This window comes from Nomascus leucogenys, chromosome 23 (assembly GCF_006542625.1).
Source record: "Nomascus leucogenys isolate Asia chromosome 23, Asia_NLE_v1, whole genome shotgun sequence".
Classification (NCBI taxonomy): Eukaryota; Metazoa; Chordata; class Mammalia; order Primates; family Hylobatidae; genus Nomascus; species Nomascus leucogenys.
In genome coordinates, this window is record NC_044403.1 from 34,151,684 (window position 1) to 34,260,123 (window position 108,440).

At 58.7% G+C, this 108,440-nt stretch overlaps 3 protein-coding genes and 1 pseudogene across 27 annotated transcripts; 3 read left to right on the plus strand and 1 right to left on the minus strand.

The window, feature by feature from the left end:
- Nucleotides 1-9,485: 9,485 nt before the first annotated feature.
- Nucleotides 9,486-12,853, minus strand: GRINA (glutamate ionotropic receptor NMDA type subunit associated protein 1). Of its 2 annotated transcripts, none has more exons than XM_030804661.1 (7): nt 12,595-12,853; nt 11,303-11,705; nt 11,101-11,213; nt 10,827-11,027; nt 10,532-10,660; nt 10,297-10,440; nt 9,486-10,213 (listed from the first exon to the last, which is right to left on the minus strand). In XM_030804661.1, the coding sequence occupies exons 2-7, from the start codon at nt 11,679-11,681 to the stop codon at nt 10,064-10,066; spliced, it is 1,116 nt and encodes a 371-aa protein (XP_030660521.1). In that variant the 5' UTR covers nt 11,682-11,705; nt 12,595-12,853; the 3' UTR covers nt 9,486-10,063. The 2 variants fall into 2 exon arrangements, with proteins under 2 accessions (XP_030660521.1, XP_030660520.1); XM_030804660.1 differs by having other exon boundaries at nt 12,707-12,839.
- Nucleotides 12,854-17,146: 4,293 nt separating this feature from the next.
- PARP10 (poly(ADP-ribose) polymerase family member 10) lies at nt 17,147-25,813 on the plus strand. Of its 2 annotated transcripts, XM_030804662.1 has the most exons (11): nt 17,147-17,249; nt 17,374-17,552; nt 17,632-17,886; nt 17,959-18,195; nt 18,279-19,063; nt 19,176-19,397; nt 19,503-19,599; nt 19,796-20,440; nt 20,546-20,679; nt 24,888-25,062; nt 25,139-25,792. In XM_030804662.1, the coding sequence occupies exons 2-11, from the start codon at nt 17,381-17,383 to the stop codon at nt 25,483-25,485; spliced, it is 3,069 nt and encodes a 1,022-aa protein (XP_030660522.1). In that variant the 5' UTR covers nt 17,147-17,249; nt 17,374-17,380; the 3' UTR covers nt 25,486-25,792. The 2 variants fall into 2 exon arrangements, with proteins under 2 accessions (XP_030660522.1, XP_003280824.3); XM_003280776.4 differs by having other exon boundaries at nt 17,147-17,552; nt 25,139-25,813.
- Nucleotides 25,814-25,960: 147 nt separating this feature from the next.
- On the plus strand, nt 25,961-87,621 carry PLEC (plectin). 23 transcript variants are annotated; one of them, XM_030804668.1, is made up of 35 exons: nt 25,961-26,266; nt 27,597-27,795; nt 64,249-64,310; nt 64,526-64,540; nt 64,702-64,791; nt 65,158-65,193; nt 65,699-65,776; nt 65,868-65,960; nt 66,925-67,091; nt 67,610-67,725; nt 67,806-67,912; nt 67,994-68,113; nt 68,193-68,288; nt 68,479-68,606; nt 68,830-68,923; nt 69,558-69,712; nt 69,798-70,116; nt 70,197-70,274; nt 70,348-70,509; nt 70,675-70,779; nt 70,900-70,995; nt 71,274-71,399; nt 72,429-72,581; nt 72,667-72,821; nt 72,903-73,029; nt 73,136-73,319; nt 73,394-73,551; nt 73,685-73,863; nt 74,745-74,883; nt 74,971-75,327; nt 75,402-75,485; nt 75,653-75,757; nt 75,848-75,946; nt 76,852-80,232; nt 80,338-87,621. In XM_030804668.1, exons 2-35 carry the CDS (start codon nt 27,603-27,605, stop codon nt 86,554-86,556), a joined length of 13,776 nt encoding a protein of 4,591 aa, XP_030660528.1. In that variant the 5' UTR covers nt 25,961-26,266; nt 27,597-27,602; the 3' UTR covers nt 86,557-87,621. The 23 variants fall into 23 exon arrangements, with proteins under 23 accessions (XP_030660528.1, XP_030660531.1, XP_030660532.1 ...); XM_030804669.1 differs by lacking the exon at nt 25,961-26,266 and adding an exon at nt 26,916-27,018; XM_030804671.1 differs by lacking the exon at nt 64,526-64,540.
- A 17,828-nt stretch (nt 87,622-105,449) lies between these two features.
- Nucleotides 105,450-107,665, plus strand: LOC115832912 (annotated as a pseudogene).
- Nucleotides 107,666-108,440: the final 775 nt, after the last annotated feature.

Below are 108,440 nucleotides of genomic sequence, written 5' to 3' on the forward strand. Positions count from 1 at the left end.
TTTTTCTTTTGGTCTATTCTTGCATTAATACCACACTGTTTTAATTGTTATTGTTTTATAATATGTCCTGATATCAGGGCTAGTCCCCATCCAGAATCTTCTTCAGAAGAAGCGTCCTGAGTATTTGTGTATTCCTGTTCTTTTACTCTTCTATGTCAATTTTAGAATCAGCTTATTGAATTCTGTTGGGATTTTTTTCTTTTTTGGAGATAGGGTCTCACTATGTTGCCCAGGCTGTTCTCAAAGTCCTGGGCTGAAGCAATCCCCCTACCTCAGCTTGCTGAGTAGCTGATACTGCAGGCATGTACCACTGTGTCTGGCCTATTGTGATTTTTATTGGACTTACATTGAATAAAGATCAATTGGTATGAGATTTACTTTTAAAATTAAGATGCCTCTATTTAAAATCTTTTATTATGGAAAATTTCAAACCTATTGAAAAGTAGAGAAAATAGCCTGATGGACCCACATGTATTCATCACCCAGATTGTACAATTATCAACATTTTGTCAATCTTGCTTCATTTATCTCCCTCTTGCCTTTTTTTCCCTAGAGTATTTTAAAGCAAATCCCAGACACTTTATTGTTTTATGAGTATTTCAGTATGTATCTCCATGGGTAAGAACTTTGATATTTAACATAACAACGACATTATTATCTCTAACAAAATTAACACTGAGAATCGGCACACACACACACACACACACACTTGTGTATATATATTTAGAGATGGATCTTGCTGTGTTGTCCAGGCTGGTCTGCAACTCCTAGGCTCAAGCAATCCTCCTGACAAACTGTTGGAATTACAGGCATGAGCCACTGTGCCCAGACTTTTCTTTTTTCTCTTCTCTTCTCTTCTCTTCTCTTCTCTTCTCTTCTCTTCTCTTCTCTTCTTCTCTTCTCTTCTCGAGTTGGAGTTTTGCTCTTGTTGCCCAGGCTGGTGTACAATGGTGTGACCTCAGCTCACTGCTACCTCTACCTCCTGGGTTGAAGTGATTCTCCTGCCTCAGCCTCCCGAGTAGCTGGGATTACAAGAGCGAGCCATCACATCTGGCTAGTTTTGTATTTTTAGTACAGACGGGGTTTCACCATGTTGGCCAGGCTGGTCTTGAACTCCTGACCTCAAGTGATCCGCCTGCCTCAGCCTCCCAAAGTGCTGGGATTACAGGCATAAGCCACCACGCCCAGCCTGTATTTTGAATTAAATTTATATTTTAAAAACTAAGGTTCGGCCAGACACTGTGGCTCATGCCTGTAATCCCAGGTACTTGAGAGGCTGAGGGTTTCTGAGGTAGGGGCGTCGCTGGATTCCAAAGGTCCAGGCTGCCTGAGCCATGACCATGCCTCTGCACTCCAGCCTGGGCAATAAAGTGAGACTCTGTCTAAAAAATAAAAACTAGAGGCCGGGCGCGATGGCTCACGCCTGTAATCCCAGCACCTTGGGAGGCTGAGGCAGGCGGATCACGAGGTCAGGAGATCGAGACCATCCTGGCTAACACGGTGAAACCTCGTCTCTACTAAAAATACAAAAAAATTAGCCAGGAGTGGTGGCAGGCGCCTGTAGTCCCAGCTACTCAAGAGGCTGAGGCAGGAGAATAGCGTGAATCTGGGAGGCGGAGCTTGCAGTGAGCCAAGATCGCGCCACTGCACTCCAGCCTGGGCGACAGAGCGAGACTCCGTCTCAAAAAAAAAAAAAAAAAAAAAAAAAGAATTTATTTTTTGTAGAGATGAGGTCTCACCATGTTGCCCAGGCTGGTCTTGAACTCCTGGGCTCAAGCAATCCTGTCTTGGCCTGGTATTACAATCACCTGGGATTATAGGTGTGAGCCACCATGCCCGGCTGATTTGCTAATGTTCTGCTTTTTTACATATATGTTTATGGAGATATTGGCTTGTAAATTTCCTTCCTTTTAATGAGCTTGTCAGAATTTGGTATCAGTGTTACACTAGGTGTATTCGTTTATTGTTTGTTTGTTTGTTTGTTTGTTTTTGAGATGGAGTCTAGTTCTGTCGCCCAGGCTGGAGTGCAGTGGCGTGATCTTGGCTCACTGCAAGCTCCGCCTCCCGGGTTCTAGGTGTATTAGTTTATTAGCATTGGTAAAGTCCACAAACAGAATAGCTTAAACAGCAATATTTGTTCTTCACAGTTCCGGAGGCTAGAAGTCTAAGACCAAGGTGTCTGCAGGGCCTTGCTCCCTCAGGTGCTAGGGAAGGATCTCTTCCAGTCCTCTCTCCTTGCTTCTGGTAGTTCCTTGCCTTGTGGCAACACACCTCCAATCTCCACATGGCATTTTCCCTGTGTGTGTGTGTCTGTGGTCAAATTTCCCCATTTTATAAGAGCATCAGTTATGTTGGATTAGGGAGCCACCCCATTGCAGTTGACTTCATCTTAACCAATTACATCTTCAACAACCTGATTTCCAAATGAGGTCACACTCTGAGGTACTGGGGATTAGGACTTCAGCATATGAATTTGGTGGGGGCACAATTTACCTCACAATGCTGGGCTCGTAAAATGAGTTGGGAAGTTTTATGAGATGAGCATAACCTTCTTTTTATGCAAGTCTTGGTAGATTATGGGTCGATGTCTTACCGGTTTTGGAAACATTTCAAGCGTTATGTTTTCAGACATTACTTCTTCCCCATTCTTTCTACTCCTTCTGGGACTCTAATTATGGGTATTTCTGACCCTACTCCCCACATCCTCTTATACTTTGTTCTCTAGCCATTCTCCTTATTGTCTTTGTGAGTTTTAGGATATTTTCTATTGACCTGTCTTCCAGTTCACTAATAGTTCACTTCTGACTTGTCTAATTTGCTTAAACCTGTCTCTTGAATTTTTGGTTTCAGTTAACTGTATTTTTCTATTAAAGAAGCTCAATTTGAGCCAGTGCAGTGACTCACACCTATAATCCCAGCACTTTGGGAGACCTCATCTCTATAAAAAATAAAAATTAAAAAAAAAAAAAGAAGCTCAATTTGAGTCTGGATGCAATAATCCCAGCACTTCAGGAGGTCAAGGCAAGAGGATTGCTTGAGGCCAGGACTTCGAGACCAACATGGGCAATATAGTGAGACCCCCATCTACTCAAAAAATAAAAATAAAAAGATTAAGCTGAGTGTAGTGGCTCATGCCTGTAATCCCAACACTTTGGGAGGCTGAGGTGGGCAGACCACTTGAGCTCAGCAGTTCAACACCAGCCTGGGCAACATGGTGAAACCCCATCTTTACAAAAAATACAAAAAATTAGGTGGTGGTGCATGCCTGTGGTTCCATCTACTTGGGAAGCTGAAGTGGGAGGATCCACTTGTGCCTGGGAAGTGGAGGTTGCAGTGAGCTGAGATTGTGCCACTGCACTCCAGCCTGGATGACAAAGTGAGACCCCCATCTCAAAAAGAAAAAAAAATAGCCAGGTGTGGTAGTGAGCGCCTGTGGTCCTAGCTACTTGGGAGGTTGAGGCGGAAGGATCTTAAGTCCAAGAGGTTGAGGCTGCAGTGAGCCATGACTGTGCCATTGTACTCCAGCATGGTCAACAGAGACCCTTTTGAAAGACAGAAAGAACAAGAAGGAAGGAAGGAAGGAAGGGAGGGAGGGGGGAGGGAGGGAGGGAGGGAGGGAAGGAAGGAAGGAAGGAGAAAGAATTAAAGAAAAGCTCAATGTGATTTTTTTTTTTTTAAATATGGTCTCACTCTGTCACCCAGGCTAGAGTACAGAGGTGTGATCATGACTCACTGCAGCCTCAAACTCCCTAGCTCAGGTGATCCTCCTGCCTTAGCCTCTTGAGTAGCTGGGACTACAGGCAAACACAACCATGCCTGGCTAATTTTTGTATTTTTTGTAGAGATGGGGTTTTGCCATGTTGCCCAAGCTGGTCTCAAACTCCTGGGCTCAAGTGATCCGCCTGCCTTTGCTTCCCAAAGTGTTGGGATTACGGGCAAGGCGTGAGTTACCACACCCAGCCCTTGATTCTTTTTATAAAATCCAATTGTCTAGGGAAATTCTCCACATTTTCTTCCACTTTTCTCCATTTCCATGTGTATTTTTCTTAACATCCACCATATTTATTTAAAGTCCTTATTTGCTATCTTTAATCTTTGAGTCACCTCTAGGTCTGTTTCTGTTGTCTTATATTTCCTCTTGGTTTTCAGTCATAGTGTCCTTCCTTTTGAAATGCCTAGTAATTTTTAACTGAATGACAGGTGTTGTCTATAAAAAATTGCAGAGGTCGTGGATAATATCTTTTTCCAGAAAGCATTTGCCTTGTCTGATTACCTTCAACCATTAGAGGCAGAGCTGAGCAGAGTCTGGGTTGTAGTTTTGCTAAAGCTCTGTCTGGTTCACATCTGCCCCTGGGCCAAGCCCTCTAGGTTTCTAGCTGAGAGCCTGGGGTCTCGCCAGTGATCCTTCGCTGGGTGGGTCCTGAATGAAAATCCCTGTCTCCTGAGTGCAACTGCTGTGAATCACACAGCCACAACTCTTTCCTCACAGTTGAGGGGTCTCTCTTTACATTTGTTTATTACATTCCTGCTCAGCTACGTATATTTATTTATTTATTTATTTATTTTTATTTTTATTTTTTTTTGAGACAGAGTCTCGCTCTGTCACCCAGGCTGGAGTGCAGTGGCGCGATCTCGGCTCACTGCAAGCTCCACCTCCCAGGTTCGCGCCATTCTCCTGCCTCAGCCTCTCCAAGTAGCTGGGACTACAGGCGTCCGCCACCATGCCCGGCTAATTTTTTGTATTTTTAGTAGAGATGGAGTTTCACCGTGGTCTCGATCTCCTGACCTCGTGATCCGCCCGCCTCGGCCTCCCAAAGTGCTGGGATTACAAGCGTGAGCCACCGCGCCCGGCCTGCTACGTATATTTAAGTGTTTCAGAATATTTTGTCTTGGCTAGGCACGGTGGCCCATATCTGTAATCCCAGCACTTTGGGAGGCCAAGGTGGGAGGATCACTTGAACCCAGGAGTTTGAGAGCAGCCTGGGCAATATAGCAAGACCCTGTTTCTACAAAAATAAAAATAAAAATAGCCAGGCATGGTGGTGGGCACATATAGTCCCAGCTACTTGGGGGACTGAGGTAGGAAGATTGCTTGAGCCTGGGAGGTTGAGGTGCAGTGACCCATGATCTGTGTCCCGGTCTGGGTGACAGAGTAAGACCTTGTCTCAAAAAAAAAAGGAAAAAAAAAAAGAGAATTTTGTGTAGCAAATTTTGTGTGTTAAGAGTGGGAGTTGGTTGCTTCAGTTACTGCTGGGAAATAAAAGAGTAGGAGTTGGGATCTCAGGTCCCAACTCCTGGGACTCAGTTCAGTCCACCATCTTGGCTGGAGGTTCTCCAAAGAGAACTTCAGAGAAGTGAAGGAGTTTAAGCAGGAGAATGACATTATTTGATTGTTCATCAAAAAGATCCCTTTGTGGTGCTGAGGATAGATTAGGGGCTGCTATAGAGGTGATCATGGCCTTGCCTTCACAGAAGGGCATAAAGTTGAGAGTGTTCAGATGATAGAACCAGAAATAGCCAAGGGTCATGATAGCATTTGGGTTAGAGAGGAAGATTTTGAGCTTGGTACTAGAGTCCTCCCAGGAAGCTGTGGATACCAGTGAAAAGCTGGCCAGAGTGGGAGGAAGGAGTTGCACGAGAGCCTCGGGTTTGGAAGTTGCAGTGAAAGGGCAAGAGATGTGGATGACAGAGTGAAGCGGGTCCAGAAGGTGGAGGGCCCGCAGAGAGAAGAGGCATTATCCAGCAGTGAAGTGATGGGAGTTGAGAAGTTGGGGGTGGTATTTGCATTTTGGGCATTCTGAAAAGTCTTCAGTGTGTCCTACAAGCCTTAGACAAAGTAGACATTTGGGAGACATTTGTAGAGTGTCTTGGTGCCAGCATGAGCCAAGCCATCCTGCTGCCTGGGAAGCAGCATCTGGGCCCTGGCAGAGGAGGCGCCACCTTGAGAGCCTACAGGGCTGGGACCAGGTCCCCCAGGAGTCCCTCCCCTCCCCCCTCCCACTGCCCCCAAGTCCGGGTCTCCCTGCCTGCACCATCACCATAGTCTTCACTGATCTTCCTGCCTCTACTTAAACCATCTCAAGGATGATCACTGCCTACAAAATACAGTTCAGACTTTTGAGCTTTTTACTTACGACCTCGACTGGCCTCCTCAGCCCGATGCGACTCTCCCATGCATCCTCTCCTTCTTCTACCTGCTTCCCCAAATGTGTCTCCTGCATCCCCTGGGCTTTAATGTTGCTCTCTGCACTCCTCAGATGCCGACACTGAGACAAGATCCAGCAGAGTACGGCGTCCTCTGGGCCTGGTGAGGGCAGTGAGCATTCGTGCTGATCGTGCCGTGAAAAGGTCATTCCTTCCTTTCACGTTTGACGCCTGTGGTGTGCCAGGCCCTGGACTAGATGCTAGGCTGGATGTTAAAACTCACAGAGCACAGTCCCTGTTCTGAAGGTGCTTCCAATCCAGAGCTGCAGAACAGTGGCCCCGGTTAGCCAGAGGCAGTGGAATGGGGTTCCCGTGCTGGTTTCACCTGAGCTGGGGTCCAGAGCTGGCCCCAACTGTCTGTTAGGGTTTCAGCAGGCACCGTTGATTGACAGCGTTGCTTTGCAGGGTGGGGAATGGGGTGGAGACTTGGACATTTTGTTCCATAGATGTCTGTGTTGTTTAATCTTGAAATCAAGTGTGGGTTTAATATTTGCTTATGTATATAACTTGTTTTTTGATTAAAAAATAAGTTATTTTATTTAGGTCTCTTTTTGGCCTTCATATAGTCAGTGACCTATGTCAGCGCTCCTTATGAAACCCCCGGGACACGCCCATGCTTGAACAAGCCCGTGGCTGCTCATCGTGGGGGAGCATCCACACCCTGGGGCGTCATGTTAAGAGGGTGCTGGAAAGGACTTCTTACAGGATTTGGTTTGAGTAATCTGTGGGAGGGTTTAGGGAAGCGGGACTTTGCTCTGGATTGGTGCTGCCAGGAAGCAGGCGTCCTTCTGCAATTGGGAATCTCAATGCGTCGTATTTGGAAGGAGGAAAGACTAGAGCCAGGCTAGAGCTGTCAGCTGTGAGGAGGCAGCAGCCACTCAGACTGGCCGGGACAGGGCACTGCTTGCCCTTTTTACAGCTTGTCTGTGTTCAGACGTGATTACAGAGGGGTCTTGTTTTTGTATTGATCCATCATGGTCACAGAGTAGTCTGATGTTGATGTTCTATGAAATTTTAACCAGGAGACACTGAGGGCTCTATCTGTGAGTGCCAGGACAGCTCCTAGCAACACCAAGGCCTCTATCTGTAAGCACCAGGCCAGCTTCTAGCAACATTGAGACCTACAAGATAGGACCAGATCAGCTCCCAGATGTCAGCGACTGGTCTTCTTTCTACCTGAAGAATCAGTGTGGTGGCCTCACAATTGCTACAGGTGCGTTCAGCCTCATGGCTCCACATGAGCACCCCATGCCGATTCCTCTGCCCGGCCACATCACCAGGTACTTGGACTCATTTCACTCCCTGGCTGGGACAAAGCAGACAGCAGACCTCTCAGTTGCCAGACACACCCCACTGGCCTTCGACTGTGCCCAGCCTGGCTTAATTGGCACCTCCCGATGCTTCTGGAGGCATCTGTGCTCCCAGCTCCTCTCTGGCATGTCTCAATGGCTTCCTTGTGGCCCACTTCACCTGTTCACAGCCCCATGACTTCCCCTGCACAGTCTATTGCCAGACTCATCTTCCTAAACACAACCCCAGCTGTGGCCCCTGCCTGAGTGCCCTTCACCTGCAGGATAGGCCCAAGCCCTCCTGTGTTCAGCCCTGGCCTTCTCTCTGGCAGTGGGGGGTCTTTGCTGTGGATCCTCTGCCCCCCTGGCCCTGCCCCACACCTCTGGAGCTTGCCATCCCCAGGGAGCCTCACTAAAGCCTCTCCCTCTCAGCCAAGAGTTTGCATCCATCTCAAACTCCTCAAGAAAACAATGTCCTGGCACATTTCGCTTGGCAGTTATTCCCAAGACCGCCCCCTGCCCCCGCACTGATGTTCCTGTTAGCCACATAAACACTTTATTCTTCTCTTTCATATAAAATCCTGACGGGTCTGGGGGCTAGAGCTAGGCAGGTTCTTTCTCCTCCTCAGCATGCTGGAGCACAGGCGGGCACCCGGAGGAGGAACTGCACCTGCTCAGGAAATGGCCGGAAGGGGAGGTGGGGGAAGGGGGAGCCGTGTGGCCCACTCACTGCTCAGCATGTGATTAGCCACTGCAGAGGGCAAGGTGGACTCTAGGAGGTGCCCTCGTGGCTGGGAAGGCAGTGTCCCCACACTGGCAGAGGGACTGTCTGTGAACAATGACAGCACTGCAGCAGGGAGCCCACTTGTGACTCAGGTTGTGCAGGGTCAGGGCCCCGGGCTGAGGCAAGAGAACAACAGGAGGGCAGCTGGAGCCACCAGTGGGCAGATGGCAGGGCCCTGAGGGCACCACCGAGGGTTTTAGGCAGGCAGGTAGTGCAACAGATGTGATAGATGTTTCAGAAACACATCGCTAGGGTCCTGGTGGAGGGCGGGCAGGCAAGGAGGCCAGGTGAGGCAGGGGAAGTTGGGAGGGAGAGGGAAGCGGGGCAGCCCTGCTCTGGTCTGGAGATAATGCAGGAGCAGGTTTCAGGAAGGATGAGCTTGGCCCTGGGCAGCCCACAACTGCGGTGCCCACGGACATCAGGGTGTCGCTGGCTTCGTACATAGAGGTGCTAAGGGGATTGACTGGGCAGTGGGGAGGGGCCTTGAGAGATCCTGCATGGAAAGCCTCGAGGCTGCAGTGGGAATGTCCAAGGCTGCCTCTGGGCCCAGAGCCACGGGGCGTGACAGCTCAGCAGGGCTGAGACCAGCCAAGTCCCAGGCAGTGGAGGGACCCCCTGCAGGAGGAGCAGGCGTCACAGGGCAGGAAACACAGTACAGGCTGGGGCTGAGGGCTCCAAAGGACCAGGCCTGGGCAGGTCACGGGGCCCAAATGGCTGAGCCCTCAGTCTCTGTCCAGCTCTTGGACGGGATCTCCAGCCTGTGTTTCTCGTGGGGAGGCTGGAGAGAGGCAGGCCTGGGCGGAATATCAGGGTGCCCACACAGATGGACTGCATAGAGCTGGGGAGGCCCAAGGAGTATGGCAGGCTGCCCTGGGGCAGGGCAATCACCTGTGCCACTGGCCCAGGCGACAGAAGAGTGAGGGGGCTACACCGTGCCATCTCCAGGGAGCACCTGGTAGACACAGCCAGGCCACTTACCATCGGGGTACCCCAGCACAGGCTTAACTCACTCTGGGCACCCCAGGGTCTCTGTCCATCAGTTGGGAACCCAACACACACCTTATGATGTAGCTGCGTGTGGGCAGACGCTTGGCACTGTATTAACCTCCACTATTCACTTCTGGTTCTGTGTCCCCATCAGCAGGGAGGGCCTGGAGCCCCTCCCAATTTCATGTTGAAAGTGGCAGGGAGAAGAGTGACCAGGGGAAGGCAGAGAGCAAATCCCATTTATTGGAATTTCACTGACAGCAAATTGAGAGGAAGGCTTCCCCCTCCCCTGAAACATGCCATCCTCTCTGCCCTCAGGGCTCAGCACAGGGATAAGACCCCCACTCCACATGTCCCCAGAGGGCAGCACTCCAGGGTGGGGGGGGAGGGGAGGGGAGGGGTGCTCTACGCCAGGCTGGGGAGCTGGGACAGGAGGGAAGACGTGCACCCTCACCTCTTGGCTCAATCCCTCTCCCCGGGACCTGGTGCTGCCCCCAGTCCCTGGGGTGGGCTGGCAGACAGGGCTCATGCAACAATGAGTGGACAGGAGGTGGCACGGAAACGTGGCCTTGGTGCCCCTTGGCGGGGGCGGGAGGACTAAAGGGGCCATGCTGTGGCCACAGCGGGTCCAAACGGAAGTATCTGCAGTGTACATACAGGAGGGTTGGAGAGAGGCATCCTTTGCCCCAGGCTGTGCCTGGGGACAAGAGAGAGGGGAAGTACAGCTGGCACTGCTGTGCCAGGGGCAGGGTCCAGGCCAGCCGTGCCACCTGAGCGGGCACAGCGAGCTGGAGTTCAGCTACTCCTTGGCGCGGCCAATGATGGTGAGGATGTACAGGAAGATGTTGATGATGTCTGTGTACAGGTTCAGCGCAGCAAACACGTACTCTTCTGGGCTCAGGGACAGCTGCTTGTTCCCCAGCAGCAGCTGGGTGTCCACTGCCAGGAACTGGAGGTGACAGCACAGTGATGTTGAGGGACAAGCCTGCCTGCCCAGCATCCCACCCCCAGCCAAGGCCACCCCTCACTCACGCAGGTGAAGAGCAGAGCGCCCAGTGAGGCGTACACAATCTCCAGGATGCGGTTCCGGATGAAGATGCAGAGGATGGCGAAGATGAAGAGCACCACCATGCTCACCAGGAGCACGCCCATGCATGAGGTGAAGTCGTAGCGGGTCTGCAGGTGGGAGAGGAACAGGCCATGGGGCTGGGCCTGGGAAAGCTGCTCAGCCCCTGCGGCCACAGCCCGGCCACGGGAGGCCCCTCACCTGCATGGAGAAGATGACGACGGTGAAGCAGACGGCTGTGGTGATGCCCACGGCCATGATGACTGCCTCGGTGTTGTAGAAGCTGGCGATCATCCCCACCATGTACGACAGGCTGGCGGTCAGGACCGACTGCGGGTGCGAGACACAGGCTGGCCTTGGGTGTGTGCCCCCATGCCACCCCCGCCCGCCCCTGCCTCATGAGCACAAGGAGAATCACAGTGACCAGGCCCGGAAGAGTGGGCGTGTGGGACTGCATGGCCGGACCCAGGCCCAGAGGCTCAGGTTTGGGGGTTACCAGTGCAACAAGGTTCCAGGGGTGCTTTCGCCGGAAGTCCCCACAACAGCTGAGGACGATGAGGGAGATGAAGAAGACAGCATAGGAGACATAGTAGGTCCAGACGTTCTCCCGGACAAAGCCTTTCACCTCCCCAACAAAAGTGAACACAGACACCGTGGACAGGGTCACCGACAGCTGCAAGGTCAGCACTAGGAACACCTGGGGAAGGAGCCGCTCAGAGTCATCCGCTGGGAACCACACCCCCCACCGCCTCCGAGATGTCCCCACCCACCTTGCGGATGAAGGCCTGTCGGATGCTCTTGTCATCCCAGTTGGTGGCAGGGAAGTCCTGGTTGTCATAGTAGGATGGGGGACCCTCCTCCTGGTAGTTTCCATGCTGGGGTGCTGAGGAGCAGACAGGCTGGGTCAGTGCCACTCACAAGCACCTCCCCCTGCCCTCCCCACCACCCCACCCCTCCCTTCCTGAGACTCACAGTCAGGGTCTTGTCCTGGGAAGACCTGTGGCTGTCCATAGGGGTTGGGGGGGAAGGGGCTCTGGGGATATGGCCCCTGGGGGTAGCCCCCTTGGGGGTAGGGGCCCTGTGGGTAGCCCTCTTGTGGGTAGGGGCCCTGTGGGTAGCCCCCTTGAGGGTACGGGCCCTGTGGGTAGCCCCCTTGGGGGTAGGGGCTGGGGCCATGGGGGTACCCTGGCTGACCGTAGGGGGAGGGCTGGAAAGGGGGCTGTGGGTAAGGGGCCCCAGGGTAGGGAGGCTGAGCATAGGGGGGCATGGGTGGCTGGGGCCCCCCCGGATATGCAGGGTTGGGGGGAGGATAGTTGTCCCCAGACACCAAAAAACTCTTTTCATGGGACATGGCCTCGGGTTCCGCGGTCCGCCCCTAGAGGAGACAGACAAGGAACAGTGGAACAGTTGGCTCGCACGACAGTGTCGGGACCCAGCCCTGCGCAACTCCACCTGCTTCTGGGAACCCAGGGGGAAGAAAGGGAAGACCGTGACCTTTGCCCCGGGCTGTGGGGAGCCCCGGAGCCCGGGCCCGGAGAAGCGCGTGGGGACCGGACCGGGGGCGCCGTGGGGCCTTTCCAGGGCTCTAGGCCGCCTTTAGGGTGGGGGAGGGGCTGGGCGAGGGGACGACCGCCAGCCTCGGGATTTGGGGCTTGGGTCGTTTCTCACAAGCAATCGGAGGCCTGCGCCGCTGCCGGCGTCTCCCGGGTGGGAGCTCAGCGCGGAGGCTGGGGTCTCGGTCGGGGACGTGTGGGGTGTGCCCGGACCCTCCCCTCCGCATCCCGCCCCTTAAGCAGCTTTAAGGGGCCGGAGCCGCCGGCTATTTCTATCCCAGGAAATCCCCGGGCCATCTGTGACCAACAAAGGCCCGAGCCCCCCCACCCCCCCGAACCCAACAACAGGGCCCAACGGCCCCTGGCTCCGGGGTGGGGGGATCGGGCCTGGATCGGCTGCCGGTGCCTGCCAGTGGGGTACGCCGGGAACAGCGGGGTGCGGGGGTGTGTGGGGGATGGAAGCGACCATGGGGCGTGCGGGGAACAAAGCGGGCGTGGGGCGAGGCGGGTAGGGGCTGGGGCCGTGGCACTGGCACCGAGAGCGGATGGGCCCTCCGCGGGCCGGGGGTGCACAGGGTCACGGGTCCAGCAGTCGCCGCAGCGCGCCGCCCCCTCCCTCCGGCTCCAGGCCGCCGCGGCTCCCCGCCCCCACCACCGCCGCCACCTCTGGCCGCGAGCTGCCGCGCGCCCCGGCCGGACCAACTGACTGACCCGAGGCGGCCACGCTCGGATGCGCAGGACCCGCGTGGGGGCGGGGGCGGGGGCGGCCGGCCGCGCGGCGCAGCGGGTCGGAGGCGCTCCTGGGCTTGGGCCGGGGACTCACCGGTGGCGGGGCGCCGCAGGCCGGTACGCACGGTGTCCGCTGCGCGGCCGCGCGGTGATGGCCGGTGCGCCCGCACCCGCACCCGCTCGGCTGGGCCTGCGCCTGCGGCTCCGAAGACGCAGCGGGGCCTTGTGACGGGGCGGGGCAGGGGGCGGGGCCGGGCGAGCTCGGGGGTGGGCGGGGCCGGGCGGGCGGGGCTTCCGCGGACCCCACCCGCTGCGCCGCCTTGCGTGTTCCTCTTCGCTCCGGCCAGAGGCCCGCCGCGCACTGTCTGCCGAGGGGTGGGGTCGGGCGGTGGGCGCTGAAGACCCCTGGAGGCAGAAGTCTGGTCTGGCCAATTTGGCTGGCTGTTCGGTAGTTAAGAAATTTATTCCTAAATGCGGGATTTGCTGAAGCCGCCCGGGACTGACCATCCGTTCTCGGCCTTAAAACCCGAAGTTCACTTCTCCTTTTCATCCAGGTCTATCCCAAATCAAGAAGCTTAATCGTTTAGTTCCCAAATCGAGGTCTCATGGTTTAATTGCCCCATTTTCTCTATCAGCCCAAACTCTGCCAGGCCTGCTACTACAGACCCTTTTTTTTTTTTAATTCTTGTGGATACATAGTAGGTGTATATTTATGGGCTACATGGGATGTTTTGATACAGGCATGTGATGCATAATAATCACATCAAGATAAATGGGGTATCCATCAGCTCAAGCATTTGTCCTTCGTGTTACAAACAATCCAGTTATACTCTTGGAGTTGTTTTTAAATGTACAATTATTTTTGACTACAGTCAAAATACTAGTTGTTGTACTAACAAATACGATGTCTTATTTTCACACTAGAGACCCTGAATGCTCGCTTGTCTGCCTAACGTCCTCACAAGCTGCGAGGGGCTGAGGCTTGGGGATACAGCAGGACTGGAGGCCAGGCCATCTCCCTGCTTGGCTCCCAAGTCCTCTTGGGGGAGCAGTGACTGACACAGGCAGGGTACATCTTGCTGCCAGCCTTCCCACCCAGGGCCCAGACCTCACCTGCCCTCCTGCCCTTGGAGGGCCGGCCTCTCCCAGACCGCTCTGAGTCCTGCACCTATGGTGCACTGGTGCAATGTTTAGCAACCAGACCTGGTGAGGGGAGGCCTGGGGTGCATTTTTTGCACATGCACATGGTGTGAATACTCCACCGGGGCTGGTTTCAAGTTACCCCCAGCTGAACAACCAGTCCACAGAAATTCCCGAAACTGTACCAGTCTGCTTGTGGTGTGAGTGGTGCCTGTGGCAGGCCCTCTGCAGCCAGGGTCAGCATAATGGGTAACCTGTGATGAGTTCCATTAGAGGAAACGTGGAAAAAGCAGGGATGGATTTACCTTTGTAGAAGCAGAAGCTCACAAAATTTGAGAGACCTTTAAGAAAAATAAAATGCTTGCTGGGCGCAGTGGCTCATGCCTGTAATCCCAGCACTTTGGGAGGCCGAGGCAGGTGGATCACAAGGTCAGGAGATCGAGACCATCCTGGCTAACATGGTGAAACCCCTGTCTCTAGTAAAAATACAAAAAAAATCAGCTGGGCGTGGTGGTGTGCACCTGTAATCCCAGCTACTGGGGAGGCTGAGGCAGGAGAATGGCTTGAACCTGGGAGGCAGAAGTTACAGTGAGCTGAGATCGCGCCACTGCACTCCAGCCTGCGTGAGAGAGTGTGACTCTGTCTCAAAAAATAAATAAATAAATAAATAAATAAATAAATAAATAAAAAATAGCTGGGTATGGTGGCTGGCGCCAGTAATCCCAACACTTTGGGAGGCTGAGGCAGTTGGATCATCTGAGGTCAGGAGTTCGAGACCAGTCTGCCCAATAGGGTGAAACCCTGTCTCTACTAAAAATACAAAAATTAGCTGGTCATGGTGGTGTGTGCCTGTAATCCCGGCTACTTGGGAGGCTTAGGCAGGAGAATCCCTTGAACCCGGGAGGCAGAGGTTGCGGTGAGCCAAGACTGCACTCCAGCCTGGACGCAGAGGGAGATTCCGTCTCAAAGAAAATAAATACTTTTTTTTTTTTTTGAGACGGAGTCTCGCTCTGTCGCCCAGGCTGGAGTGCAGTGGTGTGACCTTGGCTCACTGCAAACTCCGCCTCCTGGGTTCACACCATTCTTCTGCCTCAGCCTCCCAAGTAGCTGGGACTACAGGCGTCCTCCACCACGCCCGGGTAATTTTTTGTATTTTTAGTAGAGACAGTTTCACTGTGTTAGCCAGAATGGTCTCGATCTCCTCACCTCGTGATCCGCCCGCCTTGGCCTCCCAAAGTGCTAGGATTACAGGCATGAGCCACTGTGCCTGGCCAAAATAAATAAATTTTTAAAAATTAAATAAATAAAGTAAAATGCTGAGTACAAAATTGAGTAAAGGGCTTCGGGAGGGGTCATGTAGGCAGAGTCCCTAAGTGTTTTTAGATTTATGCTAAATCTGCCTTAAAAACAGAGTAAGGGGCTGGGCGCGGTGGCTCATGCCTGTAATCCTAGTACTTTGGGAGGCCAAGGTGGGTGGATCACCTGAGATCAGGAGTTCGAGAGCAGCCTGATCAACATGGCGAAACCCCGTCTCTACTAAAAATACAAAAATTAGCTGGGTGTGGGGGCAGGAGCCTATAATCCCAGCTGCTCGGGAGGCTGAGGCAGGAGAATCACTTGAACCCAGTGGGTAGAGGCTGCAGTGAGCTGAGATCACGCCACTTCACTCCAGCCTGGGTGAAAGGGCAAAACTCTGTCTCAGAAAAAAAAAAAAGGCAGAGTAAGGGAGTCACGCCAGAGGGGTGGCCATGGGGGTTTGTGGGGAAGGTAGGGCCAAGCAGAGGGAAGGGCCAGTTCCAGGCCACTGAGGCAGGAGTGGCCTGTAGCTCTGCAGGAAGAGCTGAGAGCCTGGAGCCCTCTGAGCATCAGGGTGTGCAGGGGGCATGGGGCCAGAGAAGGGACTGAGGTCTGGTCAGGTGCAGCTGGGCAGGTCCTCAAAAGGACTCTGGGGTTTTTTTTTTTTTAGACAGAGTCTCACTCTATCACCTAGGTTGGAGTGCAATGGCACGATCTCAGCTCACTGCAACCTCCGCCTCCCAGGTTCAAGCGACTCTCTTGACTCAGCCTCCTGAGTAGCTGAGATTATAGGCACCTGCCACCATGCCTGGCTAATTTTTATATTTCTAGTAGAGACAGGGTTTTGCCATGTTGGCCAGGCTGATCTCAAACTCCTGACCTCCTGATCCACCTGCCTCAGCCTCCCAAAGTGCTGGGATTACAGGCATGAGCCACTGCGCCCGGCCCCCAGGACTTTGGTTTCTACTGTTGCTGATGCTGGGAGCTGTAGCAGCTGCTGGTGTCACTTTACAAGGCTCACCCTGACACCTCTGTTAAGGACCCACCATGGGAGTGGCAGACAGAGACTAGTTAAGAGGTTAGCCTAGCTACCTAGCGAGAGATGCTGGAGGCTGGAACCGGGGTCAAAGGCAGCAAAGGTGTGGCATGTGCAGGGCTAGGAGTATAGGCTGGCCAGGGTCCTCAGCTCCCTGGAGGAAGGAACAGCAGGGGTGAGGCTGGGTTTTGGTGGGCTGAGGGGTGAGTGGGAAGTAGGAGATGGAGAGCAGTAGTGGCCACAGCTCTTTGAAAGACTGGAAGCAAACGGAGCTTGGGTGATGTGGGAGATTTGTGGCGAGTGGGAGTGTAGATTCTGAAGGCACCGCCCAGGTTTGAGGCCTGGTGCTGCTGTGGGCCTGTCTGCACCTCCGTTTCCCTTTCTGTGGTGAGGATTAGCGGCAGCAAGGAATGCAGTGGAGCCGTCACCTTTTCACCTTCTGGGGTTACTTGTGACAATGCCAATGATGGTGTGAAATGGGAAGGTGCAGGCAGAACAGAAAGCTGCAGGAATGGGTGGGCAGGACCCGAGGTGGGAGGAAGGCTGTGCTGCAATGCACATTCTTGGAGACCAAGGGTGGGGAACTGCCCATGCTCAGCACCTAGAAGGTTTGAGGGACCAGAAGCAGGGTTGAGAAGGTTGCTGGGGGCGTTGAAGGCCAGCCTTGGCCAGGGGTGGGCCAGGAGACCCAGCACTTTGCGTGCAGAGGGTGTCATGGACACAGAGGCTTGGAGATCCTGAGTGAGGGGCAGTGACTCAGGCCCCTTGGTGGGTTTAGTGGGGCGAGTGATTGGCCATTTTTGGGCCATGGAGGCCAGGGGAGTGGAGGGCCACCAGAGGACACTCCTGTCTACCCTGCCAACCAGGGGCTGGAGTGGGCCAGATGGGGCCAGTGGGCTGGGCTGGGCTGGCTGGAGGGTCCTGAGGGGTCCAGCCTGGCCAGCACCTCCTGGTCAGCTGGGGGTTGAGGCTGCAGCAGGAGAGGAAGCATCTGAGCCCCAGTACCCAGGCCTCAGCGCCCAGGGCCCAGCTGCTCCCTCCCTCCTTCCGTCTTTCAGTTTCACTTTTGTTTTCCTGCTCACTGCAGAGTTAGGCTTGCTGAGGGGCAGGCGCAGGAGTCCTGGCTGAGCTCGTGGCCTAAGGCTGCCTAGGGGCCGCGGGGAGTGTAAGTGCTGTGTGTGGGGCCACCCATAATGGGGGATCATTGAGGACACACCTTGGGGGGGCCTGGGGAGGGGCAGGAGGGGTGGAATGGGCTGTTTCTCTACCCACCTGATGCCCCGTCCCAGGGTTGCAATGGCGGAGGCAGAGGCAGGGGTGGCAGTGGAGGTCCGTGGACTGCCCCCTGCCGTGCCTGACGAGCTGCTCACGCTCTACTTTGAAAACCGCCGACGCTCTGGAGGGGGACCTGTGTTGAGCTGGCAGAGACTGGGCTATGGGGGCGTCCTCACCTTCAGAGAGCCTGCAGGTGAGAGGGCTGGCTAAAGGGGCAGCCTGGGTGCCCTGATGTTCTAATGCCTGACGTCCTGCCCTGCCCCTGCCCACAGACGCTGAGAGGGTCTTGGCCCAGGCAGATCACGAACTAGATGGTGCCCAGCTGAGCCTGCGGCCAGCTCCACCACGAGCCCCTGCACGCCTGCTGCTCCAAGGACTGCCCCCGGGCACTGCACCCCAGCGCCTGGAGCAGCATGTCCAGGCCCTGCTTCGTGCCTCGGGGCTCCCCGTACAGCCTTGCTGTGCCTTGGCCAGCCCCCGGCCAGACCGGGCTCTGGTCCAGTTGCCCAAGCCCCTTTCTGAGGCAGGTGAGAGGCAGGGTTGGGGTTGAGGTGCTGGCTAGGGGAGGTTCCCTGAGCTGACCTGCACATTCCCCACAGATGTCCGTGTCCTGGAGGAGCAGGCCCAGAATCTGGGCCTGGAGGGGACCTTGGTGTCCCTGGCCCGGGTTCCCCAGGCCCGAGCGGTGCGTGTGGTGGGGGATGGTGCCTCTGTGGACTTGCTGCTGCTGGAGCTGTACCTGGAGAATGAGCGCCGCAGTGGTGGGGGGCCCCTGGAGGACCTGCGATGCCTACCCGGGCCCCTGGGCACTGTTGCCTCCTTTCAGCAGTGGCAAGGTGAGTGGGGCTGGGCAGACCCAGCCAACCCTCCCTCTCTTGCAGAAATCTGACAGGCTTTCTGTCCTTTCCCTTCCTCCAAGTGGCAGAACGAGTGTTGCAGCAGGAGCACCGGCTGCAGGGATCAGAGCTGAGCCTTGTCCCCCACTACGACGTCCTGGATCCCGAGGAGCTGGCTGAGAATACCAGTGGAGGGGACCACCCGTCCACCCTGGGGCCTAGGGCTACCAAGCATGCTCTCCTGAGGACCGGAGGGCTGGTGACAGCTCTGCAGGGTGCAGGGACTGTGACAATGGGCTCTGGCGAGGAACCAGGGCAGTCAGGGTCCTCTCTGAGGACAGGTCCCATGGTGCAGGGTGCAGGGACTGTGACAACGGGCTCTGGCCAGGAACCAGGGCAGTCAGGGGCCTCTCTGAGGACAGGTCCCATGGGGTCTCTGGGACAGGCAGAGCCAGTCAGCTCGCTGCCCATGGGGTCTCTGGAACATGAGGGGCTGGTAAGCCTGAGGCCTATGGGGTTGCAGGAACCGGAGGGGGCCATGAGCCTGGGGCCTGTGGGGTCTACAGGCCCAGTGGAGATCTCTAAGGGGTTGCCGGGGCAGGAGGGCCTGGTGGAAATTGCCATGGACTCACCAGGGCAAGAGGGGCTGGTGGGTCCCATGGAGATCGCCATGGGGTCTCTGGAGAAGGCAGGGCCTGTGAGCCCAGGACGTGTGAAGCCGGCAGGGCAGGAGGGCCTGGTGGAGATGGTGCTGTTGATGGAGCCAGGGGCCATGCGCTTCCTGCAGCTCTATCATGAGGACCTTCTTGCGGGCCTGGGAGACGTCGCTCTCTTCCCACTTGAAGGACCAGATGTGACTGGCTTTCGGGTGAGTGACCCCTCAGGACTCCTCACCTTCAGCCCCCTCCTCCTACTGGGGACTCAGAGTACCTTTCCTGTGCTCTAAACCTGCAAACTCCCCCTCTACAATGGCCCTGCAGCTCTGTGGAGCCCAGGCTTCCTGCCAGGCGGCTGAGGAGTTTCTGCGGAGCCTGCTGGGCAGCATTAGCTGCCATGTGTTGTGTCTGGAGCACCCGGGCAGCGCCAGGTTTCTCCTGGGCCCAGAAGGGCAGCACCTTCTCCAGGGGCTGGAGGCTCAGTTCCAGTGTGTCTTTGGGACAGAGCGCCTGGCCACAGCCACGTTGGACACAGGCCTTGAAGAGGTAGAGATGGAGTCCCACCCCTGTCCTCCCCTTTCTCACGCCTCTGACCCAGGCCTCCTCTGCCCTTGCCCAGAGGCTAGTGGTCCTGACGTCCTCTCCCTACAGGTGGACCCTACCGAGGCCCTCTCAGTGCTCCCTGGCGACGCCCACACCCTGTGGACCCCAGACAGTACAAGTAGTGACCAGGAGGACGTGAGCCTGGGTAGGGCTCCCCGGGAGCCCTCAGCATATCCTGTCGCCCTCACTTGACCTCACTCCCTGCCCTGCTCTGTGCTCCCATCTGTCTACTGACCCATCTTAGGCCCACCCTGTACCCCAAAAACTTGCTCCCCATCTTTCACCCATTCCAACTCCTCCTGGGCCCAGCCCCTGACCCAGTGGCCTCTCCCTGCCCCCAGAGGAGGTCCGAGAACTGCTGGCCACCCTGGAGGGCCTAGACCTAGACGGGGAGGACTGGCTGCCTCAGGAGCTGGAGGAGGAAGGGCCTCAGGAGCAGCCAGAGGAGGAGGTGACCCCAGGGCATGAGGAGGAGGAGCCTGTGGCCCCCAGCACTGTGGCCCCCAGGCGGCTGGAGGAGGAGGCTGCTCTGCAGCTGGCCCTCCACCGGTCGCTGGAGCCTCAAGGTCAGGTGGCTGAGCAGGAGGAGGCTGCTGCCCTGCGGCAAGCCCTAGCCCTCTCCCTGCTGGAGCAGCCCCCGTTGGAGGCAGAAGAGCCCCTGGATGGGGCAACTAATGGCAAGGCCCAGCTGGTGGTTCACTCGGCCTTTGAGCAAGATGTGGAGGAGCTGGACCAGGCGCTCAGGGCTGCCTTGGAGGTCCACCTCCAGGAGGAGACGGTGGGGCCCTGGCGCCGCACACTGCCTGCAGAGCTGCGTGCTCGCCTGGAGCGGTGCCATGGTGTGAGTGTTGCCCTGCGTGGTGACTGCACCATCCTCCGTGGCTTCGGGGCCCACCCTGCCCGTGCTGCCCGCCACTTGGTGGCACTTCTGGCTGGCCCCTGGGATCAGAGTTTGGCCTTTCCCTTGGCAGCTTCAGGCCCTACCTGTGAGTCTACCTCCTGGACTGCGGGACGATGGGGTGGGCTGGTTAGCAGGGGCTAGTGCCCCAGGCATGGCTCTGACCACCTCCCCCCTTTTCCCCACGCATCAGTGGCGGAGCAGACGCTGAAGGGGCCCTGGAACAAGCTGGAGCGTCTGGCAGAGAACACCGGGGAGTTCCGGGAGGTGGTGCAGGCCTTCTACGACACCCTGGACGCTGCCCGCAGCAGCATCTGCATCGTTCGTGTGAGTCCATGCCCTGTCTCTCTGGCCTCATGGCGTCCTGGGCTCTTGCACCATTAGCACCTTGCCAAGCCTGTGGCCTGTCCCTCTCGCCTACATCAAGGTCAGCTGACCAGGAGCTGACAGGTTCCCAGCCCTGTTCTCTGCCCAGAGAGTGTTCCCAAAGTGGGTAGGGAAACAGGAGGGAACAGAGTGGGGGCCTTGGGATCTGATAGGCCTGAGTGAGGGTCCCCACTCTGCCACTCGTGGCTGGGTCACCAGGGACTATGGGACCAGCTCCAGGCCTCAGTTTCCTTATTTGGAGCATGGGGCGGTGATTCCATCTTGTGGTCATTTTGAGGATTACTCGTTCCACAAATGTGTCCCTTGTGCTGTTCTGGGCGCTCTTCTGCCTCCACAGAAAGGCCCGGGCTTACTGCGGTCACTGTGCTGGGGTCACTGTGCTGATGACACTGCGCGGGCACTCTCAACTCTTGATGCTCAAAGTTGTGCGTGGGGCCAGTGGCATCACCCTCCACCAGGAGCTGGTCAGAAATGCAGAAAGAACCTCTGGTTGTCCCCAGACCTGACCACCGCCACCACCACCATCACCACCACCACCATCACCACCACCACCATCACCACCATCACCATCACATCACCACCATCACCACCATCACCATGACCGTCACCACTCACTGTCATCACCACCACCATCACCATAATCACCACCACTCACCATCATCATCACCATCACCATCACCACCATCACCACCATCACCATCACCACCATTACCATAATCACCATCACCACCATCACCATGACCGTCACCACTCACTGTCATCACCACCACCATCACCATAATCACCATCACACCATCACCATGACCCTTACCAGTCACTGTCATCACCACCACCATCACCATAATCATCACCACTCACCATCATCATCACCATCACCATGACCTTCACCACTCACTGTCATCAGCACCATCATCACCATAATCACCATCATCATCACCATCATCATAACCTTCACCAGTCACTGTCATCACCACCACCATCACCATAATCATCACCACTCACCATCATCATCACCATCACCATGACCTTCACCACTCACTGTCATCAGCACCGTCATCACCATAATCACCATCATCATCACCATCATCATAACCTTCACCAGTCACTGTCATCACCACCACCATCACCATAATCACCATGACCACCATCATCACCATCACCTTCACTACTCAGTCATCACCATCACCATAATCATCACCACTCACCATCATCATCACCATCACCGTGACCTTCACCACTCACTATCATCACCACAATCATCACCACCACCACCACCACCCCTATGGCCACCATCATCACCATCACCACCATTAGCATCACCACTGTGACTGTCAGCTTCACCAGCACACCGTCACCACTCACCACCACCAGCATCACCACCACCCAGATGCACTGAGCTCATATCCTGGTGGTTTTGTTAATTATACGTACTTGGTTCTTCCAGTGAGTACCTTTATGACTTTAAACGGTATGCTTGAATTTTTTTTTTCACTTGACAGCTTTAGAGATTGTTTCTTGCCTTCCTGCATGGAAGACGAGGAGAATGGGCCTCGCTTCTCTCTCTTTTGCCTCCTCCCTCATCTTCCATCTCAATTTGGTCAGTTACATTATTTTTATTATGTAGTAAAGGTTTCTGTAACTATCACAAAGCCTCCATGCTTGGGCCGTAGGTTGATAGACAGACTATAATAATGAAAAAATATTTACTACTGAGCCATAGAAAGAGAAATGAAATCCTAGTTATTAAAATTGTGTTCTGTGAAAAAGATGTTCTAGGATTCAAGGCTAATGGCTCTTCTTTTTTTGACTTTCTTTATTTTTTCCAGGTCATGCTTGACCACCGGGTTACTCAGTACCCCGCTTGTCACCTTTTGGCACAGATTCTTTTGTTTAGTGGGAGTATCTCCTTGAGTGGGTGGTAAACATATTTGACTTTTAAATTTACGTATATGTGAACATATATATAAAAATATATACATTTATATATTAATATATACATTTATATATATAATTTTTTTGAGACGATGTCTCTGTTGCCCAGGCTAGAGTGCAGTGGCATGATCTCAGCTCACTGCAACCTCCACCTCTTGGGTTCAAGTGATTCTGCCTCAGCCTCCCAAGTAGCTGGGATTACAGGCACACACCACCACACCCACCTACTTTTTGTATTTTTAGTAGAGATGGATTTTTTTTTTTTTTTTTTTGAGACAGAGTCTCGCTCAGTAGCCCAGGCTGGAGTGCAGTGGTGCGATCTCGGCTCACTGCAAGCTCCACCTCCCAGGTTCACGCCATTCTCCTGCCTCAGCCTCCCGAGTAGCTGGAACTACAGGGGCCTGCCACCACGCCCAGCTTATTTTTGTATTTTTAGTAGAGACGAGGTTTCACCATGTTAGCCAGGATGGTCTCAATCTCCTGACCTTGTGATCTGCCCACCTTGGCCTCCCAAAGTGCTGGGATTGCAGGTGTGAGCCACCGCGTCCAGCTGAGACGGGGTTTTGCCATGTTGGTCAGGCTGGTCTTGAACTCCTGACCTCAAGTGATCCGCCCACCTTGGCCTCCCAAAGTGCCAGGATTACAGGCGTGAGCCACTGCACCCGGCCGACCTTTAAATTTATATTGCCCTTTACAATTAGAGGTATTTTGCAACTGTAATTTGATGTTGGTATAAACTTCCATGTTCTCATGTGTCCTAATATGCCCTTACTTGTCCTCATTCTTCATTACTAGTTTGGCTGGATATAGTGTTCAGGTTCAAAATATGTTTTTCCTCAGATATTTGAAGACATTGCTGTTTTTCTTCGTTCTTAAAAAAACATTTTTCTTGGAAAGTTAAAGAATATCCCGCCATGGTTTCTTAGCATCTAGTGTCCGTAATGAGAGACCCAATGTGAGAAGGTGAGACTTCTTCCTGTTTGCATATTGACCTCGTTGTGTGTGTGTGTAAACTTGCAGGGTTGACCGGGCACGGTGGCTCACGCCTGTAATCCCAGCACTTTGGGAGGCCGAGGCGGGCGGATCCCGAGGTCAGGAGATCGAGACCATCCTGGCTAACACAATGAAACCCCTTCTCTACTAAAAATACAAAAAAATTAGCCAGGCATGGCGGTGTGCGCCTGTAGTCCCAGCTACTCAGGAGGCTGAGGCAAGAGAATGGCGTGAACCTGGGAGGCGGAGCTTGCAGTGAGCCGAGATCGCGCCACCGCACTCCAGCCTGGGCGACAGAGCCAGGCTCGTCTCAAAGGAAAAAAAAAAACAAAAAACTTGCAGGGTTTTCTTTCACTCTGAAGGTTGAGGTTTCCTGGCACGTGGGTGCCAGGGGCGTGTCTTTCCTCATTGTCCTTCTTGGCATTTCACGGATCTTGTGTATCTGAAGATGTTCCTTCAGCTCAGGGAAGCGTCTTCCCTGTGTGTGCTGGAGCTCCGGCCGGTGGAGTTCCTGCTATGCGGGCTCAGACCTCATGCCCCCTCACCTGCTCCCTCGGAGTTCCTTTCTCTTCCGTTAGCTTCTCACTGCGTCAGTTCCTGAACTCCATCTAGAACACTGGCTGGGCCTTCAGTTTGAACCACTTCCTCATTTGGCTCACCCTCCTAGATTTAGCTCGGCGTTGCTTTCTGAATGCAGGAGCACTTTGATTTTCAGACCAGTTCCTTTTCATAGCAGCTATTTTGTTTAATGGACATGGTGTTCTTTTGCAACCCTCTGAAGAAACTATTTAGAATTTATTTAAAAGTGTTTCCCAGGTCTGACTGTCAGGTTGGTCACCTGAGGCCTTCTCTCCCACCTGGGTCTTTCAGCACTGAGAGGTCTGTGGGCATCTCCTGGTGTTGGAGTCAAGTCCTGTAGGCAGCATAGGGCCCTGGCTCAGCTTTTCTCTGCAGAGGCCTCGCTTGAGTGGATGGGGTTTTGCCCACCCGCAGACCTCCACGGGTGGGGGAGGGGTCAGGCCTCCCCTGCGGCCTCTGAAGTCACTTGCCTCACGGAGGTGTTACTGTCTGCTGCTGGACAGAGCATGATGGGGGCCGCAAGGGCTCCCTCAAACCCTGGACTCCTCCAACAGAGGGCTCCTGGTTGCCAGGCTCAGTTCTGCCCTGCGTCGGCCCCAGGGCGTAGGGAGGGTGTTTAATCCTGGCCCGGGCCTTCCCCGCAGGTGGAGCGCGTGTCGCACCCGCTGCTGCAGCAGCAGTATGAGCTTTACCGGGAGCGCCTGCTGCAGCGATGCGAGCGGCGCCCGGTGGAGCGGGTGCTGTACCACGGCACTACGGCGCCGGCAGTGCCTGACATCTGCGCCCACGGCTTCAACCGCAGCTTCTGCGGCCGCAACGGTGAGGCCTGAGCCGGGCAAGGGCGGGGACTCTGCGCACCCCGACCACCCTGACCTTGCCCCGTCCCGCCCTGCAGCCACGGTCTACGGGAAGGGCGTGTATTTCGCCAGGCGCGCCTCCCTGTCGGTGCAGGACCGCTACTCGCCCCCCAACGCCGATGGCCATAAGGCGGTGTTCGTGGCACGGGTGCTGACCGGCGACTACGGGCAGGGCCGCCGCGGTCTGCGGGCGCCCCCTCTGCGGGGTCCCGGCCACGTGCTCCTGCGCTACGACAGCGCCGTGGACTGCATCTGCCAGCCTGGCATCTTCGTCATCTTCCACGACACCCAGGCGCTGCCCACACACCTCATCACCTGCAAGCACACGCCCCGCGCTTCCCCCGACGACCCCTCTGGGCTCCCGGGCCGCTCCCCAGACACTTAACCGAAGGGGCCACCCTCTGGCCTCCTGCTTCCCAGGCTCCCAGCTCCGCACAGGCTGATGCTTCCACCCCCAACTGTGGCCGCCTGAGCTGTCCCCGGGGACGCCGCTGCCTCCCTCTGCGGGCTCCAGAAGGCGGTGTGGGGGATGGGGGTCAGCAGCGGCAGAGGGGGGCTGGGCTAGGTCGCCGCCTGGGCCGACCCCACCACCAGGGGTCAGCAAAGCCCAGGAGGCGACACCGCCCGCCCGCTGCACCCAGACCTCGCCCGAGTCGGCTCTGTTGTTTGAATAAACGTGAACGTGAACCCAGGCGGAAGGGCCCCGGGAACTCCGACTGCGACCTCTGTTTGGAGAGTGGGGACCGTCGCGGCCCAGGGGCGGGGTCTGCTGCTTCCGAGGAGGTGTCGCGGTGCGGGGCGGGGCCCGGAGCGCACCGGGGCGAGCGCACGACGTTCCTGAGTCGCGCACGCCGGCGCAGACAGCGTCTCCTTGACTACCGGCCCGCCCAGTGCGCCCGGGGCTCAGGTGTGCGCCGCTGCCCTGGCCGAGTCGCCCCGCGCGGGCCCCGGCCCCGCCGCTCCCGAGATCTCGCCGGCCCCGCGCAGACACCGGCGCCCGATCTCGCTGGCAGCGTTCGCTCGCTCTCGGCTGGGCCCGCGCGGCGTAGCTCTGGGTGGGGGCCGGGGCGGGGCTCGGGGCTCGCCCCGCCTGCGCCGCCTCCGCCGCTTTCCCGGCCCGAGCAGTCTGGCTGCAGCGGCAGAGCTGAAGTGAGAGGAGCCACCAGGCATGTATGACTGCGGCCGGGATGGAGAGGCGCGCCCCGTGCGGGCGCTGCGGGCTGGGGGTCGCGGGGGGGGGTCTCCGGCCGCAGGCCACACGGAACTGGGGACTGCGCCGCGCCCCCTCCTGCCCTCGCTCGAGAGGACAGCACCTCCCTGCGCTCCCGAGACTGCGGAACTGGACGGGCGGTGCCCGGGGTGTGGGCAGGAAAGGCTGCTGGGGAGGCGCGGCTGACCGCAGGGCTCCGGGCGGGGGGCTGCAACCAGGGCGGCCGGTGGAGAAGCCAGTGGGGGCGGGGCGCGGTGGCCCCCTACTCGGTGTCCGCTGTCTCCTCCCTAGCCCTTGGCCTGAGGGCGGAGGCACAGAGCCCACATTGTGCCCCCACGCCAGCCCACCCCCGCCGAGACAGAGCCCCATTCACCTCCCGCACGCCAGTGCTCATGGGGACGGGGGCTGGGGAGTGTGCGCGCGTGGGTATGCGTGCGCCCTGGTTGCGTCCGCGGTGCCTGTGTACGCGCCCCCACGGTGGGCTGCTGGAGTGGCGGCCTGGGTTCCCTCCCGGCCTCGCTGCGGCAGAGCTCCCGCGGCCCACGCCGCTGCGGCTGCAGCTATTTATAGGCCTTCGCTGCGGAGATCGAGGTGGGACTGCGGGCTGAGGTGGGGTGGCGTGATGGGGAGTCCTAGAGGTCGAGAGAGCTTGGAGGTGGACTGCCGGTGTCCAGGGGAAGGGCTTGGGTGTCCTTCCCTGATGACCCGGTGAGTGGAGGGGGCGATGGTCAGCGTTCCTTGATGGCCTCGCCTGCCTGCGATTAGAGGGTTAGAGGCGGGTCCAGTTTGGGATGGAGGCAGTGGAGGCCGGCGTCTGAGTGAAGGCAGTAACCCCTTCCCCTTCCATTTGACAGGGTGGAAGGTGGTCTGTCGTGTGCCGGTTGAGCCCCTGGGTGACACAGTAGGCGGGTGGGGGTGGGTGACTAAGAGAGGAGAGTGGCAGTCAGTGTGCGGGAGTGGGGGTGGCCAGGGTGGTCAGTGTCCTGGTGATGGACTGGAGGGTAAGGCCAGTGGCTGGGGGGTCACTGTGTGAGTATCTGAGGAGTGCGCGGGAGGGGGCAAGGCAGTCATGGATGGAGAGAGGGTAAGTCAGTGCCTGGGGCGAGAGCATGGGGGTCAATATGTGGGTACAGCAGAGTGCAGAGGATGGGTGTGGGTGCCAGTGTCCAGGCGAGAGGGTGGGTGGGGAGAGGTCAGTGTCTAGGTTAAGAAGGTGGTGGGTGGGTCGGCGTGCAGAGTCCACTCCTGAACAGGCAGAGATGTGACCCCTCCTGCTCCCCTTCCAGGAGGCCATGTCGGGTGAGGACGCTGAGGTCCGGGCAGTCGCTGAAGATGTCTCCAATGGAAGCAGTGGCTCGCCCAGCCCTGGGGACACACTGCCCTGGAACCTTGGGAAAACGCAGCGGAGCCGGCGCAGCGGGGGTGGCGCTGGGAGCAACGGGAGTGTCCTGGACCCTGCTGAGCGGGCGGTCATTCGCATCGCAGGTAACTGCGCAGGGCCTTGCCCGTGCACCTCCTTGGCACACGCAGGTTGACTGAGTTCCCGCTGCGTGCTAGGCGCTGGAGCTGGGGCTGGGCTGGGGAGGCCTAGGGGGATCTGCGGGTCAGGGAGGGCCTCGCGCGTCCCAGGTGAGTGCAGGCGGCACAGCGCCACCTGCTGGCCCCGCCCAGGCGGTTCATGAGGCCTGGTTGGGCTTGCTGCGGCATCCATCCTTGACTTTAACACGGTCCAGTGCCCAGATGCAATAAGGATAATTTTTTGGGCTCCCCACCAGGCCCTCGGTCTTGGCTAGCACAATGGCGGCCAGGTGGGAATGTACAGGAGCAGTGTATAGGGAGGGGTGCCTGGTTGTTTGGAGCCCCAGCCTCTTCCTGAGCCAGGATCTGGCCTTGCTTTCCAGTAGCTCCCCATCCAGGGAGAACGATGGGAAGCACCGAGCGAGATGCTTGGGGAAGGGGGAGGGCAGAAGGGAAGTGGGTGACCTAGAGCTGGAGGCCATGGGCAGGGTGTGCTAGGTGAGGGAGGAGCAGTAGTTCTCTAGGCTTTGGCTTGAGAGTCCTGACCTGTTCCAGCCGGAGGGCAGGGAGGCCCCTGCGGGAGGCCAGGAGAGGGCTGCAAGGCCAGGTGCTGAGCCCTGGGGGGATGTTGCAGACGACGGGAAGCGGGGCTGGTGGGAGCAGGAAAGAGGGAAGGAGAGGGTCACTGATCTGCACCCAGCCCCAGCCCCAGGGTCTGGTTCCATCTGCATGACCTTCAGGGCTTTTCACAGCACACACGGACTTTAAAGAAAGAAGTCACTTTCTTCCCGCTTGAAAGGGAATCACTTGTGTAGTTCCCACGCCTGGGCTTTCCTCAGCATCACCTTTACAGTTGTGGAAGAATGTGGGGGGACCCGAGGCCCCGGCTGACTGTGGTCGCCTCCAGTACTCATTGCAAAGGCTGTGCCCGCAGCCAGCACCTTCCGCGCCGGGGCTCTGCGTCCTCTGACGTTTCCTTAGGACCGATTCCTGGAAGCGGGACTTGCAGTTACAGGACATGTGGCATTAAGCTTGGAGAAAACACGGCCAGGGGCATCCCAGACAGGGTGGCCGACATCGGTGAAGGCGGGGAGAGCGGGGACTTTGCCAATCTGATGGGTGGAAAGAGTTGTTTTAATTATCACCAAGCGTTTTTTCCTTCTGTGAATGGGCTATTCCGCTCCTCGTATGTGTACTTAATTTTTCTTGTGTGTGGTGTTTTAAGGGTTTTTATACCGACTCCGTCGTCTCCAGTGTTGCAATGGGAAAGTTCTCAGCTGCACGCAGGAAGCGAGGTGGGGGGCGGGCAGGGAGCGAGGTGGGGGGCGGGCAGGGGCGCGTCTCTGAGGCAGTAATGTCGCCGGCCCCACGGGTAACAGACAGGTCGGGGCCGCCCCTCGGCGGGGGCCACCCGAGGACCCGGGTGTCGGCGGCCGCGACCCGGGCGGGAACGGGAAGGGGCGTGCGTGCGGGACTCGGAGCCTGCGGAACCGGCCCGCCGGGAGGCGCCCAGACGCGGCTCCCTCTGCCCGGCCGCGGCGGCCCGGCCCCGCCCCGCCCGTGGGGCATCCTGGGTGCGGGGGCGGGGCGGGGGCGGCCTCTTTAAGCGGCGCGCACGGCCTCGGGGACAGAGTGGCCGCCGGGTGCTGGAGGCTCGGCTGCACCTCGCGCCCCGCGCCCGCCGGCATGGCCGCCCTGCTGACGTCCGGCCCGCTGCCCGACGAGCAGGACTTTATCCAGGCCTACGAGGAGGTGCGCGAGAAGTACAAAGGTACGGCCCCCCTTCCCGCTGCCGGCCGGGCCGCTCCTGACAGCCCAGCCGCCGAGCACCTTGTTGTCCATGGTGGCGGTCCCGATCGATCGCCGGCCCGAGCGCGGCCACTCCGCCGGCCTCGTCCGCCTGGTTCGCCCCCGACGGCTGCCAGTGCCTAGGGAAGGGGAGGGCGCGCTCCGCTGAGCCCCCGCGGCCATGCCCTTAATAGGGCATTGCGCGGCTCGGGTGGGTGGGGTGGGCCGCAGGCGGGTGGGGGCGCTTAGGGCTTGTCGGGGGTCGGCTGTCTGGGCCAGGATCCGGTGTCTGTGGCCAGCAGACACATGGGTCAAGGCTGAGCCATCCCCTGCCCCTCCTCTGGGGTGCGTCTGCATGGAACAGGGGCGGCCCCGCCGCCTGGCAATGGGTCACATAGTTGCCGCCTCTCCTCACCTCCCTAAACTGGCGAGGGCCTGGGCTGCCACCGTTCTTTGGCAGGGCACCCCCCCACACACCCCTTCTCTGTCCCCTAGGGGACAGCTGTGGGCTAGGGGTCAGGGTGGCTCCTCCTTCCTCTCTAGGGGAGCATCAGAGTGGCCTGTCCACCTGCTTGGTGCCTCGGCAGACCCCCTTGCCCTAGTCCACGCCCACGGGGAGCCCCTGGACCCTCCCAGGCCCTGGTCCCGCCGGCCGTTCTTGCAGCCCAGCTGCCTGGCTCGGCCTGGGTCGCCCGGCTCCAGGCAGTTGTGGACACAGCATTGGCTCCCGGCCTGCAGAGGCTTAGGGGCAAGGGACTGAGCTGCTGGGGAGGGTCGCGGTGGGGGCCCCTGGCAGAGCCGATCACAGCAGGCTCCAGCTCCACGTGGCTGGTTTTGCTGGCTCTGCCCCCAAGGGCAGCTCAGGGAGAGAGGTCCTGCTGGGGCCCCGTGGTGCCGCTCTCCACCACAACCTTGCCCAGCTGGGTAGGTTTCATGGTGCCCCGAACTCATCTCCTTCAGGCGTCCTCCACTGACGGCTCTGGGGCAGGGTGGATGAACTGCTGTGGTTCTTTTTGACAGTGCTGTGCCCAGCCCCTTTGCCTGTGTGACTAGTTCATTTGGGCCAGGGGAGACACTCCTGCACCCCTGGGGAAGCCTTGAGCGGGCAGCCTGTTGCTTATGCTCTGCATGGCTGGCCCTGCCTTGGAGGGAGCACCCGGATGGGTGCTGGGGTATAGGGCAGGGAAGCAGCCGCCTACCTGGGCTCCAGCCCTCCTGGCAAGCCCCAGGACAGAGCTGTTTCTGGGCTGACCACTCTGTTCAAAGTGCGGGACCTGTGCAGAATCGTTTCCTCCTGGAGTTCTTGGTCTGGTCAGGTTGCTGGGCTGCCTAGGGTGCCCCAGCCCGTTCTGGGCATTGTGCTGAGGCTTTCCTGGCCCCAGGGCTGTCTTTCCTCTACCTCCTGGGGTGGGAGCTACTTCTGATTCATCCAGGGGTGAGCCAGACAGATCCCTGGAGGCTGCTGGGACCCTATCTCAGGGCCCTCCCTCCCAAGCTGAGCTCCTCTGGAGGCCAGGATTGGTGGACACACTGGCAGTCTTGGCCCATTGTGTGCCTTCTGGGCTTGGTCGTGGAGGCTAGTGAGGGGGTAGGGGGTGCCAGGGTGCCTGCCTGAAGTGGAGTTGTCACGTGATGGTGCAGCTGCCAGCATGTGTGTGGCACTGGCCTAAGAGTGGCTAAAGAGCAAGGCAGGTGCTGAGGCTCTGTGAGCACACCAGGTACCCCAAGTCTCCTTAGCTCCTGGCTTGAGACAAGGGGACAGGAGGGGCTGGGCTGGTACCTGTGTCTGGGAGTCACGGACCAAGGCTGAGGAGGGCCTGCAGGAGGTCAGAGGTGGCCCCTGTGCCCTACACCTTTCCAGGCCTGACCTCTGTGAGCCCCTTGGACCTGCTAGAGGGCTGGAGCCCCAGCCCTTCCTGTCCCTAGGGTGGAGGGACTGCGGGAGGGCATGGCACCCCTTGCCAGCCAGCCAGTGACGGCGAGGCAGCCCCGAGTCCCTCCGTGGTAAGCAGCTGCGGGTCCCTGTCCTGGGCCCAGCTCAGCATTTGGTGGTTCTGAGGAGGGCAGGGAGGCCAGGCCTGTGCCCCCTGCCCAGCTGATCCCTGCACTGAGGAGGTGCTCTGGCTTAGGCCTCCTGGCCTCCTCCCCTCTGTGGCATTGCCCCGGTTCCACCTCACTCTGCCCTTTCACAGAGACAACTCCCTGTCTGACCCTCACTCCAGTGACCTTCACCCCCTACCCCACAATGTCTCAGACCCTCCCTTGGACACGTCATTCTCTGGCTCTGCCCTGGAAATCCCCAGTCTTCCCTGTACAGTCAGTCGGTCACTGCTCCACCCGAAACATCGCCAACTTCCTGTCTGCCTGAGCCCCTCAGCTCCCCCATTCTCCCTGTCCCCCATCCAGGGCAGATTTCTCTGGGGCTGAGGCTACTGCAGCCTGTGGCGGGAGAGCTCTGGGCACCCCGTGGGAGAGGCCTCCGTGCTGAGGGCTGTGGGCTGGTGACTTAGACAGTCGGCCTAGCTGACAAGAGATGTCCAGTCGCCTGGCCCCCCAAGCCTGGCCTGTGACAGCTCATAGAGGCTAGGCCGTCCTGTCGCACCATGGGAGCCTGGGAGAGACCTGGGGTGGGTGCGCCAGGGCGGGGACAGTTCTAGGAGAGAGTTGTGGCGATGAAGGTGAGTGGAGGTGAGGCGGTCCATGAAGAAAGAAAGAGCGGCCCGGCAGCAGTCCAGCGTTGTGGGCTGGGACCTGTCCTGGGGGTCAGGGCATGAGTGCAGGCTGGGGAGAGGGGAGTGGGGCGTGGGGCCAGCCGGGGGCACGGGCAGCTGGGGATAGAGACTTTAGGTTGTCGTGTTAGGGATGGGGGTGGGGCTTAGGGGTGCTGTGAGGTGGTCCTGGAGGGGCAGCAGGGATGAGAATGAGGCTGGGGTGAGTACTGCTGGTGAGTGGGTGGGGTTGGTGTGGGGCAGGGGCCAGCGGTGGGAGGCCTGCACTGGTCTGGGGGAAAAGTGGGCCTGGAGAGGGGCTGGGTGTGTTCGGTGCCCACAGGGCGTGTGCCCAGCCTGTGGCCTGAACTCTCTTCAGGACCCTTTGCCAGCCCTGGGCCTGCCCAGTGCCATTGTGCCTGGCCCCCTCCTCATGTGTCCCCACTCTCCCCTGTCCTGGACTCTGAACTTGGTTATCTGTGTCCCTGGCACTGGCCCCAGGCCCTCAGCCAGCATTGCAGGGTGTTTGCACGGGTGAGTGGGTGATGGCGTAGGGCGTCATCTGCAGTGGTTGGTGCTCAGCTGGCAGAGGGCAGGCTGGAGGTTATTTGGGGCTCACTGGAGAGGAATTTTGGTCGGTGTTTACTGTCAAAAGTAAAACGCTCCAAAAAAAAAAAAAGCGGGGTGGAAGTATACGAAGAAAAACGGGGAGAGTCACACCTCTGGGCTGACGCTCCCCGCTGGGGCAATCACTGTACGTGAGAGAGGGCGGGAGAGAACACAGGGATTTGGCCGCCCCTTTACAGGGAGCTCAGACTGAGATCTCCTCTGGAGCCACTGGCTTTTCATGTCAGTACCGATTAGGTTGACCCCATGCTGATTATTAGTATTTTTTAATGGCTTTATTGAGAGGTAATTCACATGCCATACCATTCACCCATTCCAAGTGGCCAATTCAGTGGTTTTAGTAGATTCAGAGTTGTTTAGCTGTCAATTCCAGGATATTTTGTCACCTAGCCCCTGGCAACACTGCTCTCCTTTCAGTTATGGATTGACTGCCTCACCTCCACTCACCTGCATTGCCACAACTCTCTCCTAGAACTGTCCCTGCCCTGGCGCACCCACCCCAGGTCTCTCTCCAGGCTCCCATGGTGCGGCAGGATGGCCCAGTCTTTATGAGCTGTCACAGGCCAGGCTTGGGGGGCCGGGCGACTGGACACCTCTTGGCAGCTGGGCCGACTGTCTAAGTCACCAGCCCACAGCCCTCAGCACGGAGGCCTCTCCCATGGGGTGCCCAGAGCTCTCCCGCCACAGGCTGCAGTAGCCTCAGCCCCAGAGAAATCTGCCCTGGATGGGGGACAGGGAGAATGAGGGGGCTGAGGGGCTCAGGCATACAGGAATGGTTATGGACTGGCCTGTACTGGCCTGTACTGGCCCTGGGTCTGGCCTGTTCGACTTGCCGAGATGCTCTCAGGGCTGCTCACGTCACCACGCCATCAGCACCTCACCCTACCCCCGCTGGAGTCGGTTCTGTGGTGTGGAAGTGCCCACTTTTGCTTATGCGTTTATCAGTTGATGGATGATAGTGGGTTGTTTCCACCTTTTGGCTGTTATGACTAAGGCTGTTATGGACGTTTGCATACACGTTATTGTATGGTCGTATGTTTTTTATTTCTGTTGGGTAGATTCCTAGGAGTGGAATTGCTCAGCTGTGCGGTAATTCTATATTTAACCACTTGAAGAACTGCCAGATTGCTTCCTAAAGCGGGCGCACCATTCTGCATTCCCAGTAACAGCCGGGTGCGAGGTTTCCAATTTCCTCACATCCTCACCAACACTTGTTATTATCTGACTCTTTGATTGCAGACATCCAATCCTAGTGGGTGTCGAGTGGAATCTCATTGTGGTTTGATTTGCATTTCCTGATGGCTAATGACATTGAGCACTTTGATGTGATTGTTGGTCATTTTTTATATCTTTTGAGAAATGTGTATTTAAATCCTTTGTCCATTTTAGAATTTGCCTTTTGGTATTATTGAGTTGTAAGTGTTCTTTATATGTTCTAGATGCCAGTCCTTAATCAGAAATATGATTTGCAAACATTTTTGTTTCTATGGTTTGCCTTTTTATTTGCTTGCTCGTGTCTTTTTTTTTTTTTGAGACAGAGTTTTGCTCTGTCACCCAGGCTGGAGTAGGTTCAAGTGACTCTCGTACCTGAGGCTCCCGAGTAGCTGGGACTACAGGCGTCTGCCACTACACCTGGCTAATTTTTGTATTTTTAGTAGAGATGGGGTTTCACCATATTGGCCAGGCTGGTCTCAAACTCCTGGCCTCAGCCTCCACAGTGCTGGGATCACAGCGTGAGCCACCTCACCTGGCCGATGGTGTCCTTTGAAGCACGTACATTTTAATTATTATGACTCCAGTTTATCTATTTTTTTCCTTGGTTGTTTGTGCTTTTGGTGCCATATTTAAGAAGCTATTGTCTAATCCAAGTCATGAAACTTTACACCAATGTTTTCTTTTCTTCCTTTTTTTTTTTTTTTGGAGACGAAGTCTCACTCTGTCTCGCTCTGTCACCCAGGCTGAAGTGCAGTGGCATGATCTCAGCTCATTGAAACCTTTGCCTCCTGGGTTCAAGCAATTCTCCTGCCTCTGCCCACCGAGTAGCTGGGATTACATGTGTGCGCCACCACACCCGGCTAATTTTTGTATTTTTAGTAGAGATAGGGTTTCCCCATCTTGGCCAAGCTGGTCTTGAACTCCTGACCTCAAGTAAGCCACCTGCCTCGGCCTCAGTGCTGGGGTTACAGGTGTGAGCCACCGCGCCTGGCCTGAATTCTTTGATTATTAATTAAGCTGAGCACATCTCCTAGAGTTGTTGACCATTTGCACCTTTTCTTTTGTGAATTGCCTATTCACAAGCATTGTTGGCCAGGCTGATCTTAAACTCCTGTGCTCACATGGAAATGGAATCAAGGGATCCTCCTGCCTTGGCCTCCCAAAGTACTGGGATTACAGGTGTGAGCTGCTGCCATCCCTGGCTACTACACCTTTTTACATCAGGGACTTGAGCATCTGTGGATTCTGGTACCCATGGGGAGTCCAGAACCCATCCCCCGCTGACACCGAGGGACAATTGTATTCAGCTTAAACTTCGAAGTTGCCTGTGATCAGCACCAGCTCACAGAACAGAACTTTTCAGCTCCTTGAAAGTTCCCGCTGTGTCCCCAGTAGCTGCACACCATGGATGGGTCTCACACCACGCATCTATTTTTGTTTAATTCTGTTTCTTTTCTTTTTTTTTTTTTTTTTTTTTTTTTTTTTTTTTTTTTTTTTTTTGAGACAGAGTTTGGCTCTGTCGCCCAGGCTGGAGTACAGTAGCAGGATCTCGGCTCACTGCAAGCTCCGCCTCCCAGGTTCATGCCCATTCTCCTGCCTCAGCCTCCCGAGTAGCTGGGACTACAGGCGCCCGCCACCGTGCCCGGCTAATTTTTTGTATTTTTAGTAGAGATGGGGTTTCACAGTGTTAGCCAGGATGGTCTCAATCTCCTGACCTCGTGATCTGCCTGCCTCGGCCTCCCAAAGTGCTGGGATTACAGGCGTGAGCCACCGCGCCTGGCCTAATTCTGTCTGTAGTTTCTTTAGCCATATCAATTTTTAGCATTCACCAGTCTTTTATGATTTCTGGATTTTATGCTATGCTTAAAATGGCCTTGTTTTATAAAAACATCTGCTGAGAGTTGCTTCCAGCACTGGTGCATTTTTTTAAACATCTCCGTCGTTAATCTTTGTGGAATTTGCTCGGGGCTGAGGTCGAGATGTTCAAGGAGGCTCAATGTCATGCTTGGTGTCACGCTGATAGGGTCTGGCTGTGGGCTTGTGGGTAACAGTGACGATTGTAAACATCTCCCCTTCCACCAATCCAGCTTCCTGACCCAGGGGCTGTGTGTTGCTTCACTTCTGTACCCCCGAGCCGAGCCCCGCCCTGTCCTGTGGCAGAATCCAGCTTCCTGATGCAGGGGCTGTGTGTTGCTTCACTTCTGTACCCCCGAGCTGAGCCCCACCGTGTCCTGTGGCAGGTGTGGCTTGAAACAAGCGTTGGGTGGGAGGGATAGGTGGACTTGGAGCTGGCTGGACCCCTGCAAGATCCTGGCCTGGTGCCTCCCAAGGAGCGGCTGAGGAGACCCCGGCGGTGGCTGTGGAGGTGGAGAGCAGCCTGGGGTGGAGAGGATGTGCCTGAGGCAGAGAGGGCGGAAGGGCCAGCACTTAGCCTTGGGTGCATAAAATCAGAGATGCCTGTGAGATAGGAATGCGTGTGCAGACACTGAGGTGCAGGAAATGCCGGGCTGAGGTGGGGAGGCCAGGCTGGGAGGCCATCACTAGGGCAGGCCTCAGGCCAGAGCTCTGAGCCTGGGGTCCTCCAGAGCTTAGGGGCCTATGAGAAGAGGCAGCCGGGAAGCAGAGCAGCGGGCAGCTGTGCAGCAGAGCCATGGGGGCCTGTTGGCTCTGTGAAGGAGGGAGGGGCTTGAGGAAGCAGAGCCACGTTGGGAGCAGGGTGAGGCCTGGATGGTGCTGGGACCAGGTGATGAGGGGTGTTGGGGACCTCAGTGGGACTGCTTGGGGTGTCGTCGGATTGGAGGTGCCAGGGGGCATGTGGGAAGTGCTCAGGAGGCCATGCTGGTGCCAGGCTATGGTGGGTCCAGCAGGGTGGCAGGGAGGGAGAACCCTCTCCAGGACAGAGCGGTGACATGGAGGACAGGCCGCAGCAGGGCACAGCCTCAGCTGGATGCTGGCCCAAGTTCCCTGGGGAGGGAGTTCCTTGGGCTTTGGCCTGAGGGATCTGCATGGTCACAGGGGCGTGGGCATCACCTGACCCAGGGTGAGTACTGAGTGGTCACTCACATTTACCCAGCCACACATCATCAGTGGCCAGTTGAGACTGCTGCTCGCCACTGAGGGCCCTGGAGATTTTCCCAGGGTTGGGCTGTTGGGAGGGTGTGGGCAGTGGTGCCCTGTGGCTTCGGTTTCCCCAGTGAGGCCCAAGAGGGGCTGGCAGCAGAGGGGCCAGGGGCCAGGTACCTCAAGAAGGGACTGGAGGAGGCTGGGAAGGGTGATGCTAGTGGGACCAGGTGCCCAGATCTCCCACCGCTGGGGTCATGGGTGATCCCCACAGACCCACAGTGGGTAGGGAGATGCAGGGCTGGGAGAGCACGGGCCATGGGTCATGAGGTCAGGGACCCAAAATGGGGCATGGGCTGGGTCATCTGTAGGCGCAGTGGCCTGGCATGATGGCAGACCAGGCAGAAGGGGAGTTGGGAACATGCGTTCAGACGGTGGAAGGAGGGTGCCAGCTGGGAAGACAGGTTCCTGCAGGACTTGGGACATCAGCCTGTGGGGCCTGCTCTCTAGGGTTTGGGTCCTGGTTAGCTGCAGAAGAGTCCTCCCAGCTGGTGGTCAGCTCTTGGCAGGACTGTTGCTGCTTCTTCCTGGAGGCAGAGGGGACCTAGGACCAGGAATGGGATGGGGATCGCTTTGTGTCCCTGTGTGGCTCCAGGAGTAGCGGCAGACCCAGGGCCAGTGCTGCAGGAAAGGAAGGCCCCAGGATGGCATCAGGGTGGCTGTTGTGAGTCTGGGTGCTCTTGGGCAGGCTGGTGTGTCAGGCGGGCTGAGGCCAAGTGGGATGGTGAGGGTAGGGAAGGCCATCCACAGGGGCACACCAGGGTGGGTGGGGGGGTGGGGGTTGGGTGGGGGAGTGGGGCTGGTCAGGGCTGGAAGTGCGTGTCTGCAGGTGCAGCAGAAAGAGGTATCTGCAGTAAAGGTCTCTGGTTGTGGCTTTTATGATTTTTATTCTGCTCTGTTTTTCAAATGAATGTGTCTTGACCTTTTGAAAGTGCATCTGTTTCTCTTCTTTCTTGCTAAATGAGTGGCTACCTGGGAAGCTAACGGACCAGGCACAGGATAGGCCTAAGAGACACAGCTGGACGCCACTGTCATGACTGCCACAAGAATGCATGGTCATTTATAGAATACAGATACCCCCAGAGTACACCCCAGTTTGTACCCACAAACCGGGTGGCCTAAAACAACAGAAATTTATTCTGTTACAGTTCTGGAGGCCACACGTCCAAAATCAAGATGTTGACAGGGCCACGCTCCCTCAGAGGCTCCAGGGCAGACTCTGTTCCTGGCCTCTCCAGCTCCTGGTGGCCATCGGTGGTGCCTGGGCTCATGGCCGCATCACTCCAGTGTCGGCCTCCATCCTCCCGTGGCCCTCTCCCCTGTGGCTTCTCTTCTATCTCTTGTAAGACACTTGGCATTGGTTTTAGGCCCCCCCACTGGGTAATCTAGGATGATCTCATCTCAAGATCCTTATCTTAATTACACCTGCAAAGACCCTTTTTCCAAATGAGATACCATTTATGGGTTCCAGGGAATTGTTCATAGACATATCTTTTGGGGACCTCCATTCAACCCACTACAGTCTGTCCTGTGGCCCCTCAAAACTTATATCTGCCCCACTTCCAAAATAAATGTTTCTTATGCCAACATGCTTCAAAGTCTCAACCTATTGTAGCATCAACTCTAAGTCTAAAATTCCATCAGCTCAGCCAGGCGCAGTGGCTCACGCCTGTAATCCCAGCACTTTGGGAGGCCTGTGGGTGGATCACCTGAGATCAGGAGACCAGTCTGGCCAACATGGTGAAGCCTTGTCTCTACTAAAAATACAAAAATCAGCCAGGTGTGGTGGTACACACCTATAATCCCAGCTACTCAGGTGTATGAGGCATGAGACTTGCTTGAACCCAAGAGGCAGAGGTTGCAGTGAGCCGAGATTGCACCAATGCACTCCAGCCTGGGTGACAGAGCAAGACTCCATCTCAAAAGATAAAAAAAAAAAAATAAAAATTAGCCAGGTGTGGTGGCGCATGGCTATAGTCCCAGCTGCTCAGGAGGTAGAGGTAGGAGGATTGCTTAACCCTGGAGGCTGAACCCAGGTGACAGAATGAGACCCCATCTTAAAAAAAACAAGAACAACATTTAATCAGCTCAGAAGTCCCAAATCTGATCATTGAAGTTGTGTCTAAATCAGGTGTTGGTGAGGCTCTGGGTAGGATCCAGATGGGGGCAAAATTTTTCTCCATCTTTTTACTTGTAAAACTAGAAAGCAAGTTTTATGCCTCCAGACTGCAATGTTGGGCTAGGCATAGACTAGACATCACCATTCCCAAAGGGAGAAATATAAAGGAGTAAAGGGGTTGCCAGTCCCAAGCAAGTCTGAAATCCAGCAGGGCAAATTCCATGGGGTTTCAGGGCCTGCGAATGCTCTTCTGTGGCTCAGTGCCCCACCCTGTGCGCCTGCACCTCTGCTAGCCTCTGCCTCTAGGCTTAAGGCCCTGACCTTGGAGTCATTCTTCCTTTTTCTCGAGGGGTAGCACATGTTTGCAGCTGCCTGGGTCTGTCATCCTGTTTCTTGCCTGTAGACTCTCAGAAGCCCAATACCTTCCTTCATTTCATCCTGTTTCTGTCCCCTTCAATCCAAGCAGGCAGTGTTTCTGCTGGTAAAACATTCTCATAAACCTTCTGGGTCTCCCCTGTATGTCACAGGGAGCCAGGCCATTAGAGAGAAGGGTTCACTCGGATCCTCCCTGGATAATCTCGTCTCTATTCCTGGCTTCTGTTGAGATGAGCGAATGGACCCATGAGTCACACACCTCATCTCTGCAGAGATGGCTTTCTCTGCAGAACACACTTTCCTAACAGTGAACCTCCTAACATGAGCATCTTTTGCAATCTAAATAGGCTGCAGATATCCCAAATCACCCATGTGGTTCCTTTTTGCTTAACAGTTCCTTCCTCAATTTATCTCTTTCTTCCTGTACTTTACCATAAGCAGCAAAAAGCCAAGCCACACCTTCCACACTTTGTTTGGAAATCTTTTCAGCTAAATATCCAAGTTCATTGCTTTCAAGTTCTATTGAGCACCCGACAGTGAACACAATTCAGCGAAGTTTCGCTTCAATGTGAGAAGCACCTTTCCTCCACTTTCCTCCACTTTCCTCATTGCCTTCTAAGGCCTCACCACAAGCACCTTTAATACCCATATTTCTACCAACAGTCTGGTCAGACAGGCTAGGCCTTTTCTATTGTGTGCCTCAAGATGTCCCAGCTTCTGTTTATTATCCAATTCCAAAGCCACATCCACATTTTCAGATATTTGTCACAGTAGCACCCCTCTCCCGCTCACTGTCTGTATTGATTTCCTTTGATTCCTGTACAGGAAAGAGCCACAGGCAGGGCGCTCTAAAACAATAGAAATTTATCTTTTGATTGTTCTGGAGGCCAGAAGTCAAAAATCTGGTGTCGGCAGGTCCATGCTTTCTCTGAAGGCACCCGGGAAGAGCCTAGGAATAGCCGTCTGCCTCTTCCAACTCCACTGCCCCTTGGCTTGTGGCTGCGTCATGCCAGTCCCTGCCTCTGTGTCTCTCCTCCTCGAAGGACACTTGCTTTTGGATCTAGGGCCCACCCAGGTAATCCAAGACGATCTCATCTTGAGCTCCTTTATTTAATTATATCTGCAGAGACCCTGTTTCCAAATAAGGCCACATTTATGAGCTCCAGGGACATGGGCATAGATTTTTTGCGGCCACCATTGGACCCACCCAGCCATCCTTCAGTAGTTGGTTAATGTAGAACTTACACATTTTTGTTCCATAGTCATTGTTTTAAAAAGTGTGCACAGTGGGCTGTGCGTGGTGTGGCACGTGCCTGTAATCCCAGCACTTTGGGAGCCTGAGGTGGGAGGATCTCTTGAGCCCAGAATGTCAACACTGCAGTGAACCCGGGCTACAGAGCAAGAGCCTGTCTCAAAAAAAATAAAAAAATAAAAAAGCATGCACAGGGTTCTTTAGTATGTGTTAATTTATCTGTAGTTTCATGATTTAATGTTATGAAGTATTTTAGACATATGTAACTTCTTTTACTTAGTGATACAGCTTGGGCATCTCTCTGTGACATTAATTTACAATACAGCATTCCCCTGTATGGTAATCATATCATATTTAACCAATCAATCCTTTCTCATAGGACATTGAGCTTAATTTTGGATTTTTGTATTAGAAATGGCTGCAGTGAACAGTGTTGTAGCTGGGTCATTGTGCATCTCTATGACTGTTGTTAAAAATGGAATTTCTGGCCAGGTGGGGTGGCTCACGCCTGTAATCCCAGCACTTTGGGAGGCCAAGTCGGGCAGAGCACGAGGTCAGGAGTACGAGACCAGCCTGACCAACATGGTGAAACCCCGTCTCTACTAAAAATAGAAAAATTAGCAGGGCGTGGTGGTGCGCGCCCGTAATCCCCGCTACGCAGGAGGCTGAGGCAGGAGAATCACTTGAACCTGAGAGGCGGAGGTTGCAGTGAGCCGAGATCGCGCCATTGCACTCCAGCCTGGGCGACAGGGCAAGACTCCGTCTCAAAAAAAAAAGGAATTTCTGGGTCAAGTGGTTTTCAAAATTTAAGCTTTAATTTACACCAAGATACCATTTTTTTACCTATCGTATTGGCAAAAATAAAAAATCTGGATTTCTAGGTTCTGTTGGTGAAGCTGTGGGAACCAGGCCAGAGAAAGCGTCTGTCAGAGCCGCAAACACGGTGTGTGTCTGAGCAGAAGACGGGCACTGGCCTGAGTGCGCTCAGAGGCTGGGCCCACACGTGCCGCTCTGCATGGCCAGACGTGGTCACGGTCCCCATGCAGAGCGGGAGGCCTCCAGCTGTGGGGTGGGTGGGAAAGCAGGGGCAGAATGGTGCCCGGAAGATTTCAGCGTTTGTGTTAAAAGAAAGAAAACCAAGAATCACATGGTATTTGCTTGATTTTCTGTAAAGAAATTCTGGAGAAACAAACAGGAAGCCACTAACAGTGATTTTCACACTGTGTGTGTGGGTGGGGGGAGACGGAGAAGGGAGGGGAGTGAGACTTGTCTCTGTCCACCCTCAGTGTTTGAGTCACGTGAATATTTTCTGTTCCAACAGGATTTTTATTTTATTTTTTTAAAGTTTAGTGAAGGGAAGAATGTAAACTGTTATAAGTTCTTTTTTTTTTTTTTTTTCTTGAGACAGAGTCTTGCTTTATCACCCAGGCTGGAGTGCAGTGATGCAGTCTTGGATCACTGCAACCTCTGCCTCCCAGGTTAGAGGGATTCTCCTGCCTCAGCCTCCTGAGTAGCTGGGATTACAGGCATCCGCCACCACACCCGGCTAATTTTTGTATTTTTAGTAGAGATGGGGTTTCACCGTGTTGGCCAGACTGGTCTCGAACTTCTGACCTCAGGTGATCCGCCCACCTCGACCTCCCAAAGTGCTGAATTACAGGCGTGAGCCACTGGGCCCGGCCTAAGTTTTTATTTTATTTTATTTTTTATTTTATTATTATTATTATTATTTGAGACGGAGTTTCGCTCTTGTTGCGCAGGCTAGAGTACAATGGCACAATCTCGGCTCACTGCAACCTCCGCCCTCCAAGTTCAAGCGATTCTCCTGCCTCAGCCTCACAAGTAGCTGGAATTACAGGCATGCACCACCACGCTCGGCTAATTTTGTATTTTTAGTAGAGACAGGGTTTCTCCATGTTGGTCAGGCTGGTCTTGAACTCCCAACTTCAGGTGATCTGCCTGCCTCAGCCTCCCAAAGTGTTGGGATTACAGGCGTGAGCCACCGCGCTTGGCCAGTTCTTTTTTTATTTTTTTTGAGATGGAGTCTCACTCTGTCGCCCAAGCTGGAGTGTAGTGGCATGATCTCAGCCCAATGCAACCTCCACTTCTCCTGCCTCAGCCTCCTGAGTAGCTGGGACTACAGGCGCCCGCCACCACGCCTGGCTAATATTTTGTATTTTTAGTAGAGACGGGGTTTCACCGTGTTAGCCAGGATGGTCTCAATCTCCTGACCTCGTGATCCGCCCGCCTCGGCCTCCCACAGTGCTGGGATTACAGGCGTGAGCCACCGCACCCGGTTTCAGACACAATTTTTAAACAATTTCTAAGTTGCTGGCTAGGTATTGCAGTCCTTTCTCTGAGGGTCATCCCCACAGCAGTGCCCAAGTGGGCCGACTCCTCCTGCCTGCCCAGCACCCAGTGTTGGAGCTTCAGACAAGTCACATGGCCTCGCTGTCTGATGGGGACTTGTGTAATGAGTCTCCTGGCAGAGCCAGCGGGAGGGTGAGCAGAACTGCGGCCGAGTCAGGTTAGCGCGGCATCTGCCACCTGGGCCTCTGCATCCCGGACGCCGAGCCTGGTCCTGGAGCCATCCTGGAGCCGGGGCGTTCCCTGCATCAGCTCTGACCGATCGTCAGTTATCTTATTCCAGAGTGTTTTGTGCTGATGAAGAGTTTTTTCCTGCTGTATTTTCCTAACTTGTTATTGCTGGCCTAAAGAAATCTCTCGGGTCTTTTAACTGCGTTCGAAGCCAGCCTCTCAATGAACTCTCTCTGAGCTCTAGTAAATGGTGGGTTGAGTTGTTTCAGGTGCCAAGAGGAGCAGTGCTGACTTGGGTAAATGCCGTCCCATGTCCTGGCACTGGACCGAGAGCTGCGCCTGCACTGTCTGCGTTCACCCTCACATGCCCTCCCCTCAGCAGCCTTGCCTGGCACTGGGAGGGTGCCATGCCGTGCTACGAGGGGCATTTATTTTCATGTTAACAATGTAACTATCATCCCTTGTTATAAATACTGGTTTTTATCAAATGTGCTGTCAGGATTTTTTAGATCAATATACAGGTTTTCTCCTTTAATCTGCTAGCGAAGTCGATGATATTAACACAGTTCTGGGAAAGTGCATCATCCTTGAACTCCAGGAATTCATTTCTTCTCTTGCTCCATGTTTCCTGTAGTGACAACTTCGTGTCTGGTGCTGGGTGAGGCAGCTGCCCCAGGGGCCCGCAGGTGTCTTGGTGTTGGAGGGCTGAGAGGGAGGGAATGGGGAGCCACCATGGATCAGGTGAGAAGCCTCTCCACAGAGGCCTGGCGAGGTCCACCCTGCCGCAGCAGAGCAGGTGCCTGCGTGAGGAGGGCCTCCAGAGGGCAGCGGCAGGGTTGTGGTGGGACCTGCTTGTGCTCCGAGAGCGCTGGTTGCTGTGTGCCCAGTGCTTGGAGGTGTGAGGGGCAACGAGGGAGGCTACCACTGTCTTTGAGGTGAAAGGGTGCTGGCCAGGCCAGGATGTGGTGGAGACAGTGGGCACAGGACAGGTTTGAGAGATATTTGGGAATGATGGGCCCCCTAATGGATGGGTCATGTGGGTGGGACCCAGGACCTTCCCCCAAAATTGGTCTCCAGCAGACCCCTGGTATTGAGATACTCTTATACTAGGCTGCAGGGGCGAGAGGAGAAGGATGTGGCTCGGAGAGGTAACCTCTGTGCCTCCTGGGCCGTCACTGGGACTCCCAGCAGCCCTGGTGGGCATCCAGTCCCGCAGTGGTGGCCCTGGACCCCAGAAATCCTGCAGGCTGGCTGGCCTGACTGAGCTCGCACTGAGCCCCGCCCTGCGCAGGGGTGGCCTCCAGAGTGTGGAGGGCTCTCCTCCCACCTCAGTCCCACAGCATCCGCAGAGGCCGGGCTGTCGTTGGGCCAAGGCTGTGAGGCAGAAGCCTGGGGCAGGTGAGGTGGCTCCTGTGGACCTGCCGCAGGCTCAGGCGGGGAGCAGAGCAGGAGTCTGTGCGTCTGGAGGGCTGAGTGTGTGCGGGATATATCTATGGCAGGATTTCACTGGGCCTGGTCTCCCTGGGGCTATTGTGGGGGGCCCCAGGTGGAGGTGTCTGCCTGTTGCAGGTTGCCTCTGCATGGGATCACCGGGTCACAGCCCACTGGCCTGCTCCACCACCACCAGAGAGCCCCAGCAGGGCAGGCTGCCAGGGGGTTAGGGGCTGGGTGGGTGGGGTGAAGATGGGGCAGGGAGCAAAGCTGAGGGCAGGCAGGGTGGTGGTGGGCAGGGCCTCAGGAGAGGGCCCATCCCATGCACAGGTGTGGTGTGGGGGACAGGGTTGGAGCCCCTTCTTTGGCCTGGGCCTGTGGCCAGGACAGCCAGGGCCTCAGGGGACTGGTGAAGAGGGGGTTGCTCTGTGCCCAGAGGGGTTGGGAAGGAGGGAGGGCTTATCTGTGGTGCCTGGGCTCAACCTTGGTTCTGGGGTCCCCAGTGGTGTGAGGAATTTGCAGATAGCTTCAAGAGGATTTGGCTTTGCCCAGGGTGTGAGACCTGGCCAGGAGACCTGATGGCACCCCAGCTGGGCATGGGGGCCATGCTGGGTTCGACCAGCAGAGCAGAAGCTAGAGGTAGGGGTTTTCCGGAGGCACTGGTGCTGGTGAGCCCGACCCCAGCCTGGGGGTCCCTCCAGTTCACTGGCCTGGACACACAGACCCACGTGCTTCTTCGGCAAGACTCCTTTGTGATCCCTGAATTGGGGCCAGAGCAATGAGATCTCCTGGGCAGTGGCCGGGGCTTTGCTTCCCACGCTCCAGAGCTGCGTCACCAGGGCGCCCAGCTTCCTCTACCCCGGCTCCCTTTCCTCCCCGATGCCTAAATCTCTTGCTCGCGGGCCCTTCGCTGCCAGCCTGGGACCTGCCTGTCCTGTTGAAATCCCTGGCTGTAGCCCTGTCTCCAGGCGCCCCCCTCCTGGCTGCAGCCACCTCCACATTCTTGGGGGTTGCCTGGACTTGTTTTCTCTACGTCAAGGCCTCGGTGCATGTGGCCCCTCTTCCTGTGCTGGCTGCCAGCGGCCTGTCCCCACATAGCTGTCCCTTCCTCTGGGAAGCCTGTGCCGGGAAGGAACCACAGAGCTGACTAACGTGCAGCTGGCTGAGCCTTTCCCAGGGTCATCGTGGCCGCCCCCACTTCCAAGGCTGCACCATGTGGCCACAGTTCCAGGCAGGCTGGGCTGGGCAGTCTCGGGCTCCTTCATGGGACCTTGCTGCCGCTGCAGCTTGTCTATAAGCCTCTGGCTGCAGGTGACCATGGTGGCCACTCGTAGGTGGGCAGCTTGACTTCAGGGGGGAAGTTAAAGGCAGAGTCGGTGCATGAAAAGCTGTGTGTTCCTTCTCTGAACAGCTGTGTGCCCTCACCTTCTCATTAGCTTAAAACCATGATCCTATTTTTTTGTTTGTTTTTGAGTCAGTCTTGCTGTCTCCCAGACAGGAATGCAGTGGTGCAATCATGGCTCACTGCAGCCTTGGGTGGGCTGATTCAAGCTATCCTTCTGCCTCAGCGTCCCAGAGAGCTGGGACCACAGGCACAGGCCACCATGTAAGGCTAGTTTTTTAGTTTTTGCAGGGATGGTGTCTTGCTGTGTTGCCCAGACTGGTCCTGAAGTGATCCTCCTGTCTCAGCTTCTAAAAGTGCTGAGCCACCACACGTGGCCAATCTTAGAACATTCCATTTTATGCATTTTAATCTTTTTAAAAAAATCTCCCTGGCTGGGCATGGTGGCTTATGCCTGTAATCCTAGCACTTTGGGAGCCCAAGATGGGTGGATCACCTGAGGTCAGGAGTTCCAGATCAGCTTGACCAACATGGCGAAACCCTGTCTCAAATGAAAATAGAAAAATTAGCCCGGCGTGGTGGCGCACATCTGTAGCCCCAGCTAATGAGCCTGAGATAGGAGAATCGCTTGAACCCAGGAGGCAGAGGTTGCAGTGAGCCAAGATCACGCCACTGCACTCCAGCCTGGGTGACAGAGCGAGACTCCGCCTCAGTTAAAAAATTAAAAAAAAAAAAGTCTCCCTAGGCTGAGGAAAATTTTTATGCATTAAATTTAAAAAATTGATCTGGACCAGGCAGTGTGGCTCACACTTATAGTCCCAGCACTGGGAGGTGGGAGGATTGCTTGAGCACAGGAGTTTGAGACCAGCCTGGGCAACATAGAGACAGACTGTCTGTATAAAAAATTAAAAGATGAACTGGGAGTGGTGGTGCACGCCTGTAGTCTCAACTACTCAGAAAGCTGAGGTGGGGGCATCGCTTGAGCCCAGGAGGTCGAGGCTGCTGTGAGCCGTGATTGAGCCACTGCACTCCAGCCTGGGTGACAGAGTGAGACCTTGTCTCAGAAAAACAAAACAAAACAAGAAAACCAGCATTTTTTTTTTATGTATGAACTTTTTATATCTGTTTATAAATATCTGTCACTTTCACTTGAGGTTTAATAAGGAAGTACGATTTACTTGCAGGACAAATTTAGGTTTATCCAGATATAGCTTAGTAAAACCTAACTGGGAATTTAGCAGTGGCGCTATCTCGGCTCACTGCAACCTCAGCCTCCTGGGTTCGAGTGATTCTCGTGCCTCAGCCTCCTGAGTAACTGGGACTACAGGCGTGTGACACCATGCCTGGCTAATTTTTTTTGTGTATTTTTAGTAGAGATGGGGTTTTGCCATGTTGGCCAGGCTGGTCTCAAACTCCTGACCTCAAGCGATCCACCTGCCTCGGCCTCCCAAAGTGCTGGGATTCCAGGTGTGAGTCCCCGTGCCCAGCCTGAAATTCTGTTTTAATTCCTCACTTCACCATTTTCCCTAAGTTTGGCAACTGGTGTTTCTGAGACTCCCCACGCCCCGACTGGCTGAGTCCCAGGGAGGGCAGGGACGGGCAGGGGGACGAGAGATTCCAGAACTGCTGGGTCTACAGTGCAGGTGGGGCTGGCTTCTGGCCCTTTGCCTGTTAGCTCGTACCCGTGGGAGCTGCCAGCCTCGCTCCTGGGTCATGGTCACGTCCTCCACGCCAGCCCCAACCTGGCGCACAGTGGGTCTGTTTGCAGGAGGGGAGGGACTTTCGGGTGAAGGCAGAGGAAAGGCCTGGCTGGAGACTGAGGCAGGCTGGTCGCTTCTATCTTGTGGAGGCCACCCTGCCCCACACTACCAGCACAGACGGGGGTGGAGCACAGTCCCGGGGCCAGTGTTGAAGGGGTGCCCTGGTGTGGGCAGGGCCCAGCATTCCTCAGTGCCTCCCTGCAGCGCAGTGAGTGAGGCAGAGCTGACCTCACCCTGCCAGTGCGACCTGCTCCCCCAGGCGTGGTCAGTGACACACAGCTACTCCTGCGGGCTGAGGAGGCTGACCCCGTTAGCCATAGGGGTGATGGATCAGAGCAGCTGCGAAGGGTCCCTGGTGGTTGTGGGGGGGTGGGTGGGGGATGGAGCCGCAGTGTCATCTGGCGGCAGTAGAGATGCTGGCGAGTGGGCTGACTGGGGGGCGCAGCCAGGAGGACCTGTGGGGCTGCCTGTGGGGCATCCGGAGGCTGGGTGGGAGAGGCAGAGGCCAGGGTGCAGGTTGGACCTGTCATCTTGGGAGCTAGTGTACAAGGCGCCTGACCCAGGGCTGCGCAGAGGCGAGACGTCCCAGGGAAGGGGCACACTGCTGGGGCCGGGGAGGTGGGAGGTGGCCGCCCAGCGTCTGGGGGCTTGATCTCAGCAGCCTGCTAGCCCAGGCCCTGGAGTTGGGCCGGCTGAGGAGGTCACTGGGAGATCTGGATGGGTGGGTATCTCCTGCAGGGCGTGGGTGGCGGCTTCGAGGCCCTCGCACATGTGTCCCACAGGCTGTTCTAAGCATGGCTCGTTGCAGTGGATGCGAGGGGCTGTGGGGTGGGCCGGGGGCTGTGGAGCTGGGGAGTGGGCCGTCCGAGCGCTCCTGGATCCGGCCTGGTGACCTGGCAGTCTGGCTGGGGTTAGCGGGGTCGCGTGCCCTAGAACCACAGGCTGGGAGGGGGGAGTGCGCGGTGCGGCCGGGAGCATGCGCCCGGGGCGGGCCTGTCCGGCGCATTGATCAGCTGAAGCCCCGCCCCTGGCCTGCAAGCCCTGCCCCGGACCTCCGGGCTCCTCCCCCGGCTGCGGCGCTGGCCTGGGCAGTGCGGTGCGGGGCTGGACTCTGCCTGGTGGTGGCACAGCCGCCCTCAGCCCCGGCGCAGACATGGACCCCTCGCGAGCCATCCAGCACGAGATCAGCTCCCTCAAAGGTGCGGTCCCGGGGCCGGGCCCGAGCCGGGGGGCGAGGACCACACAGTGACCTCTGGCTGGGTGCAGCCCACGCAGGGTGGCGGGCAGGGTCTGCCATCCCTGGGGCGACACTGTGGGTCGCTGAGCCAGAGCCACAGGAGACTGCAGACTCGTCCCCCTCCGGGCTCCACCTGGTTCGGGGTCCTACTGGGCTGGCTTCAGCGGCTCCGCAGCCCTGCAGGAGCGTCGGGGGCGGGGTGGCTGCTGCAGCGGCGGCGGCGGTGGGGCGGGGACAGGGACCCAGTGGGAGCTCAGCCTTCATAGACGGGTCAGCCCCTTACACCCAGCCCGAGTTTGCCGCCCACAACCTGGCGTCCAAGGGGCAGGGCAGGGCTGGGGGACCACTGTGCAGAGGCGCCAGGCCGGCTGGCCCTGAGCAAGTCCACACTGCGGCTCTTTGTCTTGGGGTGGGTGGGGTGGGGGGGGCTGGGGGCTGCCCAGGAGCCCTGACTGGTTGCTCTGGAAACCCAAAGGGGTCTGGAGTTGGGGGAGAGGGGGCCGCCCAGTCGCACACCCTGGCCCTCCCAGTGCTGAATCAGCTCCCGCTTCGGTTCCCACAGGGTGGGGGCAGGGGGCGGTAGCTTCCGCCCGGGGGTCTGGGGGGACGCCTGGACCCTGGCGCAGGGGTGTGTGTGCTTCAGGGGGGGGTGTGTACTGCAGGAGGTGTGTGCTGCAAGGCGGGGTGGGGGTGGCGCATGCCGCATGGGGGCGTGTGCGGAGCTGGCAGGGTGGGCCAGGAACATTCTGCTCCGGACTCCTCCCTGCGGCTTCCCTTCCCGCCTGCAGGCCCCTAGCTGGTGGGAGGGAGGGGACTCCCACCGAGCCCCGCCCCCTCTCTCTGCTGGAGGAAGCTACCGCCCTCTCCTGCCCGGAGCCGGCTTGGGGGAGGCGGGGCTGGTTGGGTGGCGGCCCAGCGGGGGTCAGTCCCGGCACCCCTGCAGGCCTGTGTGTGTAGGAGAGAACCTAGGTCCACGTGCTTTTAAGGGGCCTTGGGATCATCTTGGGACAGTGTGGGTATCATGGGTTAGTTTGGTTGGGCTCTTGGAGATTTGGGGGGATTAGGTTAGGGAATCAGGCCAGGAAGATGCTATGGGCCTGCCGGGAGTGCGGGAGGTCAGTGTGGGTTGGGGGGCGCTGAGGGACTGGCCAAGAGGGTAGGGACTTCTTTGGGCACAGGGCTGGGCAGGCTTGGACCCAGCTGGTGTTGTTCCCAAAGCCAGAACCCTGGTGGGTGGAGGGTCCGCAGGTGCTGGTGGTCCAAGGGGCGTGGCCACCGTGGTCCCTACATCTTCCTGGAGCCTCACCTCCTGAGGCTGGTGTTTTCCTGCCTGGGGCTGGCTTCAGAGGGAGGGAGAGCCATGCCGCAGCGAGCTGGCCCTGCCAGAGGGCTGTGGGAACCGTGGCTGTGCCTTCATAGTTTCCCCGCCACCACATCTCTGTGCACGCAGGCGTGCGCGTGCGTGTGTGTGTGTGTGTGTGTGTGTGTGTCTGTGTTTGGAGCCTGCACCGTGGCGCCATGGCGACGGCCCCATAAACCCGTCCCCACAAGCTGCTTGTTGGCTGCCTGCCGGCTGCTGGCCAGCGCCTCCCACCTCGGGATCCCCCCTCTCTCCCCCTCCCCCCCACCGCCCTATTTATAATCAGTTCCCGAGTTTGCTGGGCTTGGTGGGAAGGGGTGTGTCAGCTTGGGGCGAGCAGCGATCCGGGTGGGGGTCCATGGAGCACAGCGTGGGACAGTGGGAGTGTTGGGTGCGGTTCTTATGCCTGGACCCTCAGTGGGGGCGGCAGCAGCGGGGCCAGGAGGCGGGGTGGATGATGGGTGTGGCTGGGCCAGGCCTGCAGGGCCTCACAGGGCAGTTTCCTCTTCCCTTCCCTTGGGCCCTGGCCGTCTTCTGGCCTGGCATTCTTCCACCCTGCAGCCATCCATCTGGCCTACAGACGGGCACTTGGGCTGCCCAGGGTGGGCATCTGTGGGCGGTAGGGACTTGGTGACTTTCTCTGTGGCAGCAGCTGGGAGTCTCTGGCCTCCAACAGCTGGGTTGGAGGTGGGGGTGAATAGAGGCCCCTCTGAGCCCCCTAGCGGGTGCTCTGCTCAGAGGGCTGTGGGCTTGGAGAGGCCACTCCTAATCTGGCCTGGAATGGGAAGTGTTAACTTGAGTGGCCACCGCCTCTAAGCCTGGTGTGTAGAGGTGGGGGCTCTGTCCGTTTGCCTGCCTGATGGACAGCAGCAGCGGTGCCTGCAGCCCGCCTGTCCATGTGCTGTGGCAGCTGCCCCCAGCCGCTCCCCTCAGGCTTCCTCCTTCAAGACCCCAGCTTCTTCCCCAGGCCCTAGTCCTCTCCGCTCAAGCCTCGCGTGCCTCCAGGCCTGGCAGCCCAGCACCCCCCTTCAGATCCTTGTGAAGCCGGGACACCAGAGTCCACATCCCTGCCGAGGACCCCTCCTGCCCTCAGCCCCCCTGCCTGCCCTGCCACCCTCTTCTTTAGACTCTTGGTCTATATCCGCCCCCAATTGCCCCAGCACAGTCTTAGGAACCCTGAAGGATGTGTTTAGAAACTGATGTCATTTCTGACGTTGGAGCCGCGGGGCCTGGTGGGGAGAAAGGGGCAGCTGTGGGGGTGGCCGCTGCCTCTTGAGGTGCCCCCGACTCTACAAGGGCCCCGTCCGCTGTGGGTGGGAGGGGCCGCCCATGCTGCTGAGTCAGAGGGGGCCGGCCTGGCGTCCTGGAGGAGGGCGGGCAGCCGGCAGTGCCGGCAGGGATTGCACTGAGCCAGGCGCCGCGAGCCACACAGCCGGGAGCCTGCGCCCTCACGCTCAGCACCCCAGCCTGCCTGCCTGCCTGCCTGCCCTGCCGCTGCCCGCTGTCACACCCTGTAGCGCGGGAGCTTCTTGCGGTACCTCAGGCCTTCTCGTGGTACCCTGCCTGCTGCCTTCGCCCCTGCGCTGCCCGCCCGGCTCCAGCAGCCATGGTGGCCGGCATGCTCATGCCACGGGACCAGCTGCGGGCCATCTATGAGGTGCTCTTCCGCGAGGGCGTGATGGTGGCCAAGAAGGACCAACGGCCCCGCAGCTTGCATCCCCACGTGCCTGGCGTCACCAACCTGCAGGTCATGCGTGCCATGGCGTCCCTGCGGGCACGGGGCCTGGTCCGCGAGACCTTTGCCTGGTGTCACTTTTACTGGTACCTCACCAATGAAGGCATCGCCCACCTCCGCCAGTACCTGCACCTGCCACCAGAGATTGTGCCTGCCTCTCTGCAGCGCGTGCGCCGCCCCGTCGCCATGGTGATGCCTGCACGCCGCGCCCCCCACGTGCAGGCTGTGCAGGGTCCCCTGGGCTCCCCACCCAAGCGGGGGCCGCTGCCGGTGGAGGAGCAGCGGGTCTACCGTCGGAAGGAGCTTCAGGAGGTGTCACCTGAGATCCCTGTGGTGCCTGCTACCACCCAGCGGACCCTGGCCAGGCCAGGCCCGGAGCCTGCCCCAGCCACAGGTCAGCTGCACCCTGACCCCAAGTCATGACGGGTGGAAAGTGGGGGTCTGGTTGTTGGGTCTTGGGCCTGGGCCTGGGCTGGAGTGGTTGGAGTGGTCGGCCGGCTTGCGGAGCATCGCTCACACCAGCAGGTGGCCCCCCCTGCCCGAGGGTGGGGGTTGCCTTGCTGACGGACCCACGTGGCCCCTCCTCCTCGGCTGGGGACCTTCGGGTGTGTAGGCCAAGGAGGAGCCTGTGGCCCAGGCACACCCCGGGGTGCCCCCTCCCCTCTCTCCAACACTGCCCTTGCCTTCGCCCCCTACGCCTCCTCTCCTGTCCCAGTGACCTTTCTCCCCCGAGGCTCCTCGGCACTGAGGTGGGGGTGTGTGAGGAGGTGCTGGCGCCGGTTGGGTGTGGCCCTCCTCCAGCACGTGGCCTGGCCGCCTCCCTTGCCGCGGGGGTTGATGGGTCAGGCTTGGTGTTGCAGAGAGTGCCCAGTGTGACCGGTAACTGAGTGCTTGGCCAGCTTGGGCTTGGTGGTGGCTGGGGACGGCCCTGGGCGGGATGGGGAGAAGTGCAGGGTCCAGGCATGAGGCTCCTCCCCAGAGCCTGGGGCTTAGATAGGCCCTTCGCAGTACGGAACCAGGTCCCACAGGACAGGACGGGTCCTGTCATCCCAGAGAATTCCAGAGACCCTTTGTCTACCCCTTCTCTGTGGCCTCCCTCTGTCCACAAGCACCTGTGCCAGCAGGACCCAGGTGGGCAGATGTGTCCCCTGCAGCCCGAGGCCCACACACACACACTGTGGAGCGCTCTGCCTTCCGTGCTGGCTCTGAGTGGCCAGGTCCCCCAGCACCTGGCCCCACCCCCCTCTTTGGGGCTGGCACCTGGGAGCAGCTTGCTCTCTCAGGCTGAAGGGGGCCTGGGGTGGGGCTCTCGGGGTGGGCAGGAGTTTGCCAGGGGTGTGGGGGAGGGGGCCCAGGGGAGGCCCAAGTTTGGGGCACAGCTGCCCGTGTGGGGTGCTGGGCGGAGCCCTGGTGCCAGCTGGCCTGGGGTGAGTTGGACTTGTTAGGGGCTTGCCTTGGGCCCATCTGGGAGGATCAGTGAGGCTGTGGGGTGGAGGCTGGCCTCCCTCCTGGCTCTGTCTGCAGCTTTGGACAGGTTGTGTGGCCTCTCCAGCTCCCCTCTAAATGGACGACATGTCTCCCGACAGGGGGCGTGAGACAAAGACTGCTTGGCCAGGCATGTAGTCCAGGCCCCGGCCCATGTGGCCTTCCTGCTGGCCTCTCCCAGCCAGCACCCCTGCCCACCCACTCCCCAGTCATTTGGCAGCCCAGCCTCCCCATGCTCAACTCCTGGCTGTGGTGACTGGGAGTCCCTCCCCTCCTTTTTCTCCTTCCTTGTCTGTGGCTGGGCTGGGCCTGCAGGGCGGGCAGCTGGCGGCAGGGCCAACGGGGCGGGGGGGTGGTGCTGGGTGTGGCTGCAGCAGGCAGAGTGGAGGGCACCCCTCCCGGATGGAGGTGACTCAGTCCCCCCGAAGCCACAGCCGCCAGCAGCAGCTCAGAGTTTCCAACAGGAAGCGAGCCACAGCTCCGGGATGAGTCAGGGCCAGCAGGCTCAGACCCCTCTCTCCCCTGGACCTCACGGGCTGAGCTTGGGATGGGAAGCTAGGGGAAGGAGGAGACTCGGATGTGGGGTGTGGCAGAGGGCCAGGGCTGGGCCTCAGGCAGTGGCAGGGGTCAGGATGGCCCTGCATACAGCCCGGGGCATTTCTGTTGATACCTGAGGCCATGGACTTCTCGGAGTTTTTAAGTGACCAAGCAGTGATCTGCCCTGCCCTTCCCCGCTGCACAGCCGCTCCGCGGGTCCACAGAAGGGCACAGTCAGAGCTCGTGGGCCAACTGTGCTGGTCCACAATGGCCTTGTTGGATGGGCTGCCCCTCTCCACCCAGCCCTGGCTAGGGAGCGCCAGCTGTACCCCTGCGGTGAGGCCCCTGCCCTCCCTGTGCCCTGGTGGTCTGCTTGTCCCTGGGTGGGGCCCCTGGGGGCCTGCTGGCAGCACATCTGTGTGGGAAGCCGTCCGTCCACCTGCTTGTTTAGCCACGCACAGGCCAGGGCCAGACCCAGACGGAGCCCCTGCCCCAGGGGGCTCCAGATATGTGGGATGCACTGGGTGAGGAGAGAGTGATGGGGAGGTGGCTTCAGAAGCAATCAGGGAGGGCTCTGAGGAGGTGCCTGCCCTGCCAGGAGCAGCCTAGAGAGAGGGACAGAGAGAGGCCAGAAGGCCAGAGGGAGAGGACCCATGGGAAGGCCCTGGGCCTGTGGCAGAGAGTCGGCTGCTTGGTGTGGTGGGAAGCTGTAGGAGTGTGTTTTTATATGTGAGTTTCATTTACGTTTCATTTTTATTTTGTTTTATTTGTTGTTTTGAGGTAGAGTCTCACTCTGTTGCCCAGGCTGGAGTGCAGTAGCGCAATCTTGGCTCACTGCAACCTCCGCCTCCCGGGTTGAAGCGATTCTCCTGTCTGAGCCTCCTGAGTAGCTGGGATTACAGGTGTGAGCCACCACGCCTGGCTAATTTTTGTTTTATTTTTTTAGTAGAGACGGGGTTTCGCCATGTTGGCCAGGCTGGTCTCGAACTCCTGACCTCAGGTGATCCGCCTGCCTCAGCCTCCCAAAGTGCTGGGATTATAGCTACCGCTCAGCCCGAATTTACACTGCAAATAGCGATGCTTTACCTGGCTCAAAATTCTGAAGGAACGGAGGATTCTGTGGAGGAGACGCCAGCTGAGCGCTGTCCATGCACCAGCAACGGGCAGGGGCCAGGTAGCCACCACCACTTCCCCTCTACACGGAGGACACGCCTGTGCCTCGACCTCCCCCCTTGACCCTCTGTGGCCCTGCGTCAAGGAGGGCACCTGGAGGTGGCCTGGCTGCCTTGCCCTTCTTCCCCGCCACAGGGTGCCCTGGGTGGAGGTGGACTGTGGCTCGGCCAGCTCTCCACAGGGATCACTGGCTTGGCCGAGTCGCCCGTTTGCAGGATTTCTGTAGATCACCGGCAGGCTTCTAAGGGGTTACGGTGGGATAAGATTTGCACCTCGCTGATCGGCAAGCACCTGGGTGGAGAGGTATGGAGAGGGGAGGCAGGTGTCACCATCGCCCCTGGACATGATGCCTGGGGCTGTGCTGGTTGGGGAGGACTCAGGTGGAGGAAGAGACCACCTTTGGGGCTGAGGAACGTGAGTCTCAAGGAGTGGGGTGGGGTGGGCAGTTTGGGGCTCTGCTCCTGCCTGGCTCATGAAATACCGCTGGGCACATGGATGCCTGGAATGTGGGTGGGAGGGCAGGGCTGGGCTGCTGGGGCCTGCAGCGGGAAGGGGAGGCTATAGGGTGGGGTCTGCTGGGCGGGGGGGGTCTGCTGGGCGGGGCAGGAACAGTAGGGAAGACCCATGGGCTGGGGCCGGAGGGCTCTCTGGGATTGCAGGCAGGCCAGTCCCCTGCACCCCCAGGCAGGTCTGCTGGGCTGGTCTGACCCGTCAGTCGGCTGGGCTTCAGCTCCGCTTACTGACTAAGGGGTGGCTGCGAGGAGGAGCTGCTGCTACCAGGGCACGAGTGGGCCCTCCCTCTGCCTCCCACCCCTTCCCTCCTTCCTGCCTCGCCTTCCTCCCTGCCGGCTCTGTGAGCAGCCTGGCCTGTGCGGCAGCCATGGACAGGTACAGCATGGAGGAGCTGATTCAGCTGGGCCAAGGTAGGGCCGGCGGAGCTGGGGGCTGTAGGAGGCAGAGGAGGGGGAGCCAGGGACCAAGGCCTCCGGCTGTGCAGGGCCACGAGGGGGCCGGGGCCGCCCCTGGCAGACCTGTCTCTTCCCGTTGCCCACAGTTCTGTGCCGTCAGATGCCAGAATCTGGGATGCAGGGATAGGCACGGCCCCCTCTCGGAGCTGCCCCAGGGGTGTGTGTGATGTGTGTCCGGGAAGCACAGGCCTGTCCGGGCCTCCGTGGGGTGGTAGAAGAACTGCCCGCTGCCAGCCTGGGGCACTCCTCCCACCAGGAGCTGGTTCTCACCCAGGCCATTGAGTCAGGCTCCTCTGAGGCTTCCCCAGCCTGTGGCAGGGAGTGGGCTGAAACGTCCGGCTTGCCAGCCCCTGCCCACTGCTGGCCAGATGCCGTCCTGGGCTCAGCTGGGAGTTGAGCCCTCTCTGGCATGCCTTTGGGGCAGCGGGTATCCCTGACCCTCAGGGCTGCCTGGGCCCGCCCAACCCCTGGCGGCCCAGAGTGGGCCACTGCAGGCATTTCCCTCAGCCGCACGTTTTTGAGGTGTGGGGCTGGAGAGCAGGAAGCTGGGGTGGGCCCGGCCCTCTTGTTGTCCCTGGGCTTCCCAGCATGGACCAGTGTGGCCTGCCCAGTGGCCCAGGGCCAGGCTGGTTCACTGTGCCTTGTTATGGGCTCAGACGGCAGCGTGTGGGACGGCCGGCGGCGCCTCAGGCTCCTGGTCTGTATGATGCATTCATGGTATAGGACTTCATGGGGTTTGCTGAGGGTTCCATGTGCTGCCAGGAGCGACGCTGTGGAATGGGGTAGACCATCAACGTGCATTCTGCTGGGCCTGAGGGGTGCACCCAGCAGATGGGGGTCCCAGGGAGAGGAGCAGAACTGTGCGTGCCCCACGTCCTGTTTCCCCAGCTGCACTGGGATCTGATCTGCACAGGATATGCTATGGGCCTGCCTGTGGCCAGGCCCTCTGACCCAGGCCTTGTACAGAGCAGGGCTTCGGGGCTCCTGGGTGGAGCCAGGCCAGTCTCCTGCCATGGCCCAGGAGAGGCGTCTCCATCCCAGATCCCTGGGACCCCAGGAGAGGCTGTGCTGTGGGGCAGGCGCTTGCCTGGGTGGCCTGAGCCCTGATTTCGGGCTGCTTGGGTCTCTGGCCCGTGTGTGACCTTGGGGCGGCTGTCCCGGCCACCGGTGGGGCCAGGTGCTGTGTTGAGTGACCTGCGCAGGGCCCTCTGGGAGAATGGGCGGCCTCTTCTCTTGGCCCTTGTGGCCTTTCCAAGAGCACCCCCTGGGTGGGCAGGGCAGGTGGGTGGAGACTGCACCCCCTCCTGCAGGGACTTGAGCCCGTGCCCCCCCGCGCCCTGCTCTATTATATTAGAACCCCCTGTGGGAGCTGGGGGACCAAGGTGTCGGATGGCACCACCCAGCCAGACCTGACTGCAGCGGGGCCTGGGTGCCCTCGCGCCGCGCGTCATGTTCTAAGTCTGGGTGGTGACGGTCCCCTTGCGTCCTGCTCGGATATTTATATCCCTTGGGCCCCTGCCCACTGCTCCCCTCCCCCACAAGCTGCTGCTGACAGCGGCACGGCCGTGCCCTCCTCCCACCTGACGCTGCCGCCAGTGGCTTGTGCCTCCTCCGAGGGGCCTGTGACCTCCCACACCCCTGGCCCGCTCCGTCTGCCCCGTGGGCTCCTGCCACCGTCCCCGATGAAGATCGTGCCCGGTAGGTGGGCAGCCCTTGAAAGCCTTGTGAAATCCTGGCCCCTTGCTGGGGACAGGGGCCAAAGGGCTGGGGCTGGGGCTGAGGCTGGAGGCCAGGGGCTCTGTCTCTCTCTCGCTCTGCACGCAGCCTGCCTCATGTGCCCTCACCCAGACTCCCTCAGCCTTGGTCTGCAGTCTCACTTGGGGGGCGTTGGGGCTGGTGAGGAGGGTGAAGGTGAAGGAGTGCGGTGGGATCAGCTGCAGGCTTGGGGTGGGGGCTCTGGCATCCCTCCATGCCTGCCAGCTGTCCCCAGAGGGCAGCCTTGGAGGCAGAGTGGGCTGCTCCGGCCCCTCTTCTGGTGGGGACAGCAGGGGGAGGCTGGGAGGGAGAGAGGGTGTGTGCCGAGGCCGCGGGCAGTGCTGGGGGGCTGCGGCTTGGCCATGTGTGCGGCTGGCCCCTCCTCCTGGCGGGTGTGGCCGCGGGGACGCAGGGGTTAAGGCCAGCTAACCTTGAGCGTCAGTAGCTCTGCGCAGGGACAGCTGAGCCGGCCGGGTGGGGAGCGAGGGTGGGGAGGCGCCGAGGGCCGGACCGGCGGAGGGAAGAGGAGAGGAGGCGGGCGGGAGCTGTTGTGGGGCTGCCGCCGCGTATGGGGCGGTCCTGCAGGCAGGGCAGGCTCCGGTCGCGGCGCTCCCCCTCGCTCGCCCTGCACGCAGGGAGGGGGCTGTCTAGCCTGGAGCAGCCGGTTCCCAGCACAGGAAGGGCAGCCCTGGCGGCTCTGCGTGGTGGCTATGGAGCCCTCGGGCAGCCTGTTTCCCTCCCTGGTGGTTGTGGGCCACGTTGTCACCCTGGCCGCTGTGTGGCACTGGCGCAGGGGACGTCGGTGGGCGCAGGACGAGCAAGGTAATCCCTGCTGGTGGCTGCCAGGGACTCGGGGCGGGGCAGAGGGGCCGCCTGCCTCCCGCCCCTTCATTCCCTGCGCCCTCCCCTTCCTGTTTCCAAGCTGAATGTCAGTGAAAGCAGTGTTGCCCCCCGCCCCGCCCCACCCTGCAGTGTAGACCCTAACCCTGCTGCAGTCCCAGGGCGGGGCGGGCTCTGCAGTCGCCCTCAGCCTGCAGCCTGTGCTGGGCAGGTGGGTGGAAGCGGAGGCCGGCAGGGCAGGAGCGTCCCCCTCATGAAGGGAGGCCTGTGGCAGGGACAAGTGGGGTAGGTGCCTGTCCGGCCAGCACTGAGGTGGAGGCGGCTCCCTGCCCACAGAGCAGGGGGTGGAGCCACACGCAGGTGAGGCAGGTGCCTTCATGCCCTCAGGCCGCACAGGGGGTGGGGGCAGCCAGGCTGTGCCCTGCCCTCCCTGCTCAAAGTCACCAGCTCCTGGGCTGTGGTCCCAGGTGGCAACCGTGCCCAGCGCAGGATGGGGCGGGGCCCTGAGGATTGGGCAGCTTCAAGCATGGGCTTCTGGCCAGAGGGACTGCCTTTCGGGGACCTGGCCGCCCGGACCTCTCCTGCAGTGAGGGCGCTGCTCGGCTCAGCTCCTCTGCTGGATCCCCGGACTTGAGATGAGTCAAGATGGGGCTTCTAGGCGTGGCGCTGGGGACGCCCGGAGCTGCCGGGGACTCAGCCACCAGGATGGGACTTGGGCTGAGGGCTTCTTCCCCATCCATGTATTTGGCTGGGGACCAGACACTGTCCCTGTCTCCCCACCTCAGCCCACAATTGCCCCCTCCGGCCATGGTCCTGGCTTACAGGATGCCTCTACTCCCTGGTGGTGCCAGGGACGGCTCAGCTCCTGGGTTCTGCCTCCAGCGTTGTCTGCCCACCACCTGGCCCCATGCCAGCCTTCCTCCCTGGGCCCTGCAGTCCCCACCGCACCTCCTGCTGGGAGGCCCCTCCCATGCCGCTTCAGTCCCAGGGCAGCCTCCCAGCCCGGCCCGTGGGTTGGGGCGCGGCTTCCTGGCTGCGCTGGGCGGGGCTGCGCGCCAGGGGCAGGTTCTTCGGGTCTGGGCCTCGCACCCGCAGTGGGCGGATTGTGGCGGGGAGGTGGAAGAGGTGGAGAGCGAAGCCGGCGGCCTCGCAGCGTGGGCTGGAAGCGGAGGCGCAGCCGCGGTCCAACTCCCCGCACTGTCCGTGGGCCGAACCAGGGCTCAGGCCGTGGCTGGCATGTCGGGGGCGGGGGGCGCCTTTGCCTCGCCGAGGGAGGTCTTGCTGGAGCGGCCGTGCTGGCTGGACGGGGGCTGCGAGCGGGCCCGCAGGGGCTACCTCTACCGGCAGCTGTGCTGCGTAGGTGGGTGCGGTGGCGTGGCCGGTGGTACAGAAGGGGCCACTGTCGCTCTCACCTAGTGGGGCTGGGTCTCTGCTGGGAATCGCCGCCCGGGCTGGGATGGGGGTGGTGCCTTGGCCTGGTGCAGCCTTGCCCCCAAGCTCCGGAAACACCTGGGGAGGAAGGCGGGGTGATGTTTCCCTATCCCCATTTGTTTGTCTCTAGAGAAGGGGCTGGAGGGGGCGGGGCTGGCCCACCCCCAGCTGCTCCACGTCAGCCCAGGCTTTGGCCTGGGTTTCCAGGACACGGAGGAGGGAGGAGGTGCTGAAGGCGGGGCTCCAGGACTTCTGTGGACTTGCTGCAGTCCTGGGCCAGTGGGATTCCCTTCCCAGTCTTGGGGTTTCCGTCCTAGGACCGCCTCCACTAGCTTCGGGACTTCAGCCATAGGGTCCACACCTATAAAACGGGGGCGGTACTCCTCAGAGGGCCACGGCAGTGCCTGTCGTGAGGGACCCTTGGCTGGCGGCCTACGGTCAGCTGCCCTGGACAGCACAGATGTCAGGCAGGTGTGCAGAGGCACCTGAGCTGGGGGTGTTCTGGGTACGACCCAGGTGGGGGAGCCAGCTGAGCTGCAGCTGTAGAGGGTGGGTGTAGCCTGGCTGGGTGGGGCAGGGGTGTCTGTTGATTTTAGGGTCAGAATAGGAGGGATGGGGCGCGGCAGGGCTAGGCTGGGAGGGAGGGAAGGTGATGAGGAGGGAAGAGCTCAGAGCAAAGAGGCACCCAGAGGCAGGAAATGGGGAAGGAGAGCTCGAGCCAGGCTTGGGAGGTGGAGGCCCCGCCCCAGCCCTTCTCCTCACCCGGTCCCAGCCCTGCCCCGCCCCAGCCCTTCTCCTCACCTGGCCCCAGCCTTGCCCGAGTCCGTGTCTGGAGTCGTCACGGTGCCCCTTCCCTTCCCTGAGCCCCTGCCCCATTCCTGACCCTGGCCCGGCCCAGGGCGGCATCTTTGGAGGCCTGTTAGTGGCAGGGAGAAGGCTGGAACGGGCCTGGCTGGGGTGGGGCCCACGTGGGTCCTGGACCTTGGCCCCGGCTCCCAGTTTCCAGCTGTCCTGGACTCCCTGTGCCCACCTCCCTGGCTGTTCCGGGATCTCACACCGTGTGCCTCAGCAGAGTGGCAGCCCCGTTCCCGCAGGCAGGAGCATGGCCGGGCCCGCAGAGCCCACACCCAGCAGGCACGGGGCTTGGCCTCAGGAGAGCTGCCCGGCCCAGGGCTTCTGAAGAGGCAGACAACGTTTCCAGAGGCTTTGGACCCAGGGAGGGGCGGCAGAGGTGTGGGGTGCGGGGTGCCCTTGGGCACAAGACTGGAGGTGCTGACCAGTGCAGGGTCAGATTTTGACTGGGGGGCTTCTGGTGACTCCTGAGGTTCTGGGGGCTGCTGGGCCGGACAGGCAGAGCAAGAGGGTCACCCTGAATCTCATGCTAGGCTCAGAGTCCATGCATGGAGACCCAGGGGTGTCTTTGTGGGGCGGTGTGTAAGGCGTGGCAGAGCCCTAGGGGCTGGCTGTGCCCCTTGGCGTGGAGTGGGGGCTTCCCCACCTCTGAGGGGTTTGGGCACCCCCCATTGTGAGGGTTCTGGCACCCCCTCACGCCCTCAGGGGCAGTAGGAATGGGGTGGGGTGAGCTCTTCCCAGAACCGAGGCTGAGTGCAGCTCCCAGCTGGACCGAATCTGCCTGATGTGCGGCTGGAACATTCTTGTGGTTGGGGCAGCGCATTCTTTCCTATGGTGGTCGGGTGGGCTGGGCAGGCCCAGAAGCTGGCCAGAGGCAGCTCCGCCCCGGACCCCAGGGAGCCAGAGGCCCCAACCAGCGCAGGCTCTTTGCCCTTTGCCCTTTACAGCATGAGACTGCTTCCCTTGAGCCCCACCCAGCTGCATACAGCACCCCCCACCCCTGGGGTCGCCCAGGTCCTGCCTCAGGTGTGGCTTCCCCTCTGTGAGTCACAGGCTTGGGCCCCCTCCCCATCCCTGACTCACTGGCGAGGCCCCTCCTGGGGCTTCCCGATGCTCCATCCCCCTAAGAGGCCCGGCCTCCATGAGTCAGCCCTTAGCTACGCGTCTCCGACCTGAGGTGTCTGCCTGGGCCAGGGTGGGCTCCGCAGGTGGGCGCTGCTCCAGGACGTGCCAGGCGGGCAGCTTGGGAGGGGCCAGGCCTGGGGTGGGACCCCACTGGCCCTGGAGCAGGAGCCTGGCCTGCCCTGGGGCAGGGCAGGCACCATGGGGCAGGGTGTGCTCCCCGCTTCATGCAGGTCTGTGAGGAGGTGTGATTGGGGGGCTGCAAGAGCTGACGGGCAGCAGGCCCCCTCCCCTAGCCAGGTATCAGTGGCTTCTTGAGTCCGCCCTGGCAGGGTGGGTGGGCAGAGGCTGAAGCAGGGCCTGGCCTGGACCTGGAGGGAGCTCCAAATAGAGGCGTGGCCTCAGAGCCCCTCTCGTCGAGGGAGCCCTTCAGTCTGTTGGGGGGTCCTTCTGGGTGGCTGGGGGGTGGCCTGTGTTCCTTTGTGGTCCTGGCACCATTTGGTGTGCAGTGAAGTGCCAGCTCCCCCTGTGTCCCCAGGTCCCCCTAGGGGGCTGCAGTGGGCAGGATGGGTGAGGAAACCCCGGTTTCCTGTTTCTGGCGGGCCGAGGGCATGTCTGTGGGGGAGGGGGCTCCTTGCTCCTTCCCGCCGGGACACTCCCCTCCCTGGCGGCGGCCTGGGCAGGGTGGGGCCTCGGGGGCGGGCCAGCCTCGCCAGGGTGTACAGCAGGCAGGGAGTGGCCACACTGACTGGGGCTCTGAGCTGAGCCTGTGCTGAGTGATCGTCTCGTGGAGCCGCCAGCCTTCAGCTGCCTGTGTGCCACACGGGGCTGCCCAGAGCACTGTGCCTGAGGCTGAGGGTCTGGGCGACGAAGGTGTGGGGGCAGCATGTCTCAGCACCAGCTCTGCGTGCCACAGCCCGAGGGCCTGGGCCGAAAGAGAACCAGCTCGGAGGACAACCTGTACCTGGCTGTGCTCAGGGCCTCTGAGGGCAAGAAAGGTAGCAGGGCTCCCCTCGGGCACCCCCGCCAGGCAGGGCGGGCCCCTGCGGGAGGAAGGCCCACTTCCTGTGGCAGGAAGCCTTGGCACCGCATGGGGGGCTGGTCTTGGAGATGGGGGTCGGGGGCCAGCCATCCCCACCCAACACGGAGTGGGCCAACAGGCGCCCGCAAGGCTGACAGGGGCCTCCAAGCGTCAGGTGTCCGGCCTGGAAGGGCGGGGAACTCTGCGCTCTGGGGAAGGTTCGCTGCCCTGTCAGCAGCACACACGGCTTCCCTTCCAACACCCCAGTGGGCCCGGGCCCTGGCTCTGCCACACCCCTGCTTGGGTCTCAGTCTGTAGAGGCAGGGGGAGCGCAGGACGGGACTTGTGTGTGCTGGGCTCAGGGTGTGGCCCAGGACCCTCCCATTTCCTGGGGGAAGAGTCAGGGGGTGGCTGCACCTGGTGGCACCTGGGCCCCTGGCACCTGGGTCTCTGCTGTCCTGGCTGGGCTGCTGGTGAGGGCATCTGGGTCTCAGTGTGTAATCTGAGGGAGGCTTTGGGGCTCCCCAGGCGGGACCTGGCCAGCCAGGCTGCTGTGTCTGCACGGTGGTCACCTGAGGGTCCCCGGGGCTTCTCCCAGGCCCCAGGTAAGCTGGTCTTGTCTCCCCCAGATGAGCGGGATCGTGTGCAGAAGAAAACCTTCACCAAGTGGGTCAACAAGCACCTCATCAAGGTTGGTGTCGCATGCTGGTGCGGGTCACAGGGGCCCAGGCTGTGGGAGGCGCTGAGGGAGGGTGGCCCCTACCGCCCAAGGCTGTCCCCATGCTGCCTGTGCACTCACCTTTCATCTCTGAAACCTGTTATTTTCTGTCCTCTTTCTTCCCTACGCCTGCTCCTGCCTCTCTCTTCCTCCTCTTCCTTCTGGTCTTTCCTGGTCTCTCCTTGCAGCACTGGAGGGCAGAGGTAGGTGCCTCCGAGGGGCAGGGGTGTGTTCCGTGGGCTCGTGGGAGACTCAGCCCCTGCCTCCTTCCCTCTGGGACCAGCACCCACGCTGTGGGTCAGCCTCCCAGGGCCTATTGGTGGCTCTGGGGGACTGGCCACCTCAGCCGCTGCTGTCCCCACAGGCCCAGAGGCACATCAGTGACCTGTATGAAGACCTCCGCGATGGCCACAACCTCATCTCCCTGCTGGAGGTCCTCTCGGGGGACAGCCTGGTACGTGTGCCCCTGCCCCCTCCGGGCCCTGCCTGCCCCACCTGGAGACCTCTGCCTGCCTTCCCTCCTTGGGGCCTCTCCGGCCGCCCACTCTACTCGGAATCCAGCTCAACCCCTCCTGCCTTCTCCCTGGGGGCAGCCTGGCCTTGTCCCTGGCAGCACCTCCCGCCCAGGCTGCTGGGCATCACAGCCGAGGGCCTGGCCTGGGAGTGGCCGCAACCCTCGGACCTCGGCTGCTCTGGGCCTTGCTGCCCTCCGCGTCGGGACACAGTAACCTCATGCTCCGCTTTGCTTTGGTTTCTCTGCTGCTTGGACTCTGAACCTTGACCTCTGCCCTTTACCCTTTGCCCTGCTCTGGCTGGGCAGCCGAGGGAGCGGGACGTAAGCAGGAGCTCACGCCTGGTGAGTGGCTGTGCCTGCCGGCTGCAGCGGCACGGGAGCTCCCCAAGACCGTGGAGCCCAGCTTTCTGGGGGCTGGTGGCCCATCGGCCAACCCCTGCCTGGCTCTTGGGCGGGTAGGTGGTTGGGTGTCAAGCTGCCTGTCCACCGTGCTGCCCAGAGCTGGCCTGGGACCCACCGGTGGCTGCTGTGGCTGCCGCCGCCAGGCAGGAGGACCCCCCTTTAGTGCCACTGCCCTCCACACGAGGCTTCCTGGCTATTGTCTCCTCCCACCCCTTCCTTCCTTCCCTCAGCCTGGATCGCTGGACTTCCCAAGCCCTGATGGGCCTGGCCTGGCCCCTGGGCCAGTGGCCTCCCTTTCCCTGCGGGGGAGGGTGAACCTGGGATGAGGGGCTGCTGCCCCCGGGGGAAATCCCTTGGCTCGGTTGCTGTGGCGCTTTGGGGCATGCTGAGGGTGGGGCCCGGGAGCTGCAGCTGCACTGTGGGTGCTGACTGTGCCTCCCCACAGCCCCGGGAGAAGGGGAGGATGCGTTTCCACAAGCTGCAGAATGTCCAGATTGCCCTGGACTACCTCCGGCACCGCCAGGTAAGGCTGCCTACCTGGCCCTGGGCCCCACCCAGACCCCTCACCAAGCCAGCCCTGCCCTGTGGGCCGTGACTGAGCGCCTCGCTCACAGGTGAAGCTGGTGAACATCAGGAATGATGACATTGCCGACGGCAACCCCAAGCTGACCCTTGGCCTCATCTGGACAATCATTCTGCACTTCCAGGTAGAACGGCTGCCCCAGGACCCCCACCCCCTGCAGGGGTTTCCGGGCTAGCCTGGGCTCCTTGGCTGGCAGGCTGATCTGCTTTCTGGCTGGGGCGTGGCCTGGGAGGTGACTGGCACCGTAGGTATGGTGGCATCTGGGTGCCTTCCTGCCAGCCGCAACCCTGGACTGGATCTGTGGCCTGAGGGTACAGGCCTCTCTCTGAGGCCACCTATCCATGCCCTCTGGCCCTGGCTGGGCAGGGCCTGGAGCCTCCCTGTGGAGGAACTCGGGCCCCGGTGCCTGCCCTGGGGAGGCTTCTGCAGCAGCACAGGCTGACTCACCCACTGCTTGTCCTGGCTGCACAGGAAACCACAAATCTGAGAGCTGAGCAGGCAGAGCCTGGTGTTGGCACGGCAGCTGAGTCACACAGGCTGGCAGGACGACAGGCAGCTAGGGGTGGGTGGGCAGAACCTGGCCTGAGCATGCCACTGAGTGCAAAGCCAGGCTGCCAGAGGCCCCACCTGCCAACCTGCAACCAGCGATGGAGCTTGACCCCCAGCCTTTTCCAGGCCTGGGGGTTCTGGGCCAGGTTTAGGGGTACACTTATGGGCTCCTCTTATGCCCACTGCCCTTCCACTCTGCTCCATCCCAGCTCCAGGAGGTGCAGCGTGCAGCCTAGCCCTCCCCAGCTAGGGGAGTGGGCACCTGCTGTGTGGTGGCAGTGAGGGTTGGGGGTTCTGAGCTACGTGGTGGCAGCTGCCGCTGGCTGAAGTGGCTGGACTTGTGGCCCCAAGGCGTGGCCAGTCCCAGCAGTTTCCCAACAGGGAAGGGCCTTGGAGCCCGATGCTGCCCTGGCTGGCTTGGTGGCCCCACGCACTCCCCCTGGGTGCTGAGCTACCCCTGCCCCTGTGCATGTGGCTGTGGGCACAGAGCAGGCCTGGCAGCCGTGGCTAAGCTGTGGCCTCCTCTCCGCTGTGGGCAGATCTCAGACATCCAGGTGAGCGGGCAGTCGGAGGATATGACGGCCAAGGAGAAGCTGCTGCTGTGGTCACAGCGCATGGTGGAGGGGTACCAGGGCCTGCGATGCGACAACTTCACCTCCAGCTGGAGAGACGGCCGCCTCTTCAATGCCATCATCCACCGGCACAAGTACATGGCCCCGGGGGCAGGGGGCTGGGGGCTGGGGGCACCCCCACAGTGCCTCCGCTAGGCAACTTCAGACACGTCAGGGCAGGGAGGAGGGCAGGAGGAACAGGGATGAGTGCCAGCTGGCCGCCTCGGGGTGGTGGAGTTCAGGGCCCAGCCCCACCCTGGTGCCCTTCAGAAGCACCACCACTTTCTCAAGACTGGAGGGCCTGCGGGCTGCTGGTCCTCATAGCCAGGTGCATGTGCCGTCTGTGGACGCCTCTGGAGGGGCCTGGTGGGGAGGGTGGCTGCAGGGAGCCCCAGCTGCCTGGTACCCTCAGCTCTGCGCAGTCCTCTGTGCTGTGCCCCTGGGCTCCTGGGTGTGGGGGTGGCAGGGTGCTCTCAGCTCTGCCCGTGTGACAGCGTACCTTTCAGGGTGAGTGTGGGGGGTCCATGGTTGCTGGGATGTGTGAGGAGCCAGCCTGTGCACCTGCCTGTGTGGTGTGGCCGCTGGTCTTATCCCACCCACCTGCTTGTCCCAGGCCCATGCTCATTGACATGAACAAGGTGTACCGGCAGACCAACCTGGAGAACCTAGACCAGGCCTTCTCTGTGGCAGAGCGGGACCTGGGAGTGACGAGGCTCCTGGACCCCGAGGGTACGTCTGCGTGGCCTTCCTCCCTGCCCCTTTCCCTGCTGCCTGCCCCAGAGCCACCACTGAGCTGCCCTTCCCTGCAGATGTGGATGTCCCTCAGCCCGACGAGAAGTCCATCATCACCTACGTCTCGTCGCTGTATGACGCCATGCCCCGCGTGCCGGACGTGCAGGATGGGGTGAGGGCCAACGTGAGTGGGGGGCCTGGAGGGCAGGGGGCTTGGGCCTGGACACTCCGACGGCCCCTGACAGCTGCCTGTGCCTGCCCGCAGGAGCTGCAGCTGCGCTGGCAGGAGTACCGGGAGCTGGTGCTGCTGCTGCTGCAGTGGATGCGACACCACACCGCCGCCTTTGAGGAACGCAGGTTCCCCTCCAGCTTTGAGGAGATTGAGGTGGGCCTACCGTGTGGGGTGGGGTCCTGGGCCTGCCCTGAGGGCCGGGTGTGGTTGCCGACACCCTCGTCCCCGGCAGATCCTGTGGTCTCAGTTCTTGAAGTTTAAGGAGATGGAGCTACCAGCCAAGGAGGCCGACAAGAACCGGTCGAAGGGCATCTACCAATCCCTGGAGGTGAGTGGGACCGCTGGAGGGGTGGGTGGTGTCCTGGAACCCCCCAGACCTGAAACGCTCTTCCAGAGCCTGACCTGGCCCTGCCTTTGGGACCAGGGCTGTCCCAGGTCTGATGGGCTGGGGTCTGAGGGCCCAGCGCCCCACCCCCTGCCCCCTGCATATAGGGCCTGAGTGTGGCCCCTGTCCACAGGGAGCGGTGCAAGCAGGCCAGCTCAAGGTGCCCCCTGGCTACCACCCACTGGACGTGGAGAAAGAGTGGGGCAAGCTGCACGTGGCCATCCTGGAGCGGGAGAAGCAGCTCCGCAGCGAGTTTGAGAGGTGGGTGGGGCCCTGTGGTGGCAGGGGAACCACCCGAGGGTGAGTCACTGCCTGGGGAGGAAATCCCCCCCACCCCGCCCCCGGTGGGGGAACCCGAGCTCCCACTCGCCTTAGGACAGTGGGCCACAGGCAGGGAGGCCAGAGCAGGAGGCGAGCTGCAGTCTGTGGTCAGGGCTGTGCTGGACCCGGCCAACGCGGCCCCTTCCCTGTGCTTCTGCCGCAGGCTGGAGTGTCTTCAGCGCATTGTGACCAAGCTGCAGATGGAGGCGGGGCTGTGTGAGGAGCAGCTGAACCAGGCCGACGCCCTGCTGCAGTCGGTGAGGGGGTGTGGGGCACGCAGCGGGCTCGAGAGAGGCCGGAGGAGCCTGCTGGGCCCTGCAGCCCGAAAGCCAGGAGGGGGCTGTCCCCTTGGGCTCCTGGGGCGGGGCAGGGGCGGGGCATTTGGCGGGGAATCCAGGCCTGAGCTCCTCCCTCCTCGTGTGCAGCCAACTCTCACTGCCTGCTTTGGGCAGAGTTGGTTTCTGGCCACGGGGCAGAACCCAGGGTGGCTGCCTTGCCCCCACCAGGCCAGGCCTCCCCCACAGTGGTTTACTGTTAGGGGAGGGGTTGGGGGAGGGCCCAACTCACTGCTGATTGCCCAAGAGGACAGGGCCTACGCAGCATTACAGGAGGAGTTACCTGGGGTGGGTGATGGAAGATGAGGCCCAGGACCCCACATACATGGTCATGGGGTCTCAGTTCTTGGACTGGGCAGAATTACTCTGGACTCGGTCCCAATCCCCCAGAAGGCCGGCAGGAAGATGTGAGAGGTGGGCAGGAAGGGAAGGACGGGGATGGCGGTAGTGGCCCACTGAGGCTGAGGAAGCGGGTGAGGGTGGCCGTCTTGGCCGGGGCCCCTGTGAGGTCAGAGGGGAATCAGCTGTGCTCCGAGTCATGACAGCGACCTTGCAGGATGTCCGGCTGCTGGCCGCAGGCAAAGTGCCACAGCGGGCGGGGGAGGTGGAACGGGACCTGGACAAGGCAGATAGCATGATCCGGCTGCTGTTCAACGACGTGCAGACCCTCAAGGATGGACGGCACCCGCAGGGCGAGCAGATGTACCGCAGGTGGGCCCCGCCCTGCCCTCCCTGACGCCCAGGTACACACGGCCCCAGGCCTGCCAACACCTACCTGAGTCCTCTGCTGCCCCAGGGTGTACCGTCTGCACGAGCGCCTGGTAGCCATCCGCACCGAGTACAACCTACGGCTGAAGGCAGGCGTGACGGCCCCTGCAACCCAGGTGACCCAGGTGACTCTGCAGAGTGTGCAGAGGCGCCCCGAGCTGGAGGACTCCACTCTGCGCTACCTGCAGGACCTGCTGGCCTGGGTGGAGGAGAACCAGCACCGTGTGGATGACGCTGAGTGGGGTGTGGACCTGCCCAGCGTGGAGGCGCAGCTGGGCAGCCACCGAGGCCTGCACCAGTCCATTGAAGAATTCCGGGCCAAGATCGAGCGGGCACGGAGTGATGAGGTGGGTGGCACTGAGCGATGGGCAGCGCAGGGGTGGGCCGGGCCCAGCCACTGCAGACCTCACCGTCTCATCTGTTGCAGGGCCAGCTCTCCCCAGCCACCCGGGGTGCCTACCGTGACTGCCTGGGTCGGCTGGACCTGCAGTACGCCAAGCTGCTGGTGAGTGGGGGCAGGGCCAGCTGGGGGAGGTGGGTAGTCTGCGGCCTGCTGACACTCACCCTTCTGCCCACAGAACTCCTCCAAGGCCCGCCTCAGGTCCCTGGAGAGCTTGCACAGCTTTGTGGCAGCCGCCACTAAGGAGCTAATGTGGCTGAACGAGAAGGAGGAGGAGGAGGTGGGCTTCGACTGGAGCGACCGCAACACCAACATGACCGCCAAGAAGGAGAGCTACTCGGTGAGGGGTGGCCCAGCGCCCCTGAACCCCACAGCCCCCTCCCCAGCTGTGCCCTGGCTGTCCCCTATGGTCAGAGACCAGTGGGGGCCCTGGGTCGAGTTTGCTGGGAGCTTGGCAGAGCCGGGTGTGGCCGGCCGTCCCTGAGACCCTTTGCTCTGGTGCCAGGCCCTGATGCGGGAGCTGGAGCTGAAGGAGAAGAAGATCAAGGAGCTCCAGAATGCTGGGGACCGGCTGCTGCGGGAGGACCATCCGGCCCGGCCCACGGTGGAGGTGGGGCTGAGGGAGCCACCCGGGGCTCCCTGGGTAGGGGCGGGGCTGCAGGGGGGCCATGCTGGGTCCCCAGGTGGGGCGGGGCAGGGCAGGGCCTGACGAGGACCTGCCGTCCTGCAGTCCTTCCAGGCGGCCCTGCAGACGCAGTGGAGCTGGATGCTACAACTGTGCTGCTGCATCGAAGCACACCTGAAGGAGAACGCTGCCTACTTTCAGGTGAGAACCAGAGCTCCCCTCCCTGCCGTGGCTCAGCGGCAGCCTTGGAGGAGCCCCTGGACCCCCTCGGCAGCTCCAATCAGGAGTCCTCCTATCTGCAGACGGTGCCAGCTGCTGCTTGCAGCCTGACCGGGGCCTTGGACAGGGGTGCTCCCCAGGCCTCCTGGGGGCTTTGCCACTCCTTCCTCAGTGCCCCCCTCTTGGGCCTGCCCTGGGACAGCTGTGGGCTGGAGCTCTGGTCCCAGGTAGCCCGGCGTGACCCCCTCCCGCTGCCCCAGTTCTTCTCAGATGTGCGAGAGGCCGAGGGGCAGTTGCAGAAGCTGCAGGAGGCACTGCGTAGGAAGTATAGCTGTGATCGCTCCGCCACTGTCACCCGGCTGGAGGACCTGCTGCAGGATGCCCAGGTGAGGGAGGGGGTGTGCAGGGGCGCGTCAGGAGAGGCTGGCCTGGAGTCTGGGCTGCATGGGTACTCTGGAGACTAGGGGGCAACTGGAGGGGCCAGCAGGGGTTGGGAGGCACCATGGGAGGTGTAGAGGTCAGCCGAGGGGGGAATGAGGCAGGATGTGGGGAGCTGAGAGGCAGCCGGTCAGAGCCGGGCCGCCCCCATCTCCACAGGCACAGAGTGAGTGGAAGCCTGAAGTCAGCAGCTGCCGCCAGCCCTTGTGCTATAGAAGGGGCACCGCCAGCCCTTGTGCGATAGAAGGGGCACCGCCAGCCCTTGTGCGATAGAAGGGGCACCGCCAGCCCTTGTGCGATAGAAGGGGCACCGCCAGCCCTTGTGCGATAGAAGGGGCACCGCCAGCCCTTGTGCGATAGAAGGGGCACCGCCAGCCCTTGTGCGATAGAAGGGGCACCGCCAGCCCTTGTGCGATAGAAGGGGCACCAGCTGTTTGGCCTGAGATCTGGAGTGGGCAGAGTGGAGCTGGGCTTTGTGCTTTGGGGGCAGGGGTGGGATCACCCAGGAGGGCGGGTGCACAGTGGAGAGTGACAGGGAAGAGGAACTGGAGGCTGGAATGGCCTCTGAGGTTGGCAGGGTTGGGCCTGGGGGAGAGCCGGCAGCTCCCAGGTGCGTGCCATCCTGCAGCCTGGCCCCTGCAGAGGGGTGGGATGGGAGGAAGCAGTACCTTCTGCAGCCCGCAGGGTAGGGGCAAGGGGCGAGGGCATTGTAGGGACCAGAGGGTAGCTCGGAGGACATGGTGGGTGAGCTGGGGTGAGAGGAGGGTGCCCTGTCTGGGTTGGGAAGGAGCGAGGGCACATGGGTCTGCTTGGGGCCAACCCCTGGGGCGTGTCCCAGCTACACCTCCTGCTTCCAAGTGCCGCCACCCCGGGGGCATCAGGAGGGCCCCACAGGCCTGGTCCCAGGGTCTGGGGGTGCCTGGGGCAGGCCTGTGGGTCTCCATGGCCCTGGTCTGAATGCTGCCCCTCCCCCACAGGATGAGAAGGAACAGCTGAATGAGTACAAGGGTCACCTCTCAGGCCTGGCCAAGCGGGCCAAGGCCATCGTGCAGCTGAAGCCCCGCCACCCAGCCCACCCCATGCGGGGCCGCCTGCCCCTGCTGGCCGTGTGCGACTATAAGCAGGTGGAGGTGAGGGCAGGCCCGGGCTCCACGGTGGGGGGTGTGGCCAGGCAGGGCACGGTGTGGACGTGTCCTCACTGACTGCCCGTCCCAGGTGACTGTGCACAAGGGTGACGAGTGCCAGCTGGTGGGCCCTGCACAGCCGTCCCACTGGAAGGTGCTCAGCAGCTCTGGCAGCGAGGCCGCCGTGCCCTCCGTGTGCTTCCTGGTGCCCCCGCCCAACCAGGAGGCCCAGGAGGCTGTCACCAGGTGGGTGGCGGGGGCTCAGCAGGTGGGGGGTGGATGGCGGTTGGGGCGCTGGTGACGCTGACTGTAGCCCTGACTTGCCAGGCTGGAGGCCCAGCACCAGGCCCTGGTCACGCTGTGGCACCAGTTGCACGTGGACATGAAGAGCCTTCTGGCCTGGCAGAGCCTTCGCCGTGATGTGCAGCTCATCCGCTCCTGGTCCCTGGCCACGGTATGCCTGCCTCCCAGCCGGGGGCTCTCTGGGTGGGAGGAGGGGAGAGGCGTTGTTAAGGGCACGGCCACCTCGCCCGGCACTCAGCCCCACGTGCTTCCCCCAGTTCCGCACCCTGAAGCCAGAGGAGCAGCGCCAAGCCCTACACAGCCTGGAGCTGCACTACCAGGCCTTCCTGCGGGACAGCCAGGACGCGGGCGGCTTTGGACCCGAGGACCGGCTGATGGCCGAGCGCGAGTACGGCTCCTGCAGCCACCACTACCAGCAGCTGCTGCAGAGCCTGGAGCAGGGTAGGGCACGGCAGGGCTGCGGCGGTTGGGCTGGTGCGAGGTGGGCGGTGGAGTGACCCGGATGTGTTCCCCAGGCGCACAGGAAGAGTCTCGCTGCCAGCGCTGCATCTCCGAGCTCAAAGACATCCGGCTGCAGCTGGAGGCCTGTGAGACGCGCACCGTGCACCGCCTGCGGCTGCCACTGGACAAAGAGCCGGCACGGGAGTGTGCCCAGCGCATCACTGAGCAGCAGGCAGGGGCTGTCCCCACCCCATCCAGTTCCATCCCTCTCCCCATCCCTCGTCCCACCCTCCCTCCTCTGGCCTTCAAGGGGCGCTGTGTGCTGCACTTGGTGATGAGTGCGTTCCCACTCCCTGTCTTTGCAGAAGGCACAGGCAGAGGTGGAGGGGCTGGGCAAGGGGGTCGCCCGGCTCTCTGCCGAGGCCGAGAAGGTCCTGGCCCTGCCAGAGCCATCGCCTGCGGCCCCCACGCTGCGCTCGGAGCTGGAGCTGACACTGGGCAAGCTGGAGCAGGTCCGCAGCCTGTCTGCCATCTACCTGGAGAAGTGAGTGCACCTGGCCACAGGCAAGGGGCTGGGGTTGGCTGGGGGGTGCTGGGGTGAGGGCTGTGACCTTGCAGGAGGGTGCAGGAGGGAACGAGTTGGGGGCTGTTCAGAGATCTGGCCAGGAGGCGGGAGGCCCAGCTGGGGTGGCGGCCGCAGAGATGGTGAGAAGAGTTCAGGGCTGGATATGCTTCGACAGTGGCAGCCAGGGGACTTCCTGGTGATGAGATTCGGGTGTGGGGAAGAGACAGTGGAGCTGGGCAGCAGCTGCTGAGTGAGGTGGGGAGGCTGTGGATCCACTTTCAGTGGCACAGTAAGGAATCCTTCCCTCTCGTCTGTCCTGTTCCTGGCCTGGACTTAAGGGCCTCTGGCATTTAGTTCCAATATGTTATGTCATAGTTTCTTCCTGTGTTGCAAACCACATGTCTACCTGCTCTCTACTCTTCACAAAACCAGCACAGTGATAGGGCCGCCACTGGCTGCCACAGGGTGCCATTTCCACCCCGGTGTCCCCTTCACCCAGTCTTGGGTTGCAAGGGCTGAGAACTACGCTTCCAGGCCCTGTGGGCATCAGGATGCCGCTGTCATCCAGCCAGTGGGCTCTTCCTGTCTCAGGGCCTTGGGGCCTGCCGTTCCTGGCTGGCACACCCCCTCTCCCCTCTTCAGGCTGGGGCCTGAGTGTCCTTGTGTTGCAGAGGCTCCCAACCTCCTTCTCCCCAAGGCTGTTCTCCCTGAAGCAAGCCTCTGATCACAGGGTCAGCTGACCCCCAGGGTTGGGTCTGGGCTTGGCAGGCAGCACCCTGGGTCACTGTGGCTTGGGTTCCATCCCCCTGGGCTACTGCTCGAGTCCCATGTCGTGGCCCTGAGCCCCGCTTTCCCGCCAGGCTCAAGACCATCAGCCTGGTGATCCGCAGCACGCAGGGGGCCGAGGAGGTGCTCAGGGCCCACGAGGAGCAGCTCAAGGAGGCCCAGGCCGTGCCGGCCACCCTCCCGGAGCTCGAGGCCACCAAGGCCTCTCTGAAGGTATCGTTTTGAGGCTTGGGCCTCATGGCGGGGTGGGGGTACAGCGGGCCCAGCTGAAGCCGCACATGTCCCTCCTGTCCCCAACAGAAGCTGCGGGCCCAGGCCGAGGCACAGCAGCCCATGTTCGATGCCCTGCGGGATGAGCTGCGGGGGGCGCAGGAGGTGGGGGAGCGACTGCAGCAGCGGCACGGGGAGCGGGACGTGGAGGTGGAGCGCTGGCGGGAGCGGGTCGCCCAGCTGCTTGAGCGCTGGCAGGCTGTGCTGGCCCAGACCGACGTGCGGCAGCGCGAGCTCGAGCAACTGGGCCGCCAGCTGCGTTACTACCGCGAGAGCGCAGACCCCTTGGGCGCCTGGCTGCAGGACGCCAGGCAGCGGCAGGAGCAGATCCAGGCCATGCCGCTGGCCGACAGCCAGGCTGTGCGGGAGCAGCTGCGGCAGGAGAAGGTGGGCTTGGGTCGGTGGGGACGGGGTGGCTGGGCATGCCCTGTGGTCGCTGCTCTGACCGCACCGTCCCCCAGGCCCTGCTGGAGGAGATCGAGCGCCACGGCGAGAAGGTTGAGGAGTGCCAGAGGTTTGCGAAACAGTACATCAACGCCATCAAGGTGAGGCCCGGCCACCTGCGTCAGGCCCCAAGTCTGGGACTGTTGCCGGGACGGTGGGCTTTCCCTGAGCCTGAGCCATGCCAGGGAAAGCCCATGTGAGGGTTTGGGGGCTGGGCAGGGGCCATCGGAGGTCCGAGTTGGTGGCTGACCACAGTGCATTGCCACAGGACTATGAACTCCAGCTGGTCACGTACAAAGCGCAGCTTGAGCCGGTGGCCTCCCCGGCCAAGAAGCCCAAGGTCCAGTCCGGATCAGAGAGTGTCATCCAGGAGGTAGGGTGGGGCTGAGCTTAACTGGGTGAGGGGCTGGCAGGCCTCTTGAGTTGCAACTCTCACAGGGCTAACCCTGGCTGTACTCCACAGTACGTGGACCTGCGTACGCGCTACAGCGAGCTGACCACACTCACGAGCCAGTACATCAAGTTCATCAGCGAGACTCTGCGGCGCATGGAGGAGGAGGAGGTACAGCCCATTGGGCGGAGGCTGGGTAGAGGGGTCCATCTCACCACCTGCTGTGCCCCACATGCAACCAGAGGAGCTGCCTGAGGCCACTTCTCGTGGCCCTCCCCACTCTCCCCACTGGCGCTGCCAGCACCCCCTGCCCCCAGCTCAGCCTGCCCCAGGCTGCCCCACCTGTGGCCTGCCCCCTGGCCTGGTGTGGCTACACTGTTCCCCCACAGTGGCTGGTGCCGCCTTTCCTCCCTCGTGAGCGTCCCCCCTGCAGCCTAGCGGCCGTCCTGTGGGCTCTTCCTTGGCGTTCTGCGTTGGCCTCTCCGCTCAACCCTTTGCTGCCAGAAGTCGGGGGTGCTGGGTTGTGGGGCTAGGGAGGGGTCTTCCAAGGCATCCATCTGTTGGCTTCTCCCTACCTTCTGCGTGGCCCTGAATCCTCTTCCGAGCTGGCTCGGGTCTGCACTGCTGTCTCCACGCTGGCCGCCTCGCCTCACCCCGCCCCACCCAGGCTTCCCACCCTGGTCGGGGAGAGGGGTCCAGTGGTGGGAGCCAGGCCCCCTGGTGTCCAGCAGAGCTCAGGCAGGGCTGTGTGCTGGGCGTGGCTCGCAGGTTCCGAGCTCCTGCTTTGCTCTCTCTCTTCCTGTCCGTCTGTCTCAGTCGCCTGTCTGCGGGAAGCAGGGAGGACGCCTGGGCCTCCTTCCCCAGGCTGGTGAGCACAGTGGGGCCGGCTGCGATCGCTGCCCGAGTGCCCTGGGCGGGTGCACGCTGTCTTCTCCGCCGGGCTGGGGCCTCTGTCTTCCCTGACCCCTGCTCCGCGCTGTCTGAGTGAACTGTGCCGGTTCGTGCCCTGTGAGCGCTGGTGCCTGCCCGTGTTCACACTCTCTCTGCTTCTCTTCTTCTCTCTGCTGTGGCCGCAGAGGCTGGCTGAGCAGCAGCGGGCAGAGGAGCGCGAGCGGCTGGCTGAGGTGGAGGCCGCACTGGAGAAGCAGCGGCAGCTGGCCGAGGCGCACGCCCAGGCAAAGGCACAGGCGGAGCGGGAGGCGAAGGAGCTGCAGCAGCGCATGCAGGAGGAGGTGGTGCGGCGGGAGGAGGCGGCAGTGGACGCGCAGCAGCAGAAGCGCAGCATCCAGGAGGAGCTGCAGCAGCTGCGGCAGAGCTCGGAGGCGGAGATCCAGGCCAAGGCCCGGCAGGCAGAGGCGGCCGAGCGCAGCCGGCTGCGCATCGAGGAGGAGATTCGCGTGGTGCGCCTGCAGCTGGAGGCCACCGAGCGCCAGCGTGGCGGGGCCGAGGGGGAGCTGCAGGCACTGCGTGCCCAGGCGGAGGAGGCGGAGGCACAAAAGCGGCAGGCACAGGAGGAGGCCGAGCGCTTGCGGAGGCAGGTGCAGGACGAGAGCCAGCGTAAGCGGCAGGCGGAGGCGGAGCTGGCCTTGCGCGTGAAGGCTGAGGCCGAGGCAGCGCGTGAGAAGCAGCGGGCCCTGCAGGCCCTGGAGGAGCTGCGGCTGCAGGCGGAGGAGGCGGAGCGGCGCCTGCGGCAGGCCGAGGTGGAGCGGGCGCGACAGGTACAGGTGGCCCTGGAGACGGCGCAGCGCAGTGCAGAGGCGGAGCTGCAGAGCAAACGCGCCTCCTTCGCAGAGAAGACGGCACAGCTGGAGCGCTCCCTGCAGGAGGAACACGTGGCGGTGGCACAGCTGAGGGAGGAGGCTGAACGGCGGGCACAGCAGCAGGCTGAGGCCGAGCGTGCACGCGAGGAGGCAGAGCGGGAGCTGGAGCGCTGGCAGCTCAAGGCTAACGAGGCGCTACGGCTGCGGCTGCAGGCAGAGGAGGTGGCGCAGCAGAAGAGCCTGGCACAGGCTGAGGCTGAGAAGCAGAAGGAGGAGGCGGAGCGTGAGGCGCGGCGGCGCGGCAAGGCGGAGGAGCAGGCTGTGCGGCACCGGGAACTGGCTGAGCAAGAGCTGGAGAAGCAGCGGCAGCTGGCGGAAGGCACCGCGCAGCAGCGCCTGGCTGCGGAGCAGGAGTTGATTCGGCTGCGGGCCGAGACGGAGCAGGGGGAGCAGCAGCGGCAGCTGCTGGAGGAGGAGCTGGCCCGGCTGCAGCGTGAGGCGGCTGCGGCCACGCAGAAACGCCAGGAGCTGGAAGCTGAGCTGGCCAAGGTGCGGGCCGAGATGGAGGTGCTGCTGGCCAGCAAGGCAAGGGCTGAGGAGGAGTCGCGCTCCACCAGCGAGAAGTCCAAGCAGAGGCTGGAGGCCGAGGCCGGCCGGTTCCGCGAGCTGGCCGAGGAGGCCGCCCGCCTGCGTGCACTGGCGGAAGAGGCCAAGAGGCAGCGGCAGCTGGCCGAGGAAGACGCAGCGCGGCAGCGGGCCGAGGCGGAGCGGGTGCTTGCGGAGAAGCTGGCTGCCATCAGTGAGGCCACGCGGCTCAAGACCGAGGCAGAGATCGCGCTCAAGGAGAAGGAGGCAGAGAATGAGCGCCTGCGGCGGCTGGCGGAGGACGAGGCCTTCCAGCGGCGGCGGCTGGAGGAGCAGGCGGCGCAACACAAGGCTGACATCGAGGAGCGCCTGGCCCAGCTGCGCAAGGCATCCGACAGTGAGCTGGAGCGGCAGAAGGGGCTGGTAGAGGACACGCTGCGGCAGCGGCGGCAGGTGGAGGAGGAGATCCTGGCGCTTAAGGCGAGCTTCGAGAAGGCGGCCGCTGGCAAGGCGGAGCTGGAACTGGAGCTGGGACGCATCCGCAGCAATGCGGAGGACACGCTGCGCAGCAAGGAGCAGGCCGAGCTGGAGGCTGCGAGGCAGCGGCAGCTGGCAGCAGAGGAGGAGCAGCGGCGCCGTGAGGCTGAGGAGCGCGTGCAGAAGAGCCTGGCGGCTGAGGAGGAGGCCGCGCGGCAGCGGAAGGCGGCACTGGAGGAAGTTGAGCGGCTGAAAGCCAAGGTGGAGGAGGCGCGGCGCCTGCGGGAGCGAGCAGAGCAGGAGTCGGCGCGGCAGCTGCAGCTGGCCCAGGAGGCCGCCCAGAAGCGGCTGCAGGCGGAAGAGAAGGCACACGCCTTTGCGGTGCAGCAGAAGGAGCAGGAGCTACAGCAGACGCTGCAGCAGGAGCAGAGTGTGCTGGACCGGCTGCGCAGTGAGGCAGAGGCGGCCCGGCGGGCGGCTGAGGAGGCTGAGGAGGCCCGGGTGCAGGCGGAGCGTGAGGCAGCACAGTCCCGGCGGCAGGTGGAAGAGGCCGAGCGGCTAAAGCAGTTGGCAGAGGAGCAGGCACAGGCCCGGGCTCAGGCGCAGGCGGCTGCAGAGAAGCTGCGCAAGGATGCCGAGCAAGAGGCGGCGCGGCGGGCACAGGCGGAGCAGGCGGCCCTGCGGCAGAAGCAGGCAGCTGATGCGGAGATGGAGAAGCATAAGAAATTCGCCGAGCAGACGCTGCGCCAGAAGGCGCAGGTGGAGCAGGAGCTGACAACACTGCGGCTGCAGCTGGAGGAGACCGACCACCAGAAGAACCTGCTGGACGAGGAGCTGCATCGGCTGAAGGCGGAGGCCACAGAGGCCGCACGCCAGCGCAGCCAGGTGGAGGAGGAGCTCTTCTCAGTGCGTGTGCAAATGGAGGAGCTGAGCAAGCTCAAGGCACGCATCGAGGCTGAGAACCGCGCACTCATCTTGCGCGACAAGGACAATACGCAGCGCTTCCTACAGGAGGAGGCTGAGAAGATGAAGCAGGTGGCGGAGGAGGCCGCGCGGCTGAGCGTGGCAGCCCAGGAGGCTGCGCGACTGCGGCAGCTGGCAGAGGAGGACCTGGCACAGCAGCGGGCCTTGGCAGAGAAGATGCTCAAGGAGAAGATGCAGGCGGTGCAGGAGGCTACGCGACTCAAGGCTGAGGCAGAACTGCTGCAGCAGCAGAAGGAGCTTGCGCAGGAGCAGGCGCGGCGGCTGCAGGAGGACAAGGAGCAGATGGCGCAGCAGCTGGCAGAGGAGACGCAGGGCTTCCAGCGGACACTGGAGGCCGAGCGGCAGCGGCAGCTGGAGATGAGTGCTGAGGCTGAGCGCCTCAAGCTGCGAATGGCTGAGATGAGCCGGGCCCAGGCCCGCGCTGAGGAGGACGCCCAGCGCTTCCGGAAGCAGGCGGAGGAAATCGGTGAGAAGCTGCACCGCACGGAGCTCGCCACGCAGGAGAAGGTGACACTGGTGCAGACACTGGAGATCCAGCGACAGCAGAGCGACCATGATGCTGAACGCCTGCGGGAGGCCATCGCTGAGCTGGAGCGTGAGAAGGAGAAGCTCCAGCAGGAGGCCAAACTGCTGCAGCTCAAGTCTGAGGAGGTACTGCCCTCTCTACATGCGACGGGCGGGTGGGCCTAGGGATCTGCTTTGGTGGGTGGTGGGTGCTCCTGGGCTGCCGCTCCCTGATCACATCCTCTTCTGCAGATGCAGACGGTGCAGCAGGAGCAGCTGCTGCAGGAGACACAGGCCCTGCAGCAGAGCTTCCTCTCTGAAAAGGACAGCCTGCTACAGCGGGAGCGCTTCATCGAGCAGGAGAAGGCCAAGCTGGAGCAGCTTTTCCAGGACGAGGTGGCCAAGGCACAGCAGCTGCGTGAGGAGCAGCACCGGCAGCAGCAGCAGATGGAGCAGGAACGGCAGCGGCTGGTGGCCAGCATGGAGGAGGCGCGGCGGCGGCAGCATGAGGCCGAGGAGGGCGTGCGGCGCAAGCAGGAGGAGCTGCAGCAGCTGGAGCAGCAGCGGCGGCAGCAGGAGGAGCTGCTGGCTGAGGAGAACCAGAGGCTGCGTGAGCAGCTGCAGCGCCTGGAGGAGCAGCACCGGGCCGCGCTGGCACACTCAGAGGAGGTCACTGCCTTGCAGGTGGCTGCCACAAAGACCCTGCCCAATGGCCGGGATGCACTTGATGGCCCTGCGACAGAGGCAGAGCCGGAACACAGCTTCGATGGCCTGCGGCAGAAGGTGCCAGCGCAGAGGCTGCAGGAGGCCGGCATCCTGAGTACGGAGGAACTGCAGCGGTTGGCTCAGGGGCACACCACAGTGGACGAGCTCGCACGGCGGGAAGACGTGCGCCACTACCTGCAGGGCCGCAGCAGTATCGCAGGGCTGTTGCTGAAGCCCACCAGTGAGAAGCTGAGTGTTTACGCCGCCCTGCAGAGGCAGCTGCTGAGCCCCGGCACGGCCCTCATCCTGCTGGAGGCGCAGGCGGCCTCAGGCTTCCTGCTGGACCCTGTGCGGAACCGGCGGCTGACTGTCAACGAGGCTGTGAAGGAAGGTGTGGTGGGCCCCGAGCTGCACCACAAGCTGCTGTCGGCCGAGCGCGCCGTCACTGGCTACAAGGACCCCTACACTGGCCAGCAGATCTCTCTCTTCCAGGCCATGCAGAAGGGCCTCATTGTCCGGGAGCACGGCATCCGCCTGCTGGAGGCCCAGATCGCCACAGGTGGCATCATCGACCCCGTGCACAGCCACCGCGTTCCCGTGGACGTGGCCTACCGGCGCGGCTACTTCGACGAGGAGATGAACCGCGTCCTGGCGGACCCCAGCGACGACACCAAGGGCTTCTTCGACCCCAACACGCACGAGAACCTCACGTACCTGCAGCTACTGGAGCGCTGCGTGGAGGACCCCGAGACAGGCCTGCGCCTTCTACCACTCACGGATAAGGCTGCCAAGGGCGGGGAGCTGGTCTACACTGACTCTGAGGCCCGGGACGTCTTTGAGAAGGCCACCGTGTCCGCGCCGTTCGGCAAGTTCCGGGGCAAGACGGTGACCATCTGGGAGATCATTAACTCAGAATACTTCACGGCAGAGCAGCGGCGGGACCTGCTGCGGCAGTTCCGCACGGGCCGGATCACGGTGGAGAAGATCATCAAGATCGTCATCACGGTGGTGGAGGAGCAGGAGCAGAAGAGCCGGCTTTGCTTTGAAGGCCTGCGCAGCCTGGTGCCAGCCGCCGAGCTGCTGGAGAGCAGAGTCATCGACCACGAGCTCTACCACCAGCTGCAGCGAGGTGAGCGCTCTGTGCGAGAGGTGGCCGAGGTGGACACTGTGCGGCGGGCTCTCCGGGGTGCCAACGTCATCGCGGGTGTATGGCTGGAGGAGGCAGGGCAGAAGCTGAGTATCTATGACGCCCTGAAGAAAGACCTGCTGCCATCCGACATGGCTGTGGCCCTGTTGGAAGCCCAGGCCGGCACCGGGCACATCATCGACCCCGCCACCAGTGCCCGGCTGACCGTGGACGAGGCAGTGCGCGCCGGCCTGGTGGGCCCCGAGTTTCATGAGAAGCTGCTGTCAGCCGAGAAGGCTGTGACAGGGTACAGGGACCCCTACACGGGACAGAGCGTCTCCCTGTTCCAGGCCCTGAAGAAGGGCCTCATTCCCCGGGAGCAGGGCCTGCGCCTGTTGGATGCCCAGCTGTCCACGGGCGGCGTCGTGGACCCCAGCAAGAGCCACCGCGTGCCCCTGGATGTCGCTTACGCCCGAGGCTGCCTGGATGAGGAGACCAGCAGGGCCCTGTTGGCACCGAGGGCCGACGCCAAGGCCTACTGTGACCCCAGCACAGGGGAGCCGGTCACCTACAGCGAGCTCCAGCAGCGGTGCCGGCCTGACCAGCTAACCGGGCTGAGCCTGCTGCCGCTCTCAGAGAAGGCTGCTCGGGCCCGGCAGGAGGAGCTCTACTCAGAGCTGCAGGCCCGTGAGACCTTTGAGAAGACCCCGGTTGAGGTCCCCGTTGGCGGCTTCAAGGGCAGGACGGTGACGGTGTGGGAGCTCATCAGCTCTGAGTACTTCACTGCAGAGCAGCGGCAAGAGCTGTTGCGTCAGTTCCGCACGGGCAAGGTCACCGTGGAGAAGGTCATCAAGATCCTCATCACCATCGTGGAGGAGGTGGAGACCCTGCGCCAGGAGAGGCTGTCCTTCAGCGGCCTCCGTGCCCCTGTGCCAGCCAGCGAGCTCCTGGCTTCTGGGGTCCTCAGCAGAGCCCAGTTTGAGCAGCTCAAGGACGGCAAGACGACGGTCAAGGACCTTTCGGAGCTGGGCTCTGTGCGGACGCTGCTGCAGGGCAGTGGCTGCCTCGCCGGCATCTACCTGGAGGACTCCAAGGAGAAGGTGTCCATCTACGAGGCCATGCGTCGGGGCCTGCTGAGACCCAGCACAGCTGCGCTCCTGCTGGAGGCACAGGCGGCCACTGGCTTCCTGGTGGACCCCGTGCGGAACCAGCGCCTGTACGTCCACGAGGCCGTGAAGGCAGGCGTGGTGGGCCCCGAGCTTCACGAGCAGCTGCTGTCTGCTGAGAAGGCTGTCACTGGCTACAGAGACCCCTACTCGGGCAGCACCATCTCCCTCTTCCAGGCCATGCAGAAGGGCCTGGTCCTCCGGCAGCACGGCATCCGCCTGCTGGAGGCCCAGATCGCCACGGGCGGCATCATCGACCCCGTGCACAGCCACCGCGTGCCTGTGGACGTGGCCTACCAGCGCGGCTACTTCGACGAGGAGATAAACCGCGTCCTGGCGGACCCCGGCGATGACACCAAGGGTTTCTTCGACCCCAACACGCATGAGAACCTCACGTACAGGCAGCTGCTGGAGCGCTGTGTGGAGGACCCCGAGACGGGCCTGCGCCTCCTGCCATTGAAAGGGGCGGAGAAGGCTGAGGTGGTGGAGACCACGCAGTTGTACACTGAGGAGGAGACAAGAAGGGCATTTGAAGAGACGCAGATCGACATTCCCGGTGGCGGCAGCCACGGCGGCTCCACCATGTCCCTGTGGGAGGTGATGCAGTCGGACCTGATCCCCGAGGAGCAGCGGGCCCAGCTGATGGCTGACTTCCAGGCTGGCCGGGTGACCAAGGAGCGCATGATCATCATCATCATCGAGATCATTGAGAAGACAGAGATCATCCGCCAGCAGGGTCTGGCCTCCTACGACTACGTGCGCCGCCGCCTCACGGCTGAGGACCTGTACGAGGCTCGCATCATTTCTCTCGAGACCTACAACCTGCTCCGGGAAGGCACCAGGAGCCTCCGTGAGGCCCTCGAGGCGGAGTCCGCCTGGCACTACCTCTATGGCACGGGCTCCGTGGCTGGTGTCTACCTCCCCGGCTCCAGGCAGACACTGAGCATCTACCAGGCCCTCAAAAAAGGGTTGCTGAGTGCCGAGGTGGCCCGCCTGCTGCTGGAGGCACAGGCAGCCACAGGCTTCCTGCTGGACCCAGTGAAGGGGGAGCGGCTGACTGTGGATGAGGCTGTGCGGAAGGGCCTGGTGGGGCCTGAGCTGCACGACCGCCTGCTCTCAGCTGAGCGGGCGGTCACCGGCTACCGCGACCCCTACACTGAGCAGACCATCTCGCTCTTCCAGGCTATGAAGAAGGAGCTGATCCCTACCGAGGAGGCCCTGCGGCTGCTGGATGCCCAGCTGGCCACTGGCGGCATCGTGGACCCCCACCTGGGCTTCCATCTTCCGCTGGAGGTGGCTTACCAGCGCGGCTACCTCAACAAGGACACGCACGACCAGCTGTCAGAGCCCAGCGAAGTGCGCAGCTACGTGGAACCGTCCACCGACGAGCGCCTCAGCTACACGCAGCTGCTCAGGCGGTGCCGCCGCGACGACGGCACCGGCCAGCTGCTCCTGCCGCTGTCGGACGCCCGCAAGCTGACCTTCCGCGGCCTGCGGAAGCAGATCACCCTGGAGGAGCTGGTGCGCTCGCAGGTCATGGATGAGGCCACGGCGCTGCAGCTGCGGGAGGGCCTGACCTCCATCGAGGAGGTCACTAAGAACTTGCAGAAGTTCCTGGAAGGCACCAGCTGCATCGCTGGTGTCTTCGTGGACGCCACCAAGGAACGGCTCTCGGTGTACCAGGCCATGAAGAAGGGCATCATCCGCCCCGGCACGGCCTTTGAGCTCCTGGAGGCGCAGGCGGCCACCGGTTACGTCATCGACCCCATCAAGGGACTGAAGCTGACGGTGGAGGAGGCTGTGCGTATGGGCATTGTGGGCCCCGAGTTCAAGGACAAGCTGCTGTCAGCCGAGCGCGCCGTCACTGGGTACAAGGACCCCTACTCTGGGAAGCTCATCTCCCTCTTCCAGGCCATGAAGAAGGGCCTGATCCTGAAGGACCACGGCATTCGCCTGCTGGAGGCCCAGATCGCCACGGGCGGCATCATCGACCCTGAGGAGAGCCACCGGCTGCCCGTGGAGGTGGCCTACAAGCGCGGCCTCTTCGACGAGGAGATGAACGAGATCCTGACTGACCCCTCGGACGACACCAAGGGCTTCTTTGACCCTAACACGGAGGAGAACCTCACCTACCTGCAGCTGATGGAGCGTTGTATCACGGACCCCCAGACGGGCCTGTGCCTCCTGCCGCTGAAGGAGAAGAAGCGGGAGCGGAAGACATCCTCCAAGTCCTCTGTGCGCAAGCGCCGAGTGGTCATCGTGGACCCCGAGACGGGCAAGGAGATGTCAGTGTACGAGGCCTACCGCAAGGGCCTGATTGACCACCAGACATACCTGGAGCTGTCCGAGCAGGAGTGCGAGTGGGAGGAGATCACCATCTCCTCCTCGGACGGTGTGGTCAAGTCCATGATCATCGACCGCCGCTCCGGCCGCCAGTACGACATCGACGATGCCATCGCCAAGAACCTCATCGACCGCTCAGCACTGGACCAGTACCGCGCCGGCACGCTGTCCATCACCGAGTTCGCCGACATGCTCTCGGGCAATGCCAGTGGCTTCCGCTCCCGTTCCTCCTCGGTGGGATCCTCCTCCTCCTACCCCATCAGCCCCGCCGTCTCCAGGACCCAGCTGGCCTCCTGGTCGGACCCCACTGAGGAGACGGGCCCCGTGGCTGGCATCCTGGACACGGAGACGCTGGAGAAGGTGTCCATCACCGAGGCCATGCACCGCAACCTGGTGGACAACATCACGGGGCAGCGGCTGCTGGAGGCGCAGGCCTGCACTGGGGGCATCATCGACCCCAGCACCGGTGAGCGCTTCCCTGTCACGGACGCTGTCAACAAGGGCCTGGTGGACAAGATCATGGTGGACCGCATCAACCTGGCCCAGAAGGCCTTCTGCGGCTTTGAGGACCCACGCACCAAGACCAAGATGTCAGCCGCGCAGGCCCTGAAGAAGGGCTGGCTCTACTATGAGGCCGGCCAGCGCTTCCTGGAGGTGCAGTACCTGACCGGCGGCCTGATCGAGCCTGACACGCCGGGCCGTGTGCCCCTGGACGAGGCCCTGCAGCGCGGCACGGTGGATGCCCGCACCGCACAGAAGCTGCGTGACGTGGGCGCCTACTCCAAGTACCTCACCTGCCCTAAGACCAAGCTCAAGATCTCCTATAAGGACGCGCTGGACCGCAGCATGGTGGAGGAGGGCACGGGGCTGCGGCTGCTGGAAGCTGCCACGCAGTCCACCAAGGGCTACTACAGCCCCTACAGCGTCAGCGGCTCTGGCTCCACCGCCGGCTCCCGCACCGGCTCGCGCACTGGCTCCCGGGCCGGCTCCCGCCGCGGCAGCTTTGACGCCACTGGCTCCGGCTTCTCCATGACCTTCTCTTCATCCTCCTACTCCTCCTCGGGCTACGGCCGCCGCTACGTCTCGGGGTCCTCGGCCTCCATGGGGGGCCCTGAGTCTGCCGTGGCCTGAGCCTGCCTTCGCCCACCCCGCTCTGCATGCGGCCCAGCCCGGCTCCCACCGAGGTGCGGGGGCCGTTTTCAACGCTTAAAGGTGTCTTCCTCCCAAGTGGTGCCTAAAGTTTAACCAAAAAGACCAGACTAATATATTAATATATATCTGCTGTCCAGACAGCCTGTATCTTGGGGGACAGGGCTGGCCCAGCCCTGCTGGCCGCCTCACCCCCTCGGGTCTCCTCACTCCCTTCTACCTGCCACTCACACAGCCAGGTGCCTTGGAGGGTCCCAAGCTGGGCCCCAGCCCACCCTCCTGTCTTCCCAGGGTTGCCCGCCTGCCAGTCCTAGCTGCACAGGGCAGCTGGGCCCAACCCTGTTATTAGAGGGCCCTCGGCCTCTCAGGGCTGGAGCCCTGGGCCGGTGTTTCTGCCCTGGTGTTTCTAGCACTGGCCTGCACCGTGGGCCTTGCTGGGGATGGGGGCCCCAGTCAGCCTCTCTCCCCGTGTACCCAGAGAAGCCCCTTCCCCATGGGAAGACGAGGCCCTCGGGCCCAGCCCCCACAGTGCTGTCTGATCTGTGCTTTCCAGCTCACCCCCCACACTCACTCCTGAGACCCCTGGCCTCCGGCATCAGCCTTCAGCCTCTGTTCCCCTAGTAAGTGCCTTCCATGTCGGCCTCTAACCCCAGGCCCCGAGGACCCAGACCCAGTGGGGAGACGGAGGTTCCAGCTGGCATGGCTGGGAACTGCAGACCTGTCCTCCTGGTGGGTCCAGGGGCCCCTCCAGCTTGTGGAGCCCCACCCTGGGGTGCTGCCTGCCCGTCTCTCTCCCACGGAGCCCCAGTCCCCTTTGGGCCCAGGCACGCCGGCCAGGCTCTGTGCTGACCCTCCTGTTCCACCCAGCCCTGGCCTCAGCAGCGACCACCCCTGCCTCCACCCTCCGAGCTTTGCATGTTCCACTAACCCTGGGCGGGTGGCAGGTGGAGGTGTCAGGCTGCTGGCGCCTCTGCAAGGGCAGAACACTAACCTGACCGTGGGCGGGGCCTTGCGGTATCCGCCCCCAATAAAAGCAATTCCAACCTTCCTGTGCCTCCTGCCTTGTGTCTTGGGGTCAGGTGTGTGTCAGGGACAGGGTGGACATTGCGGCCCCAGGCTCCGGGCTCTGAGCTCAGCCACTGTGGCCGGTGAGGGACTATGTCTGTGTGCAACAGAGACCAGGTGCCCACAGGAGTGCAGCTGAGAGGCCCTGGGCAGAGGGATTCAGTGTGGGGCAGGGTGGTGGCCACACCGAGGCCCGCTGGGACCTGCTGCTGGTCAGGTGCTGACCGGTCTCCCAGCCCCACCCTCTGCACCATAAGGGGCTCATGTTTCCTTATCTGAGGCGGGGTGTGGCGTGCTCCCATATCAGTCACTGGCTGTGGCCCCCTGGCCTCCGGGGAGGGTGCCACATGGCCCCGGGTCAGTTGGTTCCTGCTGGCCGGGCAGCCCTCCAGAGAAGGGGCCGCAGGCAGTGGGCCTGGTATGAGGGCCTCCAGCACAGTCTGCCATGTCTCAGCCCCGTGCCCATCACGCTCCGGGGATTCCACCTGGATGGGCTTCTCCAGGTTTCTGATTGGCGGCAGTTTCTGGGAAGACTTAGGGGAGGAGGGAAGTGGGGCCAACCCCAGCCTGCAGTAGCCGCTGGCCCAGGCTCAGCTGATACTCTTTTTTTTTTTTTTTTCAGGCAGTCTTGCTCTGTCACCCAGGCTGGAGTGCAGTGTCATGATCTCGGCTCACTGCAGTCTCCACCTCCCATGTTCAAATGATTCTACTGCTTCAGCCTCCCGAGTAGCTGGGACTACAGGTGTGCACCCAGCTAATTTTTTTATTTTTAGTAGAGATGGGGTTTCACTGTGTTGGCCAGGCTGGTCTCAAATTCCTGGCCTCAAGTGATCGTCCCTGCCTTGGCCTCCCAAAGTGCTGGGATTATAGGCGTGAGCCACTGTGCCTGGCCTTTGCCTCTCTTCTGCCGGTGGGACCCAGGCCCTCACCCTGGGGTCCAAGTTCTGGTCTAATCGCTCTTGCTGGGTTCTACCCTCCCCGCCCTGGCCCTGTAGAGGGTGCTCTGCTGGCTGGTCTGCTGGAACAGGAGCGGCCCCGGCCAGGTGGAGGGTGCTCTGCTGGCTGGTCCCCTGGAACAGGAGCGGCCTCGGCCAGGTGACCCACAGCCATCGAGCGGGGCAGCGCCTCACTCTGTCCCAGGTGGCTGGGTTTTAGGACCTCTGAGCCCTCACAGCTTAGAGTTGCTGGGAAAGGAAGCACAGGTTGTCAGTGGGTCGCTGGAAGCTGGTGAGTAGGTGGCCACTCCTGCCTCTACCCCTTGGTCCCCAGACCCATGCGGTCCTCTGTGGGGCCATTGATTTAGGCTGAAGACCACATCCTGGAGGACGGGACCACCACAGTCCCAGAGGGTTGGTGTCAGGACAGTGGCACCAACTCTTTCCAAGAAGCTCGCCGACGCTGCAGGCTCTGCAGCGCCCGTGTTCCCGCTCCCTCTGCACCCCCTTGCTGGAAGCAGTCAGAGTCCCTGGGGGCCGTTACACAGGAGCCCGTCTCCCAGGGCAGACACGGAGGCACCGTGGGCTGGAAAGGTGGGTCCGTGCCTGGAATACCAGCTGTTGTCTTTCCAAGGGGAAGGGGCCTCCAGGGCTGAGTTTACCTCCAAGTGACTGGTTGGTCTCTGGCTGGTTTTGCGTCCAGGGCCCCTGGTGGTCTTTATTGCCAGAGGACGGGATGTGCTGCTGCCGACAGGAGCTGGGCTTGTTGTGGGGCGCCTGGCTTCGTCTGCTCCTCCATTGCTCCAGGCGGGAGCCGTGTGGGAGCACTGGACGATGCGTCACTGGCCGCATCATTGGCTTGTGGGTGGCTTGGTGCCTGCTCTGCAGTCGGTGCCCCTGGTGAACACCCACAAGTCCCCACGCCGGTGTCCACCTGGCAGTTCCATTCCCCAGTCTGTCTTCCAGCCTTGCCCTTCTCAGGCCCTGACCGGCCAGCCGAGCCCTTCCCCAGCCCTGTCCATGTGTGTCCGTACCATGAGCTGCTCTCCTCTCCTCATGAGAGGCCAGGGATCGGCCCCGATCCCTGACTCCAGGGCCAGCCCAAGTGGAGTGGTCTGACTACCATGAACCCAACCACCATAAAGCAGGCCGGGCTTGGCCCCCACCCAGTCACAGGGACCATCTGAGGCTGTGGCCTGACTGGCAGGCAAGCTGGAAGCTGGGCCACCTGCCCGTGCAGCCTTCTGGCTCTCATGGCTGGTGCCCAGCTGTGCACTGCCCCTCACCCTGGATCCGCACTGTGCCACTGACCTCAGCCTGGGTGGGTCCTGTGGCTCCTGGTGGGAGCTGTGGCTACACCATCCCCAGGAACTTCTCTGAACAGTCTGCAGTTCTCTGTTGCAGTCGGGACTTCCTTGCTTCAAAACTCAGGGCCCATGCTGCAGCTTCAAAACTCAGGGCCCATGCTGCAGCTTCAAAACTCAGGGCCCATGCTGCAGCTCTTTCGGGCCTTGCCGGAGACCCCTTGATGCATCCTTCCCCACCTGCGGCAGGTGCTCCTGGTACAAGAGCTCTGTTAGCTCACAGGGCCTGAGTGGCAGGACTTTGTTCCGCAGCCTCAGCAGCTGTGCTACCCTTCCTTTTCTGGGGCCCCACTCAAAACGAGAAGCCTCTGTGCCAACTGACAGAGATCTGTGTGTGGTATCGTGCTGTGTCTGGTATTGTGCCATGTCTGGCATCATCGTGCCATGTCCAGAACCCAGAGGCCTGCCATCTGCCAGCTTCTTTCCTGGTGGTAGGAAATGCAAGGCTCAAAACTCGTTCTTGACCTTGGACAGGATGTCCTAACATGCCCAGATCTCTGGACTCCTAAAACCTTCATGACGTGACCAGTCCCTGAATCTTGGCTCAGCCTCTCTCCTGCCCTGGAGTGCCCCTGTCCTAGCAGGACGCTCAGAGTGCCCTCCACTTCCCGCTTGCCAGGCCTGGTGGGTGCGATGCTGTCAGTGAGCGGACTTGCAATGTTTGCACTTCGGTCAGTTGTCTGTGTGTCTGCATGTCTGTGCGCCGCTGTCCACCCCGTGTGAGTGGGAACTGCCCCTGACCTCCTCCCAGTGCAGTGGAGAGCCCTTTTCCCAGCCAGGAGCCACAGAACACCGTCTGAGGCTGTGAGTCTGCTCCAGGAAAGACCACAGACAGCACAGCAGCTTTAGTCGGCACTGCGGGGGGACGCTGTGGCTCAGTCGCCATCCACCATAGTCTACCCAGCTCTTGTAGGGACCTGACCAGCACATTAAGTGGGAAGATGGTGACCATCACCCGTGCACCCTTTGGGCATCTGAGGTGTTGCTGACGCCGCCGTTTTGACCAGGATGTCGTATTGTTTTATTTCCTTGGCTGGAGCTGGGGGTAGTTTCTAAGGCTTCCATTTGGTCTTTCCCACTACAGTGATTTTTACTCCATGGGCCAAAGAGCCCATGTGAGGATTTGCCCACTGTTGAGCATGCCAGTTCCAATTGCACGTTCCTGGGCTGGGAAATGATGGGCTGAGGCCTGGGCCAGGACTCTGTGTCCTTCCTGACCCCATAGTCCCTACCCAGATGGGAGCCTCTGAGGGTGCTTTGTGCCCCAGGTGTCAGCGTCCACTTAGACCCTGATCTGGGCGTCTTCCTCTCCCCAGGGCACAATTGTCCAGATAAGCATCTTTGAGTCCCTGGAGGGACTGGGGGGTCATTGCTGTCCACACTTGGAGGCGTGAGGCCTTTCACAAGGGGACCTGGCCCCTCTTTCCATTTATGGGCTATGGCTCTGAGAACTGGCTGACGTAAGGAAACAAAGCAAGCGGTTGTGTTTTCCATCAGAGCAGTGGGCCTGGACTCGCTCACTCGTTTTAAAATTTGTGGGTGCCGTGTGCTAAGCCAGTGGTCCTCCGAGTGTGCCTCAGGACCACCTGGGAGCTTGTGAGGGGCAGAGCCTTGGCCCCGGCCCAGACCAACTGAGTCAGAAATCCTGGGCCTGGGGCTCAGCCAGCTGTGCTTTAAGGAGCCCTCCAGGGGCTGCCGTGTGCCTGAGTGTGAGAACCAGTGTCGTGAGCAGCCTCCTCGCAGGCTGCCCATCTGCATCTCCTGCCAGGATGCGGCGTTCCGTGAGCCAGCTGCACGGGCCCCCGCAGTCAGGGTCTTCCGGCCACTGCCCCCACCTTTCCTCCCGCTGCCAGCACGTCTCAACAGGTGGGAGCTCCAGTGGCTGCACTGCCGTGGATGCCAGGCTGACAGCATCGCCAGGCAGTCGGTGGTGTTCTGACCAACTGTGGCATCTGTGCGCCAGGACCACATCTGCGCCCCCTGTCCCAGGCAGGCTCCCCAAGGCGGTGCCTCAGCTACACATGGTTTCTGGCGAACTCTCAGGAAAGGGGTGCAAACAAGTGGGGAGGGCAAGGAGCTGGCAAAGGGGGCTGGAGCCATAGCCCTGCCCCACAGACATCTGAGAGGCAGGGGCACAGCTCAGAGGCTCTCACTCCTGCCCACACATGGGTCTGAGCTGCCTGTGGGGTGGCACGTGGTCCTCAGGCATCTCTGAATGAGCAGCTCTTGTCAGCCAAGGGCAGTGTTCTGGAGGAGGACACAGGTGAGCGTCTGCAGCAGCTGGGGAGGGGAACAAGGACACCCAAGGGGATCTTGGAGGATCGGCCACGGCAGCTGCCTTCACAGTGGCAGCTCCTCAGCAGCAGCGCAGACGGACCGAGAGACCCTTGAAAACTCCTCCCGTGTAAATCCAGGTAAAACTTAAATAGCTTCTCAGGTGCATTCCTGACGTTACCAAAAAGACAAGGAAACCACCAGGGGTGAAAGATAAAGGGAGGCCTCAGTGCAGCGGCTGAGCTGACACTTCCCGAGGAATTTGCTGATCCTGGAAACCTCAAGCCTCGGGTTTAAAGGTCCTCAGGAACAGGAGGCCGGGATGCGGGCCGTACAGCCAGAGGCCTCTGTGGCATCCGGATCCTCAAAGAGCTGCACCCAGCAAGAACGTGGGTTCTCCGACGATCCAGCCACAGAAGGGAAGCGCTGGATCCTGCCTGGGCTCTGGCAGGAAAGCGTTTCCACTGAGCTTTACAATTTCAGGCCATCCTCTGTAGAGTCTGGAGAACCCCATGTGGAGGAATTACATCGCCATGGCCCCAGGTTGGTTGGTGCCTGGTACTTGGCATGAGCCAATATAATCTTATCTGGAGGTCTTGCCGCCAGCCAAGGCTTCCCAGGCTTCAGATAAAAGCCCTTGGGCTTTCCAACACGACAGAGTCAAAAGTTACAAGACGCACGGAAACGAGCGTCATGAACAAGGGCAGAACTGGAACCTGAAGGACGCAGGATACTGGAATTATTCAATAAAGAATACACAGTAAGTATGTTTAAAATGTTTATAACAACAAATTTATAATGTGAAAAGTACAATTCTAGCTAAAAAGAGCAAGAATATTTTAAAGAAATTTGATAGAATTTCTAGAAATGAAACATATACCAATAATATTTAAAACTCAATGGACTAAACAACAGACTAGTCATAGTTGAAGAACTGGCGAATTAAAGGATAGATCTAAAGAAATTACTCAGAATTTATCCCAGAGATGGGAAATATGAAAGAGAGGTTAGGAGCCGGGCGCGGTGGCTCACGCCTGTAATCCCAGCACTTTGGGGGGCTGAGGCGGGCAGATCACGAGGTCAGGAGATCGGGACCACGGTGAAACCCCGTTTCTACTAACAATACAAAAAATTAGCCGGGCGTGGTGGCGGGCGCCTGTAGTCCCAGCTACTCAGGAGGCTGAGGCAGGAGAATGGCATGAACCCGGGAAGCGGAGCTTGCAGTGAGCTAAGATCGTGCCACTGCACTCCAGCCTGGGCGACAGAGTGAGACTCCGTCTCAAAAAAAAAAAAAAAAAAAAAAAGAGGTTAGGAGGCAGAACAGAAGACATCTAGCATCAGTCTAGCTGGGGTTCTATAAGAAGATCCTGGAATAACGTGAGGACGTTTTGAAGAAATAGTGGCTGATAATTGTTTTCCAAATAGATGAAAAACATGAACCATTTATCCAACAGGCACAGTAAAACCCAGGTATGGCAAATAAAACATCTGCATCAAAACACATTGTAGTAAAATTGCGGAAAACCTAAAACCAAAAGAGAAAAATTTTAAAGCAGCTAGAGAGAAAAGACAGACTCCCTACGAAAGGATAACGCACACCGCTCATTAGCAAAAGCGGAAGCCTCTTCACGTGTGTTCCGTGAACTAGGAGCGAGGGCTTCACCCCTGAACTTCTGAAATGAAGAGTCTCGAGAGCCAGCGCAGACCCACTGTGGGGACAGGAGTGACTCCATGTCAGATTCTAATCCACCGTGCAGACTTCTGATGAGCCGCCATCCCGGGAATGCCCGATTCCTGCCGTATCTACTGTCCTTAGTGTAAGAACGTGCACTCGCTATGAATCCTGCCTTTCCGTCAAAGCAGCCTGGATGTTATCACACAGATTACAGGCGATGATGCGTTCTTGCCTGTGTGGAGCATGCAGACCCTTTCCCTACAGAGAAGCTGAGCCCTGGGTCTGGGGAGCAACAGTGCAGAGCTGCACCTGTTCCACCCAAGGCCACCCCTGGCGGCAGGTTCCCCAGTAGAGCACCCTCTCCTGACAAACTGAATCTGTCAGCCTCATTCTTTGGTTTCTCAGCTCCGTCCTCACGTGGGGGTCGCTTTGCATAAGTGACCCTTTCATGGAAAACCCGCTGATCCGAACCTGCTTTTTTTTTTTTTTTTTTTTTTTTTTGAGATGAATCTTGCTCTGTTATCCAGGCTGGAGTGCCGTGGCACAATCTCGGCTCACTGCAACCTCCCCGTCCCGGGTTCAAGCAATTCTTGTGCCTCAGCCTGCCGAGTAGCTGGGATTACAGGTGCACACCACCATGCCCGACTAATTTTTGTATTTTTAGTAGAGATGGGGTTTCACCATGTTGGCCAGGCTGGTCTCAAACTCCTGACCTCATGATCCGCCCGCCTCGGCCTCCCAAAGTGCTGGGATTATAGGCCTGAGCCACCGCGCCCAGCCAGAACCTGCATTTTTTTTTTTAAGAGATGGGGTCTCCCTCTGTCATCCAGGTTAGAGTAGAGTGGGCCATCATGGCTTACTGCAAACTCAATGTCCCATTTAAGGAAAAACAATAGCAATTCTGTAAAAACGCTTCCAAAAAATTGAAGAAGAGAGAATTTCCTCAACCAGATAAAGGGCATCTATGAAAAATCTACAGCTAACATCATATTTAATGATGAAAAACCAAATGCTTTCCCTTAAGATCAGGAAAAAGGGCAACATTGTATTGAAGCTTCTAGCCAGTGGCAAAAAAAAAGATAGATAAATAATAAATAAACAAACAAATGGCATCCATATTGAAAAGGAAGAAGTAAAACTGTCTTTATTTGCCATTGACATGATTACCCATGTAGAAAATCTGATAGAATCTACAGAAAAACAACTAGAACTATTGAGTTTGGCAAGACTGTGGGAAACAAGATCAAGATATAAAAATCAGCTTTACATCTATGTTCTAATAAAGGACAATTATAAAGTGAAATTTAAAACATCACTTAAAATAGCATCAAAAATATGAAGTATGAATAATTCTGATAAGATGTGCAAGACCTGAACACTGAACACTACCAGACATTGATGAGAGAAATTAAACCCCTAAGTCCATGTAGAGATAGACCTTGTTCATGTACTGGAAGACTCGATATTGCTGAGATACACTCTCCAACTTGAACCACAGGTCAGTGCAACCCATCAGAATTCCAATAGGTTTTTTTTGTGTGTGGAAATTGACAAGCTGATTCTAAAATTAATACGGAAATGCAAAGGACCAAGAGCAGCTGAAACAACCTTGAAAAAGAAAAGTGAATCGCCATCTGACTCGAAAGCCTATTGCAAGTCTATTGTAATCAAGACAGTGAGGTATTGATATCAACACAGAAATATAGATCAACCGAGTCCAGAAATAGACCCATGCATCTGTTGTCATTTGATTTTAAGTAAAGGTACAGAAGGACTTCAGTGAAGCAATAATGATCTTCTCAACACCTATATGCAAGAAATGAATCTCACACCATGTACAAAAATTATCCCAAAATGGATCACAACTGGAATCTAAAATGATAAACTTCCTCATTTTCCATAAAGGAAAACGAAAGAGAAAAATCTTTGTCATTTTTGAGTTATATTTCTGAAATATAACACTAAAATTATGATCTATAGAAGAAAAAGATCAATAAATTGGACTTCATAAAAATAAGGAACTTATGCCCCTTGAAATACACCGTTAAGAGAATAAAAAGACAAGCCACAGACTGGGAATAATACTTGTAAATCATGTAACTGATAAAGGACTTGTATCCAGAATATACAAAGAACCCCCAGCACTCAATAAACAGAAATAATCCAATTTAGAAATAGACAAAAGGTTTCAACAGACATTTCACCAGTGAAGATATATGGATGGTGAACAGCACATAAAAAGACACACAAGAACATTAGTCATTAGGAAGATACAAATTAAAATTACAGTGAGACACCATCATACACCCACTAGAATGCCTAAAAATTTAAAAAGACTAAACTTATCAAATGTTGATGAGGAAGTAGGGCAACTAGAGCTCTCACACTGAGCTGATGGAAATACCAGTGGTTCAACCACTTTGGAAAAGAGTTTAGCAGATCCAGGCCGGATGCGGTGGCTCACGCCGGTAATCCCAGCACTTTGGGGCTCTGAGGCAGGCGGATCACCTGAGGTCAGGAGTTCAAGACCAACCAGGCCAACGTGACGAAACCCCATCTCTACTAAAATACAAAATTAGCCGGGCGTGGTGGTGCGCGCCTGTAGTCCCAGCTACTCGGGAGGCTGAGGCAGGAGAATCTCTTAAACCCAGGAGGCGGAGGTCGCAGTGAGCTGAGATCACGCCATTGCACTCCAGCCTGGGCAACAAGACTGAAACTCAGTCTCAAAAAAAAAAACAACAAAACTTTTACTGCCTTTGTATTTTTCAGGAAGAGGGTAGAGATTTTGACTGGGACTCTGGACTTTGTCAAATATCCGTGTTGAAAATGTAAGAGCAACTATTCAAAGAATGGAGACGCAGTGTGTCTGTCTGTGGAGTCCCAACAGGAAACAGGGTGGCTGAGGAATGCTAACAAAGAAGCCATTCACCACGGCGTGGGCAGGGGGGTGGTAGCAGGAAGGAGGGTGGCCCTGCAGGTCGCTGGACCTGCCGGCACTTGCTACCTCAGGCAGATCCTGGTAGAGGGCTGCTGCTTCCCGTTACTGTGGAACAGCTTTCTCCGTTTCCAAGATGTGCCTGTGCGTGTGTGCGTGTGTGTGTGTGTGTGTGTGTGTGCGTGTGTGTGTGTGTGTGTGTTTTGAGACAGAGTTTCACTTCCGCCTCCCGGGTTCAAGCAATTCTCCTGCCTCAGCCCCCCCAGTAGCTGGGATTACAGGCATGCGCCACCACACCCGGCTAATTTTGTATTTTTAGTAGAGACAGGGTTTCACCATGTTGGTCAGGCTGGTCTCAAACTCCCAACCTCAGGTGATCCACCCGCCTCAGCCTCCCAAAGTGCTGGGATTACAGGTACGAGCCACCACGCCCAGCCTCCAAGGTGTTTTATCTGCTGTGTATTCACCTGGTTCTGAAAAGTCCCAACGAAACAACTTAATATTACAAATTTCATCATCAAAATGGCTGACCTCAATCAGGAAACACGTGGGCTCCTGGACATTCCAGAAGCAGCAGTGATGCCGGACAGGTGAGCCCCAAAATTGAGGCTGAGCCCGGGAAAGAATCCAAGGACGAGCCAGTGTGTTAGACAGCAACTTTTAATTTTTTGAGACAGGATCTTTCTCTGTCGCCCAGGCTGGAGTGCGGTGGTGCCATCATAGCTCATTGTAGCCTTGACCTCCTGGGCTCAAGCAATCCTCCTGTCTCAGTCTCCCCAGTAGCTGGGACTACAGACATGTGCCACCACACCCAGCTAATTTTTGTATTTTTTTTTTGTAAAGACGGGGTTTTGCCATGTTGCCCAGGCTGGTCTTGAACTCCTGGGCTCAAGCAATCCTCCCACATTGGCCTCCCAAAGTGCTGGGATTCCAGGAGTGAGCCCCTGCACCCAGCCTAGACAGCAACTGTTACTGAAGCAGCCAAGCAGAGCTGCAGCAAAGGGGCTGCTCCTTGAGAACAGGGGCCCAGAGTTGCAGCTGAGGCAGGGCTGAGGTCAAATTTATACCCAAATTTTTTTTTTGTTTTTTTTGAGACAGGGTCTTGCTCTGTCACCCAGGCTGGAGTCTGGTGGCGCCATCAGGGCTCACTGCAGCCTCGAACTCCTGGGCTGAGGTGATCCTCCTACCTCAGACTCACAAAGTGCTGGGATTACAGGGATGAACCAGGGCACCCAGCCTACCCACTTTTACTTGCAAGCAAATTAAGGGGCGGTTTATGCAGAAATTTCTAGGATGAGGGTGGCAACTTCTGGGTTGTCCGGTTGTTGCCATGGAAAGGGGCAGTAACTTCTGGGTGTGTTACCACGGCAACAGTAAAATGACACGGCACACTGGTGGGCGACTTGTTTTAGCTAGTCCTCACTTTGGTCCAGTGTCCAAACCCCGCCTCCGGAGTTGAGTCCTGCCTCCTGCCTCAGGAGGAAGGCTGCCCTGACTGCTGGGCCCTGGGAGAGGCCATTCTTCAGTGCTGGGAATGCATTGAGCAGGGCTGCAAGCCACAGACAGGAGCGGAGCCCTCCCACCCCAACACACACACAAGGCCACCCAACAGTCTTGTGTTCTGGGCAGAGGGCCGACATGGGGAGGGGCAGCCCCCAGGCAGGAGACGGTGGAATTGTGATGGGGATTGCACTGAATTTGCAGGTCAGCTTGGGGAGTGATGCTGAGATGACTTTCTGTTCATTCATGTCCTCTTAATTTCTTTCAGCAATGTTTTCTAGTCTTAAATATACGTCTTGCCTTTCTTTGGCTACGTTTATTCCTGAGTATTTTATTATTTGCAGTGCTATTGTGTATGAAGTTGTTTGCTTAGTTTCTTGTTTGGATTGCCTACTGCTAGCATGAAATACAACTGATGTTTGTATATTGTGGAGACAGCCCACCGAGCATCGCACCTGTCCTCCAGGACCTCTCAGGACAGCCCGGCACGGTGGCCGGGCCTGGGGGGCAGACCAGCTTGCCTTCCCTACTGGATCATATGCAGGCAGGACCCGGGTCTCTGGGCCCCGAGCTCTTGCCCCCAGCCTGTTTGCCCACCAGGTCCCACGGACAACACTGTCAACAGGCTCCTCCTGCCTGGGCTTGGCATGGAAGGCCTTCTTGGTTCTGGAGCCTCAGCTGGTTTCAGCCGACCAACCCACAGCTCCCTGGCAGCCCCCACCCTGAACTGGAGTCTCGCCATAACCCTGGGCTGTGGGCCCTGCTGAGTGAGGAAGAGAACGCTTAGGTAGCTGCAGCTGCTGCCCCGGAGGAGGAACCTCTCTCCCGGAGGCATTCATCCCACACTCTAAGGAAAGGGAATGGACCACTTGAGCCCAGCAGTTCGAGGCAAGGCAGGACGCCCAGAAGGGATGGGGTGGCTGCGATCTGTGGGAAGTGGCTTCCTGCTCTACCCCTCTCGGAACAGGAGGCTTTGCCATCCTAGAAACACGTTCAGAAGATAGGACAGCTTGAGCTTACTCAACTCACCTGCTTAAATCCCTGAGTTAAAAAAAAAATTAACAATCATCCTTAGGAGATCCCGGCAACAAGCTTACATTTTAAAAATTGATAAGTAAAAGAATCGAGCTCTTATTCTGTCTTTCCTATGCAAATGGACCGCTGGGTAACCAAACAGCATGAGAGGGAAGTTTGTCGTCGCGGAAGTATTCCAGCCAGTGAACAAAGAAGGCATAGCTGAGGGGATGTCCACCTTCCGTGCCAGGCAGCGCACGTCAGCCTCCCAGGGGATGCAGTCCTCAGCCCCGCAGACCTGCTGGAAACCTGGTCAGCTCCACCATGTCCCATCCTGACACATTTCAGAGCCTTCTGGGGGCAGAGTCTGATCCCCCACCCTGGAGCCCAGCGCGTGTTTGCTGAGGGACTGCTGGCTTCAGCCCACGGGGAAGCCACACCCCTGGGGACCACAGCTAAGGGACCGAAAGCTGAGTGGGGCTAGAGCTGGGAAACGCTGGAGCCCTTCTTTCCCACTCTAGGGGGCAGCTGCCTGAGTCCCCAGCCTCCCCTTTCCTCCCCCTGCTCAGGAGTGGGGCTTCTCTTGGGCCTGGTCTGAGGATGCTGGACTGTGGGGTGGTGGCGACATGGGCCTGCCCTTGGCTTCAGGGCCTGGGCTCCTGGCTGGGTCCTACTCTACCCACACTCCCTCCAGGTCTGCCAGGAAGATGAAGTGCCACCTGCCGTCTCTGAGGACGGAGGCTAGATGGAGCCCATTCACCAAGACCAGGCTGAGCAGCGCACGCTGGGCCACACCCCATTCGGTCCTCTTCTGTCTTATGTCGCGATGGGTTTAGAGGCCAGGTCAGCACGAGCAGAGTGGCTTTGCGGCTCCCTGGGTGGTTGCAGGTGGGTGGTTGCGGGTGGGTGGTTGCAGGTGGGTGGTTGCAGGAGGGTGGTTGCAGGTGGGTGGTTGCAGGTGGGTGGTTGCAGGAGGGTGGTTGCAGGTGGGTGGTTGCAGGTGGGTGATTGCAGGAGGGTGGTTGCAGGTGGGTGGTTGCAGGTGGGTGGTTGCAGGTGGGTGGTTGCAGGAGGGTGGTTGCAGGTGGGTGGTTGCAGGAGGGTGGTTGCAGGGTGGTTGCAGGAGGGTGGTTGCAGGAGGCCACCCCTCAGGGGCGCTGCCAGGACACGGGCGGCCTTCACGTGGACAGTGGTTTTGTGCTTTCCACCAGCACAAGGTCCACAGCGGCTGCTGCCGCGGGTTCCCCAGCAGATGGCAGCAAAGCGCCTCCCAGCCCCAGCGTCTCGTCCCGGCCACCTGTCTCACTCCTGCTTTCTGACTAGACTGGGGACAGTAGGCTGTGTCCCATCTGGGAGGCGCCACCTCACCCCCTAGAGGGTAAACCGGCCCAGTAGGCGGGGCGGGGGGTGGGGGGTGCTAGCATAATCTCAACAACCCGTGCCCCAACACAAGATGGTGGCCCCAACACACACAAGACGGTGGCCCCAACACAAGACGGTGGCCCCCAAACTCCCCCTCCCCAGAGATTTCTCATCCCCAGGACAGCGGTTGCAGGCAAAAGGCTTTGGAAACATTAAACGTGAATTATTCCAACTGGTAAAAAACAAAGCAAAATGAAACAACTAGATCCTGGTTACTTTATAATATATAATACTCAAAGGATTATAAATTTCTTCTTCTCCTTCTTTTTGTTGTTGTTGTTGAGACAGTATCGCTCTGTCACCAGGCTGGAGTGCAGTGGCATGATCTCAGCTCACTGCAAGCTCCGCCTCCTGGGTTCACGCCATTCTCCCACCTCAGCCTCCGGAGTAGCCGGGACTACAGGCACCCGCCACCACACCCGGCTAATTTTGTTTTTGTATTTTTAGTGGAGACGCGGTTTCACCGTGTTACCCAGGAAGGTCTCTATCTCTTGACTTCATGATCTGATCCGCCTGCCTTGGCCTCCCAAAGTGCTGGGATTACAGGCGTGAGCCACTGTGCCCGGCCAGGATTATAAATTTCATTTCTATTTCAGCCTCTCTGGACATGGGAAGGATCAGCTGAGGAGGGAGGACGGCGGCGATTACCGACAGCCTTAGCGTGACCTGCACATCTGCAGCACCGAGCAATGGAAGTCAACAGAAAATGTGAAAGAGGGCAGTCCATGCCATGGATACACATCGTTTGAAGAAAGCGTCCGCGGGTGCCGCTGGCGCTCACACACACACCCTCCACTTAATGTTTCCACTTAATACCAAGAACCTTCAGTTGAGAATCTATTTTATTTTATTATTATTATTATTATTATTATTATTATTATTATTTTGAAATGGAGCCTCACTTCATTGCCCAGGCTGGAGTGCAGTGGCGCGATCTCAGCTCAATGTAACCTCCGCCTCCTGGGTTCAAGCCATTCTCCTGCCTCAGCCTCCCCAGTAGCTGGGATTACAGGTGTCCGCCACCACATCTGGCTAATTTATGTATTTTGGTAGAGATGGGGTTTCATCATGTTGGCCAGGCTGGTCTCAAACTCCTGACCTCAAGTGATCCACCCGCCTCAGCCTCCCAAAGTGCTCGGATTACAGGCATGAGACACCATGCCCGGCTGAGAATCTATTTTAAATGAGAAAAATGTCCAGGTGCGGTGGCTCACACCTTAATCCAAGCACTTTGGGAGGTCAAGGTGGGAGCATCACTTGAGCCCAGGAGTTCGAGACTAGCCAGGGCAACATAGTGAGACCCCATCTCTACAGAAAATACAAAAATTAGCCAGGCGTGGTGGCACACTCCTATAGTGCCAGCTGTTTGGGAGGCTGAGATGGGAGGATTGCTTGAGCTCTGGAGGTCGAGGCTCCCAGACTCATGGCAGTGAGTTGTGATCATACCACTGTATTCCAGCCTGGGCAACAGACGGAGACCCTGTCTAAAAAAATAAAAAAATTTTTTTCTTTGAGACAGAGTCTCGCTCTGTCGCCCAGGCTGGAGTGCAGTGGCGCGATCTCGGCTCACTGCAAGCTCCGCCTCCCGGGTTCATGCCATTCTCCTGCCTCAGCCTCCCGAGTAGCTGGGACTACAGGCACCCGCCACCACGCCCAGCTAATATTTTGTATTTTTAGTAGAGACGGGGTTTCACCATGTTAGCCAGGATGGTCTCGATCTCCTGACCTCATGACCCGCCCGCCTCGGCCTCCCAAAGTGCTAGGATTACTTTTAAAAAGTGAGAAAAATTACAATGTTACTAAAAACCAGGGAAACGTGTATGCCAGTAACACACACTACACGAGTGAACGTCACATTTGATGCAGGTGGCTTCCTGAACACGGGGTTGAGCAAATCTCTCTGTAGGAACATGGCCTCCGTGCGCCCCAGCGCCACCCTGGCTGTGCGCATGCCCCTTTGTTGGTTCTCAAACTTTGCAAAATGCCCTCATGTTATTACAACAGTCTACGCATTGTTTCTGAAATGTGACTCAAGACTTTTCCCAGGCTGGGCGCGGTGGCTCATGCCTGTAATCCAGCACGTTGGGAGGCCGAGGCGGGCGGATCACGAGGTCAGGAGATCGAGACCACAGTGAAACCCCGTCTCTGCTAAAAATACAAAAAATTAGCTGGGCGTGGTGGTGGGCGCCTGTAGTCTCAGCTACTCTGGAGGCTGAGGCAGGAGAATGGCGTGAACCTGGGAGGCTGAGCTTGCAGTGAGCCGAGATCGTGCCACTGCACTCCAGCCTGGGCGACAGAGCGAGACTCTGTCTCAAAAAAAAAAAAAAAAGACTTTCCCATACATTGTTTTGTTAAAATTCTCTTACTGATTTTTGGGGATATAAATACATGTTCCTGTATAAATATTTCTAGCAAGTGTAATGAGAGATACATACGTTCTTTGAAGTTTCGGTATTAAAAGCCCAGAGGTGGTCAATGGCAGGTACGTGACTCTTGTGGGTGTCCTGTGGGCTATGCCTGTACCAGGCTCAGCTTCCGGTGAGGCAGTATCTAGGATCCAGAAGACCATTCAAACAACCGCACACGTGGGATAAGGTACATATCATTCATTTGGCAGAAATCATAGCAAAATTTAATAACATGCTGCCAAATCATGAACATGGAAAACAATCATCTATACTAAATATTACGATTTGTTATTTAGAGGATAAATTATCAGACCCAATAAGTACAATTATGGCAGAGGGAATAAAGGTGATGATTTGCAAGGAGGGGAGTGGTGGTCCCTAGCAGCGCTCCCCAACTCTGCTTCATCTTCGGGTGTGTGGGAGGGGCTGGACTGCCCGGTCCCATGATGGCCACGAGGGGGACCATGGCGGGGAGTCATGAGGTGGTGCCATGTGACCAGTATTGGCCAATGAGGAATGAGAGGAAGTATTTACATGGCACCTTTACACCAGAGCATTTACTTACTATTGCCCGACCCTCTAGAGCCTCTGTGTCTCATCTGGGAAGACCCGCAATGTTCTAGGCAGCAGTCACTCCATCAGCCTGGGTCCTGAAGCAAAGACGGAAGACAGAACCTCAGCCAACCCCTGCCATGCAATGCAAGTGAGAACAAGCTATGGCTTTAAGCTGGAGACACTGAGGTTGCTTGTGAACGTGGCATAAGCAAACCTATCGCAGTGGATGGACTTTGAGACCAGGAAGGGGGATGCTGCTACTGCAAACCACACAGGACACTGACTAGTGGCCTGACAGCAAAGCACTTATCAGAAGGACAGAGACCAGCATTATGCAAAACACTTGGCAAAACTGTCTCCAAGATAACTGGGAAGCAGGTTTCGAATCAGTGAACTTGTGTCCAAGAGAAGGGGTAGAAATAGAGCTCGTGAAATATGCAGTCACTGTGGCCGCATGTGCAGAGTGTTGACAAGGGAAGCTGTGTTCAACGACCGCAAGCAGGACAACAACAAACCCTGGAGGGGAGGAGAGAATCTAATTTCTAAAGTTGTCGTGTTATGTTGTTTTATTATTTTTACTATTGGTTTTTTTGAGACAGAGTCTCTGTTGCTCAGGCTGGAGTGCAGTGGCAAGACCTCGGCTCACTCTTGCCTTGACCTCCCCAGGATCAGGTGATCCGCCCATCCCAGCCTCCTGAGTAGCTGGGACTACAGGTGTGCACCACCATGCCTGGCTAATTTTTCATATTTTTTGTAGAGATGGGGTCTTGCTATGTTGCCCAAGCTGGTCTTAAACTTCTGGGCTCAAGCGATCTTCCTGCGTTGACCTCCCAAAGTGCTGGGATTACAGGTGTGAGCCACTGCACCCAGGCCTATATCCTATTATATATATAAAGTATATGTATATATATTTTTTTTACATTTTACATTTATATATATTTTTTAGACAGAGTCTTGCTCTGTCGCCCAGGCTAGAGTGCAATGGCGCGATCTCAGCTCACTCAACCTCTCCCTCCCAGGTTCAAGCGATTCTCCTGCCTCAGCCTCTGGAATACCTGGAATTTCAGGTGCCCATCACCACACCCGGCTAATTTTTGTATTTTTAATAGAGATGGGGTTTCACCATGTTGGCCATCCTGACCTCAGGTGATTTGCCCATCTTGGCCTACCAAAGTGCTGGGATTACAGGCATGAGCCACCATGCCCGGCCTCTATATTGTTTTAAATGTCTACTTTTCAGCAAACAGTTATAAGACATGCAAAGAAACAAGAAAGTATGCTCATACACTGAAGAAGACTGAATCAACAGAAACAGCCCCTGAGGAAGCCCAGGCATTGGACTTATTAGATGAAGACTTAAAATTAGCTATTATTGAATACATGTTCAAAGAGCTAAGGGAAACAATATTTGAAGAGCTAAAGTAGCTGGGCGCAGTGGCTCATGCCTGTAATCCCAGCACTTTGGGAGGCCGAGGTGGGCGGATCACCTAAGATCAGGAGTTCGTGACCAGCCTGACTAATATGGAGAAACCTCATCTCTATTAAAAATTCAGAATTAGTTGGGCATGGTGGCACATGCCTGTAATCCTACTCGGGAGGCTGAGGCAGGAGAATCGCTTGAACTCAGGAGGCAGGGGTTGTAGTAAGTTGAGATTGCGCCACTGCACTCCAGCCTGGGTGGCAGAGTGAGACTCTGTCTCAAAAAAAAAAAACAAAAAAAAACCCTCAAATCCATATAAAGAAGTACAGAGCACCAGCATAAACTTATTTTTTGCTTGTAACTTCCTTTTTCCTGAGTTAAAGGTAAGTGCATAAAGTAATAATTGCAAATCTATGTTGATGCGAACACAATGTACAAAGAGGTAATCTGTGACGAATGGCAGAAAGGAGGTGAAAAGGGAGTGGCGTGGGAGCAACATTTTTGGATACTATTTAAGCATGGTTTGCAAAAATTCAAATTAGATTGTTATCAAAGAATTTGTCAATAGTAATCCCTACAGCAACCACTAAGAAAATAACTGGTAAAAAAAAGAAAAGAAAAAAAAGGAGAGAGCTAGAGTGGACGGTAAGAACAGACAAAATAGACTTTAAGACAAAGTTGTTAATAGAGGAAAGGAAGGACATTTTATAATAATAAAAGGGTCAATCCATAAAAAAGACATTGTATTTATATAAGACTGAGTCTCAAAAAATAAATAAAATAAAAATAAAAAATAAAATTTCAGTGGATTGAAATCATACAAAGTATGTTCTCTGACCACAGTGGAATGAAATTAGAAATCAATAAACAGAAGAAAATTTGAAAAATTCACAAATTTGTGAAAATTAAGCAACATACTCCTAAATAACCCATGGATCAAAGAGGAAATTCTAAAGGAAATTAGAAACACTTTGAAATGAATTTTTTAAAAAACCATATCAAAACTTATGGGATACAATGGAAGCAGTGTTCAGAAGGAAATGTGTAGCTATAAATGCCTGCATTGAAAAGAAAAAAACATCTTGAGAGGCTGAGGTGGGAGGACTGATTGAGACTGGGAGTTCAAGACCAGCCTGGGCAACATAGCAAGACCCCATCTCTAAAAAAATTTAAAAATTAGCCAGGCATGGTGGCACATACCTGTAATCCCTGCTACTTAGGAGGCCAAGTGGGAGGATCACTTGAGACCAGGAGTTTGAGGCTACAGTGAGCTATGATTGTGCCATTGAACTCCAGCCTGGGCAACAGAGTGAGACCCTCTCTCAAGCAGGAATAAAGAAGAAAGAGGAAAGAAGGAAGAAGGAAGAAGAAGAAACATTCTAAGTCAATAGCTAACTTCTCTTCTTAAGGAACTAGAAAAGAAAACCAAATTAAATCCAAAGCAAGCAGAAAGAAATTATAGGTTAGAGCAGACATAAATGAAATAGAGAACAGAAAAACAGTGGAGAAAAACCAATGACACTAAAAGTTGATTCTATGAAAAGATAAAATTGGCTTTCTGTGCCAATAGCGCTCATACAGACGTGGTAAACATTCCTAAAACCTGCTGGGCTCTCTGTAAGAAGTGTGGCAAGCACCAACCCCTCAAAGTGACACAGTACAAGAAGGGCAAGGATTCTCGGTATGCCCAGGGTAAGCAGGTTATGACAGGAAGCAGAGTGGCTGTGGTGGGCAGACGAAGCCGATTTTCTGGAAAAAGGCTGAAACTACCAAGAAGACTATGCTAAGGCTTGAGTGCGTTGTGCCCAACTGCAGATCTAAGAGAATGCTGGCTACTAAAAGATGCAAGCATTTTGAACTGGGAAGAGATAAGGAGGGAAAGGGCCAAGTGATGCAGTTCTAAGTGTCATCTTTTGTTTTATTATGAAGACAATGAAATCCTGAGTTTATGTTCAAAAACAACCACCACAAAAAAGATAAAATTGAAAACCCTTAGCCAGACTGACCAAGAGAACAAAGAATGCAAAGTTGGTTCAATATGTGAAATGTAGGCAATGTAATACCTCCTACTAAATTAGTAAAGGGAGGAAAAAACCCACACGATCATCTCAATAAATGAAACAAAAGTGTTTGACAAAATCCAACATCCATTCATAACAAAAATGGTCAACAAACTAGGGATCGAAGGGCACTTGCTCAACCTGGTAAAGGGCATGTAAAAAACTTCCCAGTACTAGCATCATACTTAGTTTTAAAAGCTCAAAGCTTCCTTTAAGAATAAGACAAGGATGTCAGCTCTCACCACTTCTATTCAACATAATACTGGAGGTTCTAACCAGGGAATTAGGCAAGAAAAAAAAATAAAAGGCATCAGATTGGAAAGGAAGAAATGAAACTACCTCAATTTGAAGATGCCATGATCTTGTATATTGAAAACTCTAGAGAGTGCACCAAAAATCTCATAGAGCTAATAAGGGAGTTCAAATGAATATACGAAAAATCAGTTGTATTTCATATTAGCGATGAACAATCTGAAAATGAAATTAAGCAAACGATTCCATATGCAACAGCACTAAAAACACTAAAATACTTGGGAATAAATTTAAAAGAAGAGCAAGACTTGTATACTTAACTGTAAAACATTGTTGAGAGAAATTAAGAGGACATGAATGGAAAGTCATCTCATGCCCAAGGGTGTTCCTATTCAGAAGGCATCACTCCCTGAGCTGATCTGCAGATTCAGTGCAATCCCTATCAAAATTCCACTGCCTTCATTGCAAAAAATGGACAAGCTGCAAAAATGGACAGTTCCTAAAAGCCATATAGAATTGCAAGAGACCCAGAAAAGCTAAAGCCATCCTGAAGAACAACAAAATTGGAGGACTTATACTTCCCAATTTCAATTACTTCATAGTAATTAAAATCAACTACAGTCAGGACACTGCGGTACTGGGGTAAGGATAGGTAATGGAAAAGAATTCAGAATCCAGAAATAAAACCACACATCTACAATCAATTGATTTTGGACAAAGGGGTCAAGAGCATTGAACAGGGAAAGAATAATCTTTTACACAAATCAGCCAGCACAGTGGCTCACGCCTGTAATCCCAGCACTTTGGGAGGCCGAGGTGGGTGGATCACCTGAGGCTGGGAGTTCAAGACTGGCCTGGCCAACATGGTGAAACCCCATCTCTACTAAAAATACAAAAATTAGCCGGGTGTGGTGGCATGCACCTGTAATCCCAGCTACTCAGGAGGCTGAGGCAGGAGAATCGCTTGAACCCAGGAGACGGAGGTTG

Coding starts and splice junctions, on each gene's coding strand:
- GRINA (XM_030804661.1), bottom strand. CDS start 11,681: ATGTCCCATGAAAAGAGTTTTTTGGTGTCTGGGGACAACTATCCTCCC. Junction 11,214..11,302: donor CCCAGGACAAGACCCTGACT/GTGAGTCTCAGG, acceptor TCTGCTCCTCAG/CACCCCAGCATGGAAACTAC. Junction 11,028..11,100: donor GACAGGCCTTCATCCGCAAG/GTGGGTGGGGAC, acceptor CTCCTTCCCCAG/GTGTTCCTAGTGCTGACCTT.
- PARP10 (XM_003280776.4), top strand. CDS start 17,336: ATGGGCTGTTTCTCTACCCACCTGATGCCCCGTCCCAGGGTTGCAATG. Junction 17,553..17,631: donor CACCTTCAGAGAGCCTGCAG/GTGAGAGGGCTG, acceptor CCCTGCCCACAG/ACGCTGAGAGGGTCTTGGCC. Junction 17,887..17,958: donor CAAGCCCCTTTCTGAGGCAG/GTGAGAGGCAGG, acceptor CATTCCCCACAG/ATGTCCGTGTCCTGGAGGAG.
- PLEC (XM_030804686.1), top strand. CDS start 59,839: ATGGGGCTTCTAGGCGTGGCGCTGGGGACGCCCGGAGCTGCCGGGGAC. Junction 67,092..67,609: donor GCCATCATCCACCGGCACAA/GTACATGGCCCC, acceptor TGCTTGTCCCAG/GCCCATGCTCATTGACATGA. Junction 69,713..69,797: donor GGCGAGCAGATGTACCGCAG/GTGGGCCCCGCC, acceptor CTGCTGCCCCAG/GGTGTACCGTCTGCACGAGC.